This window comes from Poeciliopsis prolifica, unplaced genomic scaffold (genome assembly GCF_027474105.1).
Source record: "Poeciliopsis prolifica strain line A6 unplaced genomic scaffold, Auburn_PproV2 SCAFFOLD075, whole genome shotgun sequence".
NCBI classification, from domain to species: Eukaryota; Metazoa; Chordata; class Actinopteri; order Cyprinodontiformes; family Poeciliidae; genus Poeciliopsis; species Poeciliopsis prolifica.
Genome location: NW_026562450.1, coordinates 1280392 through 1381518, shown reverse-complemented (window position 1 = coordinate 1381518; position 101127 = coordinate 1280392). Strand labels below are relative to the sequence as shown.

The following is a 101127-nucleotide window of genomic DNA, read 5'->3' as shown; positions in this document are numbered from 1 at the left end:
CTTAATCTAAGGAAGCAAGTCCAATGCACAACGTTCAGAATAAATGAACCAACACAAGTGAGTGAAGGAGAATGTTTAGATCATAAACATTCTCATAACAGATCATAACAGATTTCACATGTTTTCCATATTTCTGTCACTTGCAACTCATTTACTGGATTTTCTCAAAGCGAGCCAAATAAAGTATAATTTTATGCAGATCTATTCTACTTTAAAGGGCTTGAAATCACAAAACAATCTGTTTTATTTTGGGTTCTTGTCGACCTGGGAGCTTTTAGCTGACACTGGTTGTTGATTTCAAAAGTAAGCTAGCATCGAGTTCCCTCAGAAGTAGGCAAAACAACAACATCTGGGAGTTTGAGTGGCACATTCAGTAAGAAGGATGGTCTCCTTTCATCTTCTGGAAAAAAAACATTAATGAATGTATTGCTGTATTCCCTGGTGAACTTGGTTTACTCCGTCTCAAAGGCACAAGCTCGTGTTTAGCAATTTAAATCCTGTTTCAAAGCTAAAACCTGGTCACCTTTCATGAACAAAAATTAAAATAAGACAGAAATAAAAAGTACAGACATTTTTGTACATAAGGATGGTGTGGTTGCGTCCAAGTTGGGGTATATGATGTTGCCCGTTTTGTTCGCATTGCCCTCTGACTTATCAGACTTTTAAAAAGATAAGATCTTATAATTCCATGAGTTGCAAAACTCATGAAATTCCCACTTTTGCCAACATCAAAAGAGAAATCTTATAAATGCTAAACTCTGACGCCACTCCATTTTACTTTACATTTCATGAAGAAGGAAACTGCGCTCAGTTTCTTCTTCAGAGCTTTTCTTGTTGTTTTCCGCAGTAGTTGTTGGTGCAGCGCCTCCACGGGCGAGGAAGTGAACAGGCTTTCCAAGGAGTTTGGATCATTTGACAGTGCCGGGTGAAAGTGAACAAAGTAGCTACAAAATGTAGCAAATGATGCAACTTTGATCCTCTATTGAACCAGGTCTATTGGTCTACCAAGTGTGAAAACACACTTAAAAAAATTACACCTCAATGGAACTGTTTTGTTCGTAAGTGCGTGGCAGTCAGGTTTATCGCCGAGTATGCTACTGTACATAGACAGAAAGGCAAGACAGTACCTTGTTCCTTTGTTTGTTTTCCTGTTTTTGCAGATGATGTGTTGGCATCAACCCATTTGTGCACTCTGATCTCCGGTGTGGTTTTTGCTTTTATTTGTTCTCTTTTGCTGCCTATTTTCTTCCCTGAACATTTTGGAGTTCGGCTCTTTTTCTTTAAGCTCTGCCGCACTTCCATCAGGTCTGTTGACTCTTTCTTCACTTAATGTGGATACACTTCACATGCAATCATGATTAGATTAACCCCCGCCCGCCCATCTCCTGTTTCTCTTGCCTCCCGCTTCTCACAATTTTTTTGCTCCTCCTCTCGAGTTTTCCTTTGCCCTCTTCACATTTCTCCTTGCTTTACATTTCTATCACACGGCATAATAAACCAACTGCAGAAACATTAGAGTGAATCATTATGAATCAATTTTATGCTGCTCGGAAATGAATATGGCCAGACTAAATCAAATTAACCTTTTCCAGGCCAAGCAGTTATCAGACACTACCCATAGCCATAACAAAAAGAGATCCGTCTCTTCGTCTCAGTCTCACAGTGATGCAAGTTTCTGTGTTTCCTTCCTGTTGCGTCTCCCCTAAACACTTGTGACGAGTTTTCATTTCTGATACATCAGTATCCTGAATAATAATACATGCACAACAATGCATCTAAGGACTACCGGGATTAATTTGGAGTTTTACTACATTTGGGAGCGTTTAATGCTTTGGGAGGCTAGACAAGCTCTAAGCTAGAGAATAGTGTGTTTTGACTAAATCAGGCATCCAAAATATTGATGAAAGAGACTCACATTGTACAGCACAATAAAGTAACTATGTTACCTTTAGTTGTCATAAAAATGCTACATATGAAATATGATTTAAAAGGAATTTGACTTCTGTCTCTTTAAGAAACTCTTGTTTCTGTAACTCTGCGTCAGGAAGTTATCACAACATGGCTCCTCTATTAATCCTTTATAACAATGTTTTTTCCCAGTGTGCCACTGAGAAACATAATGAGCTCAGCAGATCTGCAGTTTCACCATGTATTTGCTAATTGCTGCTGATTGACAGCTCTAGAAATAATGTATTGATTTCTTGACACCAGTGATCTTTGTCAATATTTCAACAGTCTCAGAGATTTTTGGTTTTGATAGCATCAGACAGTTGCAGCAGAGTTTGATCTGTTGGACTGACAGTTTTTGAGGCCCTTGAAGAGCAGTGAACGTTTGATATAAAAAAAAAAAACAGATTGAGATTATTGGAACCCTTTGACTTGGTATATTTTGTTTAAAAAAACTACAATATACTTGTCAGAAGACGAGTTCATTGTCGCTGTGATGCTCCATTTGTCCTAATAGGCCAAAAGTGTGCAAAGAAAATACTTCCCAGTGCTCCTGACTCCACTTCCGGTGTACAAAACCCATTACCTTCTGGGTAAATGACCACAAAATGCAAATAGGACAATGGTTCAATAAACAATAGCTGATGTTTGAGTTTTCAAATGGTAGAAATCTGCTTTGACTAAAGTTCTGAAGGCTCCTGACTCTGCAAAACGCTGACTGAAATTCTGTCGATACTGGGTCACTAATCTGCAGTCGAATCTTATATTTGGCTTGGCATAGTAGCAACCTATTGATTGTCCAGCAATGCACTTCACTACAGCAACCCTGAAGATTAAATTTCCGCACGGATCAAAATTGCTTCGTTTTCCAATCGAGCTAAGAAAAAATAAAAAATGAGGTCAAAACTTCACAGAAATGTGCATTCAACCTTCATTATCAGAGCCAGATTTCCTTCCGTGGAGTAATAACCCTTTAATGTGTTTGTGTTGCCCGCACCAGTCGTTTGCGCTTCAGAGTTTTAGAAAATAAACCCTCTGAAGTGTGAAGGCGGTCACGTAGAGGGTGATGGGTTGGGGGGGCAGAGCAGCTTGAAATACCAATTTTGTGGGGTGAGACGGAGGTCAATGTTTTTCAGCAGCGAGGTTAAGCCGGCTCGCCCCCGGAGTTCTCAGATACATGTTGATTTCTGTTGATCGTGTCAAAACGCGGCCCTTAGATTTAAAATCCATCTGAATTAGCCGCCGAAGCTCTAAATCGGCAGAGTGTGGCCAGGTCGTTGATCTGATTTAGACAAGCTCAAAATGTCAGCAAAACAAAACATTCCCGGTTTCCAACCCATGGTTCACGATGACAAACCATGGGTTGAAATATCGAATCTGGAACAAAAAGGAAGAACACACAGGAGGAACAATGCAAGAAAATATGGGGAATAAAAGGAACGACATAAAAGGTAACAAAAAGATGGAAAAATTAATTGGAGTCAGGATTCACACCTGACCCTTCAGAGACACATAAAGACAGTTACAAAATCAGCCTTCCACCACCTGAAGAACATTTCCACGATAAAAAGGACTAATGTTCTCGCAAGACCTAAAGAAACTGTTAATCTTTAGTTGCACAAACAAAAAGAAGAGTGAAAAAAACAAGTTAGGAGGGAAAGCACAAGACGCAAGGTGAAAAAACAGAAGGTGTGAAGTGGGTTTATGTTGACGGTGACACTGTGGAAAAAAGGAAAATAAGGAAAACAAAAAGAGGTAGAGGTTTTGCCAAACATCTTGACGGTTTTCATGAAAGATTCAATGAAGAAAACTTTCTTACGATTCCGAGTTCTTCACACACACACACACCCACACACACACATACCAACACACACATATGCAAACTAATGTCTACAAGAGTGGAAACAGAGCTGAGTCAGCGAGGCATCACTCCAGTGACTCCCGTTCAGCTTCTAGCAAACAACTAAAATTATTTTTCATAATCTCACACAGTGTTTATGTGGTTGAGTTTTATTCACCTTGTGCGGTGTGGTTATGTGGGGGTGTGGGAGAGTGGGGGGGAACACCTGCAAAGAATGAGTCATCAAAATAACAGCAGACACTGTTCTACTTCGATAAGATATCTTCCAGGCATGTTTATCTGCGGCACTATTACGGCGCTGTAAAAAAAAAAAACATAAAAAAAAAAAAATGCCAAAGTTGATAGTCGACATAGCTCCAGCTTGGACGCGGTGATAATGTGAGGCACTCTTTTAAAGAAAACGAATTGGAGTCAGAGTTGGCAAAGGAGATAACAGTGATGCCATTTAGTTTTTTTGTTTGGTCTGAACAAAAATAGAACAAGTTTCACGACTTTTTTTATCCCTGACTTCAAAATACGGGACAGTGTTGTCAATCTGAAGTTAAGACAAAAGCAAAACCTGTGCTGGTGAATAGAGCAGCACAGCACATTTGTTTGTACCTGCTGTACAAACAAACTGATTTTCCGTCTGCAAAACGACTGAATATGCGAAAATTTTTGAACATTTTGAGTTATTACACCGTGCGGAGTTACACAATCTGTTCAGCTAATTACCTCAAAAACACCTGCTAAAGATTTCAATAGGCTACACAGTAATTTGCTGACTCGGCAGATGATTGTGTCTGGAAGTTGTGATAGCATGCAAATAAAAGCTCATGTACATTAATTACTCTACAAAGAGCATAAACTGAGCTGAGATAAGTGAAATTCAGTGAGCCGTGTTTTACTACTTCTGGTGATGCATTCCAAATGTTCCCTTGTTCACCCTCTACAACACACCTTGCTTTACGTCGTAATTAGTAATCCTACCTTGAATCACGCGTCACCCGTAGCCATGTTGAAGCCAATTGCGTCTGACACCACGAGTCTGTTTCTCAGGCAATCATTTTTAATTGGTCAGCTGTGCTGGTCCCAGCAAGAAATATAATTGCTTGTTTATGCAAACCAAGAATCTGCAACTAAGGGGAGTAAAGCATTAACATGTAGTGAAGATGCAGTTATGTGGACATAAATGTCTTGTTGATGGGTGGAAGGGAATATGTAGCCTGGTTTGAGGTGGTAGAAGATAAATTTTTACACTACATATGTAATAAATTATAATTCAGCAATATACTATTTTCTGAACATTTCCATTGTCATTCAAGTGATTGTGTAGCCTACATGGCTTACATGGTTATGAGTGTTTAAAGTCCTGCACCTAAACACACACTGCTTCTTCAAACATTCAGGAGCTCAGTGAATTTGTGTATCGTATATGATGTGTGTTCAACAAACCTATTGTCAACTGGGCAGCACTACCTGCACCTTTTATTTTTTCCCATTAGCGGAAAAAATAGATTTTTGCAATTACAAATGGATACATTTGTTCTGGTAAAAAGTCATTAATCCTCAGACTACTTCCTGTTGTCTTCTTTGTGGTTTCTGCCAGTAGGAACATAACTTGGCCCATAACATAACTGATCACATAACTTGTGTGATGCAAAATATGTGTGTCCATTACAGTTTTGCCATATAAATCAATGTCGATACAGTCAAAAAAAACAAAACAACACCTCACCCTACCCTAAGACCTTTCATCGAACAAACAGGCATCGAACAAATAGTTGTTTCCATTAAGCTAATGGAAATTTCCATTAGCTTAATGAAAATTAAGCAAATTAAATTTCAAAATATCAAATTGTGCCATCATATGGTCGATGGAAAAGTCGCCACTGTGTGGATAATGTTTTTTGATGCATCGAATTGATCACAATTCAGCCACAATTCAGAAAAGGCATTGACACACATTACCTCTTGACCTTTTCATGGGACTGCAGCACAACAGAATGTCTTCAGTGAGAGGCTTCATGAGACGCACTTCAAGACAGACTGCTACATTCACTAAACTGCACTCACAATCTTATCCAGACCAGCAGGCAACTTGGTATCTTGTCTTGCATCTTGCCAGGGTGTCCATCAACATTTGGCATGAGTTGGCTAAAACTGAACCCACAATTTTCAGGCCACAAGTTGATTACTCTAATGAATCACTGTTGCATATTAAATGCTCCAAGAGACTCGCAGCTCTAGTTCAAAGACTGTTTTTGCAGACTGACTCAGGAAGGCTAACATAAAATCTGCGTAAAATACAATTAATTTTGTAGTTTTAAGTCGTAACACAAAAAAGCCATGGAGGCTCTTGTCAGTCCAAATCTAAGCTGTTCCTGCTCACTTCTGGACAGACGTCTCGGATGTTTTCAACAACTTCTACTTTTACTCTCGGAGCCGTTGGTTTCTCGCCGGTGTTGCCGTTTCTTGAACTTACCCAGATATGGTTGCCCGACACGATCTCTGCCACATCATTATTAACCTCTCCTGTAGGTTGGTGCTCTTTCAAGTTGCCTGTGAGACCTGAAGCTCTCACAGATGTTCCTTCACAATATTCCATGCACCAGAGCAAGGCATTTCATAATGCATAGAGACCAGAGAGACCATAAATGATGCAAAGCTGGCTTGGCTCTGCTGGGATTTCCATTCCAATGAAAAGTTGGCTGTAGGTACGTGGCAGAAAACAGAATATTGAACAGCTGGAGGGATACTGTCCCACCAAACTCATTGCTAATCCATTTTCAGCTGCATTTTTCCAGCCTTTAGAACTGTCATGGTTTGGCAATCACTGTAATTCACTGTAGAGAGACGCCGGCCAATGGGATCCTGATATAAATTACAGATAACTGCAGCCACCAGAGTTGGCACCTCTAAGAGGAGAGGAAATATCAAGGTTTTCATTCAGGACTTCTGGGTGGTTGTTGCTTTTAAGCTCAGTCAAAATAATTCATTTCAGCTGCTCAGATGTTATGATGGTTAAGTAAGATGGTTGGCTTGAGTAAGATGTTGCTTTGAAGGACAGACACAAAAGTTGAACAATCACTAAAGTTAGAATACAGAGAGCTGAACATAAATAATCTGACTTCATTTCAATCATTTTATCCATTTTGCATAAACTCAGGTTAGCATAGTTTGAGCTCAAAATTTGTTAAACAAACCAAAATATTTAAGGAAGAAAAGCGCTTTGAGATACTTGTGTCAATTTCCTTGTACAGCTTTTTACAAAATAATTGCCTTACTTATTTTTTTTTTGCCAGAAAGGGATTTTTGGTAAAATAATCCCTTTTGGCAAAAAAAAAAAAAAAAAATAGCAAAGGCCATTATTTTCAAGAAGATGACGACATGTATATTTTGCCTTTTAATCCTGTGCTTTGGTGTTAAAACAAGCCAGAGAATTGGTATTCACGACGAAGCAAACAGTTGATCTGATGCCAGCATAATTGTCTCATTATTTCTGGATTTATGTCCCTCACATCCCTCCAGAGGAATTAAACACGGCCAGATGAAGCTTTTGGGTTGAGGTCAATAAATGCTGCACATCCGTGTTAATCGAACAACAATTAGCACTTCAGTTTTTGTCCTTCAGTTTGTCAACACTCGTCTCTCCTCACCCGTCAGTGCAGACTCACCTCAGCTTTGACGTTGAGTGATAGTTTCATCTCCCTCTCCGTCAAACAGGCTGAGAGCAAATTCATCATCATAAGTATCTTTTTTCAGCTGGAGTTTGGCACGCTGTCTGCCTTTGGACTGAAGAGTCCGTGTTTGTTTCAGAGAATTAGAGATCAGAGTGAGGTATTTACGCACCTGTACGTCCTTCACGTCCCATCTCATCTCTCTCCGTCTTGCCGTCTCTGGTTCTCTTCATCTCATTGTCACTTATTTTTGGGGGGATTTGCATGCCCTGAATAAAGGCTGCTCCAGGGATGATTTTTGTTTTGAAGGTATGCAAAAATACACCTGCGCTCCGGGCCTGAAACACAGCACAAGTCAGTAATCTTCTGAGACCGTCACAGTTTTAAGAAAAGCAATTTCCTCCCTGAATGTCGACTTGAGACTTTTGGAAACAATTTTAGATTAATGCAGACAGAAAGAGGGAAGTCGAAGGCCAACAAAGTGTCACAGTGGACGGAATCTGCTGGAACGAATGGATGCAGTTCAAACTTTTGATTTTGAAGATGAAGATAACCATGTCATGCAGTAAAGTGTGTTTAGTTACTCTGTGCTGAGCAGTTAGTTTGCCAGGATGAGCATCTTTCTGCACTTTAACATTTCAGAACAATAAAGTCCCACTGGGCCAATTTCAAACAAAACAGAAAACGTGAAAGGATGCATTTTATGACAATACAGGGCAATTTCAAAAGTTTGTGGTACACTCAACCATGAAGCTAAATCTTAAAAGCTGTAATTCAGTTCAGTAAAGGGAATTGTAGACAATCTGCACTCTGAGGCTTGTTTCACCACATCTTTGCTGATTTATTTGGTTCACTTCCACAAGCTGCCATCATAAATTTTCTTTTGGTTGCAGGCTGTTTAATATTTCGGTGACTTTAGTCATTTTAAGATGCATTTGAGATGACAAGCGCAGAGTGGCTCCCCCCACCAAAGTGTCTATCTTCAGTGATGCTCAGTTCCGATATTGTTTTTTTTTCTTGTGATAATTACAGACTTTTCTATGCTAAATGTTCCAGAGCTGAGAGCACTTAGATGTGCATTTTAAAGCACATGATGTATAGCTTCAAATGCGATTCAGGGTAGGAAAAAAAACACAGGGAGGAAAGGAAAGGAGGAAACGAAACGACGAGGGCCGCTGTGAACGACATGAAGATGCTGCTGTAGAATTTTAACTTCTAGAGAAACATTTCTGTGATTCTATTTTAAAAGAAAATTAAAGTGTATTTATTGTTTTCATCCTAATCTACAGTCATTTTAACTTCATTGTCGAGTGCAGCAGAACATAATATATTGTGTTTCTCCAGACAAACAACTCTGCAGTTAGTATACAGCTCTTGTCCACCATCATGTTTTGTGCATGAGTGGGGCTGTGTGAAAAGGATAAATATACATTTTTCATCTTCAAAGCAATAATTTGGTTCATCTGGCTCAACATCTCCCATCATTGGTTATGTAAGGCAGATTTGCAATATTTGTGGATGTTGAGTGGCCTCCGTCTGATCTCATGAATTCATTTCACAAACCGTCCGAACGTCGGAGAGGGTTGAATAGATTAGGACAGATGATTGCAAATAAACAACAATTGCCTTCTGATTGAGCGTCTAAAATGAGAATGAATGATGGCAGGCAAATGATTGGACATCGCAGGCATTTTGTTTCTATTTTCTCTAATGGATTGAAAAACAAAAGCTCAGTTTGCTGGCTCATAATTTGATGTGGGTGGATTAATAACTTTTTAAAAAGGCAAGAATGTGACACGAGTCAGCCAGATGTCTTTTAGGCAACATCAGTAAAACGACAACTGGAGATAATCCTTTCAAGAAGAAAGGACTTCTAAAATCCTTTTTTCGACAGTTTCTTGGGAATTAAATTATTTTGCTTATACCATCTCTATACGAGTTCCCTCAAATGGTCAGATAATAACTCGCCGAATTATTCCAAAACAGGTAAAACTTCTTTGCTGCTGTTGCCACTTCAAGATTTCAACATGTCAAGTTTGGTTGATCTTTCTCAGTGCAGACCGAGTGTCTGCATAGCACACAATGAGACAAAATCACATCTTAAAATTTCTTTAGCATGTACAGAAAATATGTAGCAAAAATATGCAATCTGAGTTTAGTACTCATGCTAGAAATATATGAAAGGTAAATCTATTGCAGATTACATAAGCTTGAATGTACTTTCACTGTCCATAGCAATGAGAGAAAAAAAATAGATCCACTATAATGTTTTCTCTGGCATTATAAAGTCGTTAAGTCAAAAACACTATGTGATCATAAAAGAAAGAAATTAATATGTCGGCTGTTGGATCACGACACGACTCGATCTCTCTTTCATTGTTATTCTGTGTCAGCTGGAGATGTAATTAAAAAACATGGCATCTGTGACCAGTTTATTAGAAAACACTCAGTGATCCCCTTGTACAAGCCAACACAGGACTCATTACTTAACAACCTGAAATGCTTTAAGATGGATGATTATGTAAACATCCACTCTCAAATTTGGCAGGAAATCACAGGAGGACATTGAGCCAAACCCACCTTACATAACCACATAAACCACAAGTTCTTATGTGAGACTTTTTCACTGGAAATTATTTTCTAGTCGTTTAGGTTTTCCTTCTAAAAACTAAAAGAAATGTATACATTTATTTGGGTTTAGTTTAGCTGTTTTTTTTTCTCTCTTCAATTTCAGTTTGATTTTACGTCCCTTACAAATTAACTTTTATTACACTGTAAATAAAACATTTTTAAGCAAATAATGACAGAACATGTATATAAAATAATGTGTTGTAATAAAAAGTTTTAGATAGTTTCAGCATCCCCAGCAAAAATAAAATAACTGGCTCAATTTAGAACTGAGTAGTACCTGAAGGCATCCTGGAGGTAGACAGAAATCTTTGAAATTAGGTATTTTTTAAAGCAACAACTCAACACAAACCAAGTGTAGCACCAGTAAATGGGGCATAACAGTGGGGGGCACAGCTGTGCAAAACGTCAAAGTTCTTCAAAAAGAACTTTGAAGAACCCTGAAGTCTCTACAGAAAGAAAATCCATCTTAAATCAATAAAATCTTACACCATTCTGGGAGTCAACAGAGAAGTTTGAAATTGCATGAATTCATCAGCTGGTTTCTGAATAGACCGGTATGATGACGGGATGGAGAAACTACAACGCCATTTGAAACACAAATGAAGACGGAGAGACTTTTCAGTCACGAAGAAAAGCCGACAATCTTACATTTCTTTTATTCTTCATTGTTCTTTGTGAGTTTCGCATTGCCAAAAATAGTCATTGACGTCAATTTCCAAAAGTAATTCTATCCATTATTGCTGAGGCCTCACATGTGAAGGTAGACAGTCTGGTCAGTTTGTGTTGTTCATAGAGGACAGAGGGAGGCAGCTATGAAAACAGATGACACTCTGCTTCTGTCCAGTTGAACAAAAAGATTAAATTACAGAGTTACCCAGATTCAATTTAACTTCAAAACGCCGTTATTCCATTTCTAAGGTCTTTCTCCCTTGTTAAATGTCCTTTTTGACTTTGACATTTATGGTCTATAATCTTAATGGGAGAACTGGGCTATTAAGACGAGATTAAAGATTCTGTTGGTGTCAGCCATAATGACGTATGGATTTTTTTTAATGACATGCCTGATCAAACCTTAAATTTACAGTGACAAACTGTTTTACAGTGAAAAAAATTACATAAAAACCCATTCCTTTTACCCATTAACTGAGGCCTTGTCAGGGAACACATTACCTCCATTTAATATCACTGAAAACAATCGATAATGAAAGCTCCCATCAGCGCAAATTCTCCTCATTTGTCTTTGCGTTTGGACGTTGGAAACCAGAAATTTAGAAGTGACATAATCTGTCCAGTGTTACTGTCTGTTTGTAAAAACGACAGCTTTAGTTCATGCTACGTCATTCCCTCCTCAAAAACATATATGGAGTGTTGCTTTGATTCTTTTATGCATGTTTGAGAAATCCTTGAATCTCCATGGACATTCACCTGTCCTAACGCCTGGGTGAACCTCGCACCACCTTCAAGGATGAAGCTCCATGACACAGAGCAGGCCTCTCACGCAGCTCCTCCAATCAGCTCCTTCAGACTAGCCAGCAGCAATTAGCAAACACTTGGTGGAAATGCTCATCTGCTGAAGTCATGTGAAATACTTTGCAGTGAAACCCTGGTGAAAATGTTGCTGAATGGTTAAAAGAGGAGCAAGGTTATGATGACTTCCTGAAGGTGGAGTTTCAGAAAGCGCATGAGTTTTTAAAGAGACAGTTACGCTATTTTACAGTGGTGAATCAGGAAGTAAAGTTTCTTTTAAGTCATATATATATATATACAGCATTTTTTATAACAACCGAATGTAACATAGCTGCTTGATTATGCAGAAAACTGGCACCATGTTCCTGGAAAACACATAGTACTGGCCTTTTAAAAAAGACCTCAGTTGGAAGTAGCTCATATGAGTTACAAAATTTTATCCGCTCTCTAAGCTACTAATTGAAGCAAATGTAATTAGTCACAGCTTTCGTGCACACACACAACTCAGAGACACACTCAATAACAGTTCAATGTCAGGACGAAATACAACGGTGGCATAAACCCAACGAATTCCACAAGTGTGCTACCAGCAATCACTGAGATTAATCTGCTGTGACTGGAGTGGGCTCACAGGTGATGACTCATAAGTACCTGCTCTGACAGTCTTCATTAACACTTCATGTTCTTCTGGTGAGGAGTGTGAGGGGGTTTCGGGGTGATCCGTTTTCACCCGTTTCTGTTCTGATACGACATTCTGACGGGTAATTCCTTCACCGCAAAGAACGACAGGCGAAAGGCCTTCAAGGAAAGACAGTCGAGGTTGTCGTGACAGAAGCGTCGTCGTGGAGGAGGCTGGTATGAAAGATTTCACAGCTCGGTTCTGTTTTATGATCTGCTCATGTTGGTCTATTTGGATTTTCTCATCAGACACCAGCGACAAAAAACATAAACAAAACACGAAACGTCGAAATGTGAAATTAAAATACAGGATTTCTTGCCGTTCGGCGGCCAAAAGGAGATTATTAAAGCATTCGATTTTGTTTTGCAATTGATATGCAAGTTGATTTTCCCCATTTGTTTCAGCGTTCATTCTCATTTTGTGTCAACAAATATTGAAATCACAACCCATGTGTTATACGATTTATCTGGATAACGATGAGTTATAATAGGATGAAAATGTTTTTTCTTATGTGTTCTTGTGCGTCTATATCACAAAGGAGGAACTGGTGATTTATTTGGAAAGTGGCCTTGGTGTAATTGATGTAAAATAGGACCTGGTTCCTCTTGAATCGTGTTGCAAATATTTAATTAAGACGTGCACAGAGCCGGCAGACTTTAATCCACCTTGTCGCTCCCTGTAGGGCATTTATCTAACTGAGTGAATTCTCATTTGCACATAATGTTTGCTTCAGAGTGCAACATCTGGTTGCTGTTCTCTTTTGACATTGTTGTGCATATGCCATGTGTTTGAAGACAGTAAAATAGTGTTATTTCTCTTTCAAACTACACATACACATTTTGTTTTTGGTAACAGACGTCTGACACAGGAGGCCACGTTTTCAGTCAAGCATCATTTCGAAGACGCGTGCGACATTCACAAGGCAGGAAAATGCGGCATGTGAAGGTTGGAAAGACACATTTTAAAATTTTACTTTGCCTGTTCACTTTTTACATTTTGTTCTTTGGTTTCCTTCAGAAAATGCATTGACAGAAATTTTAGGAATTGGGCGTTATTTCATTGTATCTGTGAGTTCTTGCTGTTCAGGTACATGTAATCAAAAGGCTGTTCTTATCTTTCTCATATCCAGCACTATTGCCTATGACTGAGATTATGCTTATTGGCTCAACTGGTGAGTAAAGAGCATTGAATTAAATAATTTAAAGGTGCAGTAATATGTAGAAATCAACTTTTTTGAGCTTAGCATAATGTTATAATGTTAATCATCAAAAATATACCTGGAGTGTTACCATGATTCTTTCATGCATGCTTGACAAATCTTTTAGTCTCCCATAGCGATCATTCAGCTGTGTAAAACACCTGGTTGGACCTAGCTCCGCCTCCGAGGCATAACTCCGCCTTGCAGCAGCAGTTTCCAAGTTCATGAGCTTCTACGAGTCACTACTCAGTGCAGCGCTGGTAAAAACGTTGAAGGGTTAAAGAAGCCATGTTGTGATGACTTCTTGGAGGCGGAGTTTCAAAATGATGAGCTTCTTACAGGGACAAAGGCCCGATTTCAGGTCTTTAAATTACAAAGTCACCATTTCTTTTAAGTAATATTTGATATACACAGCAGGTTTATAACAACTGAATGTAACAGTTTCTTGATTATGCCATAAAATTTTATGTGTGGCTGGAAGTATGTAATACTGGCCCTTTAAGGATTTGATAAGGTTTAGCATTCTGGGTTAGCTGTAGTGACTCCATCGGACATGTAGAAAGGTGATTCTGGAGCAGTACTTAGCTAAAGCTCATAGCTGTGATATTATATTAAAACATCCATGTTTTGTTTTTTGTGTTGTTTTTCACCTCAGTCCTGATGATCGCAGAAGAGCTTGTCTGAATGGGAGTGTCTGGTAATTGTAGCTGACTCGTAGAGACATCCAGCTGCTACAGGAGTAGGTGGCCTCATGAAAGCTGCTAGATGCCACACAAGTCTCCTTGTCACAGATTCAGACAAGTCTTTGTACATCTCACTCAGCAGAGTTTTTAGGATCACCAACTGGAAAATGATCTTATTGTTTAGGGATTTGTTTCCCAGAGAAATGTTCCAATAAACACAAAAGCGATGCCAAATCCACAACAAAAACCCTCTGCTTGGTTCCAAATGCATTTCCAATAAGACAGAAACATTCAGATTAGAGTTCAATTTTCTTCTCATACTGTAATTACACATGTTCTAACATATAATTTATTTTATGCACCTGTAAACCCCCTGATTGTTATCTTCAATTTTTCTTCTGCCAGTGTTTTTTTTCTTTTCCCTGGCCTCTTCCCTCCAATCTTCTTAACGCCTCTCTCCTCCGGCCCGACTCCCTCGCCTCCTATCCTCCTCTATAATCCCCAAGATGAGTGTGGTAAATGGGGGATAAAACAAGTTTCAATTAAACCATCAGAATTCCAGGCACATTCTATCCGAACGGCAACAGGATGCAGTAGAAGATTAAAAAAAGAAAAAAAAAAGCTGTGATACACGCAAACATATTCATGCTACTTCCTCTATAAGCTCTGCACTGAGGCTCAGGCGAGAGTTCTATTAAAATGCCAGTCATGGCCACATCCGATTACAATCTGTGTCACAATGTGGGCCATAAATCGACTGTTGAGTGGAATGCGTGTACGAGTTCATGTCAGGGAGGAGCGGAGTCAAACAAATCCAACCCCTTGCCTGTTTAAACAGAAAATGGACAACAAGCTCCCCATGTGAAATTTTCTAATCAGTTCTGTCAAATTTTATTTGGAATTTTTAGACTTTTTTTAGAGCTAGTAAATTAACTTTGACAATTAAAAGGTTCGGTTAAAGTTGCAGTATGTAACTTTTTCAATACTTGTTGAAATCGTCAAAATATTGTGGCAGTATAGTGTGAGTTTAGTGGCAAGACATGTGGGGAAAAGAAAACTACCTTCTGCCAGTGCTAATTCAAAACAACCAATCAGATCCAGGAGGCGGGTCTTAGTGCTGTCAATTAATACCTCCTCCCCTAAGTCGCTGCTACAATAGAGCAAGTTCCCGTGAGCATAGCCTGCACTGATTGCTAATGCTTGTTAGCATCACCACCGATGAGTTGTTTTTCTGCTTTGCCTTTAGCACATTTTGCAGTGCATTCACAAACTTGATTAACAGCGCTAAGATTCTCCTCCTGGCTGTGATTGGTTGCTCCAAGCATTTCTTCAAAGTGGTGAAGCTCAATATTTTTCACATTTTATTTGTCTCATAATAATATATCTCAACATGGTGAGAGTTGTAACATGTAGAAAAAAATAGTTGTTTTAGTTTAATAAAAGTCACTGCAGGTTTAAAAAGACAGAAGAAAGAAACTATAATGTAGTTTGAAAACTTTACCTAAGGGGGAAAACAGAGGGACTAAATTGATTGCTTTGGTCTGAAAGCAATAAATTTTATTTTGCTTCCTTTAAATGCATTTTTTTTTAAAGGAACTAAATCATAAACAGGCAGAATCTTGGCTAACCCTCTGACACTGGTTGTACAAGGTTAATCAATTCATAAGTGAACTTTACTACAACCTGAATAGGGCAGATTGTAGTAACACTTAGCTGCAATGCAAAAGTCCAACGTTTCAAGAGCAGAGTGAAACTAGACTCTCTTTTTATTTTGTAATTTTTAAGTTGCATAATCTAATGAGGAGGTGTGAAATTGCCTGTGTCCCTGCCAGTTGAAATTTAATGAGAACAGACTCAGATGAGGAGCATTCTTGCTTTTTCGGAGTAAATTTAAGTACAGCTCAAGATTCAGGTCTCTTCACCTGTTTAAAGGAGTAAAACTTAAAATAAATCCAACTTTTTTTGGCAGCAGCACAACTTTATATCAGAAAATGCTGCTGCAGTTGTCTCATAGAAACATTTTGTTTCTTTTAACTTCCTGACTGAATGTGGTGGAAATTTAAACTTGAGTTGTCATTGAGCCTCACAGTTTGCTTTTTAAAACTTAATACAGACACAATATTTTCAATCAAAATGTTCAGGTTGATTGATGACCTTTCAGGACTACATTTTTTTTAGAAGGTCTATGATAATTCACAACATTTTGGGAGATTCCAAATACGTTTTACGCCGATTCAGATGTAATTAATTTTGTTTGTCAGACTACAGCAACGTCCAGCTTCACATCAGTAGAAAAAGAAGAAGAAAGAGTTTCACAGCCTCGCTGTGATGTTGTTTACTTTTGTATCTGCACTTCCCGAGATAAAAGTGGAAGAAAAGAAGGAAGCAAGAAACAAGCAAAGCAAAGGGCCAACAGAGGCTAGAAGGGGGGATTTGAAAAGAGAGCCGGGCTATTCTTAAAACTGGTGACTCATCCTGCACTACACACACACACACACACACACACACACACACACACACACACACACACACACACACACACACACACGAAAAAATGCTAACTTAAGAAGATCTCTAGGAAGAATAAAGAGATTTTATTGCAGGACTTGACATGCAGGCGTTTTAAACTTTTTTTTTCCCAAACTGGTTTGAGAAGTGGGACAGAAAGATGTGTTTGGTTCAGAGTAAATAAGTCAATTTAAACCAGAGTATGTTTTCAATCCATACAGTTAGAAACGCATCCTCTCAAAGAGTGACATTCGGGTGACATTTTATTCCCTGACACATTCACCTTTCTGCCCCTCACTCTCTTAAACTGAAGTGAACCGACTTTCTCTTCTTTTAGGTCAGCTGGAATTACAAACCTCATTTCTATTTGCTAAATGCCACAACTATGAGAGAAAGAATATGTCAAGTAGTTATGTCTTTGAAATCTGTGAAATGTGTGTGTAAATAACAAATAGAAATCATTTTTGGTAAATGTAACTGACCTAAAACAAGAGAGGTTCAGTCGGATTTGAATAAATACGTCTATTTGACTCTTTATCCCAGCCAGCACACCTAGGTGGGCCCCATATGGGATATAAGTGGGCAGGCAATATGGGTCCCAAAAGGGTTTGTCCACGGTTTCCATGGTGGCCCCACATGGGTTTGCCCAAGTAAATTTTTATGGGTGCTGACTGGGTTTTCAGTGGGGCCCATGTGGTTAACTTACATGAGGCCCATCTGTGGCCCACTAGGGTGCTGTCAAGAATATTTACGTGGGTCCCAATTGGGTCTGAACTGGGCTAGAATATGGGTACCAAGTGGGTTTGTCCACGGTTTCCATGGTGGCCCCACATGGGTTTGCCCAGGTTGATTTCAATGGGTGCTGACTGGGTTTTCAGTGGGGCCCACATGGTTAACTCACATGAGGCCCATCTGTGGCCCACTAGGGTGCTGTCAAGAATATTTACGTGGGTCCCAATTGGGTCTGAACTGGGCTAGAATATGGGTACCAAGTGGGTTTGTCCACGGTTTCCATGGTGGCCCCACATGGGTTTGCCCAAGTAAATTTTTATGGGTGCTAACTGGGTTTTCAGTGGGGCCCATGTGGTTAACTCACATGAGGCCCATCTGTGGCCCACTAGGGTGCTGTCAGGAATATTTACCTGGGTCCCAATTGGGTCTGAACTGGGCTAGAATATGGGTACCAAGTGGGTTTGTCCACGGTTTCCATGGTGGCCCCACATGGGTTTGCCCAAGTAGATTTTAATGGGTGCTAACTGGGTTTTCAGTGGGGCCCATGTGGTTAACTCACATGAGGCCCATCTGTGGCCCACTAGGGTGCTGTCAGGAATATTTACCTGGGTCCCAATTGGGTCTGAACTGGGCTAGAATATGGGTAACAAGTGGGTTTGTCCACGGTTTCCATGGTGGCCCCACATGGGTTTGCCCAGGTTGATTTTAATGGGTGCTAACTGGGCTTTCAGTGGGACCCAGATGCCTTAATCCTGTAGGAACAATTCTCATCTAACCTGGATGTGAATTACATTCATAGATATGCAATCTTGATCAACAATCCAAAGTCTAGCTTAAAACGTGTTCAAATAAAAAATAAAAAAAAAAGAGATGAAAAATTTATTTTGCTCAAGGCTTTTATTTAGTAATTTAAAATATTGTCAGGAGTTATTTTTACCTCACTACAGCAATTATTAGAACTTCATTAATACTCAGGGAATGGTGCCACAAAAAGAAATCTGCAATTATTCACGACATCTTGAAAATAACAGAAGCTAGTTTACTATAACAAACTTATAAACAGATCTATAAATATATCTATAGATGCACACAAATAAAGACACCTACATATTTTCCTACAGGTCTATAAATGTATACATCTAAATACTATCTATATAACTTTATACACGTATATTCACATTGATACACACAATGTGAATATACACACCTATATAGATCTTTCACAATACATTTTTGTTAAACATTTTTAAAAATAACCTACATGCCATATGCATGCTTAAATTTGAAATCTCTCATACTTTACTGAAACTGTCCATCTTGAAAGACCTCCCCAACCTGAGTTTGAACTGGCAGTCTCTCTAGTCTATTTCCACTTCCACTCGGGCTCCAGTAAACCACTTCGAGAGTCTTTGCTGTATGCTTGTGTGATTCTGTAGATGGATAATTTCTTTTAAGTCCCCTGAAATAACAAGCAAAGGTAGAAATTGTATTAGTGTTTCATTTTAGCACAATGTAACATTCATGAGATTTGCATCTCCCCCTTCATGGGGCAAAAATGCTTGCAGAGATATGCCATAATCAAAAGGACTCTTGAGTCATCATTATTATGTACAGAAACTATATTCTTACTGTAAATTTAAAATATATCCATCTATATAAATCAACTACTAGGTTCTATCGTGGTTTTGTGGTTATTTTAATATTGTTTGAAATGCAAACAATATTACCTTCAAATTTTTAAGTTCTTAACAACAGTGAAAGAATACTGTTCAAATAAAACCAAAAATTGAAGACTCAATTTTTAACCTAAAAACATTACTAAAAATAACAAACAAAAGCATAAAACAACCAAAATAAATTAACATATGTTTAAGAAAGAAAAGTGAAAAAAAAAAGTTACTCTGACAATAAAAACTGATATTTACCATACAAAACATCAAGAGACGCAGGTCCAAGAGCTTGTTTCCAATGTTGGCCAAAAAGGTTGAACTGGATTTCCAGTTCATGGGAATGAGGAATCGCACAGCTGGTTGTATTGTGTCATCTAAGGATGCTCCTCCAATTTCTGTAGCCATGGCAACCTTAAGTACAATGACAATAACAGGACAACATTTTGTTTTTGTTCATCAGTTTGTTATTATATCACTCTTATGTGCTTAATTTTACTAACATATTAATCTACCTTTTTCAAATCATTATAAAGTGATCTTCACACGCTGATCCTCTTGAAGCCTGCAAAAATATATATTTTATTAGTGCAATATAAACATTTAGACTTTTCAAAAAAATAAAAAAATTAAGGCAAAACAGCCTTTGTATAGATTAACTACTGAAGCCTTATATTGTAAACACTGAACAGTTTTGCAATTATCCTAATTTCTTTGTTAACGTGACAGGACTAAGACAGTAGTATTACTCTTAAGAGAAGTTTAGAAAATCACTATAAATGTAACTAATAAAGCCTAAAACATTGTACATATAAAAAAATTAGAGCTACAATTAAATATAAGTACATTTCACATAACTGCTAGCTAAATATTGCAAAAATATCAAAAAGAATTTCTTCATCTTTCAATATTTGTTTCAGGCTTGGCCACTGATTGACATGATGGGTTTCAATTTACGGACCCACATGCAGTAACCACACGTTGGATAGGGATGAGTGAGTGATTTATTTACAACAGGACAAAATAAAATCTATTTCCCGGACATCAGTGGAAGGGTGAGGACCACTCGACCAGGTTGGCCTGAAACGAGAACTTAGTTATGACGGGCTTAGAATGAGTGATCGGAGGGGAAACAGGAACAGGCTTACTTCGGTGCGGGTCTTTCGAGGCGTGGGTGTGAGATGCCAGGTTCCTGAGAGAGGGTGTGCAGCGGTTCCGAAGGTAAATGCGAGGTGGGAATGGAAGAGAGCTGGAAGCTCGAAGGGTGGAGTGGAGGCAGTGGAATCGGCGGAGCGAGCAGGCAGGTATTCACTGGTGAGTTCTCGAATGAGGCGACAAAACCCCTAGGATCGAACAAACACAGAGACCAGGTGACTTCTAGTAGACACAGAAACGTTCTCAGAAAACTGTTCACAACAGGAGAGGCCAGAGTGACTACCGGTGTATGCAACCATCTAGCATACACCAGTAGAATCTTCAGTCAATCTAGCGTAGACTGAAGATTCTGCTGCTCCTCCACCTGTGCCAAGCTCCACGGGCTCCTCACAAAGATCCTCGCTGAAATAAGATGCGACACTCACATACACACACAGGAACCCTGACACTGATGACTACTCTAGACCAACACAATAGCGGCAGATTGAAATAAACTCTGACATAACAAAACGCTTTAAAGTGTCACACAACAATTAAAAAAAGAATTTAAAAATATGAACTACAATGCCTTCATCCTATTTACAAAAAACCTTTTAGGCCCAATATACTGAAACCACATGGGCCCCATATAGTGTTCCCATTTCTGTCCCATGCCCAGTTAGCCCACGTTAATGCTGAATTGGGCCCATACATTTAACCCAATTGAGCCAACAATATGAGTCCCATTTCGGTTAACCTTTGAGCCTCACGCAGTTGGCCCAGATAAAACCCATGCCCTCTTATCATTACCTATATAGCCCAAAGCTAAACGATTCAATGCAGTTTTATTGAAAAAAACGACAATAATAATCTTGCATGGGTCCCAGCCAAACCAGCCTGAATCCATACATGAGACCCACCCATGCATGCTGATGTGACTGTGAGAAAGATTATTAAAAGCCCAAGTACATAGAATGAAAGCACAATAGTTACTCTTTTTAAATCATAAATGGTTTTATTGTGTCCAGACACTTTGTAACAACCTCTGCTAGCAACATAGATTCTTCAGTGAACCGATTTCATTCTGCCTCGTTGGCGCTCAAATGAACCAATGGCAGCTCAACAAATAGAATGGCGGCGGTATTTGAAAATGGTTTGGCCCACAACGCTGCGTTTGAAATCGGTCTGCACTAAAATCTGCTTATTGTGTGTAGCTGTGTGTGTTAGCAATATCAGAAAAAGTATCACCCTAAAGAAAAGCAAAAATAACAATAACAATTAAGTCTCTTTGGGATACTGTCGTCCGATTTGTTACGAGCAACAATTTTTTTAACAAGCGATTTAAAATCTCTCCCTAAAATTTGGTACTAGGTAAAACAGAAGAAATGTACTTACAGATTCTTTCGTAGATCAGCCAACAGGCAGACTCCGCGCCAACGGACTGATGAAGAGAACAGGCTTGATTTTGAAACCGCATATCCATCCGCGGGTCATTTTACGTTTTCCAAGAAACACAAGATTAATTTTTGAGAGTGCTACATCGGTTTAACAAATGTAAACCGATGTAGCAAAAGTTCTCAATGTAAATAAATACATTTCGTTGTCTCCTTATTCAAATATGTTTTGGAACTATTTTCTTCAGTGGATGTGTAAAGTGCCTACCGGTACTTCAATTCACCAACCTTTATTGGCAACGGTGCCTCAGAGCAAACAATGAACAAAAAGGTAATTGGAACCAAATGAATCATTAACAGAAATGTTACGTCTTTTTATTTTTTATTTTTATTTATACTGATGACTTGGAAAATGTTTGCAAATATATGAAAAAACAGATGCTCAAAATTTTACTCTTGTCTCTCACTTGCTAATGAGTTTTGTTTATTTTCTAAACATTTTGTGATATTTTTCACAATGGTCTGATCTGAACTATTTGTCCAAATAAAAAATTTAAATCTTGCTGCGAACAGGCTGCAGTAAACTCTATGGATGTCTAAACATCCAATTGATAAAAAATAATAATAAAAATAAAATAAAAAGTTATTATTATTAAAAATAAAACAAGGACTAAAGCTCAACCATGACCACTCTGTGCTTAATTTTGAGTAAGCACCAGAATATGAGTTTACGTATATATTTTCAAACAGATTATTTCAAAAAAATGTTTTAAGACATTCAGACTGCAATAATAAAATGAAAAAAAAGTTAGGGGTTCAAAGTGTAGCAAGAGCAATACTGAACTTGCTTTTGCTTTGACATACAATGAAAAGTTTGAAAGTGACAGGGTAACCACATTGTCGATTAAAATGTTCTACAATTTTGTCCCATTTAGACCATGAAAAAAGTACTAGGGGCTACATTTTTCTGCCAGGTCCAACCCATGTATGGTTAGCCCATGCTCATGTCATGTTAGTTTAATGTGGACAGCCCACATTGGGCTTCTCATGTGGGGCCCATGATACTGAAACCACATGGGCCCCAAATAGTGTTGCCCATTTCTGTCCCATTTCCAGTTAGCCCACATTGTTGCTGAATAGGGCCCATACATTTAGCCCAAATGGGCCAGCCCATAGGGGTCCCATTTTAGTTAACCATATGTGTCCCATGAGGTTTGCCCAGATAAAACCCATGACCACTCATTACCCATATGGCCTACTACAAACCCAACGGGGCCCACTCATGCGTACTGGCTTGGAGACTGGACTGGACTGTTCTAGCATAAAATAATAACATGAAAAAATGTTAAAGGTTCAAAGTGTGGCTAGCAATACTGAACTGGTTTAAAAAAATAAAGCATTGTAGAATTATTTTTAATGTTTTAATATCCTGGTCCTCTGGAAGCCTAGTGTTTGTAAATGAGCCAGGCATAGATATCACACAGTGAACATGTTTTAGGTTCAAACATTAGGAAGACATGGATGTTCTGTTCTATCAGCAAAATATATCCTTGGGTGATCTCCAAGACGAGGTCACCTTCGTCCTGGAGACCTCGACAATGGTCAAGGTCACCAACCTTTACTATCGTCGAGGTTTCCTACAAGGAAAAAATTAAATTCTACAATTTACCTTACATTAACTCCATTAGAGGCCAGCTGAGTAACAATTGCCTTGGCAAAGACTATAAAGCTGACATCTCGGGTAATTCTTTCCAAGTTTTGAATCTTGCTCTTGCAGCTTTTGCTTTGACATACAGTCAAAATTTTGAAAGTGACAGGTTAACTACAGGGGTTGGACAATGAAACTGAAACACCTGGTTTTAGACCACAATAACTTATTAGCGTGGTGTAGGGCCTCCTTTTGAGGCCAATACAGCATCAATTCGTCTTGGACAAGTATGGGGCCAAGGGAATGCCATGATATGGCAGCCCACACCATCAATGATCCACCCCATGCTTCACTCTGGCATACAACACTCTGGCTGGAATGCATCTTTGGGGCTTCTCCACACCGTAACTCTCCCGGATGTGGAAAACAGTAAAGGTAGACTCATCAGAGAACAATACATGTTTCACATTGTCCACAGCACAAGATTTTCGCTCCTTGCACCATTGAAACCGACGTTTGGCATTGATACGAGTGACCAAAAGTTTGGCTATAGCAGCCCGGCTGTGTATATTGACCATGTGGAGCTCCCGACGGACAGTTTTGGTGGAAACAGGAGAGTTGAGGTGCACATTTAATTCCACCGTGATTTGGGCACCGTGGTTTTATGTTTTTGGGATACAATCCGGGTTAGCACCCAAACATCTCTTTAAGACAGCTTCGTCTTGCATCCACAGTTAATCCTGTTAGATGTGGTTCATTCTTGGTGGTATGCTGACATTACCCTGGATACTGTGGCTCTTGATAATCACAAAGACTTGCTGTCTTGGTGAACAATTTGCCCTCTTTTGAACTCCAGTATGTCCCAAATAATGTTATGTGCATTGCAATATTTTGAGCAAAACTGTGCTCTTACCCTGCTAATTGGACCTTCACACTCTGCTCTTACTGTTGCAATGTGCAATTCATGAAGATTGGCCACCAGGCTAGTCCAATTCAGGCATGAAACCTCCCACACTAAAATGAGAGGTGTTTCAGTTTCATTGTCCAACCCCTGTACATTGTTCTACAATTTTGTCTCATTTAGCCCACTTAAAAAGGACTGGGGTCTACATATCCACACCCAGGTCCAACCTGGGCGGATATGTACTGACCACACTGAACCCACAGTGGGTTCAGTGTGGTCAGCCCACATGGTCTCCCCATGTTGGGCCCATGACATGAGCCCATGCTCATGTCATGTGGGTTCAGTGTGGTCAGCCCACATGGTCTCCCCATGTTGGGCCCATGATACTGAAACCACATGGGCCCCACATAGTTTTGCCCAGTTCTATCCCATTCCCAGTTAGCCCACTTATAAAAGGACTGGGGCCTACATATCCACACCCAGGTCTAACCCATATATGGTCAGCCCATGCTGATGTCATGTGGGTTCAATGTGGTCTGCCCACATGGGCTTCCCATGTTGGGCCCATGATACTGAAACCACATGGGCCCCATATACTGTTGCCCAGTACTATCCCATTCCCAGATAGCCTACTTAAAAAAGGACTGGGGCCTACATATCCACACCCAGGTCTAACCCATATATGGTCAGCCCATGCTGATGTCATGTGGGTTCAATGTGGTCTGCCCACATGGGCTTCCCATGTTGGGCCCATGATACTGAAACCACATGGGCCCCATATACTGTTGCCCAGTACTATCCCATTCCCAGATAGCCTACTTAAAAAAGGACTGGGGCCTACATATCCACACCCCAGGTCTAACCCATATATGGTCAGCCCATGCTGATGTCATGTGGGTTCAATGTGGTCTGCCCACATGGGCTTCCCATGTTGGGCCCATGATACTAGAACCACATGGGCCCCACATACTGTTGCCCAGTACTATCCCATTCCCAGATAGCCCACTTAAAAAATGACTGGGGCCCACATATCCACACCCAGGTCTAACCCATATATGGTCAGCCCATGCTGATGTCATGTGGGTTCAATGTGGTCAGCCCACATGGGCTTCCCATGTTGGGCCCATGAAACTAGAACCACATGGGCCCCACATACTGTTGCCCAGTACTATCCCATTCCCAGATAGCCCACTTAAAAAAGGACTGGGGCCCACATATCCACACCCAGGTCTAACCCATATGGTCAGCCCATGCTGATGTCATGTGGGTTCAATGTGGTCAGCCCACATGGGCTTCCCATGTTGGGCCTATGATACTAGAACCACATGGGCCCCACATACTGTTGCCAGTACTATCCCATTCCCAGATAGCCCACTTAAAAAAGGACTGGGGCCTACATATCCACACCCAGGTCTAACCCATATATGGTCAGCCCATGCTGATGTCATGTGGGATCAATGTGGTCAGCCCACATGGGCTTCCCATGTTGGCCCATGATACTAGAACCACATGGGCCCCATAACTGTTACCCAGTACTATCCCATTCCCAGATAGCCCACTTAAAAAAGGACTCGGCCCACATATCCACACCCAGGTCTAACCCATATATGGTCACCCATGCTGATGTCATGTGGTTCAATGTGGTCAGCCCACATGGGCTTCCCATGTTGGGCCCATGATACTAGAACCACATGGGCCCCACATACTGTTGCCCAGTACTATCCCATTCCCAGATAGCCCACTTAAAAAATGACTGGGGCCCACAATCCACACCCAGGTCTAACCCATGTATGGTCAGCCCATGCTGATGTCATGTGGGTTCAATGTGGTCAGCCCACATGGGCTTCCCATGTTGGGCCCATGAAACTAGAACCACATGGGCCCCACATACTGCCCAGTACTATCCCATTCCCATAGCCCACTTAAAAAGGACTGGGGCCCACATATCCACACCCGGGTCTAACCCATATATGGTCAGCCCATGCTGATGTCATGTGGGTTCAATGTGGTCAGCCCACATGGGCTTCCCATGTTGGGCCTATGATACTAGAACCACATGGGCCCCACATACTGTTGCCCAGTACTATCCCATTCCCAGATAGCCCACTTAAAAAAGGACTGGGGCCTACATATCCACACCCAGGTCTAACCCATATATGGTCAGCCCATGCTGATGTCATGTGGGTTCAATGTGGTCAGCCCACATGGGCTTCCCATGTTGGGCCCATGATACTAGAACCACATGGGCCCCACATACTGTTGCCCAGTACTATCCCATTCCCAGATAGCCCACTTAAAAAAGGACTGGGGCCCCCATATCCACACCCAGGTCTAACCCATATATGGTCAGCCCATGCTGATGTCAAGTGGGTTCAATGTGGTCAGCCCACATGGGCTTCCCATGTTGGGCCCATGAAACTAGAACCACATGGGCCCCACATACTGTTGCCCAGTACTATCCCATTCCCAGATAGCCCACTTAAAAAAGGACTGGGGCCCACATATCCACACCCAGGTCTAACCCATATATGGTCAGCCCATGCTGATGTCATGTGGGTTCAATGTGGTCAGCCCACATGGCTTCCCATGTTGGGCCCATGATACTAGAACCACATGGGCCCCACATACTGTTGCCCAGTACTCCCATTCCCAGATAGCCCACTTAAAAAAGGACTGGGGCCCCATATCCACACCCAGGTCTAACCCATATATGGTCAGCCCATGCTGATGTCATGTGGGTTCAATGTGGTCAGCCCACATGGGCTTCCCATGTTGGGCCTATGATACTAGAACCACATGGGCCCCACATACTGTTGCCCAGTACTATCCCATTCCCAGATAGCCCACTTAAAAAGGACTGGGGCCTACATATCCACACCCAGGTCTAACCCATATATGGTCAGCCCATGCTGATGTCATGTGGGTTCAATGTGGTCAGCCCACATGGGCTTCCCATGTTGGGCCCATGATACTAGAACCACATGGGCCCCACATACTGTTGCCCAGTACTATCCCATTCCCAGATAGCCCACTTAAAAAAGGACTGGGGCCCACATATCCACACCCAGGTCTAACCCATATATGGTCAGCCCATGCTGATGTCATGTGGGTTCAATGTGGTCAGCCCACATGGGCTTCCCATGTTGGGCCTATGATACTAGAACCACATGGGCCCCACATACTGTTGCCCAGTACTATCCCATTCCCAGATAGCCCACTTAAAAAAGGACTGGGGCCTACATATCCACACCCAGGTCTAACCCATATATGGTCAGCCCATGCTGATGTCATGTGGGTTCAATGTGGTCAGCCCACATGGGCTTCCCATGTTGGGCCCATGATACTAGAACCACATGGGCCCCACATACTGTTGCCCAGTACTATCCCATTCCCAGATAGCCCACTTAAAAAAGGACTGGGGCCTACATATCCACACCCAGGTCTAACCCATATATGGTCAGCCCATGCTGATGTCATGTGGGATCAATGTGGTCAGCCCACATGGGCTTCCCATGTTGGGCCCATGATACTAGAACCACATGGGCCCCACATACTGTTACCCAGTACTATCCCATTCCCAGATAGCCCACTTAAAAAAGGACTCGGGCCCACATATCCACACCCAGGTCTAACCCATATATGGTCAGCCCATGCTGATGTCATGTGGGTTCAATGTGGTCAGCCCACATGGGCTTCCCATGTTGGGCCCATGATACTGAAACCACATGGGCCCCATATAGTGTTGCCCAGTACTATCCCATTCCCAGATAGCCCACCTAGTTGCTGAATAGGGCCCATGCATTTAGCCCATATGGGCCAGCCCATATGGGTCTCATTTTAGGTTAACCATATGTGTCCCATGCAGTTCGCCCAGATAAAACCCATGCCCACTCATTACCCATGTAGCCCACATCAAACACAAGTGGGGCCCACTCATGCGTGCTGGCTGGGATGGATGGAAACTTCTGGCTTTAACATTCAATAAAGGAAAACGCTGCGAGGTGGTGTACTTTTTCAAACCATCACATGGGGGCGCCAGTGTGAGAACATTTCAAACAGGGCCTGTTGTAGCTGGGTTATAGTGACTTCTAATTAGAGATTTACATTTGCTACACTTAGGAAGAAGGTTTTGTCCTCTTTCCTATTTAAAAAGAGAAACTGGCCTCTTTTCATATTGTGTAAGTTGTGCATTTTCTGTTCAAAAAGCCTCAGATGCTTTTTGACTCAGACAAAAAGACTTTGGAATTTATTCGACGTGTTTGTGAATGTGTGGATTTGACCTAAAGGTTGATGTTTTCCTATATTTTCAATTTAATTTTATGTAATTTAAGTCTTCAGCGGTACCTCACTTTATGTTCAACTTGGCCCACATGGTTTCTGTGGCTTTCACTTAAACACTCGTGGTATGTCGACAAGCTGCTGACAGCGCTTTTCAAAAAGCTGCCACGTCCCAGGTGCATCGTCGCATCTTGTTGCCAATCCCGGGTCTTAACCCAAAGATGCAACCCGTTCGACTTGTATTCCCTTCCGCCACCTCTGCTGGTCTCTTCTCTAACTTGTCATTCAGGTCTGAGCGCGATCAGACTAATTATGTCGGCCGTTCCAATCCCTCACCCGCAGCTGTCCCGTCCCTGAGGCCGTCCTCCTCGGCCAAGAGGAGACAGTCAAGGTGAAGGTTGAGGAAGACATAGTCATAGGGAAATTAAATGCAACAGAGAGAAAGAAGCCGTGGGCAGAAAAACAACACGTACTAATGGGCACAAAACCTGATTAGCTTCTTTCAATGTGCAGAAGTCCAAGGCCTAAAGGATTTACGAGAGCTGTAAGGCGGACGATTCTTCTCGTTCTCCTTCAGCGACCTCTGGAGCGAGTGAGAGAAAGTAAACAAACCCGCCACAGACTTTGTGTTAACTGTAAACCAATTTGTTCTGCTGGAGTTGCTGCCAGTCCAAATCTGATTAATAGTTGCATTCAGATTCGTTATGCAGATCGCGTTTTGTCATTGGCACCGTGTCCTCTTAGCTGCGTACTGAGGAAGACAAAAGCTCGATAGGACTGAGGGAGAACAGCAAAGCGGCAGTGTGAGGTTTGGGTTCTTTGGACTCACACACCCGAATCAAAAGTTTCCCCAGACATTGTCAACATTTGAAGGAGCTGATTGCTTCGTTATCAAACCTGAATCAAATGACTCCAACATCCAAAGCGTGCAGAACACAAACTCTACAGGACAGGGATTTCCTTTTAGTTAAGAGAATCAGTCTTACATGAGCTGGATTTCCACTGGCCACAGAATTAGCAAACTGAAATTTAAAAAATTGCACAAGGGAAACAGAATTTTGAACAAATTCAAGATTTTTGATAAAACGTTATTGCGTCAGGAGGAGGCGGCTTTTCAGCCAAAGCAACAAAACTGCAATGGAAACACTTTTAGCCAGTAATTTGTCCAGATCTCTCATAGATTTGCGCACATTTGTGATGAAAATGAAGCCGTTGATATTTTTAATTGTAAATATTCACAATTAAAAGGAGTGGATTATGGATTATATAAATCATTTATGCTGAGCATCTGTGCCTCATATTTTTCTACAGTAAGTTGCTTCTTAAGCCAAGCTGAACAAAGAAATACAAAAGCCAATAAAAGGGTGAAAGCGGCAAAGATATTAGAAGGCTGGGCGCAGCTTTCTATACAATTTGAAGTACGGCAGGAATTGTGTTTCTTTGAGCTACGCACCTGCGTTTGTCTTCATTCGAAAGACAAATATTTGAATTCAACAGTGTCATGACGGCTCTTCATGAACTCGGGCGAGGCCCTCATTCCCTCACACACAACTAAAAATGTGCCAACTTCTTGGATTAATCCTTTCGGCAAGAAGCCCATTTTCAATTGGGACGTTTCAAAAACATTCAAATCTGAATAATTCATTTGAAAATCTTAAAAGTTTGCTTTTTTTCGTGGTTCATGTAGATACTTGCTCTTATTTTCCCTTGTTTTCAACTTGTTGCCTTCAGGTCATATTTAAATTATTTGTAATTTCTCACTTCCGGTTTACATTTTATATTTGCTAACATTGAACAATTTGGAGAGGAGTAGCTTATCAATAAATAAGCAATTTCCACTTCAGGATCAATAAAGTATATTCTGATTCTGTCTTAGTCTATTAAGAAAAAGCAGATTTTTGTGTTTACAAAAAATTAATCATAAAAAATTAATTGTATGATTAATTTTTACACTTAATAATTGTTGAAGAAGAAAAACAACATTTCACAGAACCGGTTTTTCTGGGAGCTGTAAATGCAGTAAGTAAAATGTCATTCACAGTACAGATTAAAGTGTTGTTACTGTTGGAACAGCATGCCTACTTCCTGGTTATGTAATTAACAAAAGAAAAGTCAAACAATAAGCTGTTCTTTTGACTGTGGTGACAGATCTGAAGTCACACCCACACTTCAGAAATTTTCTAAAACACGTGACTTCATGGTCCAATGGGGGAAAACAAAAAAAATACCAGCAGGATTCTACAAAGAATTTTAGCTATACAGTTCTTGGACGTATGATTTGTATTCTGATGAAGTAGCTCAAAAGTATAGCATGATATCAGTGCCAAAAATAAGACTATTGGACACCTGGGGGTGGCTCCTTCTTTGTCACAGGTTGGCTTGAAGCTTCAGCTGATTAATGATCAGATCAGAAACTATGCAAACAAAAACAGTGACTAAGCAGCCACCCTGTCAAATGAGACGGAAAATACTGCCTTATGTTAGCTGTCGATGGCGAGGCAAGAGACAAGCATATCAAATGCGAATGTTAGTCACATCTTTTGTTTTGATTACTAAATAACAGTGTGTTTAAATAGGATTCCAATTAATTGGGACGTAATATTTTCCTACGCAGTTTGACCTTATTTTAGTATTGCTCTTAGCAGTTTTTTTTCTGTTTTTTTAAGTTTCTGTAACTTTTTGTAGTCAATTTATTTAATATGTCTTGCCTGTAAAAACGAACGGATGTTCACGCTCACCCAACATATTACGGCCGTCCTTTTAACTGTGAGTCACAGTTCTCCATATGATAAAAATTACGCAGAGAACAAAAATAATATGACTTTGTGAAACAAATAAAAATAGCCCAGCTTTGTAGCTCCTGTAGGATTTCAAGGTAATTTTCAGTCAATCTGATAAACCACAATTTGCAGCACATGGTTTTGTAATGTGGTAGGGACATAAGAGTGAAGACGAGAAATAATAATAATAAAAGTATTTTCTGTCTTGTGCTTACACAGTTGCCTGTTATTGAATATGTGGAACATGTAATTTCTTTTCTATAATTTCAAGTCTCACAGAATTTCTACCCTGCAGTAATTAGTTTATCATAACTGTTTGATTTCTTCAGCACGCTCCCAGAGGCATAGCGCATCAAAACAGAGGGAGCCGGAAGTGTTCTCAGGTTCTCGGCTCTTCAGGACTCGACACTTTTACAAGCAGGTGAAGTGTAGAACAGAACCGCCGCCCTGCTCGGGTCTTAAGGGATCCCCTTCACTTCCCAATATTCTGATAAGCCTTGTCACAGTCAATCAGGCTCTCCATAGGCTCAAACACAAAGAGTGGACTCAGTCAGGTGTGTATTCTGGAATATTCCACATTTAAAGTTAAATCGACAAAGCGTTTGGTTCTGAGGAAATGTTAAAAATATGTTAAAATAGACAACCTGTGGACCATTAGGAGCATATTTACACCAGAACGTCACTGTGGGGGGAAAAAATCCTTCTGAAACAATTTGATTTTAATCAGAAAATGGGATTCACAGTTCAGAAATAGTACACGTTAAGTTTGGTCAGTATCGGGAGATCTTAATACTTTTTGAAAAGGTTAGAAAAAAAGTTATTATTATTTTCTCAATAAAAACAGAATGACATGAATGTCTCTCCAAATTAATGAAATATTAGGTGGTTTTGAATCATCTTGGAGACAAAATAAATGCAACTCTGCAACTCAAATAGATATTTGGTAATATTAAGAGTTTCATTTTGCATGATGACTCTCGTCATTCCAGGAACTCCAGAAATATCTTCCACCAAGATGCCTGTCCTGTCAGGCATCTTGGCGCAGTCTGAATGCTTCCTTCACATTTCTGAAGCCATTCACACGCAGTAGAGCAGAAGCTCGACCGGTCTCTCAGTTTTCTCAGAAACCCGGTTTCTCTAGAAGTCAGCTTTGACTTTTAGAGAAGTCAAGTCTGCTGCTTAAAAAAAAACACACAAAAAAACAAACGCCGCTGGTCTTAAACATTGATTTTTCGCAGCAGCCTTCATTTGCTTCACTTCAAAGTGACTTGTGTCTCACACATAATTTCTAATTTAACATGACAACTGCAAACAAGTTTTGAGCAGCTGCAAAATGTCTTGCAGAAGTGTTAAGAGTTGTGAAGCAGAAGATGATTTACTGACAAATAAGTTTCCAGCAGATACATATTCAAAGATTCACAATTTTCTGCTCCGTTTTTGATCTCGAAAACATAAAACAGAAACAACAAAGCAACCAGAAAGGGTTGTTGTTGGCACTGTGCCTTCATGGAAGAACAGCTACAGTTTATGTCACGGTTGTAGTTTGTTCTCATTTATAGACCCTTTTACATCTTGAGTGCAAGACCCTGCCTCCATCTCCCCATTGCTCCCCGACAATGCTAAAACCAATGATTGTCATCGTCGAGGAGCAGCGTGAAACTTTGTTGTGCTGATGAAGTCAAAACACACAACGTTGCAATTGCAGTGCTTCCATTGTGTAAGAGGCGCAAGTAGAATCAAACGTGAATAAGTTTGAACTTGCGATAAGTCATTTACATAAAAAGCATTTCGCGCCATCATCCTCCAACTACTTCCTGTGGTCTTCTTCGTGGTTTGTGCCAGTAGCAACATCGGTATTTTGGGGAGGGGGTTTATCATTTTACTCATGTGATGCAAAAACAGTGTTCCTATTGCAGTTGTGCAATTATACCAATTTCCATATGAACAACAAAAAAAAAAAAAAACCTCATCGTGGCGACAAAGCTTTTTATTGTCAGTTTTTGTTTGAAATTGGCATCTCTTTTACACAATTTATTTTAAATGTCGAATTGCACAATTATATTAACTGGAAATGCAGGAAGTGCAATGATGAAAGGTACATTTCTGAGCTTCCATCTATCATTATGGTTATTTTGATAACATCAAATAGCAATAAATCCTGTGATCTTTACAGACTTTCTCATGAATAATTTTAAAACCTCACTCTTCTTCTGTGCCAACTTCCCACAAAGATAAGACACAAAGTCCAAAATAAAAGGAACAGAAATTTGTGGTTGTATTTAAAAACAAAAAAAATCTAGACTCAGTTTTGCAAGACAATGTATAAATCCAGAGTCAGAATCAAGTTTCTGTCCACATCACATTTCGATCATTTCCCCATCTGCAACAGATGGGTGACATCTATGAATGTCAGAAGAAAATATGACAGTCAGCGTCTCGCCGTGTGCACATACTAAAAGAAAAAAAAGAAATCCATTCTCTGCACTCAACCAGCGTGACTTGGGCTCACGCCACGTGTGATTTGCCAGCTGTCAATTTATGGCTTCACGTGCCTCTGGCTTTGAAGAGGATTTCAGTCTTTTGGCATGTGGTTCAAAAATACCAAACATCAGACAATTGCAAAGCACAAATTTGCAAAGAACTCACAAACAATCAGCTGGTTGTGAGTTCAGGCGGAAGCAATCAAGGTAGCGGAGGAGATTCCTTCAAATAGAGACCCCCCACTTGCTTTGAAAAAAAAATGTTAAAAAAATGTCAGAAACCAAAGCTGAAATGGTTATGATCAACCGTTGGGCTGCAATTGCATAATGAATCAATGTGATATTATTGGGACAATAGGAACCGAAGCACATTAATCAAATCTGAGAACAAAACAATGAACTGATGAGTTTGGCAACAATTAAAATGATGGATGATTGCAGCAAATTGTGCTTGTTGATGTGGATGCTAATGGGGGATTTCTTGTTGGAGAACAAATCCATTTGAGTTCATTTTATTGATTTTATCTGAATCTGTGGACTTTACAAGTTTTCCGCTCACACTTAAGATATGCAGGACTGGTTGAAAAAACTGCACAAAAATGAGATGGAATAAATGAACCAGTCGTTCTGTCCTAATCGCATTAGAAAGTGGTCATCATATTATTATAAAACACAAAGCACAACTATAAATTAAGGATAATTAAGAGTTAATCTTAACAAAATGTAAGCCTCAATGGGAAGCCTGGGACATCGCTGATTGGACTGCTAACTGTCCTTTGAAAACATATCTTCCGATGGAAGTAGCGCAAAACTTTGTTGATATTCCACTAAACCTGATAAAACACAAATTTTGCAATTGCTGTATTTCTGTTAAATAAACAAAATGACATAAGTCATTCAAAAACATGGTCCCATCACTTCCTGTCATCTTCATCTTTTCCGCCAGTCGTAACATCACTGATCACGTGACTCATGTGATATGAAAAAGCATTTCCATTGCAGTTGTGCTAAAGATACCGGAAATCAATCTCATTCTAGCACTCAAACTCATTCTGCTACATGTGGCACAGATGTGTGCACACGTGTGGGGTGCACATGTCATCTGGGAGCAGCGTTACGCGTCATGAAATTTCTGAACATGTCCATCAGTGGCAGCCTGGTCCTCATTGTTAACTAAAACAGATTATGCTCCTCTCAATTTATAGAAAGGTCATTGTCCTTTGCCAACACAGATTCCTATGTTATTCTAACAATTTCAATGCAACAGTGATATGAAGGTTGGTATAAGAAAGAAAATCTTGAAAAGCAGCTAATTTTTACTAAAAGATAATCCTAGAGCATCAAAAGATGAAATTATTAAATTGACAACTCCTGTCACTGTACTGGAGCTGAAACGATTCCTCAAATTATTTGAATACTTCGATTAAATCATTATCTGTCTCAAAGCTTCGTTAAATTATGTAACACACCATGTTCCACCCGGATCATTATTTATGTATGGCAACGCTCTCACTTCCACTTATGAGTTGTTGTGAAGAGCTAGCAGGATGTTGTTGAATTGTGCCAGGGTTTGGGAAAGAAATAAGTATTGTTGAACTTTGCAGTGTGATGGTTGGACTACGACGGCTTTTTTGGCGTTTTAATCCCGTCGTCACGGGTTTGTAGCGCGTGAGAGAGAGCGATCCAATTCCTCTGGTAATCGTAAAAATATTCTACAGATTACTAGAATATTCTATCACAACAGCCCGACATTGTACAATAAATCTTGGAATCTTTGTTTCTGAGCAAATAAATTGCCACTTCTACACATCCAATTGATCTGTTTCACAATTATAATGTAAAAAATACATATTTGGTATGTCAGGCCTGATAAATAAGGTAAAGTTTATACTTATAATTGTTTGATTACCTCATTCAACACACCGAGTGCAATTGTAAGCTACCATAAGATAAAGATGAAATGGATAATTGCTGTCCCACAGGATTTTCAGAGACAATTACATCCCAGACATGCAGAATTCAGAGCTCTCCAGCAAGATAATTACAGCTGCTGCACTGACAAGGCTCATCTTTGTTGTTTGAATTCTCCTTTCCATATTGATTTTACCCAAGCTGTTCATGTTCTACGTTCACACTCCTTTGATGATGAAAAGCTCGGTATCAGCCGAGCCTTCAGTCACACAATTAACCGTGCCTTTTTTCTACTTTGTCTTATTAGGAAAAATTGTTTTCTATCCTCTATTCATATTCTCTGTTTTTGTTATTCATTGCATCTGATTGTTCGTGTTTGCCCTCCTATTTGAAATCATATTTCATTGTGCTTTATTGGGAAAATTGGGATTTTGATTGATCTGCCACGCATTAAAATGAGAGAAAGAAAACCTTTTTTACTAAACATACACCATATAAGTGACTCTCTTTTTTGGATTGTACCAGGATTAGGTTATTCTATCTCCAGTAAAGGCAACTTTAAAGTTAAAGTAATAGTTGACAATAGTATTAAAGCTGCAAATGTCTCAGTTAATAAATAGAAACGGCATAGATGCTTTAGGAATTGTTTGATTTATTTTAATAGTTAAACATTGGACCTGCTCTACACCCTCAGCGGGATCCTGCCCAACCAGTCTACATGTGGTTTACAGGCGTTTGTGTCCCTTTAGGAATCTTGTGGGGGCTAGTCCGGGAGCCTTTCATACAGGCTGTTAAGTCACTGTATGTCAGAGCCTGGTCCACATTGTCAACAATACAATAGGCTCATTTCCAGTAAGAAATTAGCCTGAACAGTACTTGGAAAGTACTGTACTTAAAATCAGCTAGATTTCCAAGTACTGTACTTGGAAATCTAGCTGAACAAGGTTTTGTTTGCATAAAACCTAGCTTAACAACAACATTTTAAGGGTGTTGCCCTTATGTTCAGTCTTTTGAATCAACTTACATATTTTTATGAAAATGCCATTGAAAAACGAGGACAACACGTTTAACGGCATATGCTCCCTCAGTCTGTAATCCATTAAGACCCAAAAGTGTCAACAAAAGAAGTTTGTTTTTAAAACTCCCTTATATTGTTGCTAGCGACTGTCACAACAAAAAAACTCCTCGATAAAATAGCAACAAAATTTTCAGAAGTTTTGCCCAGTTCCTACATTTACAGGAAGATGCAGCTACATGCATTTCAATGGATTCTAACAGTGAGAAAAGTTCAGCTCATTATTCCAGTTGGCTTAAAAAAGTTTTCTATTTAAGGAAACCCATCAAAGTCCACACATAGAATGTCTGATCTCAGGAAGACATATAACACTTGAACCCAGACTCTTCCTTCAAGAATGGATGTTTAAGAGAAAAACAGACCAAAGTGACTCTCGAATCTCAATTGATTTTCTAGGGAAGAAAAGAAACAAAGATGCTGAATACTGCATCGACTAATCTAGCGGTCTGGGGTAGAAACATGTTGAGTAAGGTGAGCCAAAGTTACTTTTAATTGTAAATTATTGCTTAAGTAAAGGCGAAGACAAAAAGAAGGAGAAAAAGGGAAAGATGAGAATGAAGGATAAGAGAACAAAAAAACTTTTGATTTACAATCCATTGTGACTTCACTGAACATCTTTTGTATCTGCACAATGAACCACGTAACCAATGTATGAGGCCAAACATGTTTTTTATCAATCTCTGTTTTCATACAGGTTTTTGTCAAATGAAAGTCTGTAGTCAATAGGCTGAATGATATTAAGGGCGGAGCTAAACATCTGAAACCAGACTATTAAAGTCTGACACTTTATCATGAATCCTTAGAGACTTTGAAAATGGCACTCCAAAAGCTTTCTGCGTTCACTGTGTTGACCATTCTCATATGCAATGGTAAGAGATATTTTTACAAACTCGCTTTTTTCATATTGTTTTATTTACTCTTGTGATAATTATTATCTGACTCAACATGGTTGTGGGAGAAAAAACAATTATTTTCTATCTACACAATATGCCACTATGATCAAATTCTTACTTTTCCAGCACTTCATTAATCACACAAAGTGAAACTGATTAAATTAAATCAAGAGAATTTGCACTTTGATTTAAAAGTTGTTTTTAAACCCTGTTTGAAGGTTATTTTTTAACTAGTCTTTCCTTTGGCAGGATGCTAGTACTTGTATAATCCTCAGTTTTGAAAGAAGTTTAGGAATGCACATTACTAATAAACTGTGTCCTTATTCATTTAGGAGGAAATTAAATTTAATTAAATTTTTTTCACAGTTATACTGAGAGGAAATCTGAGGCCACTTCAGTAGAAGTGATAAATTCTGTATATTTTAGTATTCAATGACAAATAAATACAAATACAGGGTCAGTATTGCCAATAGTGTCACTTTTTTTTAAGTCTGATATACTGTCAAACTTCTCATGTTTAGGTGGTTTTGTTTGTCCAAATTCTGTCCTAGATTTATATGTTGTGGTTTCTATGTGTCTAAAAAACTTTAATATTTAAATATCAGTGTGTAATCAAAAAAAAAGTGCAAAAAAATCTAATTTTACATCATTGTTGTAGTTTGAAAAACTACAACAAAATAAAACAAAATTTTAAGAAGGAATCCGACATTAAGGTATTGATCTTGCCACACTTGAATCAATACGATACCGATACTAACCTGGTAGTATCGGTACCAAGTTATCAGTGTTACATAACATTAATAACTTGGTATCTATGTTAAATATTTTGGATCAATCCACCCATCTCTATTAATCAGATTATATAACAAAGAAATATAAATAAAATATGATGAGTTTAAAACTTTTCTGATTAAAATCAGAAAAGTAATCAATTTATGTTGTATTACCAATTTCTGTCAATTTATAGTTCTGATCTTTGAGTAATTAGGTAAATTGCTAAATCTTAAGTTGTGTCTAAAGTGTGACACAGTTGAATATCCATGCCATACAAAATAGTAAGTTAAAAGTCCTAGGCTAACAATATTACATCCACAAAAAGATCAATTTTGTATCAATCATTAAGATGATTCCAAATGTTTGGATTTTATTAAAAATATGTACACATTTCTTATTGCAAAAAATGCTTGAAATAAATTGAAAAGTTTGCAGATTATCTCTCAGGAGCATCCTATTTTTTGTAGAGTGTAATGTTTTTCTCATGAAGGTCAAATGCGTGATGCTTAAAAGTATTGGCTGTATGTTCAAAACTTTGTTCAATGATAAGAATTTTAAAAATTTAAAACAAGGTGTCATGTATATCCTGCATATGTTGAATTTTTAGATGCAGTCCTTTACATATCACTGTGTCTGAACTATGAAGTCGTGACAATTCCAAAGTGCTTTTTTCTGCTTTGAAATAAATCACGATCATAAATAAAACGTTTCAATTTCTGCCTTGAAATTCAAAAACAAAACAATATTTCCAAAATTGAGAAACATGTTTGAAATTAGCCAGGACCACCAATAAAATGCCACACTGATAAACTATTACAGCCAGCAAATAATTGTTTGCTCATTGTGTACTGGATGCAAATTTAACCTGACCCCTGAATAAATTTTGCACAAAAAAAATATATATATATATTAAAAAGTCAAACATCAAATTCACAAATTGGGTCGTTATTTGTAGTCCAAGTATCTAAGATTAGAATCTAATTATAAAGGATAGGAAACTCAAAACATTGTGAGTAATGACATGTCGGTTGTTTCTTAAATTAATAAATCCATCTTTGGTCTTTGTTTCAGGTTGTCAGGCTCAACGGCAGCCAAGTAAGTTTCAAAGATTAATTCTACGTATTTTATAAGTTTACTTCCTTTGTTTTCATATTAGAGCGTATTAACATGACGTGTTTCAAGAAAATTATGTTCTTTCTTTGGATTACTTGAGTGTACTAGGTGTGCAACATTAAAATCAGAACTCTGTCAAACTTGTGCGTCGTTTAGCAGTGACTTTATTTTTAGATTTGCATGACTATTTTAAATTCTATAGTTTTACAAATTTTTCTACTGAACAATTTTTGACGTGTACTTTGCTTGAGCGTGGTATAAATTTGGCTTAAATATTGACATTTTTAAATCTGTCCTGTGTTGATCTGGTCATTAATTAAGGAAGGTATACTTTCTATTTACCTCGGCTGTAAGTGGTGAAACTATATACAATATAATGTTTTTGTTACATTATATATATATATCAACATTTATGACATTTATTATTGTTTTCCCTAACAGTGTGTGGTAATGTAGTTAACAAAAGACGGATTGTTGGGGGCCAGGATACATTCCCAGGCCGTTGGCCCTGGCAGGTCAGCATACAGGGAGAGAACGGTCACTACTGTGGAGGATCCCTGATCACCGACCAGTGGGTGTTGACCGCGGCCCACTGCATTGGAAGGTGAGATTTCTGTCTCTCGTTGGGCACGGTTACAACCATTTGATCATATCTGGATGTATTTCCACTTCTTTTTTTTTCTGGAGGCGATTAAAGCTACAGTATGTTACAAAAATAGGTCTCCATGTTGTGACAATATGAGAGATAATGTGTGACAAGATAGAGCTTCTTCCTGAAGAAATGCACCGCTTGCAGTTAAAAGCATCCAATCAAAGCCAGAAAGCGGGCCTTAGTGTTGTTGACCACGCCTGTATACGTCAACAGCAGAGAAACAACTTACAGTTCCAGGAAAATAGTTCATCCACTCACCAGTGGCCATGCTAACTAGCTGTAGCATTCAGACAGCCTCCATTGTGGTGAACCAGCTCCAGTTTAGCAGACAGAAATGGGGAGGGTGTGAGCAGCATGTAAACAAGAACGATTGTTTCGCAGCACTAAGACCCTTCTCCTAAAGCTTATTGGTTGTTTATGACATAGTGTATTTGTTCAGGTAACAGCAGGTCCATAAGGAGAAGGCAGAGGAGTTAGATTGTCTCATACTGTACTGTCACAATATTGGGAGTTTTAACAACTCAAAATGAGTGATAAAAGAAAAAAAATTCATAAATGTTACAGACCGCTGTTTTAGACCACAAAACATTTACATCCCCAATTACAATCCCCATGCTGAAGCATGGTGGGGTTGGGGTTGTTTTTCTGTGGTGACTGGTCCATACAGAAAGTGTGATGACATTTTGGTCTGTCTGATCGTCTAATTTTTAAATATCTAATGATTGATGATTTGATCAGCCATTCAGTAGTTTAGTAGTCTTTACCAAATGCTTTTTTACTCTTGAGTAATTTCCTAGATTGCTACCCTCTATTTTTCCTTGAGCAAAACTGTTAAAATAGTGACACTCTTCCTACCTCTGATTCCTAAGGTGATGGTGACAATCTCCAAGTGCTGAACTCACAACTCATTCTTTGTTTCTTTTGTTTATTATAGTGACATCCTCACATCTAGAGTTCATCTGGGTGCCTACAATTTGACACAATCCAACCCCAATGAAGTGACTCGGGGGATCGCACAAGTCAACAAGCATCTTGATTACAACCCTAACACTTATGACAATGACATCGCTCTGTTGAAGCTGTCGGCTCGCGTCAATTTCACAGACTACATTCAGCCAGTGTGCCTGGCTTCACATAACAGCACCTTTCATGAGGGTACCCACAGCTGGGTTACTGGTTTTGGTAGCCTGGGTAAGTTACAGATCATTCATTTAGGCCAAACAGTGGTGTTTTCTGAAGTCCCATAAATGCTGAAATTGTTCTTCCATTAGGTAATGAGATGTTCCCTGACATCCTGCAGGAGGTTGAAATACCGATCGTAGGAAATAACAAGTGCTCATGCTACAATCAAGACTTTGCCGCCATCACAGAGAACATGATGTGTGCTGGCCTTGATGAGGGAGGAAAGGACTCTTGTCAGGTGACTAGTTCTTTTGGGTGTGTGTGATTCGTCATGTACCTGGATCTTCTCAAGTCTATAAAACATACGGTGGTGTGATGTTCAGCCTAGTTACGACCAAAGCCCATTGAATAAACCAACCATCCATTTTCTGTACACTTAATCTGCTCATGGGACGCAAAAAAATCGGTGCATTGGATGTTGGCAAAGGCTGGGCAGGTTTTTAGCGTTTATTGAGTGATAGAGACTTGCTTGCGACACGGTGGAGGAGCTTCACCATTTTACATATTATCTGTCTCATAATCTACTATTAGTTTGCACTCCGGTGGTGCTGAAGTGCAAACAACTTCAGCAATTCATCAAACACAACTAAAAATTTAAAAACAACATATTCAAAAACAGTGACATTAACTAAGCAGAATTGCCAAATAAGAAAACAACATTAATGAAACGGAAGAGATCCTATAGAAACCTGGGTCATCCTTCATTGGATGAGACCGCTTTTCTCTTTAGAACCATGAAATTATTCTGCCATTCACTCTCTTTGTTTAGACAGTCATAGCTTACCACTGAGAAAAAGAACAGAGTGAAGCTTTGTATTATGTCCCTACTCAAAAATATACTTTGATACAAGCATCACCTGTCACTTTCCTATTTTCAATAATCAGCAACAATATCTAGCTCTTCTATTTTGTTAATATTTGTGTTTTCTTCATTTGTAGCTGTACTTAGTTAATTTTGTGTTTTTGAATATGTTGTGTTAAGTGAATTAAGTGAGAAAGGGTCACTATATTACCGTGATAATATGGGAATAGTTAAATATGTAAAAAAATAAATAAAAAAAACATTTTTGTAGAAGTTATATATGGGGGGTCCAGGTGATAGACTAACAATTTATAAGAATTTTTACATAATGTAAATTCTATTGTGCTCAACCAAAAACAATCTCAACTCTTGCTCACACACACAAAAAAAAAAAAAATTAAAGCAGAAGCAAAGTTCAAATCTCTTCTGCTTCCTCTCACAGGGAGACTCGGGAGGACCGCTAGTGATGTACAACAGTCTTGTGTGGGTCCAGGGTGGGGTGGTGAGTTTTGGGTATGACTGCGCCGTTCCAATGAAACCTGGAGTCTACGCTCGAGTGTCCGCCTATCAGAAGTGGATCACCGACACGGTCACTGGCATGAAACCCAGCTTTGTCGATTTCATCTCCGAAGGCTTTGATCCTGACTTGTGGTTCTCTTGCTCTACCTTCACGCCTCCCACCACCACTGATGACAGCCTCTTTGGCAGTGGTGAAAACCTGAGTCACTTCACTCACCTCCTGGCTCTCTCTGCACTGTCGCTCATTCTCCATGTCTTTATCAGCAGCGGTGGAATGTAATTGTTGCTAAAAAACAAAACCACAAAAAAAAAAAAAAAAAGTTAAAAGAAAACGCTTGCTTCTTCTTGTGGTGCGGCTCTGTAGCTGGGTTCTCCTAAGCTAGTTGCAATTAATTTTGCTTAGTTGAAAAATGTAAACACAAAGGTGTTTAACGAGAATCTCAATTTGACTATTGAAATCATCTGCATTACTTTATTCAATCCAAAGCAAACATAGTTAATCCTTTACTTCGATATGGTTAAGTGCTATAATCACGTGTGGGTGGATTTGCACTGATTTGTTACTGGCTGATGTACTTTCAAACCCTTTAAAGGTTTGTTTATATAGTCCGTTGATTTGCATGCATTTATTACTAAAAAATAAACATCCTTGGCAAATTATAATTATTTTTTATGTGTTCAGTAATGTTTCTTCTCCTGAAAACTAAATCAAACGAGTAACTTTCAGTCATGAATAGCAGAGAAAGAAGTACTTTGTTTTATTATTAGTGTCAAAGTCCTGATTGTATTGGTCAAATATTAGACCAACAAAGATCTGTCCAAATATTAATCAAGTTAAAGTACTGGAGTGGGTGCTTTTGAAGATACTTAAATACAGAAAGTACAAATTCTCAAGAAAAGAACTCAAGTAAATGTACTTCTCAACAGCCCACTTCTGTTCATATGTCACATATCTGAAGCACTGAAGGGAGGAAAAAGAAAATAAAAGCAATTAAAAGGTGGTGGAAGGCAGGGATGTTACGAGCAAAAACCTATTAAGGATATAGGAATGAATAAACCATTATGTTGTTAGGCAAAGAGGTAAAAAAAAAAAATGGGATTTTACTCTGAAGAGAATATCGCTTACCTTCCGTGTATCAATTCTGAAGGGAATTGAAAGTATATCAATTTCAAAGTATCAAAAAGCGTATCGTCTTTCTGAGGAGTTTCCCACGAGTCTCAGGGTTTTACAAACAGACAATGGGCTTCTACACTGAAACAGAGAATGGCGGTACAACTTAAAAATAAATGATTGTTAATTTGTTAAAGTGTAATTAAATTGCAACTACTTATGTTTTCTTAACTGGATATATTTACTCTGATAAACTTAATTTAATTTTGTATAAAGTATCTATATTTTCTTCTTAAGTTTTCATCATCATCATCTACAGTAGATTCATTCTGGTTTGTAGGAAACTGACTCATCCACAAAGCAGGGTGGGTCGAAACTGCAACAGGTCTGCAGAGGAGTTCATCAAATGTTGGAGGTCATTATGACCCTGATGATGTAGGGTCAGAAAAAGTAACAAAATAAAAAAAATAACAAAATTTAAAAAAAAATCTCTGCAGACTCCACACATCCTGGACACAAACCGTTTTGTCTCTTACTCTCAACTTGGCATAACAGAGTGATATTTCCAAAAATAAGCCACCACAGGTAGTTTCTTCCCTGAGGGCGTCTCTATGATGAACACTCAGCAGTTCCCCAATTGATACCACAACACTTTGACCTGCATTTGAATAACCAGCTCTACGGGCCTTTTGGTGCAACATTCCTCTTTTTTTCATGCTTGCCAGGAATCTTGAAAAGCAAACTGTGAAATAGTTCAATGAATCCGTAATCCATCAACATAAAGACGTAAAATATACAAAAACAGCTGGATTTTTGTTTTCAAAAGAACTTTGTAGACAGCTAAAATTACCATGGCAGTATCAGCAACAACTTAAACCTTTAGTTCTAAAGTAAAACAAGCAGTAATGAAAAACACCAAAGGAAATCAAAACTCATTTTTAATAGTGAAATGATAACTTCCTGAGCTAAAGCATCAAAGACAAATTTGAGCCAGAAAACTGTTGATTTAGTCAGAAAAGAAGTTCCAAATGTTGATCATTAAACCAGTATCTGTAGGTTTCAGTCGTCTGGTGTTTGGGGCATACAATGTATGTTAGCAAAATGCCAACAAGGAAAAGCATCAGCAATGACCAAAAACAAAGCAATTATTTAAAGCAATTGCCAACCATCTATCTGAGAAGAATTACAAAGCCATTGCCAGACAAATTAAATTTGACATTCTACAGTGGAAATCATAGATAGTTAATATTCAAATGAAAAGGCTTTCCATTAACTTGAACTCCGGCTAAGCCAAGTTTCAGAAAGCTTGCGCAATATCAAGAGACACACATTGGTGATACTGCTAGCATTAGCATGGTTAGCTCATCTTGTTGCCACAACAGGACAGTCTAGTCTGAACAGGTTTCCAGTTCAGTTTTCGTTTTCCTCTTTTGGCTTCCTTCCGAAACATCCAGTCTTTAGGTACATCATCATCGTCGTCGTCTACTGTGCTGCAGTGTGCACCACAGTATCTAAACTATATTCTTGAGTATAGTCCTATTTTCTGTGAAGCTGTGAAAGGAAGATTAAAAAGGAGCTCAACTAACAATAACTAATAGAGAAATGATGGCAATATTAACAGAATGAAAGAAAGGAAATTGCTATGTCTTCAATCCCTTAATGTCACTGCGTATCATTGAAGACATGAAGAAGTTTCGTTCTTGTGATGTTTATTAGCGTCCACTGTTGATCAGTCTCTAGTTTCCAACTGCCATGTTCTAACTTACCTGTCGTTCCCCGGCCAACCGTCACTACAGCAACTCTGAACATTCCAGGTACATAACAGAAATGAAAATCAAACAGCCCCAAATACTGCATCATGACAGCATGGGACGGTACTGGACGGAGGATTAGCGTTTGCACGAAAAAAATAAAATGAGTGTGTAACCTGCTTTTGAGAGGGGGGAAAAAATATGCACCGCGACCGGAGAGGAGTTTGAAAATGGCTTTCCCAAAGCTGACCGGGTTTGTCCTGGTGACCCTCCTGCTGCACAGTGGTAAGACACAAGTTTTGGTTTTAAATATTTATTTTCATAAAATAAAATGTGTCTCATTGTTTCAAACTTAAATTTAGCAATACTTAGAGAAAGGTATTTGACTATGTAATTCTATTTTTAACATAAAAAATCTCTATCTACAAAACGTATGTGTATCTCTTTAGTTAAATGATCTAAAGTCTGCCTTGAACATTGGAATAGTGGTGGTCAGTTTCAACACTTATCACCAAATGTATGGGGGTTTTTTGCCCTATTTTTGAGATGAAGCATTCCTCTGTTCTGTGTTCCAGGTTGTCTGTCACAGACGTTTGGTAAGCATCTTGGGCCAGTTTGAGAAGTTGTGCAAATGAAAAGATAAGTTATACTAATGTCATGTATTTTAATACGAGATGGTATCCTTTCCAAAGACCTGTGTGCGAATTGTTTTGCAAGTTCATTATTGGCGGCTCAGTCAAAGCCGCCATCATTTCTGCCTTCATTATAATGGCAGCCAAAGAGAAGCATCAACATAAAACATGTTTCAGCAACCATGCATTTTTGCCTGTTTTGTTTCATTTACTGGTGTAAGTCACAATGTCAGATGTAAATGAATATAAGACATAAATGGTATTTAAAAAGAACAGAAATAAAACCCATAGAAATGAGCAAACCACACATATCTTAAAGGTAAAAATTGTTCCATGGAACACTGAATGTTCTACATAGACACAGAAAGTGAAAGGGATATCTTGTGACAGAACTTGTTGCCTCTGTGCTTTCCTACTTATTTTTTCTTCCTTGTTGTCAGAATGTGGCCGGCTGCCGATCAGGAACCGAATTATTGGGGGTATGGATGCATATCTTGGGACGTGGCCATGGCAGGCAAGTTTGCATCAGAAGGGTTTTGCTTTCTGTGGAGGATCGCTGATCAACCATCAATGGATCCTGACCGCTGCTCACTGTATAACATGGTGAGAGGTTGACAAAGCATATTCATTTTTTTCTTTAACCCTCCCACAGTCCTAAACTTTGGGGTCATTTGGACCCCAGGAACTTTTCACTATGTGTGCAGTTGAACATTGCGCTGAACTGCTTTCTTGCTGAAATGTGCTTACAAATAAATTTGATCAACAATTTGACCATAGGTTGTAATAAAAAAAATTTTAAAAAAAACCTTCCGTTAATAGGAACGTGACTTTTACTGACGGAAGGTGTTAGATCAGCTGCAAGGCGTTCAACACTTGATAACCATTGTTGCCAAATTGTACCTATTGCAGCCAAGTTGTTTGTGGAAACATGTTTTATTCAAAGATTATATTTTAAATATGGAAGCAGGGTGAAATTTTATTTCAAAGCCCCGTTTCAAAGATACGTTTCAACAACATAAAACATTCCTGGACTATTTCCTTAGTTACTATGGGGGAAGACCTCAGACTACTAGTCACTAAGTTTACCATCAGGTCAAAAGTTCAAATTAATGATTGTACATTTGTGTTTTGAAGGTATGACCTTTTCGTCACAGAAGTCCTGCTGGGTACTGTAGAACTGAATGTCAAGAGCCCCCATCGGGTGAATCTAAAACTTGCTCAAATCGTCTGCCATCCTAAATACAACCCTGAGACATTTAACAATGACATTTGTCTTCTGAGGCTTTCGAAGCCTGTCACGTTCACAAAGTACATCCAACCCATCTGCTTAGCTTCTGAAACCAGCCATTTCAATGACGGGAATAAGGCTTGGGTCACTGGTTTTGGTGTGACTGGTAAGATACATGGGATTGGTAAAATATGGAATATTTACTTAATTTTTCCTTCTTAATTCTACACAAATGCTATTCATTTTTCTTCAAATAACCACAGCAACTGGATTATCAACCAACAAGTTGAAGGAGGTCGATGTTCCAATTATTGGAAGAAAGAGGTGCAGATGCTACTATAAACAGGCTGCCTCAATCACAGACAACATGATATGTGCTGGACATTTTCGTGGAGGAAAGGACTCATGTCGGGTAACTCTCTTTTTCCCTTTTTTTTTTTAAACGCCCTAATATCCAGCAGGGTGGCACTCAAAATCGTTGTTTTGAGTGTCAAGGTGAGGCCCAGCACATTTACTTCCACAAGTGGAGCATTATATCTTTTGCCATGACGCTCCATTGAATTTACGAAACCTTTAGACATTTCTTAGCATTTATTTCAAATGTAGTGGACACAGATGAAAAAGGCAAGGAGAAAGGTGGAGAAAAGGTTTGAAAGGAAATTAGATTGAACTCAAGACAAATAAGCATAAAGACAAGTCAACACCACTGGAGTCTACCTCTAAATCTGCAGAAACAAGCAACCACTACAGCCCACATCTACATATTTAATATTAACAGTTATAGCATCACTGGAAAGTACACAATACATGGTAAAACAAGATGGATATATTTGCAACCGCATCCCGAGAGTATATCTGACAAACAGCTGAATCCAAACACGTGTGTGCGATGTGTCTGGTAACCATCATTGTGTGTTTGTTTTTTAGATGGCTGAATGTTTAAATTGTTGGTCATTTTTATCAAGAAAATCTACTGCTTAAACAAAGACAATATTATGTCTGTGATGTAACTTTTTGACATCAAGTTTTAGCATTTAAATGAAATACTTTTTGATATGGTTTCTCTGCTGAAAAATATTTCCCTGTAAAATTTCTTCAAATAATTGTTGACATGCTCTACTACTTGTTTCTCACTAGGGAGACTCAGGGGGCCCACTAATGTTAAAAAAGGGCCCTAAGTGGATCCAGGCTGGGATTGTGAGCATGGGTGAAGGCTGTGCTCTCCCACTGACACCTGGAGTCTACACTCGAGTGTCAAAGTATGAGTCTTGGATCAAAGACATGGTCACTGGCACGAAACCGGGCTTCCTCACCTTCACTTCTCCTGGCGTTGACAAGGATTTAAATTACTTTTGTCCCCGCAAAGTGACATCTGATGACAAATCTTTTGATGGTGGTGAACACCTGAGTCCTTCCAGTCACTCATTGGCGTTCTCTGTTGTTGCAACATTTCTCAATGTATTTTTTGGCAAATAATACATTTAAATATACAGTGACTTCCTGAGTCCTCAAATATGTTGTCCTGCCTATCTGCTCCACCACCACTGATGGTATTTTTGGCAATGGTGAAAATCCAAGTCCTTCTAATCATTTTTTGGCGATCTCTGTTCTCACAGCATTTTTTCTTTTTTCTTTGGCAAAGAAAACATTTTAATGCACAGCAACTTCCTGAGTGTACAAATATGCTCTGTCAACATGGAGCTTTGCTGCAGTTCACAGACGAGTGCGTCAATTGCTACCCGACAGAAAACCTTGAGAGGCACAAAAACCCTTCATTATCAGATTTAGATTCAAGCTGTGAAATAAGTAGTTTGAACATTTAGATTTTACTCTTCCGAGTAACTTTCCTTACCTCATTTTGACCCGTTTTACAAGTTGTCATAGTAATCAACTATCTCAGTAAGAAAAGTAAATTCAAAAGCCTGCCAGGAGACTTTCCTTACCAAGATGCAAAAAGGTCAAGAGTGTTTTCAAGCAACTTGATTTTTACAATGAGAAAAGTTATTCAGAGTTGGGAAATTGTTAAAGCAGCTAGCTGCATTGTACAATGTCTTCCCACAAGTGGATGGGTGGAAAATATTTTTATTTCACTTCCTTGTAAGAATGAAATGAGGTTTAACATATGGCTGTTCCTCATTCCATTAAGGACAATACTGTTTGTTCTCTCTTTAAAGAACAGCCGGCTGAGCTTTGTTAAAGTCGTTTCTGTAACCTTTTTAAAATGTCACCAACGAAGGTTTCCATTAACCATAGAATTCCACAAATTGAAATTGTGAAAATTCTTTCAAAAAGCTGCATTTTCGCTAAGATTTTTGTCTTATGTTTTTTTTTTTTTTTTTTTTTTTTTGGTTCTATTGAAATTTATGAATTTTGAAAAACTGAAATGGGAAGACCTTTTTCTTTGGTATCAGATGAGTCACATGATCAACACTCGGATGTTACTGTTGTGAACAACAACGACGATAACAAGAAGTGTTGTGAAGAAGAATGATGGTTTGTTTTTTGGACTATGTACTCCAACGCCTAAATAAGACGCCGATGATGGGTGATAGATGATTAGCATTAGCGCCATGGCTGAATTATGACCACAACCTCATGTAACCGTTTCCATCAATTTTTGATGACGAAATTATTCACGTGGTTTTAATTTAATTTCTTATTGAATGGAGACGCTGGAACTGTGAAATTGTGCAAAAGAAAAAGTTACCAGTGCTTCAATGATAGCTAATCCTAACAATGGTAGTTGGCATGACCAAGAGGTAATGGAGTATCAGCAAATGAAATGGCAAGCATTTTATTTTGGTTGAAGCAAAACACTGATATGAAACTTTCACATGAGACAAATCTCTGGTGATATGAACGGTCATTTTATGAGAGGTAAACTGTTGTATAAACACACATTCCCACATTCACTGGGGATGTGGTGAAATGATGAGCTGGCAAATGCTACATAGTTTCACTGACAGATATAGCACAAAGAACAGACCGGTTTTGATGAGCTGAAGACAAAAGGCTGAGTGGGAATTGCAGATAAGTGACAGGTGAAACGTGAAACAATAAGGAAATAGTTTGAAGCTGAACAATGTCTCCAGTAATGGCAATAAATACTCCTCTGCTTCACTGACGGTCAAAGTCAACCACAACTATTTAGTAAAAACCTCTTACTTTTTGAAAAATGCTTTTAAAATAAGTATTTAAGAGGACAAATGCTATTGAATTATTCCATAAAACATAAAATATCTGTACATTTGTTGATAAGAGTCAGAGGTGCCCAGATTACAAAAACAAATTTAGCTGATTATCTTAACAACATGAGAGGAAAACAAACATGTTGCATGATGGAAATAAATTACTTCCTTGAGTGGTCATCCTTCATGGCCAATCAAAGAAAGCCCTGAAGTCTCAACTCTGACAACACAACCCGCAGGTTTCCTTTCATGTTGCATGTGTTAAATAGGCTGACATCAGTGGAAAAGGTTCATTCTGAGTGGAGCTCAACATCTGCATTCATTTCAGCTTAGGATATCATTTCTTCAAAAATGGCTCTCCAGAAGCTGTTTGGAAACTTTGTGCTGATCCTTCTGCTATCAAATGGTAAGAAAAAGTGTTTTATGACTCATGTTACCTTTCATGTAGCTTAATGATAAACCTTATACACATAGATGGTGAAAAGCTTTCTGTTCATTATTAGTTAAGAAGACAAACTTACATGTGCTGCTATCTTCGTCACATTTTTTCAAAGATGTTTCATCTTTGTGACCAATTTTTATGAGTATGTAGTACACAGTCAGAATGTAACATTTACATCCTCATTTCAAATGATCAAGTTTTATAAAATATTGTTCTAACATTTATTAGTTCAGATACAATACACAAATAATCCTGATTTAGGTTTGGAAGATAGAGCTTTTAGTGTTGCTGCTCCCAAATTATGTATAGTTTTCTCATTACGCATTAAAAGTGCCCCTTTATGGCCTCTTTTATTGTCCCCTTTATTGCCCCCCCCCCAATTTCAGGTTGCTGCTGAGCTCCGGCAGGTTAAGCAGGCCCGGCTGGTTTCCAGCTGGTTTGATTAGAGTGATAGGGTGAAACTGAATTTCAGGGCCTCTTGGCCAATTGGTCAGCGTGTGTGCTGCAGCTTTGTGCTGCAGAGATAGAGAATTTGTTGTCTGCTAGAAACCCTGGCTTTTGTTGTTACCTTCCCCTTTCTTTAACTTTAGGTTCTCATCTTCACCTTTAAGATTTATTCAGATTATTTCTTTCTTGAGACTTATTATTGTTGAGACTTCCTCCTACTTCATTGATTGCGCATTATGTAGTATTGTCTTCTATCCTTTCCATATTTTGAGTGTTTGTTGGGTTTTATTTGTTCAGCACTTTGTCACAGCTGCTGTTTCTAATAACTGGAAGCAATATTTGGAGTGAGCCAGTAAGACTTCCAACAGATTCAGAGCTCATTTAGTGCTAAAAAGTAAAACCCAAACACTTTTCTGAAAATTTGCTCAACAGCAACCATGTACTGGTAATCATAGTCACTTCAAATAAATCAACAGTACATCTGCCCACCTCTATAAAAGCATATGAGTTATGGCAGTTTGCTCTCTGAAACAGACATATTTAATTCAGGATGCAAGGACAGCGGCGTGTATGCTGAAAAGGCAATTGTTTCCGTCCTTCAAGAGCTGCAATGTGACAAAAAGGTACTTCCAGTCTTAGGATTTGTTCAGTTATTTTCTCATGTCAGATTTCAAATGCTTTGAAAATAGAAATATCCTAAGATATCCTGACTAAGTGATAATTAAAAAAAAAACATGCAACAAAGGTATGTTTCGTATGGTTGACCACTAATTTTCCTCTAACAGAAAACCATAAAGGCATCAGTTCATGACCTTAAACTTTGCAAATATTTCTCCATAGCGATGAACAACACCTGTTACAAGTTTTTGTTTGTTACCACCAAGAAAGAAATAACCAGTACAAATGATGATGCTACCTTTACTTTTTCACACTAGACAGAGAGGTTTGAGTATCTATTTTCAATGAATAAAAGAAATCAAAACTTTTTTTCTTCTTTTTTTTTGATTCGTTCCTTAAAATATACCAGAAACGTTGAAATATGAAAGGGGGCAAACACTTTTTGAACTTCGGGTGAACAAGAAAGCCATGATTTTAGAATAATAAAAGTTATTTATGCATTTATGGACATGTATAAAGATGACTTCCGTCATCCTACAAGTGAATGTGTGGGAAACAATAGTTCATTTCTTTCTCTAACTGCTCATGTGTGCTGATGACTGGTTTAACATGTTTGTCTATTTTTGGCATTTCAGGTTGTCAATCACAGCAGCCTGGTAAGCATCTTGGACACTTTAACAAGCTTAACCCGTTTGGTTCTGTTTTCTGACATGCAGAACATTAAACATTAAAGAGTTAATCTAATGTTAACTCTCTCCAAAAGAATGGGGAAAAACAGAATAGTTCATTTTTGTAATTTGGGACTTTGTTAAGTTAATGGACATTTTGCTTTTGCCTTCTATTAAAAAAGCAGAAATACAAAACAGCGCGAGAACACTTTTTTTTAAATAACCGTGCAAAAATGGTTCAAAATTGAAACGATGATCGCACCTTTTTTCCATAAAACTGACAGTAGAAAAACAGAGTCACTTCCTCCACCTTCGCTCGTCTCAGCTTTTGTCTCTTCTCGGTTTTCCCCAGCGTGTGGCAAAGCAGCTGCAAGCAGGTCGCGAATCATTGGGGGTCAGGATGCCCAGCTAGGGGAATGGCCCTGGCAGGTATATTTTGCTACAGCCGATTCCTTCTGTGGAGGGTCGCTGATAAGCAATGAATGGGTGCTAACTGCTGCTCACTGCATAACAAGGTGAGAGGGTTTTTTGTTATTGTTGTCAATAGCTGATTAAAGCTGCAGAGTGTAATTTTTATAAAAACAAAATCTGTTTGAACTGATCTATCTCATGTCATGATACAGAAAAACTTTGAAAAGATCGATCTCCTCCACCTCTTGCCAGTGCTGATATTGCTGTCTGAAGAAATGCACCCCTCCTGGTTAAAAACAACCAATCAGAGGCCGGAGGGGAGTCTGGGCGCTGTCAATCATCCTCATGAACCAACTGCTAAATGTTCTAGCGGCAGAGCAACAACTCACTGTTACAGGAAAACTGTAACAGTGAGTTACAGTTGCTTTAGCATAGCTTTAGCATTGACAGCAGGCTGAAACTGCTGGGGATAAACTGCATCATGACACAGGGCTTGGCTGGAGTGATTGACAGCGTTAAGGCCCGCCTCTGCGCTCTGACTGGTTGTTTCTAGCTAGCAATGAACACTGGACGAAAAAAAATTTTTTACATAAAAGTTACCTACTATAGTTTTTATCAATGAAAGCGATTTCATCATGTTTCTTAACATTTGTTGATACTGAAAGAACCAAGTCTAAACTTTCATGTGCCGACTCATTCTCGCGTTTTGATTTTCTGAAAGAGACGACCTCAACAACACAGAAGTCCAACTTGGTGATGTACAACTAGATAACTCTTCCAACTCGACTAAAGTGACTCGAAGACTCTCTAAAATCATCTGCCATCCTGAGTACGACTCTTCGACTTTTGAAAATGACATCTGTCTCCTGAAGCTTTCGGCTCCCGTTGAATTTACTCCCTACATCCAGCCGATCTGCTTGGCCTCGGAGAAGAGTACTTTCTATGATGGCCTTACAAGCTGGGTCACTGGTTTTGGCGTCACTGGTAAGTTGCACAATAGTCACCGTTCCCGACAACTCCGCTTGTGAATTTCATTTAAAGCCTTTACTTTTGTCTTCCAGAAATCCCGCGTGTGGGAACGGGATCACTGCCAAAAATTCTGCAGGAAGTGGAAGTGCCAATAGTTGGAAACAACAGATGCAAATGCTACTACTCCGAAATGTTCATGTTGCAGCTTGATTTCAATCCTAACCTAAACCTAAATAACTTCATATGTGCTGGATTAAAAGAGGGAGGAAAGGACTCTTGTCGGGTAACAACAACTTTGTGTTTTGTTTTTTTTTTTTCCACAGCTCAATGGAGTAATTCTCAGCATAAAACAAGGAAGATATTTCAAACTTCCTGATAGTCTATAAGTCAACTGCATTTACAAGTTGATTTGAATCTCTGGTTTCAGTATGTAGTTCATGAATCTAATAAAAATCAATGTTTTCACTAGATCATTGAAACCTGCCTAGTTTGTAGATGTTTTTCCTGCAAACTACTGTTTTATTCCATTGTTTTTAGTTTCTGTTGCTCTTACTTTGTACTGAACACTTTCTGCCATGAAAACTTAAACTCTCCACTCGTGGAGGATTTCCTTATATTATTTAACATTCTTCTATAAGATAGGCTTATATTGACCAGCACTGGCACAGTTAAATGAATTTACATTAAAATCAGGGGAGCACCGGCTGCAGCCAATTAGCCCGACCTACCGATTCCAATTTTGCTGATACCAATTTTATTTTTTTTTGTCTGAAATGTCATTAAATATAACAGGAAAGTTGTTGATTTGGCAAGAGTGCAGCAACTCTTGCTACGTGCAAAAGTGCAGCCATGACCTGGTGGGCGGGGCTTATCATCAAACCTTTGATGGGAGAGCAGGAGAGGACAGTGGTTGGTTTTAAGCCATTTTTTGGGGCAGATGAGATCAGGTGAAAAGATTGGATACACATTGAAGTATTGGCCAATCACCGATCGCATAAAATGAAGGAAATCCTTACCGATAAATCGGACGCACCCCTAATTGAAATCAAAGTATTTCACAGGTTAAAACCAAAAAGAAGCAGCATTGTTTTTGCTGTCCAGTCCCAAACTGAAGGCATGAAGCATTGCACAATGTGTAACACAACAGAACCAAAGAAAAAGCAGATGCTTTAGAAAAACCTAAAAATAAAAGCCAAAAATAAAATAAAATGTGAGAATAAGAAGGTAGTACGAAACTGCAATTACTATCTGCAAGGAATTACTTTTCTTCTCCATCTCCCCCCCTTTAGGGAGATTCGGGTGGACCGCTGATGGTTCAACTCCAGAATAGTTCTCAGTGGGTCCAGGCTGGAGTTGTGAGCTTTGGTGAGGGATGTGCTGCCCCAATGAAACCGGGCGTCTACGCGCGAGTGTCCCAGTACCAGAGCTGGATCAACAGCACAGTCACTGGCATGGAGCCGGGCTTTGTTACCTTCACCTCGCCTGGAATCAACAGTGACCTGAACTTCAGCTGTACTACTCCTACAACCGCCTCCACCACCCCCCACACCACCACCACCGCCCACACCACCGCCCACACCACCACCACTCCCTGCATGACCAGTGACGACAGTATTTTTTGCAGTGGGGAAACCCTGAGCCACTTCACTCACTTCATGGGAATTTCTGTTCTTGCTCTGTTCCTTCATTTCCTTGTGGGCAGGGCTTAGAAGTAAATGTTTTACTGAGGATTATGCAATGCAGATAGGAAAAGGTTACATTTTATACTTCACTGCAGTATAAAATATGTGCTACTAAACGCATGTGCACGTTTTAAAAGTAAGAGTTATTTTTCTTTTGAGCAGTCAACTAAATTCATTTTCAACAGTCTTGCTGTTGACATGTAGCTAAGTAACATGGGGGTTAATCTGAACTCACAGGAATATTGTGATATGTATTGGCAATAATGTAATACAAATGATCAAATATTGTGATATTAGAAATCATGTGTGAACCAAGTTAATTTTTAAAAATTTGATTCTGTTTTTAGTCTGTTTTAAATTATTCTATAAATTTTGGTTTTCAGACATGTAGTTTGAATTTGGTGTGTTTTTATTGCATTTATATCCATGGCAGAAACATTTTACCATTGTTTTATGAAGTTTGAAATTTACTAAAAAATTTACTTAAAACTAATGACTGTTCCGTTTCAGCTTTGCCCTTTCAACTTTAAGGTTTAAGGATTAAAGCCTTTTTATGTTTAATATTCAGTTTTTCAGATTTCTTGTTGTCTCCCAAATATGTTCAACAGAACAATTAGAATCATTCGCAACTAAAATGGTAATTCTATATAAATCTTAATGCTCATGAACATAAAAATTCCTACAAATTGTATATTTGATTTGGATAAATGCATTTGTCATTTTGCATGTAGTAGAAATAATAGTGGAATATGTGTGGCTTTTTTTTTCTTTTAAGAGGAAGATGTCAATAAAATGATCAACCATCATCCAGTAAAAACTTGACAGTGACGTCATTTACAAGATTTCAACACCGACAATGTCACATCGTGGGTAAGGGGTCGGCAGATTAAAAATGAATAGAGAACTGAAATCATTTTTTTGAAGATAATAGACGTTTTTAAAACTGATTTACCTGCATTTACAATTAAGCATCATTAGACATTTGTAGATATTACAGTCCTTTATTACAGGCTATCAGCGTATTACTATCTCTAAATATCTCTCAATTTATTACTAAAAAGTAAAATATCAAATTTATTCTGGCTTCAAAGTCCTCCGTATGGACTTCAGTGTCGGAAAAAAACAAAAAAGAAAAGGAGAGCTACATCTGCTACTGGAAATAAAGGAATCCAGGTTTCAGGGTAATGTTCAAGAAGAAAGCAACATTTTTCTTTTAAGGAATAATTGAGGAATTAATGGTAAATGGACAGAATTGACTTAATTTGGCAGCTTGGTTGGGGGCATGGTGTGTTTGAAAAGAAACACACAATGCTTCATATATACAGAACTCCAGTGACTCATGTTAAGAAAGGAGAGCAGTAATGGACGTCCAGCTGCTGCCTGCAACGCTCAGTGTAACAGCACCGTCAGAGGTTCATTACTGCATCAGCTCAGTCTTTTTATGTATTTGAAAAAGCAAACGCACAATTTAGCAACGTTGGCCATGATATTTATATAATAGTCACATCAACCAGTTGATTATTTAACTTCACTGTGAGGCCTTCTCTCACCAGGTACTGTGGAGAGAATCTTCAGTTTTATGACTAAACTTTGACATGAGATTGAAACACGTTTGGAAATTCTACTTGCTTGTAATTCATTGTCACACATTCATTGCAAAACAAACAGTGCCTCTAAATTCCAGTCATCAGGCCCAGCCTCTCTTTTCTCTGTGCCTCTATTCCAGAACAGCTGATCCAAATGATTGCATGACCTCTTCTGCAGCCGTCAAGACCTGCAAAACCTGTTAATCACCCACAGATTCAATCTAGGTGTGGCAGAAGGGAAACGCCCAAAACATGCAGGTCAGAGGGGATAGAGGACAGGAACTGAGAAACACTAAACATTAGACAGTTGAATTTTGCTTGTGACCTTTGCTATGTTTAATCATCGTGACTATTTGTGTTTCTTTTTAGTTGTAGTAAACTCAGAAGTGGCCAAAATTTATAACTGCTCTAGTATTAACAGAGAGTTATTATATTTCTTTTCAGTTTGTCCTCTTAACTATTCAGTAAAACTGTTTCTCAATATTTTGGATGGGTGGCATCCTGAACTGAACTGGCCAATTAGATTATATATTTTTAAGACAGAGAAAGCCATGATGCATAAACAACCTTGTCTAGCATATTTGAGTTGCACGTCATGACAGCATAACTTTACTTCCCAGAAATGCTCTGTGCATAGCACTTCAGGTACAGTCATTACCAACTAACTGATCCAGATAGTCAAGTTTTGCTTTTTCAAAATCCAAATCAGCTCTTACAAAAGACAGAAAAAAGAAAAGAAAAAAACACAAATGAAAGTCATACGTGATTTTCGTGGAATTTTTTTTCGAGAGAGCTCTTTTGTGATCAGAGCAGTGTATTGGATATCATGTCACTTTGGGTGGAGCTAAACACAGAAAAGTATTTAATGTGGAAATTCAGAGAAAAGAGGTACTGGTGACAATGGCTCTTCAAGGGTTTGCATGGGGGATCACTGTGATGATCGCGCTCTTCTTCAAAGGTGAGGGAAAAAAAATCTTTACTTATATTTCTCTTTCACTGAAATAATGTTATGTAACCTGGTTGAATTTATCTGTTGGTATAATTACTCAAAATGTTTTTCTTTGGTTATTTGTATGGGTTCCTACCTGACTGAAAATCTCTGTTATTGTTTTAACTGTGTTACTTTAAGAACGGAAGCCCCTCCCCTTTTGTTTCTTCCTCTGGTATTGTCTTTAAAATGTTTGCGTCCCTTGGACTCTCCCCTTTTTGTCATGTTGTCCTGTGGGAGAGGGCTTTGAGCGGGCAGCCTGTAACACGGCTATTTCCTATTTGTTATTCTTGTCAGAATAAACCCTTTTAAAGGTGAACCACGGCCTGATCATTTAAAACCAGCACAACGCAGATCGGATCTGGTCACAGTTACATAAAAGCATCACACTCCATCTATAACCATCAAATCAGTCATTTGCTTTGCAGTTCATCTCTGTTACCTAAAGGCCAGGGGGCAAATCTAGCCTGCTGTAGCTTTTCATGTGGCCTACTAGATTGTAAATTGCATTACACATAAAATCAATAGATCTTCACATTTTTTTCATATTTTACGGGTTTTTTGTTTCGTTTTTGTTTTTCAAAGTTGGCCAAAAACATTGAGCTTAAGCGACTGCTGCTTCAGTCTTACTTGACATGACAATTAATAAAAATTTACATTTACTGTCATGCTTTAGTCCAAATGTTGTAAAAATTCCTTACAAATATTTATAAATTAGCACCACAAAAAAAATAAATTAATAAAAATTAATTTTTTGGTACTGCATTTACATTTATCAATTTAATCAAAGTATGTCATGAATATGCGTGCATGTACTCCATCTTAAGTCCAGAGCATACTAGATTTTTTTTGTTGCTTTTGCCGCCACTAGATGATATGCATTCAAAATACGACAAACAGCATTATTCAGAAATGCGTTGAGTTTATGGCAGTTGTTCCTCCATGTTTGTAGTTCTGACATTCTGCCATCACTGTAGTTGTAAAGAGCAGCTCAGAGGGAGACAAAATTCTATCTATGTTGAGAGGAACTGACACTATTTTGTATCAGTTTTTTGTTTTGACTTAAATTTGGCTCGTTTTTTGTTAATTATCTCGCCACAGTTACTCAAAATGCCAACAAAGCTAATAGCTCCCCTCACGGGATGGAGCCGCACGCTTTGATATATATATTTTGATGTGATGAACAAGAGGTGCCTGCCATACATTGCTATGGGCAAGCCCCAATCATACACAGACAGTTGCCTTGTTTAATACTATTTATTTTTTTTTGCAATTTTTTACATTGTTGATGTTTGGCTTCATATAAAGCAGTGACACAAAATCAGTCTCTTAATATCAATGACGTAAACGCATGACAGTACTCACCTGACATGTTTGTGTGTGTGTGTGTGTAAATTTCAGGTGGTGACTCACAACACGGTAAGTATCAAACACTTCTTTTCTAATTTTTGTTAACAGGAGACAAAAAAACTATTGTAGTCTTGGGAATTTTTTTTTTACTTGTAAATGGTGAAAATGAGGTGGGGAAAACTGTACCTGTGAACTATGATACACATGAACAGTAAAATAAATAAATAAACTAATAAATAGGATCAAAAAACTTTGGACACTTTACTTAGGCTGAAACAGCTCAAGTGCAAAACTTTATCGTCTTCCTTCTGTGGTCGCCTTTTTAAAAATATGTTATAGTTTTTGTTTAGTTATTCTTAACCTTTTTTTCTTAATCTTTTATTGTTTGGCGCAATGTCTGGAGTACGGCCCAGTGTTCAGAGCAGGGGTCACCAACCCGGTGCCCGCGGGCACCAGGTCGCCCGCAGAGCTACTTCTAAAAATAGCCATTATCATTAGGGGGAGCACTACCAAAAAATAATTTAATTAAATGTTTTTACATTGAAGTAATGACGTTTGTTTATATTTAGAGTTCAAAAGAGGGAAATGATAAAAACGTTTAAAATAAATTGCTTTACGTATAAAACTCTTTCTTGCAGTTAAAGTTCAGAACTGCGCGCAGGCGCCTGCAGGAAACTATCGGAGCGCAGCAGCGCCTGCAGCTGCACTCTGCGTACCTTGACATTTTTCTTTAAGTAAAGAAAGAAAAGAATAACTTCTGGAGTTTTTATTATCTAACCCTATTTACTATTAACAAAATTGTGAAGAAAAAATAAATAAATTGTGTCAAAACATCTTATTCGTAGCGCACATCGCAACACCCGAACCTGGGAATCAACACCGTCCTCTTTCCGTGAACCACATGGGGAGGCTTCGCTTCCATGTCTTTATTATTTAGCATCGTCTGGGAAAAAAAGTGCGCTGCTCTTGTGGTTTAGGCTTGTGCTGATTTTTGCGCATTGGAGAGGTGCTTGTGCTCTTGCAGGTCAGGTGCAGTGATAGTTTTGTGTCGGACCTTTATTTTTTCCACATCTGCTGGTGTCAGCCAGCAGGTGGCCCGTCAGCTGTTCGGTTCGCGAAACCACGAAAAAAGCGAATAAACCGGTGACCAGCCAGAACCGCGCAGACGGTCAGAAGCTCAGGCTGAACGTAGAACAACAGGAGGTTCATACCCAACTCGTTCATTTTTAGCTTACAGAAAAACGCAAAGCCGTGAAATAAACAAAAGAAAACTGACCAATAAGACTTGGGCTTTGGGGTTCCCCACCTCAACCCTCAGACTGACAGCTGTGTCATAGATGAGGTCATAGATGAGGTCATAGCTGCTATGAGCTGCTGCAGTTCTGGGCAATGTCTTTCTTCTGATCGTTGCAATGGAAACAGTCAGTTCTGCATGATTCAAACTATTAACCCTTTACAATCGCCTCACTTTATCATTCGGATGTCGGAAGTGAAGGATGGGAGAATCGAACAGAGTGACTTAAGTTATTTCCACAAGTTGTTTTTACCCGTTTATTCGTGGCTTCTTCTTGTTGGAGTGGAGATAACTGGTCTGTGAACGTAACAAACCTGATTGGGGCTCATAGACAGGGCAATTTACAAAAGTTGGAAATTGCTGGCTTCCAAACCGACCCATACTTCTTCCACCCTAAAGTGTTAACTTGCACCCCCACCAGGCAAAGCATTGTTTGTTTATTTGTTATAGGGTGTTTTTCATTCAGTGACAATCACAGCAAAGAATCTCTTTGGTGAGAATCACAATATAGTACAGTCAGCATGTGAACACATAGGAAGACTGGGGTTCGGTGTTTTTCCACTGGAACGCCGTAACCACTGTTCTGCGCGCTGACAGCTTCAGGGAATGAAGTGACTAGTCACGTGTTGTTGGGCTCAAGTACAGATGACATCCAGAGTTGTCTTGGCAAATTACAAAAAGGTTTTTATTTACCTTTATACAAAAAGTCAGCCTGTCGACACTCGGTGCCTAACGATCCCCAGCAGAACGGGAGATAAGCAGTATACTGCCGAGTAAACGGCAAGTTCCAGGAACACACACCACAGTGACACATTCACTGACATAAAGGAAATATGAGACAGACACAAAACCGAGACAGACACAAAACCTAGCCAAGTTCAGAAGGAATTAAGAAGCTGCAATGAACAATGAATGAACTTATAAACAAAACAAATTGGGTGGGGTACCTCAAATTAGTGCATCACTTAGAATTCCTTGCAAAAGTATTCAGACCCTTTGAACGTGATGCTCCAAACACAAACTTGAATGTATGTTCTTGGGGTACAATATGATAGATCATTGCAGATTAGTGCAATGATTTAATTATAGTGTTTTTGTCTATCCCATAAAATCCTTTTAAAATGAACTGAAATTGGTGTTTGTAATATCACAAAAACAGGCATGTTTAAGGCACAGTAGTCAGTTTTGCTAAAAATCGTCAAGTTACAAAATATATGGACTAAATTTTTGAGCTTTACGTCATGTAATAATATTCCCTCAAGTTTCTTTGATTCTCTATAACTGTTTGAGAAATCCCTTATTCTAAAACGTCAACTGAACTTGCTATTATAGCCATTTCTCAGTGAAACATTGATTTGCTTCATTTCAAACAATAAAGCAAAGTAGGATAGAGAAAACATCTGCATACATAACCAAGGACAATATTAGTTTAACACTACTTTTCTGTTTGAAATGAATATAGAGAAGTGAACATTCATTAAATGCTACCCCTTATCTCAATTTAATAAAATATATCACTTACTGGCTCAGTAAATATCAATAAAACAAAGTTATAATTTTCATGTGCATGTTCAATACATTGCTACTGAACCAACAAAAACTTAAACTAACCAAGAAAATTTAGGGATGACAATAGTAAACAACTGGACATACAGCATCAGAATAATTACCAAGTCCTTGCCAATGTACACCTATAGATTCTTCATCTGTGTTATGTAACAGAAAGTAAAATGCTTAAGAAAAGGAGAAAACCTATTAAAACATTAACAAGTTAGCAATAGTGGTCATAGTAACAGAAGAAGGGAAGGAAAAAAAACTCATTTGTGTTAATTCCCCTCTTCCCTGATAATAAAGTTGTGACTTCCTGAAGGCAGAGTTTCAGAAAGAGCAGGAGGTTTTAAAGAGGCAAAGGCCTAATTTCAAGGAGTTAAATTATGAAGTCAAATTTCTAAGTTATATTTGATGTAGATAGCATTTTTATGCCAACTATTGCTTGATTGTGCCATAAAATGGCACCATGTGTTTGGACAATGCATAACGCTGTACCTTTAACAACCACTTGCCTATGTGGTCTGAGTAATTTTGTACTGACCGACCCACTGTTTTAAAAACAAAGAAAGAAGAAGTGAAAACTGTGTCGTTACCCTTTGTGTTTTGTGATTGTTGTACAGCCTGTGCCCGCCCTCCAAACAACAGCAGTATCATCGGAGGGCAAAGTGCATCTGCAGGAAGGTGGCCCTGGCATGTTACCTTCACCTTGAATGGCAACGTCCAATGGCAGGGATCTCTGATCACTGACGAGTGGGTGCTGACAACGGCTCAATATTCAGTGTAGTAAGTTATGGTTTGGTATTTTGCAACAAAACACCATGCAGCAACCATCTAAAGAACTGCTCTTCATACGTTTCTTGGATATTTTTTCAAAGACCTTTTTAAATAAATCTGCTGTAAATTCCAGACTACGCAGCACACCTGACTGAAAGCTGCCAGCTCTAATTTTAGAAAGAAAATCAATTTTGGACAAGCCGCGCTGGATTACTAAGATGATAAATCACAGGTTACCCACGTTGTAATATCAGATATTTCCAAGGAAAGATATGTAAATATGTGAGGAATTTTTACTTTTAATTTAATCAGCATAATAAACAAATCCATATTGCAAGTGATTTTTTTAAAAATCTTTAAATATACATACGTGTCAGTAAATTGTGACGCTTATACTTTTTCACTGAACAGTGCACAAACAACATTCCAATGTCTCCACCTCTGGAACTTTCAGTTCTTATTAATAGTACCAGTGAGAGGCAGGTCAAACGTCAAAGGTTCTTCATCCATATTTATGACATGTGGCCCAAAAGGAATTCTCCGCCATCTTTGTTGGAGTGAACGTGTGAAAGTTAGCAGGTTTATACTCTTAGTCAGGTGGGAGCTGCTGACGCAAAACTATGCATGCCTTGATGGACAGGCCTGTCCGTCTCATAAATCTTTACCACCACAATAGCCCACCTCTAAAATCTTCTGATTCTCATTTTGGTGGCGATCGCGTCAGTCTGATCGGCGCGGTAGAAACACTCCAGTCACGTTTTGTCTGTGTGTTAAACCGGTCTTCAGAGAAGTTTTCAAGTTTGAGGCCATCTGTTATGGTTACTTCTGAAAGCTTTCATCGTCCTTTTGGACTCAGTTCTTCAGCCTGGCGTCTGCACCATCTCACCATCAGTTATTTATGCCAAGATTATGTCCTTGAACCGCCAGATTGATCGCCTTTGACGTAAAAGCTTCATCATATAATGAGTGTTTCCCATGTTGAGAGCAAAAAAAAAAAGTTTTACTACACCAGTCATTGATTTATGAAATAGTTCTTAATTTATTGTACAATTTCATTAGATCACTGATCACTTTCATTGGTCTATTGTTATGAGGCAAAATGGTTTTGGTGGTGTGGGAAGAAAAAAAAAACAACCAAACAAACAAAACAAACCATGCATTAGCCTCACCTTAGTCTCAGGACTAAGATTTCAACAGCAGTAAACTCAGTGATGTGCAGCAGCCATGTCAGTTCAACAACTGGATCAAGGATGCCAGTTCTACACCTCTATTGTTGAATTGAAAACAAGACAGACAAGGATTTACCTACTGCGATACTCAGTAATATTTAAATACTTTTCTTCTCTTTTCTTTAAGCTATTACAATTATGAAGGTCAGAACAATAGTGGAAGCTATTACAACAATGATGTAGTTATGTACTTTGGTGCCATCAATCAGTCTGGATTTGGTGAAGTGACTCGGAGAATTGCCAACTTCACCTGCAACCAAGACTACGCCTACTATGGTGGCAACGACATCTGCCTTGTGAAGCTGTCTGCTCCAGTCAACTTCACTGACTACATCCGACCAGTGTGTTTGGCTGCAGAAAACAGCACTTTCCACAATGGAACCAGCAGCTGGGTCACTGGTTTCAGTGGCACCTTAGGTAATTTCTACAGTTTTGTTTTTTTGCATCAGCTTTCTATACAATACCATTGCTGAATTTTCCAAAGACAAATAACCCTTAAAATGTTTTTCTTTAGGATCTATCAAGGAAATCGATGTATCAGTAATTGGGATCAGAAAATGCAACTGCAGCTACAACAACAATTACTACTTCTACTACCACTACTTCTATCGAATAACTGAGACAGTGATGTGTGCTGGAAATGAAGATGTTTCAAAGAGAACATCTTACGTAATTACCTTTTTTTGTTCTCATTTTTTTTTATTTTATGTTTTGAGATAAATTGAACTTCATGTCAGTTCAACAACTGGATCAAGGATGCCAACGAATCAAACCCAGAAGGAGGGTCTTAGTGCAGTCAATCACGCTTGTGTGTATGGTTCATGCCCTCCAATTACTCTGCTGCCCCAAAGTTTCTCCTCTTCAACAGAGCCTGGCTAGTTAGCATAGCCACTGGTCACAGCAGATAAACTGTTTAGTGTTTCTCCACCATCAGCACATTGAGCAGCGTGAACATGAGCAGTGATTAACATGTCATCTCCCGATTGGTTGATTTTGAACAGGAGCATTTCTGTAGATAATGGTACCACTGGTAGGAGGCAGAGGAGCTGTTTTTTTCTTACAGAAGTTACACACAGCAGCTTTAATTCAATTTAGTCAATTCTTATCAGTGTTTTCGTTTTTTAAATAGCCTGTGTCACTATTGGACCAGATTGAAAAACACAGTTTGACATCCATGTTGTTCTAAAATTCTTCCACAGAGAGATGAAGGCGCAGCTCTAGTGACCAAGAAAGACTCCATCTGGGTCCAGAGTGGGATTCTGAGTAAAGCCTGGCTGTCTGAAATTGGTGTCTATACTCGTGTGTCCCTGTACCAGAAATGGATCACAGACAGAGTCACTGGCATGAAACCAGGCTTTGTTACCTACACCTCCCGAGGCATTGACAGCGACTTGACCTACACCTGTCCTTCACCGGCAACTACCACCGTGTATCCTTACTACACTCGGGCCCCGACCACTGATGACAGCATATTTGCCAGTGGTGAATCTCTGATTGCCTTTGCTCGAGTCTTCCCTCTCTCTGCTCTTGTTCTGTTTCTCCATCTGTTTGTTGGTGGTGCTGGAAACTAACTCATAATGTTCACTTATGCACTCCAGTTCACAACAAACATCAGCTCTCTTCATTAGAATCGAAATGTTGATAGTGTTAGTCTGATTTAGTTTTATTTCACAAATTAAGATTGCTACAAAACAAATGAAGGGTTTAGTAAGTTTATCTGGTAATTAGTTTAACAAACCTCTCAAAATTGAAAGATTTTTTTTTCTGTTCTTCGCATTGTGTTCACTGTAAATGCCAATTTAATCGAGTGTTTAACAGACAACAGGTTTGGGATTTTTAGCAACCAATCACACTGTTATTTTATTAAATATGAAACAATCAACTGGTGATTAGTAATGAATAAACTGATTAAAACCAACAGAGAAATTATAGTTCTGAATTATTTTGATTATTTTTTGTGCTAACCCGATGTTTCAGGGTTGGAAGACTCAGCAAACAGTTTGGTGTCCAGTTTGACAAAAAGACGGAAGTAGTTTATTATTCTGGCGAGGGATTTCAGTATGTCTCAGGAGACTTTCAGTTGAGCCAATCCAAAATAAATGTCAAAAAGTGAGCATTTCTTTGTAACCAGGAAAGTATTTAATGGGCTGTCTTTAACCTTTCACAAGACTAAGTAGAAGACCTGCTTGACTACATTAATTTACTGGTAGAGCGATTTTGAAAAGCTTCCTGGAAAATCTAAGAACTTTTTTTTTTAAAGGTGTGCCCAGTAAAAATGTTGAAGCATACAAGTCAGAGTGAATCAGCTGTTTTGAACATGGGAAAATACATCTTATGTTTTCCAGACGAAAAGTTACTGTGGGACATACATCTCACATAAGCAGAGGTTTAACTGCAGGTTGTTTGTCAGAAATCATTTCCATTTGTTTTGAAAAGCTCTTTACATGCAGCACTTAATATCAGCACAATAGTGTTGGCTCTTTTTTTCCCATTTCATTGGACTACTGCATGAGTATGATCACTTGGTTTGGTCCAAACTTAAGAGTTTAATGCCAAAAAACAGGTTTCACCCTTATTGAAAAGACTAACCAGCATTAGCAGACAACTCTCTGATTATATAAAAATATCTAAAGTCAAATCATTCTGTCTGAAGAAGAATCCAAAATAAAGCTGCTTGTGGAAACAACTAATGTTTATTCAACATTTTGTGCAAAGAATATAGAAATGACAAGGACAGGAGGTGGTGTTCAGTTAACTGAGTTAACTGGACTTGTAGCCATTATTTTGTGCCCATTGTTCTCAATGTAATTTTAAACGTTAAAACGGTGAATACTAATTAACCGATAAAGCTTAAACAAGATGAAAAACACAATAACTCACCTCCACATCATAGTACAGCAAATGAAGCCCCATCCTCCACTCTCTCATCCAACACCCTCTTTTTTGTTACATCCTTTATCGCCTAAAACAATCTCACAAACTATCGCTAATGCTTCTACATTATAAGCCGTGTTTGTTTACACTAAATTCACGTGTGACATAGTGAATGTGGGTAAGAGAAATTGGTTTGTGTGTGGTGTGTTGCTCTTGCCATGTGGCTGGACACACTGCACCCGGTACACCGAGGGTATTTTGTCTGCTTGTGCGTCTCCGGTTTTGAAAATGTCCGACGATCGGCCGACAATTTTAAAATCATGTAGTGTGAGCTGGGCAAGAAGCAAATGAGGAAGGGAGGGGTCGGTGGAGAGCACCGGAGTTGAGCCTCTTTTTTTTTTCAGTGTCATCAAAAGAAAAAAAACACCGGAAGAAACGTTAAAGCCGATAAATTAAAATTAGATCAATAACTTTATTGGCTTACTTGTGCATTTCTGATTAAGTTTTGGACGCTTTCACTTTCATGTAGGGAGATAAAAATCTCATCTGTTGCTGTCCAATGTTTTCCAGGCAGCTTCTTTCGTTTGTTTGAACTGCCTGATCGAAGGTTGAAGTACACCGAGCTTCGATGCTTGAAATGAATCCAAAACTACTTCAGCTTTTCCACGTTATGTTTAGTGGGGGAAATTTAGCATGCTACTGCCACAGCATGACAGCCTGAGCTTTCAACACGTGGTAGCTAACTGAGTTATGAGATCAGGAAGAAATGATTTTTTAATTACTGGCACTGTGAGTTTCCAAGGTGCCGATGTGTTTTCAGAATTGTGTGACTAGTGGGTTGGGCTATGTAACTGTTAAAGGACTGTATGAAGCCTGAATGATTCAGAGCGATGCTTGGAATGCTTTGGGATCTGATGTAGGCTGCTGTTCTCCTTGCTGCAGCAAGCAATGAAGCTCAGGACTGGGGACTGCCTCTGCGGTCTTTGGTAAAAGGTCTTTTTCCCATTACAGTTTTAACAGCAAATGTTAAAGCTACAGTTTTTAACTTTCACTATTAAAAATCAGCTTTTCTTACATATTCAAACTATTTCCATGTCATGAAAGTGTGGTAATCTATGAAAAAACAAACAAGCTCTTCCACCCTCTCCCTGAGCACAACACTCCTGGTCAAAAACAACCAATCAGAGCCAGCAGGCGGGTCTTAGTCCAGTCAATCAATTCTATGTATGCACTGCTAAGTGGAGAAACAACTTACAGGAAGTCATCATCAGTGGCCATGCTAAGTAGTCTTAGCATCCGAAACAGGCTCTGCTGATGGGGGAGAAGCTGCAGACTAGGAGAAACAAGGGCAGAGCAGCGTGTACAGAAGCCTGATTGACAACACCAGAACTCTCCTTCCTCTGATTGGTTGTTTCTGAGAGAGTGGTGTATTTCTGCACTCAGTACTGGGAAAAGACAGATTGGTTTTTCCACAGTTTATCCGTCTCATTACACTGAATGACAGTTTTAACAAAAAGAGTTTATAAAAGTTACCTACTGTTGCTTTCATTATTTTAGGAGATTTATGTTCATAATCATCTCAACTAGCACATGATTGAATATTGGAAGAAAAACTGTTTTAATATTTTCCACACTTGGTGCAACTACAATACGATGTATGGCCTCATATTTATGTTTCCATTTTTACTGTAATATCCTTGATTAAAATGTAGCACAACTAAATCCCTGAAGATGTGATTTCATTAGTTCTAAACAGTGCAACTGTGTGGACTTCAGCACAGTTTAGTGGGACCCAATTCATTTTTAGTAGGCGATATATTTGCCTGTGTTAATACGAAAGCCTCTGTTTTCTAAAGCTAAGTGGTTAAAATTGTGAAGGTCTGATCAGAAACAAGAGTGGAGTTTTAAAAGTTGTAGGTTCACTGCATATGTAGGACTTTGTAGCAGTATAAATATTTATAATTATATATTTTTTTAAAGGTGCTTTCAGAGCACATAATGTCACTTAACCAAAAATAAAATACATTTTAAAGAAACAAAAAATCTAAATTTAAAAAAAATCATTATTAAAATTGTGCAAATGCCTGTTTGAACAGCAGGGTGTTGAGCTGGGATTTAAAGTCAGAGAGTCCTTTGAGTGGGAATGTGGATGTTTATTCTAAATGGTGCAGAAGTTGTAAATTTACAGAATAGAGATGCTTTCTGTCCATAAAGGCACATTTACAATCGGTACTGGATCGGTACTGGTACAGCACGGCTCAGAGATCCAGCATGATCAGTCTGGCGAATCTAAACGCTAATAAACCATCATCAACATTTCCCATCAGATCAATATGATCAATCCCTCTAAATCCTTCCATTGGCAATGTTCTCCATCAGAGCCAAAGCGCTCCACATTTACGCTCAGCTTCGTGCAGCTACTTCAGTTTGTGTGATTATGCACACCTTGATCACCTTAAAGATAATCAAACCTGTCTGGAGTTAATCCGCTGATCCAACCCTGTTTTTTTTTTTAGTGAGAATGAAATGACTCCACAGAAGCATTTCATGCTCTTCGGTGCACAAGACCAATGCATTACATCTTTATGAGACAAAAACTGAGGAAAAGTCGTATTTATATTGGGGTGAGGTTTTCAGATCCTTTTATTTTTATTTTCTCTATTTTGTGTGCATGTTAGGTTGTTGTCTGAGGATAAATGCGGTTCAGTTTTATCGTTTACGTTTAGCAATAACATTGAAATCGTGAAAAAAAATCAGGTTTAAAACTTTTCTCTAAACATTGAATGCAGTCATTAAATAAATGTATCTTTACACAAACTTTGACGCAGTTAAGTTTTATACATGCATATTTAATTTTTATGCATATTTTGCCACACAAAATATGCCGCCACACATTTTTTGTGCGCACGCATGCTTTATGCATGAGGCTGCAGGTCTGCCTTGACCCAGTTTGTCTGCCAGATCACTGGTTGTCAAAAGACAACCAGAAACCAGCGGCGCTGTTTTACAGGTTTCTCCAGTTTTAGTCGCATCTCTCATTGCATCAGGAGGTTAAAAGTTCAGCAACCAGCACCGCCATTGTCAAGCTCACCAAAACTACTAAAGACACACCTCCGAAGACGTCTGCAGTAGTCAAAAGGATTTTATAAGGACCATTTTTATGAAACGAGAGGCCTTGATCAAGCTCTGCCGCGAAACGCTAAAATGTGCAAATCCACCATAGATGTGGATATTCATGTAAAGATAAGCAGTAGAAAGATCGACAGATAATGAAACTATTCACTGGGAAAAGAATAACTGCTAGATTTCCAAGGTATTAAATTAACTAACCACATTAGAAGTACGAGTGGAAAAACTGAAGTCCGTTGGGGAAAAAAGAAATTATTTATTTATTTTTAAATAAAATGAGTAAATTTATTAAGAATATTATGGGATCCACATAGATTATAATCAAACATTTAGATAATATTCACCTTTCTGCAAAAACTAAAGGACTTGCGCTTCCTCAAGATTCACAAACTAATCTGTCCCGTCTTTACTTCACTGTCCAGCCCGGTTTAAATTGTCTGGTTGCCTTAGTGAACACCAAGCTATTCATGCTCCACCTTCTCTTGTTAAGATGTTAAGATGAGATAACTGTTCTGATACATGCTACCAACTACTCAACTTCTTCTCCATCCCTTATACAATTTATAAATAAAAAAAATAAAAAAAAGAGGTTTGATCTCCTTCCTGTCATTTCCAATAAAATTCATCAGAAAGGAAGATAAATTGTCTCTTGATAACCTCATCTTAGCTTCCAAGACTAATAAAGTACAATATTAGACAGGATGTTTGAGCCTCATAAACATGAGGCACTGCATACCAACAGAAGCCCTTCAAGGTTCATAAACTCTCCCTAAAATGAATACCAAATGGGCCAAAAGAACCTTATGTTTCAGTTTCATTCACTTTCTGAATTTTAATCTTGCAGCTTTTGCACATGAATGGAACTGCTGTTCCCTACAGGCAAGCTGCAGATTATTTCTGCCCAGCCCCTTCTCCAAAATGTTCTGGGTGGTTGCTCAGAAAACTAACCTGCAATCATCCTCAAGCAACAGAAATGGCCTCATTGTTATTCTGCAGCTTTGATTTTTCTTCTTCTCAGTGGTGAAAAATGTGGATTAATGGACTACTTGCATTGTGACTTACACGGAGCAGACAAAAAACAAATCTAAAGCTGTCCCTATAAAAAATATATATATACGTTCCACGTTTCTACTTTTTACACCTTCAAGATTGCAAAAAATTTTATGAATGAGACAGGATTTGTGTTTTTCATCACAGGTTACTTTAAATCGGTGTCTAAGCTGGAACTAAACAGCATCCTGCATGTTTTAGTTCTCTCCCTGGTTTAACACACCTGGATCAAATGGTGGCTCATTAGAGGCCGAAGAAGAACATCGACATGCTGAGGAGGTTGTTGCTACCAGCATGGAGAAAACCAAGACATGCAGGGTGCCAGCCGTCGAGGACCGACTTTGGACAATACGGAAAATACTATGGCCGGCAGCAGGGAAGCGAAGGGGGAGTAGGAGAAGAAACAAAGCGCACGCAAGGATGGCACACAGGATAAAAAGCTCAGGCGCAGGACTTCCCGACCCCTCTGAGGGCTGCAGGAGGGTTAGAAAAGATGCAGTTAAAAAAAATAAACAAATGAAATAGCTGTAAAAATGTAAAACGTGCAATTATGAAAACGTCACCCCAGCATCCTCACCGCCACATGAGCCATTTGAATGTTTCTACTGGAATTTTCGGTTCATCTTTGATGACGACCTCGTCACTTAGATTAGAGTTATTGTCGTCGCGCAGCATTTTTAGCGGTGCGGCGAGATTAATGAAAGCTTTATAAAAAAATTAAAAGCAAAACAAGACGCTTAGCAATAGACGGAGGGAAATACATAAATGAATTGGCAGTTTCCTAAATCTGCCAGCGGTATGAATATTTTTCCAGTAATCAGATAAATAACTCCAAATCAACAAGCTTGATTCAAATACTTATTTTTAAAAAAATTTCAAGTCTCCCCTAGAGATCAGGAATTTCACATCTACTGAATACAGTTATTGTGCAGCGATGTTGTAAAGAACATTAGGAGTTGGTGTCTATGTCCAGCCGATTCTGCCTCACACACACGCAGAAACACACACTGATATGTTTGGCTGAGTGTGAATTACAGACGTAACGAAGGTTCGGCTCCACCACTTTTTTTTTTATTACAACAGCTAAGCTCTCCAAGGAGCTGTAAATTAAAATGCATTCAAGGCAGAAAGAGAGTCACTGATATATTAGACAAGCATATTTTAGGCGTTTGCCGCTGAACTGAGTAAACGTGGATATGAATGTGTGAAATTGCACGCATTCTTTTTCTTCTCTTCCCTTCTACTATTTTTTCCCCTCGATACTCGGCCTCTACCGTCACGCTTTCTTCCACTCTCGGTTATTAAAATTACTACAGTTGATAAGTTGCATGAAGAGTGTGTGTTAGAGACAGAGAGAAATAAATTGCTTTAATCTTCCTCTTTGCTGTTTCAGTTGGATTTCTGAACTGGCTGCTGTTTGGCTCGGCAAACTAACACGACCCCGGTTTACACACATGGTTCAGACAAAGAGCAGGATCGATGCACTCTGTAAAGCGCTTCAAAGTACGGTTTGCATAAATGGTGGCTTGTGTGGAGCAAATTGTTTTTTAAAGCAGAGAGAAGGGCTAAAGTTTTAGGAAAGCAAGAAGTATAAAAAAAAAATAAATAAAAAAAAAAGAAAACGTGGAATTAAAGCAATCCTTTGCATTTGAGAAGTGAAGAAACACTTTTCTACGTTGGGAGGCATTTGTCCCATAACCAGTGGGTTGCTGGTTTGAGACCTTGATCCATCCATCTCTGCTGAGATGTCCTTGGGCAAAATACTTTACCCGTCTTCAACATGTTCCTAAGAAGACACCATTTTAATCCAGACTTCTTTAGACATTGGTAGGATTTCAAGACATATGCTACTCTTTGGTTTGGCCAGGGTAAAATGTCATGCGCTTTGAAAAAGAGTTTAAATTTTAAAGCACTGCTTCCAACAATCTTGGAATAATGAGCAAGAGCCATAATGAACACTTGCGTGACATTTCCTGGATTAGCCAGGTTCATGTCATACACTGGAAAAGAGCAGGGCAATAAGTATTCATTTGTAAAGGCTCTGATATTTCCAAATTCTTTATTTTTTGTGAAGTATAACTTGATCGCCACTTGGCAAATTGCTAAGTGACGGTCTGTGCTCCTGTGAGTTCACATACCAATAAGCACCAGTTTCCCCTCCCCAAGGTTTGAACTCTGAGATACAACAAAGGAAAGAAAAATGTCTTTCCAGTTCCTTACATCCCACAGACTTATATCTAAAGCAAACTAAAGCAGCGACCAGAAAAAAAGTCTGAATTGATTTATAGCACAGGAGGTGGTATTAGGCTAAGATGATGAAGGCTTTCCCCACAGCAGGAAGAAATATTGACAAGATTCTTGATATGGGGCGAAGGATAAGGGTAGTCATGAACAAGAGGGAGATATGATGCCCTTGAAGAAAGTTGGAGGAAAGTTAGAGTGAAAATACTGGAAGAGTGAATCCGCTTTATGATCTTCTTTGCACTCTTATGGTCTACTGGGTTAAAAATAATTCATGTTTCATTATCAGCATCAATTCAGCATAATTTTTGTCTGCTTCATCCCCTAGTTCTCTGTTGGATCTTCTTACGGACTGGTTTTATCAAGTCATCTTTTGTCTTTTAATATTAATAATGTTTCTTTTCCATCTCATCCCTTTTTTATTTGTCATAAAACAAAAGTCTCTCCTCAAAAGACCCTTGCAGAGGACACACATTCAGAGGAAGCAAGGCCTGTCAAAGGAGTGGCTAACGCATACATCTTTGTCTGGTGGGGAAAAGAATAAGGTCAGCTGAGAAAAAATTCCCCAAGAGCCACTGCCCTCCTTGTAAGACAGCTCTGTTCAAAATGTTTCAAGGCATTTTTCCAAACTTCAGTCATCTCTCTGAACCATCGGCTATTGACAGACTATTGCATGCCCAGAGGAGTGGACGTTGAAGTCCTCTAATCGCTAACATTTAGCGGTGATACACAAGGTTGATTGTGAAAAAAGCTACGCTTTGACCAAAAGCCACCGTGAAGAGAGAAATGTCAGCACTACTAATTTTTCCAATTCCTCGAATTGAGAACAAAACAGTGGGATTTGCTTCTCTAGCATTCAGCCTAGCCATGTTATTTTGCAATTAAAAGGAACAAAATGGAAAACTTTAGGCTTTTACTAAACCACTTTAATTGCTCAATATTTAGAAGTGTGCCCAATGTGGACTGAATGGCTTTGTTCACTTCCTCTTCTGCCATTGCTAACATTCAACAATAGGCAGACTGTGATTCAAAAGCTGAGTACAAAACTCAAAGTCATTGTTGAAGGCTCCTTGTTTGATTGGCCAGGATGAAATACCTGAGAAATTCAACTCAATGGGACAAATCCCAGGAGTGGAATTGCAAAAGATGACAATGGTTAGACTAATTTGACCCAAATTTGACCCTAATTTGACCCAAATTTGACCCTAATTTGACCCAAATTAGTCTAACCAACCTTCAACCTTGGAAGACAGCTCATTAATTACAATATCCGTACAATCAGTTTAAGAAGGTAAATAAACTCTGACTCCTTACATAGTTCTCTTACCCTTCATTTCACCGCTCAACTTCAGTCTCTGGCTTCTACTACACTTTTTAAACACCATACAACTGAAATAATACATTTTCTCTCCATGAAAGTCTGCACTTCCTACTAAATGAAGCCATTTATCAGAAGCGAAGGTTCTCCTTCTTTCAGTCATGACAAAAGACTAGGTAATGGATTTATTACACTTCAATTGTCTCCTGAAATATTCACTTTAATTTAATAAACTGCACTTAAACTGTGCAATAAATCTCTTCATATCTTATTGAAACAAATAAAATGTCCATTAAATTCCCTGTATAGTGAATTAGAATAGTGTTCTTCATACAGCCACCAGGGGGCAGTATAGATGATCAGAAAACTTGAAAAATAAAGGGGGAAATAAAAAAATGAAAAATTAAATCATCTAAAATGTTTAAATCAGACTTAAAATTTTTATAACAAAATCACATTTATTTTTCAATCATTACTATAAGATATAAGCTGAGGTAGTTTACTGATTCTCATCTTTTTGACTGGCTTTCTGATTCCCCATCAAATTTATCAGGCTGCTAAGCGTAGCGTGACCAACTAAAATCAAAAGGTATGAGGCAGCAATTATTCAAAACAAAGGTAATAACTTTTGAGAATAGCAGATTAAAGTGAGAGAAAAAAAAAAACATTCAGAAAGCTGGTTTTTTACATATTTAGAAGCACTGTTTGCAGATTTTCCAAGGGTGTCTTCACCCAGAAGCTAATGCTGTTTTGAGGGGTTATGGCATAAAATTAGAATAAATGCATGTTTTCTATACAAGTAGGCACCATATACATAAAAAATTTTCAAGCTGATTCTTTCACCGATCCCTATGTAAAAGATTCTTCCCTTTGTTTCACACATTTTGAACACATACTGGACACTTGAGTATTTACCATATTCCCTTAAGCATACAAATTTTTTCTACTCCCTTCTGGAGTGAAAAGCAGTAATTATTTGCTCTAACAACAATAAAAGCAACTATATTAGAAGGATCTCTTGGTCTTCGAAACCTGAGACTGACCTCCACGCTTGTGGTTATCAACCATTTCTTAATTACACCAAGAACTAAAGAAACGGCTTTTTATCTCCTTTTTAGCCCTCTGGTGCTTTGTGGGTTTCAATTATTTTAATTATCTGGGTTTAAGACATGCAGTTGAGAAAACTCTGCGGCTGCATATTAGAGTTTAAGGAGTCAGAGTTTAGAAAGCCTTAAAATTAAGCACTTGGCTTGTTCGTTATGATGACTGTGAGCAGACCTATCCCCTAACGAGCTAATTAAGACTTAAGAGCTCGTCTCCCTCGGGGTGTCCATACATTTTTAAAGTGCTCCTTCTCTTTTTTCCCCACTCTACGGTTATAGGAAGTAGAAGCAATAGATTCATCCATCACCAACTCAAAGCTAATAAATGAACTCCAAGTTGAAACATTCAGGATTCTTCCTCTGTCAATGTGTTAAAAGTGCAGCACAGAAAGCGGTGGCCAGGTTTAACGGCCCACCGTCCATTTTATGGGGTTTAGTTCTTGATGAAGTGTGTTTCTTTGTCCGCAGTGAGGCATGCAATTACAGTCTCACACTCTTACAAGTAAGCAGAACAAAGGTGTCTTCATCTGTACACATGCGAACGCTGGGTTTTAGTGTTTCTGGAGCTCGTTAAACACAGACGGGGACCCTCGGCTGCTCCCGCCGCCGCCGTTTCGGCGTGGGTGTGTTTAATAGCGAACATGGCACGCCATCTTCCATACACAGGTTTGTTCAGCAGACCGACACCTGGACGAGCACAAACAATTAGACGCAACCGCATCAATTTGGAGAAAGGATCTACGACACAAACAGTGAAAGTCTGAAATGTACAAAATGTTTATTATAATAATTTACCTCGTGCTACACAGCTTAAGATTACAGTGCATTACAAAATATTCACATAACTTTTTTTTACATTTTCATGTTTTACAAAATGTTAGTATTTCTGTTGTATGTATTTTCATTAGTTTTCAAGATTTACCACAGTTTATTTGGATTTAGGTCTAAACTTTGAATAGGCCACATGGGCTCCCCCATTGTATTATCACCACCAGGTCAAGCTTTTTTTTTATGTTTGCCTTTTGTAAGCATTTACATGTATTAATACCTAAACGTTTCTGCGCTCCTACAACAGAATTATCAAGTGATTTTCAAATTTTGTGCCCATTTAAAAAAAACTAACTCAAAAACATGGTAGGGCACTGAATGACTTACCACTGGGCTTAGCAAGTTTTCTGGGGGGAACCCTGGATCATTCTAAGATGTGAGCATGCAGCGGTCTAATAGAAATTCTACCATGCGCTTTTGTCACATAACAATTACAGACATCCAGTAATTTGATGGATAAACACTACAAATCCTCAATGAATTTGTAGTGTTTGCATTGACTGCAAAGACGGTGGCCAAAGTATTTAATAAAAATTAAAAACAAAAAAGTCTGTCAAATCCCCTGTTTTCCTCCTCCTTTGGCTTCTAACTCTGCTCATTTATTTTCTCCATTTTCCACACAAGCAAGCAGAATCAAGTAAAAATCTTTTTTTTTTAAGTGACCATTAAAATGAACCTACTTAAATGAACATAAGGTTTCAATCACAACTTAGGAAGAATCTTTCTGAGCTGTTTATATTTAGCCACAAACTCCTGAAAGCCTCGACCGTCTTTAGCATCTCTGCAGAGTGTGAATAGAGCTCTTGTTAAATCGATGAGGCCATGACCCGGCACAGAGAGAAAGTTCAACTTGGTGCTTTCGTGCATCTCCAAACCCATTCTCTCTGTTGCTCACCATCTCTAGAAACTGAACTGAAGACTGGCTGATAAATTGAGAAATTTCCTCCACGACTCGGATTCCTCTTTAAGAGTGTCAAAGGTATTCTGCACATTTGGTCTGTTGCCCAAAGAAAACCGGGAAAATAAAAACAGGTCTTACAAAGTCACCTCTGTTTTCTTGGCAATGGCAATGAAAGGACACACAAAACAAATCATGCACTTCCCCAGACTTCATTGTCTGATCTGATGTAGATATACATCTTTTAAGACTCAATAAGGTCTTCAGTAGAACAAGGGATATCATGATAGAATTTCTTTTATCAAACACTTTGCATGTCTTATTTTGAACTTTGTTCATTCTTACAGATAAGACAGAGTAAACTGTAAATGACATTGAACAAACTAAGTTTTTTTTGTATTTCCATTGCCCACATGCTCTTTACTTTATTGCCATCTGCTGACCAAAGTCTGGCATTTCATGGTTTTTCTTACAATGCATGGAATTGTTTGGATGCAGAAATGTTCTAAATTGAGTTTTATTGTGTAAACCGTTACAATGGATGCAAACAGACATGTCGTACATGATATATAAATACCCTGGGATCCCATGCAAATATTTTGTGTCTCTTATTTTAATGTCAGAATGTGAAAGAATGTGTTTATTTTATTGTTAAAGTAAGTGTCTGGTTTTAGCGGAATAGCTGTTTATTTTTCCGACAGAGAGAGATACTGGGTCAGACTAAGTCAGAGCATCTCCAGTGTACAGTGGTCAATACCTAATAAAAGTGGTCTAATGGAGAAACGAAGAATACTAGTATATATTCTACAACACAGAAACACCAGTGTCTCCGATGATATGCACACCGTCTATCTCTGCATTTCTGCTTTCTCCACTCATATTTACGAATAGCTACCTCCAATAAACACACATAATCACAGTCCATAGCGACAGCCAAATCCGAGAAGCGCTATTGTTTGGGCTCATCCGTTTTCCCAAACCCCGACTTTGTCTTTCTTTACTCAATCCTTCACTTCTCGGACGGGGGGGTTGGTTGCCCTTTCCTATCTGCACAGTGGGGAAATGCTAATGGCATTGCAGCAGAGCCAAGACAATTAGCAGACAGAAAAAGCAGACGATTACGAGGGGACTTGAAACAAACACACTGTGTACCGGTGAGCAACAGGAGACGCACACTGAAAGGCAGAGACAATAGGAGGCGTCTCGGTTTTGCTTTGCAAATCTTCTTTGCATTCCAAGAAAGCAAAACTGAACGAAAGGTAGGTCTGTGGCGACTGGCGAGAGAGGACGTTTAACAAACAGCAAAGTTATGAGTTCAAACTGGGATTTAGAATACATTACAGGGTTTCTGCAGGCTTCACCAACTCAAATTTCAGACTTTTTAAGACCATTATGAATGAAATTTAATACCTATATCACCAAAGAAGTTCATCCACCCGGGTGGCGATAAATTTGCACCAAAATACTTATCTAGCTACCTAGTTAGCTACAATTAAGAAGTCTGAGTGTGACTCAACTTTGAGTCCCACCAGAAAAGAAAATACATAATAAATGATTAAATAGACCTGCAAAGTCTAAATTTAAGACTTGTGGTTTACGTATTTAAGGCTAAATTTTTTCTTTAAAATTAATTTAAGACATTTCAAGGCTTTCATTTAAGACCTTTTATGAATCACCCAACAAGATTCCAATGCAAGAATTAGTCCAATTATTAACAAAAGAGCAACATTAAGACAATCTGAACGAGGCAGCTTCGTAAAACTCATATCCCCTACTACCCAGGAACCTTTTTCCAACCAAAAAAAGTCAATAACCTTACTGAAAGTCATTTTTGATGTCCCTAAATTCTGTTAATAAATTGTATCTGTCCATTGGTTTCTACCAATTCCAGCCCTAAAGATGGTAAATGTCTTTTACCATCTAATTTACCTACAATTTATCATCCTTGGCTGTATCTTTCAAAACTTGAGTCTAACTTTGGCTCAAAAAGCAGCTTGTACCTATCATTAAACAACTCCAACTCTCACTCTCTCTGATCTTTCTTTCAGAAACGTTCACAAGCCATCATTTTCCGAGTCAAATTTTGCTTCCTTCGGGAGATGGGAGAATTGTCCTGGAATGTATATAGATGGGAAAAAAAAATATTTTTAGAAACCAAAAAGTCGCCCAAGTGCCAAGCATTTTCTAAAGCCAGGCCTAGATTAGATCCTCGCCCCTGCTGTTGTTTCTAACAGTCTAAGACAATCACAAGGGTTGGATCATGTTCTTTTTTTGTAACCCTTAAGAGGCCATTCCTTCAAAAACCAAAGCAATCAAAGCAATGAATACAAAAAAAAAGACCCAACACATCACATTCGTTGCAACAAAACAGCAGCTTTATTGCAAACTTTTATACTTCAGGTTCAAAGATGCTCTTCTGCCGTGTTCCTGTGATATCAGACAGCAACTCACAGAATTTCCTTTGTTTTCAACACTGCCACCCAGATTTCTTTTTAGTGTACAAGTCTCTCTTATCTAATCATTTCCTTGCTACTTTTCAACTCTGAATCACAGACTCTCCCCGAGATCCAGTCAGCATCGTTTCTTCTTCGTCTTTGTACCGCCTATGGATCTCTTTCCATCGCCAATGGCAACATTTTTCTCTTTCTTCTTCTTTGACGACTTTTGCATTTGTTTTGCAAGAGTTTTAAAGGCAACAAGGATTTCTTGCTTTGATAGACTGATCAATATGGGTTTCTTAATTTACAGAAAATCTGCCCAAAGAGATATTTGAAGTCGCTCTACTAAAATCAATGTCACCGTTTTAAAATTAATACATAAATAGAGCATAATTGGCAGTAAAGGAAGACCTAGCAGAAACTCAACTCTTTAGAGAAAAAAAATATACATTAAACTTCTGCCCTGGTATACCTCACTATCATCTGTGCACCTTGTTTACTACTGACATGACACCATGAACCAATCTGGTATTATTGTTTACCCCCCCACTTTCTATAAACCTAAATAAGTTCATGTCAGATATGTTTTTGTGAAATCCCAAAGTAGAAATTAATCCCCAATTAAATTAAGGTTTCTTTTAAAGCAGAATAGCTCTCATTCAAGTTCAATACAATCTTAGCTACACAATCTTAAACTTAGCATGTGCTTTTCAGTCATCTGGCAAACCCTGTGTTTTCAAATATATTTGGACATGTGGATGTTTAATATGAATGTTATCTATATTAAGAGTCAGTACAACAACAACAACAAAAAAACTAAAACTGAAGACTAAAATACAGTAAGAACAATGTCGTTCTTTGGACATATGAGCCTAAGAAAGTCAAAGAATGTGTTTAACTAAACCAAAACATTGTTCCAGACAAATAAGTTCATGTGAAACTATATGTAACCATATTCATACATCATGAAAACGTTTAGGAACCTCTGTTCTAATCTATTCCATGGTGCATTGGCTTAATGTGTTTGTTCTGTTTTAGTAAACAGTTTGTTTAACCCTGACTAGATTCTCCACCCGAGACCATTAATCTGTCATTTAACAGTAATGCATTCTACAAACAGATTATGAACTGCTCATTGTTCAATAATTTCACTTGTAAGCCTGCTGCCCCTAAAGGGATTATCGGAAAACCGTAGCCGGAACATCTAAACTCCTGATGTAAAATCATTGTAAAACCCTGAGAAAAAAAAATCCTTTCCTGCCCTGTAAGCCACTCTTTCAGTTCCACTAAGCCAATTTTAAATGTAGATATGTATTACAGCTCAGTGCAAATAATACAGCTTGATGGCGGCAACTAAAGTGGAGGGTAGATAAACCCAAAACGAGCTCCACATGCTCAGGAGCTTAACAGCCAAACATCCCTCTAAAACGTTCCCGTAATTAGCCGACCTGGCTGATTGAAGATTCACAAAGAAAGAGTCCCAAAGTTTCTCACAGATAAAGATGCTTGTAGATCCAACTAACTCCTTAAGAGAGAGCAGGCGGGTCACGCCGATAAGGAAGTGAGAAAAGAATAGGTGGCGGAAACAAAGCGTATGAGATGATGGGAAGTCAGGAACTTTTAGGTTGTTACTCTGCCAGGTAAATGCTAAAAAATGGATCTCCTATATTTAAAGAGAATATATTTTCATAATTATGCTAAATCTACAAAGATGAGTTATGAGAAGTATGATGGAGTATCAGTGCCAAACTAAGAAAATAAAACATGAGAATAAAGTCAAACTTACAAGAATAAAGTTGAAATGATGTTATTCTCAAAACATTTCCACCTTATTCTCAAAAAATTTACATTTCTCACATACGACTTTATTCTTGTATTAATTAAACCCCATTCTCATATTATTTTTGATGTTTTTCTGGTACTAGTAAAAAAAAATACGACTTTACTCTGAAATTATTTTAACTGGAGTCTTATGACTTTTTTGTAAATATGACTGTCCTCGAAATACTGACTATATTCTCTTATTTTGATTTTTCTCATACAACCTTGTTCTAAAAATATGACTTTATTCTTTTATCATTTCAACTTCATTTCCTCTTAATATAATGACATGGCCCTAAAAGAAGAACAAACTTTAACGAACAGAACTACCAGGTCTTCCTGACTGAGCAGATCCTGACTGAGCAGATCTTAGCGGGGAGAAAGCTGGTTTCCCTTCCAGACTCTGATCAATAGCTCATATGCAGTTTGATGAGGATCTGGCAGCAGCGGTTCAGATCCTTATCCAGCACAGCTTGATGGGCTCTATCTGCACCAGCACACTTTAATCAGAGGGTGTTATTGGGATCGTTGCTCTGAGAGAAGTGGGGGGAACAGAATGCGCGCACGTCCACACACACACAATGCAGCCAATCAATCACTTTAATTGATCGAGAGAATGACGGTGGGGAAAATGAGCTCAGACGGCTCCGGGAGCACAAGCAGCAGGTGAAGCTTTATGAGTGTTTGTGGGAGATGATTGCCGTTGAATTGAACTGGCGCACATCCGCATCCCGAAGTTTTTAAATGTGCGCCGTGTCCGTGATGGACCTTCAAACAAAGCTAAAGGTCAGTGAAGAGCTCTGTGGTGTGCTTGGTGTGATGCAAGTCAATGAAATCGTCTTACTCTTTCTTCTCTACCACCAACACCAAAGAGACCTGAACGAAGTTTGATTTTGTGAAATGGAACGCATTTTCAGACTAAGTTTTTATAAAATAAGCCTTTTCTTTGGCAGTTCTGCAATTTATGGCCACAAATACGAGACAAAAAGTTCTTAGACTGTTTCTAGTAGCAGTAAATAAAATCCGACGTTGCTACATATTTCATTATGTTGGAAATAATAAAATATTACCAACATTTTATTTGGAAATAAAATGTTTACTTTTTATGAAGACTGAAGTTGCACCCAGTGTCTTCACCAGAGCTTTTTGCTTTGTTTCTCTCAGTAGCTTTTGGTGCAGGCCCACCAGGTCAAAAAGGTTTTTTCCAATAAATTTGGCTCATTTCACACAGTGCAGTGTGAAAGCCAACCGCGCCAGCTGAAAATGCAACAAACGTTGCAATTCCGGTACCCAGCCAAACCAGCTCTATTTAAGTGTGAAAACACTTAAAACGGTAGGCAGAACAGACTTCCACTTTACAGCTGTAAAATCACCCTAAACATACAGCCAGAGCTATAAGAGCTCAGATGAGGCATGTCGAGGTTAAGCCCCAAGAGACAAAAGTAGTACACTGCAGAATCTCCTCTCAATCATCCACCAGTGGGTTATGTTCATGCAGCACAATGGCTATATGGGTGCAAACAACCATCCATGCAACCTCTTTTATACACATTTTGCAATGTGTCCAACAGAAAAATGTCAGGTTGTAGTCTGCCTCTGTATTTGAGTTTGGTTGAAACGCTGCAATGTTTAAACAAGAAAAAAAAAAAGACATGGAAGCCAATTATGGTTTTAAATCATTTTAGTTACCAAGAGTTAACATTTGTTGAGGCCCAGTCTTAGTTATGTTGTTAAAAGCTAATTAACATAAACATGTTTTCTGGGTAAATGAGGCCAAACCTGACTGGTGTGAATCTTTAAGTCTGTCTCATTTTTGATTTCTGAATCAAGTCCTCTGACCTGCCAAGTTTCTTTCCCAGTTTCTTTCCGAGTCCTTTGTCTGTCAGCAAACATACAAAATTATTCATGTGGCGACACCGACCTCCAGTGGACAAGAAGAAGAATTACAGTCACAAGAAATCAAAATTGCAACGTAATAAAGGGTGAGTGTCTAAATCAGAGTGAAATAATCATTCATTGGAGTAAAGAGTAAAACATTTCTTTATTTTAAGACTTCGCAAGACAGCCATGACAAAAAACAAAACAAAACAAAACAAAAAAAACAAAGCATTATTTGGTCTTCTTTTATACAAATCATTAGCTCAACATGATAAACACTGTACAACCAGAAATGCATGCATAGCTGCTAACGTGAACGATATCTGAAATCTTTTTTAAAAGGATTGTGGGCCAGTGCATAATTCATTAGTAAGTATACACACAAAAGAGTTTACAGATTACTAATGAATTACAATTTCACTGATCTTATAAAAACCTATGTATAAAAAAAAATCCACTGATAAAATAAGTTTAACATGTTAATAACAATGCCCACATTAAGAACACTCCTTGAGAACTTGTTTTATTTCCAATGTCACATGGAAGACAAACTGGACCACATATAAATATTAAACATTAAATTATGTACAACGTTTTTGCCCTAATGGAAGGTTTCACTCAACTCAAGTCTTTTAGACCATTTCTCCATCTTCACGAAGAGGCCAAGGCTTTCTCCAAGACATCAACGTCAACCAAAGGAAGAGAAGCGACTTCAAAAAACACCCTGGGGGTGGGGGGAATAATTATTATTCTGTATTATTCACCAGAACAGCAATATCTCGACATGTATTTTTCTTTGCAAACTTACTTATGAGAGTATTTGCTCCGGATGGTTTTCAGGTTATCGTCTGGTGGAGCTTGAAGCATCGAGTGGAGCTTTCTGACCACAGGCTTCAAGTCAGACACCTGATAGCCGGAGTGGAACTGCAGGATGGGACACTGCAGGAGCGACAGCGCGGAAGAAAAGTTACACCCAGCTTTGGGGTTTACAGCCTATTGTAAAAGTACTTTAGCAAAAACTTTACCACTTAACCAATATAAGCTTCTATCTTTCCACTATTAGAGTTTAATATATTTCTGCTTCGTCCACCATTTGGTTGAACAAAAGTTTCCCCATTCGGCCTGCAATGACTCTTGGGATAGGTTTGGCTGTCAAGGATAGACTTGTTCTACAAATCCGGAGAAAAGAAGAATGCTTTTGGAGGAGCTTTCATATTTGGGCAGTCTTTGTTGCATCACTAATCCTCATTACTAATCAAGACGTACAAGATTCAGTTCATAATCAAAAAAAGCCAAACAGGAGAAAGCCATTAAAGAAAACGGTGCAGTTAAAATGTGCGCTAATTTCTTCTCTGAAATGCAGCTGTGGTTTAGGTTTTTGTCTCAGGTAGGTAGCTTACCCAGCCTCCCAGGTTTTTGGTGACCAGCGCCATCAGCAGGCAGGCCGATGCCAGCCTGGAGCCCCGCTCCAGCACAAAGTCTATCTCCATCAGACTCATCTCACAGAAGAAGCGAGCCAGGGTCAGCGTGTCCATGCCCGCATTCACACACTGGAGGGAGGGAAAAAAAAGTTAAGCCATGTTAAGTCATGTCGTACAACAACATTTACGACTAAAGGCTACACACCCTGGCGTAGCGTCTGAGGAACCGATACGGAATGGGAATGTTGATGTCGAACGACAGCGTTTTCAGGATGTTGGCTTCTATGCTGATGAGTTCGTGTCGTTTGTAAGCGTCGTCGCAGATGTAGAGGAAATCCTCGACGGGGGGCGGGCAGCGCTCCTGCAACCAACGATGACAAGACTTAAAACTGTTCAAACTGAAGTGTCACTTCGAACCAGCTGGAAAAAAATAAATAAATAAAAAATTCTCACCTCAAATTTGCAGGCAATCAGCAAGGCGGTGGAACCGACGAGCTGCAACAAGTCCCTGTGGATGGTGACCTTTGACAAGTAGTGGTCTGTCAACTTCACGGCCAAGTAGAGAGTCTCGTGGAACAGCTCAAAGTTCTCCTACGTGAGAAAAAAAAAAAAAAAAAAAAAAACACGATCAGAAATTGAAAAAGCAACCGCTGTTCAAATTATCAAAATGTTTTTCTTAGATCAGAAGACGCTTTGATCTTTTCTGGCAAACACACTGGCTGAATGAATCACCTGGACTTCAACCAGCCAATCGATCAGGATCGCCCTCATGTCTGGGCTGAGGTAGGGCTGCTTGTCCATGTAGTTGGAAAGAACGAACTTTTCCTGAAGGTGAACAATGAGGATTATGGAGCTGAACCAACAAGACACAAATACTCAAATGTTAAAGGTTTTCTAGAGGTCCCTTACTTCTCTCTTTTTAAGGTAGTCGAAGATATCCTTTGCATACTCAGGACACATGTAACAGTCTTCAGAGTTATCCAAGTCGATGTCGAACTCTTTTGGGATCTGTTCCAAGTCGAAAGAATGTGGAGTTAAAAACACAAGCCTTACTTTTACCCAACTTTAGGCTACTTTCACACAGCAGGCAAAAACGACCCAAATTTCAACTCCAACTGAACGGATCGATTCCAATCTTTGCATGGACATATCACATTTTAAACAATTTTTTTGCCATTGATGAGACGTGTGCAATTTTTATGAACCAGAAGAAGCCAGGCTCGGTAAATCCAGACAAACGGCGGCTAGAAATTATAATTATGAACTTATAGACACTGAAGCGCATCACGTCACAATCCCACCACTCTAACTGCACATCCAAACAGACTTCTCCACTGACATTGCTGTTGATGCTCCACAAGACCATTGCTAGTAGTTGGGCTTTTCCATTAGCTTCCTTCATCTTGTCATAATATCATCAGTTCCCATTACTGATTAGACTTTAAAAATGGATCCATAAACGATTCTGCCCATCATTACGCGTGTCGCTTTTCGGAGTCGAGCATCAAGACCTGCCGTGTGAACGTAGTTTTAGAAATGTGCGCCTCTTCTTACAGTCTGCCTCTGGATGTGTGCCGGCACTTCCCGGGCAGCAGGGGATAAAACATCTGCTGGTTCTTCTGCCGGAGACGAGTCATCCCTCTGCGGCTCCTCGCTCTTCTTGTTCTCCTCTACGTCGGACCTCTCTTTCTCGGCCGGCGATCCCTCGGAGCTCACGGATGACGACCTGCGGGAGGCGAGACACTGCGAGGTAAAGGCAACGAGCGAGAAGGACGACGGCGAAAACTAAACCCGGAATTTCTTTAAAAAGTACTTTTGTAGGTTTGTTCGATTCTTTGACTGCACCGAGGCGGCGTTGGTCTTCTTTTGAACTTTCTTCGCCGACTCCCTCTTCCTACCTGGAAGGCTGATCGTCACCTTGTGAGCCTGGAGACAGATTGGATAAGAATTTCAAGAAGTGACATAAATAAAAATCTATGTCCTGAGGAGTTGTTAAAGTCTGAAAGAAGAATTTCATATTGATCAATTTAACCTGACTGAGACACACAGAGTAGTGATGACCACGACTACCCTCCGTTACCATCAACTTGGCGTTTCAACATGGCTCCACTCCCCAACAGTAAGCCGTGAGGGGGGGGGACATGTTTATTTATCGCAAACATATATAAAAGTGAATTTTTAAAAAAGCACTTCTAACTCAAAGCATATGAAGAGTAAAGCTTAAAATGTTTTCTAAGAGACACTGCGAACATCATCTCTGGGCGGCGCCATGTTGAAAATAAGACTTTTTAACCAAGACGCCTTATGTCGGATTTGATGTAGAACTCAGCTCTGAATTCCGAGGTAACTGGAAAGCAGCATTAATTAAAGCACAGCTGGACCCCAAATAAAAAAATAAAAAAGAAACAGATGTGAAAGTCTACAATGCAGTCAGTGCATCACAAAAAAAGAAAGTTGCACCAAATGATGGCAACCGTTGCACGTATTTCAATGATTTTCCTAAAACAAATAAAAAATAAATCTAGCATCAAATATTGGCGATGCAATGCAATGTATCGCCAATACTTGATACATTGAATCTCTTCTAAGTTTTAATGCTACTTTTCAGGCCCAGTGAGCAAGTTGCTGTATTATTCCTCCAAAGACACACACACACAGAGAGAGAGAGAGAGAGAGAGAGAGCGAGCGCTCACATTGGTGATGTCGATGAAGGCAGTCCTCTTCTTGGGAGCTCCGTGGGGAGGAGACGAGGTCCGCTTCACCTGAGTGGCCTCTTCCTGAAACACGGGCAGCACAACGAATCAAGCAAATCCGTCGTTGTAGCACGTGCAAGGTCACTGCGTTTCCCGTTCCCCTCACCTGGTTCTCCGAGGCCGCTGTGTTCCCCTTGGACGCCTTGTTCCCCGCGGCCTCTTTATGTTTCTTCCCTCTTGTGAAAGGCATGGCAGCTTCGTTCACCTTTATCCCGCGAAAACAACTGTCCGGATTGCACACAAGGAGAGCGGGAAACGGCGCACTTAGGCCAAAAACAAAGCGAGAAAACAACAAACAACTCTCAGCGCAGGGGCTAGTTTAAACTCGCTCGCATGAAGGGGAGTCTCCGTGGCTGAGCTTGCGCGTGACGGGCGGGGTTTCCTCGAAGCGGCTCGAAGACGACGAAGTTTCGTCTTACCTTAGTGCGCTTCACTCTGTTAAATCCAGTTTAGACAGCGGAGAGCAGCATTTTCTGGAATATTTATTGGAATTTAGCGGCGTCGCTTCTCTTGTCTGCAGCGTATTCAGCTGAGGATCTGAATCTCCTGCGCCCTGCTTTCATTGGCTAGAATTTGAGCCAAACGGACCAATCAGGAAGCTGAGCAGGATGCCGTTTGACAAGGAGCGCTGGGTATAGGTACCAGCTCCGACCGGTGAACGATGGCGGAGTTAAAAAAAAAAAAACATCTAATTGACGTGTTTTAGCCCACAAATATAGTTTGAAAAAAAACATTGTATGGATATTTTAATTGCTTAAATTTAATGTATAAAATAATCTCTTTTATACAGGAAATGACTATTCCTTTCGAAATGCAGCATGTTTCTGAAAATGACGGTGAACCCGCCTGTTCGACACCAAACACACCTTAAAGAAACAGGGAGGAGCTCTAAGCGCATTCAAACCTCCTGACAACCAATAGGAATTCACGCCTTGAGAGATTTGTTGATGTTTTGTTCGGGGAGGTTTTAAATAGCAGTAACCTTGTCATCCTGGGACACACATACACACACACACACACACACGTGTTCTCCGTCCACCTGTTATCGTTTAGGTACAGAGTAAATGAATCAATCTACTTTAAACTTTTCAAAGAGTGCCTTTTGATTTCTTTCAGATGCAGATGTGCTTTTTAATTGCTGAGAGAAAAAGTCTTCACTACACTTACTTTAAAATACATACTTCTCATTAGTTTGTTTAGTCATTGTATGGAAATGCTCACATGAAGAAAGATGGTCTTGAGACTAAGACTTTTCAAATATTCATCCAAACATCCTGTAGTGTAAATATGACAGAGTAAAAAGTGGCAGAAAGAAAAGAGACAAGTAATTTACTTGTTATTTCATACATGTCATAAACAAGATGAGCATTCCCTTAGCTAAAACCAAGAACAACAGGCAACAAAATAGGATGCCTCAGACTTTGGGTTTTTACACCTCTTTGTCACAGGTTGAGGGCGTTGTAAAGTGTTTCCAGAAATACAGAATAATAATTGGCCTGTTGGGACGTGGAAACACAGAGGGAGTTGCATCAGCAGTTTAGATAATATATGGTCATGAAATTTTGCGTACACTCCAAGGACAGGTGAAGATGGAGAAAGAGAGGAAACTGGCAGCAAACGAGCATCTCTCTGCCAGAAGTTTGGCTTCATGTCAGAGTATCAAGAACCGAGGCCGTAATTTTTATTTATTTTCTCTTTTTACGTGGATAGGAGTAAATTCAAGCTAAAACCAAGACTTTTTTTTTTCTTTGACCTGTGAGAAAGACGTATGTCTCCTCTGAGCAAACCCTGAACATACATCATTTCATGTACCTAATGCCGCAGATCGTTTGATACAAAAATATATAACTGGGCGGGGTTTGGACGTGAAGTTCAGGGGATTTTTTTTTTTGTTTGTTTTTTGGTGGAAACGGTTCAAGGGCAGCTTCTGTAATGCATTTGGGACGTTGAACTGCCTCAACGACCAGATGTGGAATGCACAAACCAGGGATCTACAAATCATCGCCAACGGTTTTGAGTTTCTTCTGCTTATTCTGCTTTGTATTCAGTGTGTCCAAAAGAAAGAAAAAAAATAAATAATATGCTTTATTTTAGTTATTTTAATTTAAATTTTTTTTTTTGACACGAAACACATCTAAATCTGATGGCGTGTAAAAGTCTTAGTTTTTTTTTTGTTGTTTTTTTTTCACAGATCTGTCCCACTTCAGTGTTTCTGAAAACCAAACCAATTTAGACATGAGTCAAAGACAACACACAAAATCACCCCAAAAACACAGTTTTTAAATTAAAGTGTTTATTATTGTGGAAGGAAAAAAAAAATAAAAATCAGACCCAAGCAGCCATGTGTTAAAAGTGATTACCCCACCCTGTGGTTTATAACTCAGGCCTGATTTTGTTTACTTGTGTGTTTTTAACCAGTATTTGAATTGGTTGATATTTTTTAGCATGACAAACAGCAAAAAACAAAACAAAACAAAACGAAAAACTAGGAAATTGGGAAGGATCTAGACTCTTTTACACGCAAAGCTCAGATATTTTTATGCAAAAATCATTTACAACTATTAAAGAAACACACAGGTTCTAGGCTGTAATATCAAATTCAGTTGTGTAGTTTAAGTACTGCCAACATTTATTTATTTACTTACTTTATGTTTTACATATTTAAACATGTGCTTATTTATTTGGTGAACATTTATTTATTTATGTACTTCTACCTAATTATGGCAGGATCAGGCCTCCATAAACAACTTTTCCTACTTTTCACTTTCTCCTCCTTATTTCTCTCAGACCTTTTTTCTCAGGTTTCCATCATGTTATGCAGAGGCAGAATTTGATGTTTCATATCCACACCTTCCTAAAACAATGGCCTAAGTCCTAATTCTGAAAAAAAGAGAGAGAAAGAAAATCACCACCCACTTTTTCCCCCAAAAAAGATCTATTAGGCAAATCAAAAACAATCTCTTTTAACAAAACAACAAGTCGGCCCATTATTTTTCGGAAGGTGACGACATGCAGCGTCGTCGCTCGTCAGCTTTCAGCTGCACGCCTGGTTTCTAGATTCCACTTTTCCATTTTCACATATTTATCAAACTCAAGACATTGAAAGCCTACAGGTCAATGAATAAGCTTGAACAAAAGTGGAAACAAACGTGTTCTTAACAAGCTTGTGCTCTCTGAACTTTGACGGAGCAAAAAGAAACCGGTTACGTTGACAGTACGACGCAGTCCTCTGCCACTTCCTATTTGCTTCTCAGTGCTGTACATTTCTTAAAACGGCTCCTCCCACGCACAAGTACGCTTGCAGAAACTTACAGGAAGTGAGCAAAGCTGGTGAACCCTTTCCCATGTCACCCATTTCCACTGAAGACACTGTGCACCAAGCTCCAATGTGGTAAGTTCGCCTACATGCCAATAGAGTTCAGACAGTCAGTTTCTTCACCTGTCTTTCTTTTCAAGCTGTTTCAAGCTTCATATACGTAACATATCGTACATCAAATTGATTCTCAGGATTCTTTCTGTATTTTCACTTTATATTTTATTGCCTTTTCTACCTTCCACTCTCAATACAATCGATTTCTGTTTAGTTCTGACAGCCTTACGTGTTTGTTAACATTTATTTGAGGCATTTTTGAATTTATTTTCAGTCAGGTTTTTTTTATGAAGGAAATGGTGGTTTGGGATATTCACACAAACCTAAAATAGCTTCTTGCAGAGGAGGTTTTTGCTTCCCCCTCGCTCCCTCTCAACAGACGAACCAGAGGGAAAGAAAGGGGAATAAATAAAGCTTTTCTTAAAGGTCAAGTGAGGTTTCAGCCAAACACCAAACACACTTAGAACTGCCTTTGTACTTAATGCGCATGTAGTGCATTTGGTTGCCTGTGAAAGCTCCAACAGAGGTGCCCTGGTGTCATTAAATTAACGACACAATGCTCAGAGTCAACACTTTGTGTTTGGGCCTGTATAACATGACTTGGGAGGAGCGTCCCAAATTTGACGGACGCTCCTCTACCTTCTACCTCGTCAGAGTTTACGACTCTCACTGTCAGGAGAAGACATTCTTTGTTCTTGCTGCAATCTGCTCCACATCTGCCCTTCACAGTCTGTATGTTTCAAAAGACGGGCAGAGATCGTCTGATCAGATGACGGGGTGTTAGTTCAACAAGCCATTAAAATGTTGGAAACGTGTTTGCTGAGCGACTGGTTTATGGTATTAAAAATCCGCGGGCTGCCTTTGGCGATGCTCGAAATGCTAGTTTGCAGTGGAAGAAGATGGGGGGGGGGAGGAAAGATGTACTGCTTTTGTCTTAGTTTGCCATAAAAGTTTACAGAATGATAAAGACTCTACATGTAGATGGCTCCATTGTAATCTGCGCTGCATTTAGTTGAAGTTTATCTAAAGAAAAACCTACTCTAGTCTTATCTTTTAAAAGTGTAAAATGTAGATGTCTCCCTTGTCTTTAGCTAAAACAAAATGACCATCTACAAAAAGTTACAAAACTGAACTTTAGAGTTTATTACTACCCCGAAGATTTGGAGGCACATGTTGTCATAAAACCAAAAAATGACCTCATTGTTCACTTTGGATGACAATCAATTTCACAAAAGTATCAGAGAAAGTACCTTGAAAATAGAAATCTGACTGATTTGGCTTGAAAAAAGTTTGCACATTAATATGAAGAACTACTGTTCTTGGAATTGACGGCGAAGCCTCAGCATCGTGGAAGAGCTCCAGTTACAGTGAGACAAAAACTGGGAGCAAATCCCTATTTCAGCTGCAATATAAATTAAAGTTCACTCATTTAACTGACTCAAATATCCTGTAGAAAGGAATTGGGATAATCCAAAAGACAAATGATCAAAAGTGAGAAGGAGAACAGAATAACAATTTACCTCATTCTGCAATAAGATCAAAATGATCCCACATTTAGAAAACTTCCTCCTCCTTGGTTGATCCATGCCATGCAGTCTGTGTGGATCTGTGACACTTTTATGACTTATGTTGTTGTTTGCATAAAATATGTTTCAGGATACTTGTCTTGGTCATGACGAAACACTTGGATGTTTGTCCCATGATCGGTTTTCCGATGAATTAGGCTTTCCTAGCCTAATTCATCGGAATTGCAAAAGCTCCGCAGAGAGACAGGTTGCTGCTGTCGCCGAGGCCAGCAATTTGAGCCGCAGCAATTTTGAACTGAACTTTCTGCCTGTCACATCCGGACTGGCTGACAGCTCATCTGGTGACAGGCTGCGGTTGAGGCCCTTATCTTACTTTCCATCCTGAGCTTCAGAGGGGGACTTCCTTTACTCTCTGTTTCTCTGGTCTTTCTCTTGCTTTGAAAGATTCCTGACTCAGATCTCTCTTTTGAAGTTCCTTGAGGCTTTCTGTCTATTCGTAGCTTATCCGCTTTCTTCCTTCTTCTCTAAATCGAAGCAGACTCATACCCTGAAGAGAGCTGAGGCACCATTTGTGTATCCTGCTATGCTTTAACTGTACTTTCTCTGTTTGTTTATTTTTGGATTTAATTAGAAATATTGCAGCCAAAGCCTTCAAACAAAATCGTTTAGCTCAATTCTTTCTGTAAAAGTAAAAGTTCTGGGAATTTTTAAATGCTAAAACTCACGTAGTGCCATCACAAACTTGCATTTCGTTTGAATTTCACCTGAAAGACCAACACGAATCAGTTTCAAATCAGTTCACGAATAGAAATCAGAAAAGTTGTCCGACCGTTGTATTACTTAGATGTCCCACAATGAAACTCGGTGCAACAAACTACTTTTGGATTGGCACACTGGTATATGATTTTAAAATCTTGCTCACGTGGAAGAACCATGGAAACCTCTCTCTTATGGAAAAAAGCCATAAAAATTCTTATTAGGTGAACTCCTCAGACAAACAGACCAAACTTACATATGTAGACTTCATTCATAACGAACAACGAGCTTCGTTGACGCAAAGATAGATGGAAATAGTTCAGATCAAAGCTTGTTCATGTGTTAAAAAAGTACAAAGTACTCCCTAAGAGTATTGACGAAAAGTAAGACTAAATTTTCTTCATTCAAACCTTTTTCTAGCTTTTACTGAAGACTTGTGTTGCACTTTGTATTGGGTTATCACATAAAATCTCCAAAAGTATGCTAAAGTTTGAGGATGAAATGTGACAAAGTTTGCAAAAGTTCAATATGGATTCTTTATTGAGGCTTATTGTCTTTATCTTCGCAGATAAAGACATTGTGGCTTATTGTCTTTATCTTCGCAGGATCCAACGCAGACTCTAAGCGAAGACTCAACGTGGCGAGAACCCATTTCCAAAACCTCTGGCAAAAGAATCCTCATGTATACCGACGTTCTGGACCAGTTCGCCCACAATCTTGCAGAGAACATAATCCTCTCCTCTCTAGAACAAATGGAAAAGTTGGAACCTGAGGCGCTACAACCCTTTCAAACACCAGAGATCTTAGCCGAGGAGTTGGCATCAGCAATCGTTGAGGTCGCTCTGAAAGACGTCTGCTTTCCACCATCAGATGTTGAAAAGAACGATTGTGAAGAAGCTGAAAATGGGCTCCCTCTGGACGCTTCCGGAGAAGAAGAGGACCTGCTGGAACTAGAGATGATTTCCTTAAGGGAATTACAGACCCACAGAAACTCTCAGTCCAACCATCCACCTATGTACCCATCAGGCCTTCCTACTGTCGGTTCGCTGGACTACCCAGATGCCCCTCCAACCACCCCCCTCATCCCGGAGTTGGAGCGGAGCAGGAACAGTTTCGCTCGGAAGCTCAAAGGGGGGCTGGCAAAAGTCTTCCTGCCCTCTCCTCCTCCACCGACTCCAAAAGACAAGGACAACTCGGGCGGTGTGATCAGTGACCCTCAAGTGGAACTGATGGAGCAGCTCATGCATTCCCTGTCGACAAGCGACCTGGCGAGAGACGGCCTGCCGGCGCATGGGGCCGGCGTGGAGGCTTTCGCAGAGGTTCTGTCGTGTGACGTGTTAAGCTGGGTCTTGAGCGTGAAAAACAAGCAGCAGGAGTCGGATGAAAGCGATCTTCAACAGCTGGCTCACCAACTGGCTGAAACAATCATCACTACATCGCTGGATAAAGCTAAATCTGACCTCAAGTCTGACTAGTACGTGTCTGTTAAAGAGTTTTGACGTGAGGTCCTGCAAAAATGTTTCGAGCAGGTAATGTTTCATTATCAGGAGATAACCCTGTTGGCATCTTAATTTAGTTAAAAGCCAGAAAAATCCTAAAGATATAAGCTACTCTGAAAGGGATTGAGACATACGTAGACATCGTCCCTTCTGGAAACGTCTCCAGTCACATGTAGGGTTAATGTAAATGGTACTTCATTAAATGTACTTTTCTAATAGATTTTTTCTTCTTCTCTTTTCCCACGCTCAAAAAAACAAAACAAAAACAACCTCAAACGTTTTGTTTTTTGTACGTTTCACAAAGAAAGACGTTTGGTCGCACAATGTTTCCTGTCTTCATTCTCTGTGTGACACTCAATCTGTTTGATACTGACAACTTCCCACCACAAGCTCACAAAATGGCATCGACATAAACTGCCTACCTAACCTGTAAAAGGAGCTGTTCCTTTTACTTTGGTTTCTGTCGTATTGTTTAGTATTCTGACTTCCTTTTTTGGCCCCGTGAAAGTATTTCTTAATAAAGCCAGTGTTGCTCAAAGTGTTGCCAATGGCTATATTTGTTGCTTTGTCCCACTGAGATCAAGTAATGGATCCAGCCCAAAGTAGATGTAGGACTTTGGTGTCGCTCATGCGGCTGCAGGGATCCAGAACCTTTTGCAGTAGATCCCCTTTAGATGGCAGCACAGGAGAAAACTTCTGGCATGTTTTCAGCCCGATCCAAAAAGGATCAGCTGGTCTTTCTTTTCTAAAAAAACACACAAAAAAAAACAACTGTCTTAATTTGAAAGAGTGTAAATTGAATGTGTTTAATGTATGTAATTTAAAATATGCAGAATGTGTTTGCTTTGTTCTATGTTCCCTTTCCCTGAACAGTTCTCCATTAGTTGGGCTCATGAGAAAAAGTAGAGCTGCATGAAACACATCTGAGAAATATTTATTCCACCAAGCATGGTACATAGTCAAATTATTTTTATGGTCAAGACTGTTCTCCTTACATTCTGCTTTTACAACTTGTATTATGTGTGTTCATATTTTGAATTTTGTCTTTTTGATGTACAGTCTTGGTCAGGAACTTTTTGTGAAAAAGATCATTTCAATGTCTTTAGGCTGAATAAAGGGTGAAATGGATTGAAAAACGATCAAACGAACAGATTGTAAATGTCTATCTATGAATATTTTGGACCATTCATTGAACAGAGTATTTTTGGGGTCAGGCACTGATGTTGGACATTTACATCCCAAAGGTGGTCTGTTAAGTTAACTCAGGGTCAGACTTTCTCAGTCTTCCTGAACAGTGAACGAAGGTCTATAGTTCACAGGAAGTGCCATCCTCAACTGTTCTCACGAATCATGAGATGATCAGCGAATTGTTGAAAATGTCTGTGTGCTTCAACACCAACCGTTCCTCTCATTCTCATTGAAAAAACTAAACTCTATACCCCCATACACCCCACTCTACACTTGGCTGACTGCAGTCAAGAAGTAACATTGTCCTGACGAGCATCAACCCAGAATCGTCCACCGGACTGCCTGACAGAAAAGAGCGATTCGTCTTTCTATGAAACACATCTCCACTCTTCGAGCTGAGTCCAGCGGCAGTGTGCTTTGCACCATTGCATCCAGCTCTTTATTGCTCTTGGTAATGTAAATTGTCATTCCATCCAAACCCATGAAGGACTCTCTGTACCGTTTCTAAGCTAATCAAAGGCCTCACCACATTTATTGGTCTGTACTTACTGACTCTGGAGGCAGTTGGCAACTTCATTCACCATTCACTGTCTCCACTCTGTGGTTTTACATAACCTACCACTCCATGCCCGCGTTGCTTTTGCTCCTTAACTTCATTACGAAACCGCTAACAGTTGACGGCTAAATTTTAAGGATTTCTTTTACAAATGGAGTTATTGCACGGTACGAGCCACCCAGCTCATGAAAGCGACCCATTCTTTCATGAACAGCAGAAGGGATGTTTGATTGTGTGCACCTGCGGTTTTGAGAGTGATTTCAAAATCTGAATCATCGTTTACTTATCCTGTTTGTCGAAGCTGAATATTGACCATTGGGTTAACTTCTTCCTCAAAACAGATTGTTTGCATGATGCCGGTTGCTGGTTAAGATCAACGTGAGGTCAAAAGTTATCAAAAATTCTTTACGTCTGATACCTTTAAATGAATAAAAACCAGGAGCTAACCAGAAGGTATGTGGAAAATGCTTTGCTTGTTATGAGGAAACCTTCACCCAGACCTGTTTCCAAAACAATAAAATTAACTCATTCTTGTTCTCTGTAGCCTATTCCTGGTCTGTTAACGCAAAACAAAGAGGCTCAACTTAGGCTGATGAAAACAGAAATTTGCGCCCAGAACTTTTGTTTGTTCTTTTTATGTTCAGACTTAAACACATAAACACATGTACAAATGTGTAAATAATTTGAGGTGAGGTTTTTTTTTTCTTTTCATTTACCCCAGACACAGATGGATTGAGTTAAGCAAAAAAAAAAAAAAAAGCAACAACAACAAAAAAACGGTGTATCCTCAAATGTGACAGTCACGGCAACTAAACACGGACAAGTAAGGTGGCATGATAAGACTAAATAATAATGTTTAAAGAAGAAATAAAACCACACAAAATTTTACACTTATGATCCCCCAGAGGAAAACTAGTAATTCTGCAGATCCCATCTCTCTTTGCATGATCCCATCTCTCTTTGCATGTAGCGCCAGGTGTGGCTTCAGGGTTTTGTGTGAACAGCTGTTGGTTGTATTGCCACGAAGTTAAGGGCCTAAGCCGATGCTACCATGCTGGTTCAGACTCTGCAATGCAGTGAGGCAAAATCCGGTGCGAGCGTCCAAATATGCCAGATAATTAAACACAACAAAAAGAGTCCCCAGGCTTCGTGTCTCGGTCTCCTTTGCAGGAATGGCTGGGAGGGTTATTTTCTTCCAGGGTCTGAAAACGGATTGCTATAAAGACTGCGAGGAATGAAGAAAGACTGCTTATCATTAAAGACTCACCACCACAGCTGTGAGCGTTTTACACTCCAAGCTTTTCACTTAGCTTTGTGCGGGCTTTAAAGCTCCCACTTCACTTCTTCTTTTATTTAAAAGCGGGGCTGTGAGCGGTACTCAGCGCCGACCTTTATGGGCGGGTGGAACAAAGTCCCATTCCCAGTTTGTCAGAGGCCATGTTGAGGACACAGCAGATGCATGGAAGGCATGCATGCAATATTTTTTACCGATGGACCGGTAAAATGCACACTATGTGAATATCTATGTGGTTTATGTGGTTTAGAGTAATAATCCACCTGAACAAACAGTAAAGCTTGGGAAAATATTACTTATTTTAGAAGGTCGAAAGTCTCCCCTAACAGATTAGGCAGTTATATATTGAGTACCTGTTACTTGACTGATATCATCCAAAAGAAAAAAAATCTTTTAAAATATTCCTGGTGAAGGAAGGCAGTGAACCTCTTGGTATATATTATACATTTCTCGTCTTTTATTGTAGGACTATAAATAAAAACCGAATAATAATAATAGCTGCACATTGTTTTTGCTCTGTCATAAGTGGGTTTTAGCTCACTGGAGAACATTGAAATGGCTCGAGAATTGATTTGACTTTGAATACACTGAACATGTTTCCTAACTGGCTGAATTCCTAAAACATGACCTATGCTGTTAATCAATAAAGACTAAACACATGTTCTATTGGGTCTGCGGCATGAATGGCAAACCACCAGCTGCATATAAGGCTACATGCTACAGATTTAAGCAATAATAACATGTGAGGTATAGTGATTTGACACATAGAAGAGCATGTCATCAGCATATACACTCACCAGCCTCCTACTCTGTTGTACTCTGGTTTTGAATTGGGAATTATCAGGGGTTTTTTAGTCTAATGTGTTATTGTATAGTTTTTAAAATATGAGCAAATTGTAGATTTTCTGTTCAAGTGACAAAAGTGGCATGATCTTCTGCTGTGACCCATTTGCTTCAACATTCAATGTGTCAAAAGCATTTATTTCTACTGTTCTGGTCTGCCTGTTTTCCTTTGAGCTCTCACATCAACAAGACGTTTGTATCCTGAATGTCATCAGACAATTTTCTGCTGACACGACAAGTGGCTGTGTGCGAAAATCCCAGGAGATCAGCAGCTTCTGGCCCCTCTGAGTTGAACAGCCAGCCGATGCTCGTCTCCAACGTCAGAAAGATGTTTCCATCACATCTCGATTCACCGAAACCCATTGAGTTGCTACGGATCCCAGTTGCAGGCAATCGCACAGTTGTAGCCAAAAATAAGCGAAGTGCATCAGGTCCAGCAAGTTACTGGAAATGAGGTGGGGGAATCATAGTTGCATGTCAACACTTAAAAATTGGTTTTAAGGACATTCGGTGTCAACTCAAACCATCAGCGAAACTGGGGAGAAAAATCTGAATTGGGAAAATTCCAGGTTAAGGAACATGTCTTGTTGGCAGCGCGACAGAAGTACTTTGTCCAGACTTGTCCAAACAGATTAAAATACGGCCCCCGTTTTCAGACTCTGACAAATCACCGCGTAGGGTCGGCTTGTTGGTTTCAGTTACAGAAATAGCCCCTGAATAGATCCCCTCCTTCTGACGGAGGAGCAGTGTGGGGCAAGGAAGTTTCAAAAGGGATACAGTTACTGCTTAAATATTCTTCCCTTAGATTTTTTAAAAATTATTATTCTTTTTACCACTTACACACACATACGGTTTCATTTTAACCCCATAAAGTAACTGCATGTTCGATTGAAAATCTCAAGAGTCTTTTGAAGCAAATTTGACAACGACAACACGAAAAAGATTGATTCCTTTTTGGTTGAATGTTTATTTGAGTACGACAATGGAGCACAGAGACACACACAGCTAACTCGGCTTGCACTAAGTTATAGTACCCCCACCCCCAACTCTGACATGTAATATGTCTTGAAATAGTTCTCTAAACCTTCGGCTCCCACTGCTAATCAGTTATGTTTTCTTACCAAGGTAATACTGACTGACTCTCATTTGCACACTGACAAACAGGGTCGCGTTGAAGAGCTGCAGGGCTTGCTGGACAGCTGCGGTGTCAGAGGAGGTGTACATCTGGAGGAAAGCTTGCGGGGAGGTCAGCTTCCACTAAGCAAAAGGGGGGATCTGGGGGTGAGATGATGGAAGAGAGAGAAAGCGCTATGACAAATGCTGGACGGATAGCAGAAGGGTTTCAACATCTAACAGCAGGAGGTGTAGCAAAAAGGAGGAGTCAGAATTTGTTTGTTTTTTTTCCCCTCTGCTGGAGGGGAGGAAACCCATAAACATCATTTTTGAAAACCTCATGCATCACCGTTTGAACGCTGCGGAACGTCATTCTCCACCGGTTTGGGGTGTTTGCTACGTATGCCGACCAAACAAACAAATGGAGTTTAATTTGCTAATTGAAAACACGTTTCTTAGCGTTTCTTGTTCTGCTCTTCACTTCGTCCAGAGGGTCTGGACCCTTTTGCTGTCTTGGGATGTGGACTCTCTTGAAATGTTTGATTTTATCCAATGGCTAACATGTAGTGGAGTCGTCTGTAGTGTTCTAGTTTGCTGCTCTAAAAGCCTACCTGTGCTGTAAACAACCACCCACCACTGCAAAGGAAAGAGTGTCAAACTGAAGGAGGTAGCTGTTAATGCTAATTCAATATCCGGAAACGTGGCCAGCATGGACTGAACGACACTGTTCACTTCCTCTG

At 39.1% G+C, this 101127-nt stretch overlaps 5 protein-coding genes across 7 annotated transcripts; 4 read left to right on the top strand and 1 right to left on the bottom strand.

The window, feature by feature from the left end:
* The first annotated feature begins 37441 nt into the window (after nucleotides 1–37441).
* On the top strand, nucleotides 37442–48806 carry LOC129352355 (transmembrane protease serine 9-like). The gene is made up of 12 exons (XM_055021309.1): nucleotides 37442–37505; nucleotides 39375–39398; nucleotides 39858–40020; nucleotides 41003–41259; nucleotides 41340–41488; nucleotides 42495–42849; nucleotides 45602–45718; nucleotides 46009–46029; nucleotides 46506–46668; nucleotides 47200–47459; nucleotides 47557–47705; nucleotides 48431–48806. Exons 1-12 carry the CDS (start codon nucleotides 37451–37453, stop codon nucleotides 48767–48769), a joined length of 2052 nt encoding a protein of 683 aa, XP_054877284.1. The 5' UTR covers nucleotides 37442–37450; the 3' UTR covers nucleotides 48770–48806.
* Nucleotides 48807–50579: 1773 nt separating this feature from the next.
* Nucleotides 50580–56529, top strand: LOC129352365 (serine protease 27-like). The gene is made up of 6 exons (XM_055021329.1): nucleotides 50580–50887; nucleotides 52624–52644; nucleotides 53009–53171; nucleotides 53789–54051; nucleotides 54129–54319; nucleotides 55326–56529. Exons 1-6 carry the CDS (start codon nucleotides 50833–50835, stop codon nucleotides 55743–55745), a joined length of 1113 nt encoding a protein of 370 aa, XP_054877304.1. The 5' UTR covers nucleotides 50580–50832; the 3' UTR covers nucleotides 55746–56529.
* A 1521-nt stretch (nucleotides 56530–58050) lies between these two features.
* Nucleotides 58051–66408, top strand: LOC129352375 (serine protease 27-like). The gene is made up of 6 exons (XM_055021343.1): nucleotides 58051–58262; nucleotides 59694–59711; nucleotides 63108–63270; nucleotides 64618–64907; nucleotides 65005–65159; nucleotides 65690–66408. The coding sequence occupies exons 1-6, from the start codon at nucleotides 58205–58207 to the stop codon at nucleotides 66059–66061; spliced, it is 1056 nt and encodes a 351-aa protein (XP_054877318.1). The 5' UTR covers nucleotides 58051–58204; the 3' UTR covers nucleotides 66062–66408.
* Nucleotides 66409–84212: 17804 nt separating this feature from the next.
* ccnb3 (cyclin B3) lies at nucleotides 84213–88783 on the bottom strand. Of its 3 annotated transcripts, XM_055021270.1 has the most exons (12): nucleotides 88662–88783; nucleotides 88349–88466; nucleotides 88183–88266; nucleotides 87303–87415; nucleotides 87044–87215; nucleotides 86399–86497; nucleotides 86222–86314; nucleotides 85943–86080; nucleotides 85695–85850; nucleotides 85469–85618; nucleotides 84877–85007; nucleotides 84213–84792 (listed from the first exon to the last, which is right to left on the bottom strand). In XM_055021270.1, the coding sequence occupies exons 2-12, from the start codon at nucleotides 88430–88432 to the stop codon at nucleotides 84720–84722; spliced, it is 1293 nt and encodes a 430-aa protein (XP_054877245.1). In that variant the 5' UTR covers nucleotides 88433–88466; nucleotides 88662–88783; the 3' UTR covers nucleotides 84213–84719. The 3 variants fall into 3 exon arrangements, with proteins under 3 accessions (XP_054877245.1, XP_054877244.1, XP_054877246.1); XM_055021269.1 differs by having other exon boundaries at nucleotides 88349–88783; XM_055021271.1 differs by lacking the exons at nucleotides 84213–84792; nucleotides 84877–85007 and adding an exon at nucleotides 85022–85237 and having other exon boundaries at nucleotides 88349–88783.
* Nucleotides 88784–91578: 2795 nt separating this feature from the next.
* Nucleotides 91579–96529, top strand: si:dkey-171c9.3 (A-kinase anchor protein 11). The gene is made up of 2 exons (XM_055021335.1): nucleotides 91579–91633; nucleotides 94500–96529. The coding sequence occupies exon 2, from the start codon at nucleotides 94575–94577 to the stop codon at nucleotides 95367–95369; it is 795 nt and encodes a 264-aa protein (XP_054877310.1). The 5' UTR covers nucleotides 91579–91633; nucleotides 94500–94574; the 3' UTR covers nucleotides 95370–96529.
* The last annotated feature ends 4598 nt before the right edge of the window (nucleotides 96530–101127 follow it).

Coding starts and splice junctions, on each gene's coding strand:
- si:dkey-171c9.3 (XM_055021335.1), top strand. CDS start 94,575: ATGTATACCGACGTTCTGGACCAGTTCGCCCACAATCTTGCAGAGAAC.
- LOC129352375 (XM_055021343.1), top strand. CDS start 58,205: ATGGCTCTTCAAGGGTTTGCATGGGGGATCACTGTGATGATCGCGCTC. Junction 64,908..65,004: donor TGGTTTCAGTGGCACCTTAG/GTAATTTCTACA, acceptor GTTTTTCTTTAG/GATCTATCAAGGAAATCGAT. Junction 65,160..65,689: donor TTTCAAAGAGAACATCTTAC/GTAATTACCTTT, acceptor ATTCTTCCACAG/AGAGATGAAGGCGCAGCTCT.
- LOC129352355 (XM_055021309.1), top strand. CDS start 37,451: ATGGCACTCCAAAAGCTTTCTGCGTTCACTGTGTTGACCATTCTCATA. Junction 47,460..47,556: donor CACTGGTTTTGGTGTGACTG/GTAAGATACATG, acceptor AAATAACCACAG/CAACTGGATTATCAACCAAC. Junction 47,706..48,430: donor GAGGAAAGGACTCATGTCGG/GTAACTCTCTTT, acceptor GTTTCTCACTAG/GGAGACTCAGGGGGCCCACT.
- LOC129352365 (XM_055021329.1), top strand. CDS start 50,833: ATGGCTCTCCAGAAGCTGTTTGGAAACTTTGTGCTGATCCTTCTGCTA. Junction 52,645..53,008: donor TTGTCAATCACAGCAGCCTG/GTAAGCATCTTG, acceptor GGTTTTCCCCAG/CGTGTGGCAAAGCAGCTGCA. Junction 53,172..53,788: donor GCTGCTCACTGCATAACAAG/GTGAGAGGGTTT, acceptor ATTTTCTGAAAG/AGACGACCTCAACAACACAG.
- ccnb3 (XM_055021269.1), bottom strand. CDS start 88,432: ATGCCTTTCACAAGAGGGAAGAAACATAAAGAGGCCGCGGGGAACAAG. Junction 86,315..86,398: donor ACTACCTTAAAAAGAGAGAA/GTAAGGGACCTC, acceptor GTTCACCTTCAG/GAAAAGTTCGTTCTTTCCAA. Junction 84,793..84,876: donor CGGAGCAAATACTCTCATAA/GTAAGTTTGCAA, acceptor CCCCACCCCCAG/GGTGTTTTTTGAAGTCGCTT.